Source organism: Mytilus galloprovincialis, chromosome 9 (assembly GCF_965363235.1).
Source record: "Mytilus galloprovincialis chromosome 9, xbMytGall1.hap1.1, whole genome shotgun sequence".
Lineage (NCBI taxonomy): Eukaryota > Metazoa > Mollusca > Bivalvia > Mytilida > Mytilidae > Mytilus > Mytilus galloprovincialis.
Window position 1 is genome coordinate 59,559,424 of NC_134846.1, and position 107,019 is coordinate 59,666,442.

Below are 107,019 nucleotides of genomic sequence, written 5' to 3' on the forward strand. Positions count from 1 at the left end.
CATTCAATGAACCATGCAAATGAGGTCAAGGTAAACTGAACCATAAAAGACAGACATGTACACCTTACAATCAATCTTTGCATTAAATATAGTTGTTCTATAGCTTAAAGTGTCTATGAAACAACCTTAACCATGAGGTCAAGGTCAGATGATACCTGCCAGACAGATATACGCCTTACAATCCTTCCATACAACAAATATAGTTTACCTATTGCTTATAGTTTAAGAAAAACAGACCAAAACACAAAAACGTAACAGTGAGCAATGAACCGTGAAAATGAGGTCAAGGTCTAATAAAACCTGTTATACTGACAAGTACATCATAAAATATTTCCATTCACCAGATATAGTTGCATAAAGTATTAGAAAATAAGATCAAATCACAAAAACTTAACTTTGACCACTAATCCATGAAAATGAGGTCAAGTTCATGACAACTGCCAGTTTGACATGTACACCTTACAATCATTCCATACACCAAATATAGTAGACCATAGTAATATATTTCATTTCGTTTGAAATTGGGGTTTTCCCGTTAGGTATTTGTAGTAATTATATATAGATGGGAACTAGTGTAACTAGTTTTGGAACTAGTTCTGCAAGAGTATGTACTATTTATAAAGTCTGATGTTACGTGTACAAGGCACGAGAAAAGTTTTGGCGGTTTCTACGGGTGGGGTACTATATAAAGTTTGGCATTTAAATGTATTAGTATCGAAGGTGCTCGCAGTTAGGTCGTATAGTACGAAGTTAGTCACATTAATGGCTGCTATGTTTATTACATGTATTTATATTATGTTGTTTGTATCGAAGAAACTTGTATTATAGAGTGAAATAAAATTTGTATCGCAAGAGAAGATAATAATGTTACTGCGAGCAACTAACTCTATTTCTGTGTTTGTTTTGTTTTAAGCCTATTGAATTTAGAGTAGAAATACTTTAAATTCGGACGAGCAGGGCGAGGGAGAATTTAAGACCATGAAAACTTAACCTTGTCCACTGATCTATGGAATGAGGTCAAGGCAATGAAAACTGTCTGAAGGGCGTGAGGACCTTGCAAGGTAGGCACATACCAAATATAGTTAGCATATTACTCATAATCAGAGAGAAATTAACATTACAAAAAATCTCAGCTTTTTAGCTCACCTGTCCCAAAGGTTCAAGTGAGCTTTTCTCATAACTTGGCGTTGTCATCAGTCGTCGTCGTTAACTTTTTACATTTTGAACTTCTTCTAGAGAACCACTGAATTCAATGAAACCAAACATGGCATAAATGTTCCTTATAAGGTGCTGAACAAGTGTTGTTACTTTGTAGCTGATCCATCATCCAAGATGGCCACCAGCGGGGGACTTAGTTTAACATAGGACCCTATAGGAAATATACATGTATACAAATGTCTTCTTTTAGAGAACCACTCAATGGAATGAAACCAAACATGGCATGAATGTTCCTTATGAGGTGCTGACCAAGTGTTGTTACTTTGTAGCCGATTCATTATCCAAGATGGCCGCCAGCAGGGGGACTTAGTTTAACATAGGACCCTATGGAAAATGCATACAAATGACTTCTTTTAGAGAACCACTGAATGGAATAAAACAAACCAAAACATGAATGTTCCTTTTGAGGTGCTGACCAAGTGTTGTTACTTTGTAGCCGATCCATCATCCAAGATGGCCGCCAGCGGGGGACTTAGTTTAACATAGGACCCTATGGGAAATACACACAAATGTCTTCTTTATCCTGAACAATTTCCCTGATAACTGCAATATGTGAAATGAGGTCCAGGTTTTATGACATGTTTGACCATGTGTTTATGATATATCCTTGTACAACCATACCATACATCAGTGTTGACCTACCTAGCATGGATTTTACAAAAGTGCACCTTACAATCATTCCATACACCAAACATAGATGATGTTCTGCCTCAAGTATTTGGGAATCAAACCAAATCGTATGACTTCAACCTTGATCACAGATCAATCAAATGAGGTTGAGGTCACCTAAGCCCTGTTGGGTACACAGTTAGGCCTTGCAAGGATCCCATATACCAAATATAATTACCATATTACTCATTATAAGTGAGAAATTTTCTTCACTTTAGAAACTTGTTCAAGCTGGTATGAAACCATGAAAAGAAGGGTAATGACAATGGACATATTACAGACCAAAAGTTCATAAGGTTTTCTATACAAAGAATGTAAAAAGTAAAATCACAAAAATACTGAACTTAGAGGAAAATCAATTCGGAAAGTCCATAAACACATGACAAAATCAAATAACAAAGCGCATCAAAAACGAATGGACAAGAACTGTCATATTCCTGACTTGGAACAGGCATTTTGAAATGTAGAAAATGGTGGACTAAACCTGGTTTTATAGCGCTAACCCTCTCACTTTAACATACAGGTCTTCTTACTTTTGAAATATACCGTTAAATTTTCAACAAAGTTCAGGCTGTTTCTGCTGGATAAGCGCTAGGTGAATAAAAAGGGTAAAGGTCATCAGTTAAGGGAGTACTATCTATAAGGAGTCAAATGGCAATAGACTTTTTTCATATTACCTACTTTTGACTCCGAAGTTTATATATAAACTTGTTATTCAAGATTGCCTTTGTTTCCCATCGTCATGTTTGATGCAGTTATTGTCATTGAAAAGTATAAAGCAGTTATTTTCATTGAAAAGTGTGAATAATAATGCAACATCCTAAAAAAAATATCAACTTGGGTATTGCAAGTAAGCTCCACAATGTTACCTTTCTCCATCAGATAAAGCAGTAGCAAATTTGGATAAAAACAAGAATGTGTCCCAAGTACACAGATGCTCTATCCGCACTATCATTTTCTATGTTCAGTGGACATGGGATTAAATCTCAAATTGGCATTAAAATTAGAAAGAACATATCAGAGGGAACATTTTTACTAAGTTTCCAGTTGATTGGACTTCAACTTCATCAAAAACTACCTTTACCAAAAACTTTTACCTGAAGTGGGACAGACGAACGAACGCATAGACCAGAAAACATAATGCCCATAAATGGGGCATAAAAAAACAAGGATGCACACAATAGCATTCAATTTTGATGAGGGGATTTCAGGATAAATGGGTACAAATATGTGTAGGTGTGTGCAAATATGACACAAGTGCATCCTTGAAGAAATGAAATAGGATGTGGTGAAATATTACAAAAGTCTGTAAGGTGGTTCAGAAGCAGTTGGGATAAAAAAAAGTGGGGCAGACAGATTGATAAATAATAACAGACTCACTCTTCAATCACTTATATCATTCACTTCAGAAAGAAGAAGTATAAAAATAATTTGATATTATTTCATGTTAGATTGATCTCACATAAATAGTTTGTTATTTCTTGTCTCACTTCTCTCACTTCATCACAGGCAAGAGAAAAAACGAACACTGTAAGATGGATACACCATGATTTATTTGGCATGTTTCATAATGTCCAGCACTTATGATGATTGCATAGAATCAGCACCAGCATAAAAAACAACATTAAAACAGATAGGACTTTAACCATACATATATTTCTTCAGATCTTTACCAAAAAATTGCATCTTATCCTCATTGTTCCATTCTGTTATTGATTGCTTATTCTTGGCATGAATAATCATTCTATTAATTGAGTCAAAATTAGTAAATTGTTCTATGTCAATAAAGCAATGCTTATAAATTATTCAGTAAAGTTATTGAACTAAATTAACATTATTTGATCATAATTTGTTAAATGGGCTAAGATCTATATTACATGTACTATATCTTTACAATTATAAGGTGTTTTAAAGAAAAACCAACATAAATTGTGAATTTTTCTATTGATTCACACTGGCACCAATAAAAAAATCAGTTACGTTGATAATATGGCCTTTTTCTAATCTGTTTTAAGCAGCTCACTCAAAAGTTCTACACCAAAATCTCAACATTGCACATAGATAAATGCTGGAAAATTTAATACAAAATACATAAAAACTTGAAAGAAATAATTGGTTTTCTACAAAAGTTCTGTTTGTGAGAAATTGCACTAAAAAATTTACATAACAAAATACCTTGTACAAATTTACATGTTAGTTCACAAAATTTGAAGTAAAAAGTGCTTGTCATAAAGCAAATCTGGGGCTTATCCTGTCTGCCAATATATAAAACATACTGCAACTTAGGGAACACTCAGTAACAAAATAGTGGAAACCTATACTTATATCAATTATGAAGATAGTTTGCATCACATGAAGATGAAGATAACATAAGTATACATGTACCAGTCTTATAATGTTAAATTGGTTGGCAGTTGTAAAGGGCCCTTCTTGTATTGGGAGTAAAATTTCCAAAGTTGAGATTATATAATAATTTGTCCCTGCCTCAGATAAGTGAATGGGTGAAAAAAACTGTTTTGACTATTTTATAGGAAATGAATAAGGGTGTACAAAGCCAAACAAAAGTGGACAAGCATTTAACAATAAAATCAGATTAATTAGAGATCTCTTTATATTTCATCATTTCATTCTTTTACCAAATAAATGTGTCAAAAAAACCATGTGATATTATTTTACTTGGTTAATTTCTACTTTTACGTAATACTGAAACTCTTTGGTGACATTTATTTGAGCAGAAACCACATGAAAAAATACCCAATTTGGCACATGAAAATAAGTAGAAACTAAATCATATTTAGAAAAAAATATAAATTTTGCTATATCACATGAACATGTATTGTCTTTCACACAACTCCCTTCAGAGAGATTCTGTTTGCTTTTATATTTAGTTAAATCCTATATTCAATACAAAACTTAAAGATAACTATCCATTAATACAGTTTGAGACTTGGAAGTTCAGTTTTTACACAAAATAGATGGAGACTATAGAGTACATATATCTATGCTGACTACTGTATTTAGGCACTTGACAATATAGACTGCCAAACATAAATATACTGAATCAGGCAATAAATTTGAGAGTTTATAAACAAATTATTATACAAAATTGTAAAAAGCTATATATTATGAGTTAAAATGACCAGTTGATTTGTCATGTTACAAAAAGGTGGATTATTTTATGCCCAATCTTTCTTGATTTCAAACTTCCATGTCCATTTTAGATGTTCGTTTTTATCATCATCAGTAAATAAACTTTCGACCTTGTAGTCTCCCCTTGCTAACATTCCTGAGGGTGCATCTTCTATAGGTGTAGACCAGGTATGAGCTTCTGCCTTTGGTGGGTAGCTTCCAACCATGAATTTTGATGTATCCACTGAAATATGGTCAAATTAAAGTTTAGTATAACTTTCAGAAAGTTTTATAATAATAAGTTTATTGACATATTAATTGTCATATAACAATTACAAACACATACATACCTTATAGGCACTTCTAAAATATCCTATAAAAAACTATTACAAGTGTAAATAATAAATTTCTATTATCATAAAAATTATATCATAGAAATTCATTAAGAGAACCAAAAATGTAAAGCTTCAAATTAAGTTCTTATAGGATCTATCACTTTATCAGCAAACCACTTAAATTCATTGTGAGAGTAATATTCATTTTTTTAACAATTTGCAGTTCTTTATTGAGTCATTCTCACGAGTAAAAAAAATTCCATTGATTTGTTTTGCTTTATCTGTATGATAATGAATAAACAATTTTAAACAACATATCTTATGCTAATAATGATGAAAATATGCATCCATGTGCAGACGTCTTTGCAAAGGACACACTCGATAATTTACATCCAATAAATTTTATGAAAGTATGATGATAAACAACACTGATCATGCTGGCAAAAAAATAAAATGAATGAAGGAAAAAGAATTTCTCAAGTAAATAAAAATAATACCAAAAAGCTTTTTTTTCATACACAACCAAGCAGGAGTGTTACAACATTTAACATGACAATGCCATTGCGTGCATACATTGGTCCAATGGATATAATTCATTGCATTCCACCCTTTACTCTGGACATTAGATAAAAAAAGCTGCACAAAATCTATGAACGTATATTTCTGGACAAAAAGTATCAAGTATACTTGTCAAAATTTAAATCGTGCATAAAAGATTTAATAATGTAAAATGCTAGCAGTAATCTTGCAAATATTTTGAAGTTCTCGTATTAAATTTTTAAATTTTGTTTTTAAATCTGTCATATAAAACTATGTCAACAGCTTACTTCAAGACTTGTAGCTATATTTCTTTAAGAATTCCATAATGTGATTTAATTTTATTCTCTTTTTTTCATGAAATACAATATTGTGCTTTAATTGCCAAACTAATATAATATAAAGACCTTGCAGAGTATTTTTTCCAGTGAATTCAGTTTATATGTATAGTCAAAACTATGATATTTATGTATATTTTATTTTACTGCAAAACCAATTCTATTTCTACTTTTAAATAATAAGATAATATATTCAAAGGGATTTCGTGCTAACATCCATAGTAAATTGTAACATAAAGGGGTTTCACAAAATCTGGTTACGCCACTTGCATGCACAAAATACCTTTAACACCCTTTCTGTATGTTTTCTGGATATATTTTAACCCAGAAACAAGTTCTCCTTTCTGGACAAAGAACTTTACCCTCATTTTATATGGGGCAGCTTCCTTTATTGTGAACACCTGTTCTTTTAATTTGGATAAATCACCTGTAAAACAAATATACAATTTAGTCTTTACCTTTGATGCCTTTTCGATATGTTTTCTGGACATATTTTAAACCTGAAACAATTTCTTTTTTCTGCACAAAAAATTTGACTCGCATCTTGTATGCTGATCCTTCTTTAATTACAAATACTTGGTCTTTTAATTTTGCTAAATCACCTGAAAAACAACAATTTGCAATAAACAATTAGAACAATTATAATATGTTTTGTAATGTTTAACAAATCAAACTTGAAAGCAGGAAATATATTATTACATGTACATCCTGGATATGGATCGAACATTGATAAAAAATGACAAAAGCTCTACTTGACTTCTCTTAATATCAATTTCCTCATCATTTCAAATGTAACTGCTGAAAAATAAACTATATACATGAAGAGGTCAACAAATATTTTTATACCATTATGTCAAGTTATTAACATTCTTAAGTCTATTACTTTTCTAACCTAAAAGTCGTGTGTAAAGATCAAGGTCAATATTTAGGTAATCTTTTATCCAAAAATGACAAATAAAACAAAACTAAAACCAATTAAAATCATGGTAGACTGACTTTCAAAAACTTGATACTTGAAATCATTAAATGAAACAAGTCAAACTTTTAAAAGCAGCATTTTTTTTTATTTCCTTTTTATACAAAATTTATAATGAATTTAGATGTGTTTCTACAATTGTATCAAAAGTAGCGTCTCATCATTTTACATGTAGGGATATAAATAATGACGATACAATTTTGTTTATCTACAAATCAAATTATAAAATTGAATTTTATATGTCATTAAGTCAACTTTTTTTTTATTTATTGGAGGTCACAAGAGACAGACAAATGAATGTTTAGAAAGAAAATATTCTCATGTACTACCAGTGATCTAACTGCCAAAAGTCATTAACCTGCAAAAATAAAATTTTGAGAAACACATTCAAAGGATATATGAATGTTGTTAAATGCAGGATTGCCAAAATACATGAATGCATATAGCAGTGTATAAGTCAACAAAATATTGATTTTTGGTTATTTTTGAACTGACCTCCTTTTTCCATTGTGTAAGAATATAGCACTGTTAGTTTTGCAAATGAAGTCTGAGAACCATGTGTTTTGGACCACCTACATGACCTAATTCATGATATTGGTTACTAATAAGTCAGAGGTCAGAAACACCAACTTTTCATATTAATTTTATCTCTTAGTATGAAATACAAACATAAATAAAATCTCCATCTAATGAAATAGTCTTTAGATAAAACAAAAACCTCATGATCATGTTATAAAACATTTTGTCAACTGCTGTCAGCAGGAACCTTCTTGTATGTAATGTTACTCATAAATCATATCATTTTTTCCCTTTAAGACATTATCAGAAACTTTGTCATACATATTGCTTCTCATGGTACAGTGTTATTACCTGTTAGATCTAATGTTACATCGTCTCTATCTTGGACAACTAATGCCAACTCTGTTACTATAACTCGACGTGGGTCATTTGGGACTGAAATTTAAAAAATTGTTGTCAATAAACGATTAATATACATTATAACTATTTAATAATGACATTACTTGCAGTATACATGTATGTTGGACTGTTCAGACAAACTCATAAAAAAAGACATGCCAATAAGTACCCCAACACATTTCATAGAAATACTTTAAACTACATCTACATATATATCCTATATAAAGTTATGAAACATGAGTGGTATTGGTGTATTATGGATTTATTCTGATTATTTTATTTGGTGGAGTGAGGAAATATTGTATTTTTGTGATCATTTAATTTAATTGTTTTTCAATGTTTTCATACAACTACAAGCCTTTTTAAAATTTGTACTTTGTTGAACATTTAAATTTCCAGTTTTCTGAAACCAACAAAAATTGACATCCCACGAACATGACAAATAATTATGATTGCAGTACACAGTCTATCTATTTATTACTAATCTGTCACTGAGAATAATCAATCATTTATTTGACTGTATCAAAAATCTAAAAGAGGCAAATCCCTGAGTATGATTAGTAATAACAAATCCTTGTTGTCCTAAACAACCTATATCATTAAAAATTTAACAACTTCAATAGAGAAGTGTATCCTTTCAAATCATGCTTCATGTTTTACCAAAAAAACATTAATAAAAATTTGATTGATATAACAATTTAGATAGTAATAATTCCTTTAGATCAATGGAGTGCTAGTGATAAGTATTGAATCATCATTTTCTGAGTTTCTTTACATTTTAATATATACATAAACGTACATGGATCTTGAGCATCCCCACCACCTAACAAGGCCTGTTTATATTTATTGAGACTCTCATCCTCCTGATCTTTCTTTAAGATGTTTTCCAATGGTTCAAACTCTGGTGGTTTATATCCAGGAGCATTAGTATCCTCCTCATGTACATCTTCTGGAGCTGGATTTGCCTCAGATTCTGCCATTTTAATTCTTCAACTGGAAGAAAATAAAAAATATGGTGAAAGAGAAATTACAAAATGTAGCAACAACAAAATAAATATTTAAATACATGTACATGTATGATTTACATTCTTAAGTTCATTGATATAAAAGTGAGGCAGATACAAGATACTAAATGTGAACTCTGGTCTAGAAACATATATCTTTTTCAAATAAGTGGAGAATACAGAAAACAGATCAAACGTAATTCAGTGGTTATCCTTTGTTGCTGAGTTACATACTAGTATTTGTTTTTCTGTTTATTTTTTTAATACATTAATTAGGTCACTAGTTTTCTCGTTTGAATTGTTTTACTTTTATCATTTCAAGGCCCTTTATAGCTGACTATGCGGTGTTGGCTTTACTCATTGTAAAAGCCTGTATGGTGACATATTATAAGTTATATGGTGTGTAACTGTCCCCCTACGTATCCATAGCGGAAAAGTAAAATCCATAGGGGGTGATGCCACAAGCCAAACATCCTATGGAGGAGCTTCAGGCTAGTGAACTTCAAGTTTATTGTGAAGGCGGAGAAAGCGAGAAAAGCAATCGAATTGAGATGACCAATGATAATCTGTTTATCGCTACTTTTATGCGAGTAGCATGATATGAAAAATTATCACAAAAAAAGATCAAAGGAAAAATGCATAAAATAGCAATTACTGTATCCCTCTTATTGTATTATCAGAATCCTTCATTTGTATATACCTTAACACTATTTTTCCGGTATTACTGGATATCACAAAATTTCCTGTATAATATTGACGTCATTATGGAAAAGTGATTGTTATACATGTATGACATGAAAAGTTCAAGCGGGCAAATTCTCAGGTCAAGCAAGACAGATTTCCAAATAGCGATAAGGTGTTTATCTAGCTTCTCATTGTGTGGTGCAGTCCGGTGTATCCGCGCTCCTAAGACTTATGACTTCACTTCATTTAACTGATAAAACCAATAATTGGATAATATTGTGTGAACACATTCATAACATACATTTATTTCATAAAATCTTCTGTTTGTATGGTTTCACCCTCATGATTTTGTGTAATGTGTGTCCAAAATTAGGGAAACCCTGTTCTGAGAGTTCCTCCAATGTCCTGTGATTTTGCACATTCCTGTCAAAAATAGCTAATTTTGAATAAAGGAAAGAATTTCTACTTCGAAATATAGCTGAATTTGAACCAAACACACTGCCAAGGATGCAGAGCAAAAATTATCTTAATCTGATTTAAATTTGACATAAATAAAACAAATTTTATCTGATGATGTAATTTTTTTAATGGAAATTGGCAAAATACAGTCTTCACAATGAACTGTTAAATCTACAGGCCCGGAGCTCAATTTTTGAATTTTTTTAGTTAGATTCTGTTGGCCTGTAGATATGATTTTTACAGGCCCGAGAGCAATTTTACAAGCCTGGGCTGCCAGGGCTGCCACTTAGCGTGAAGACTGAAAATATTGTAAATCATGGGATTGCAGTTATTATCTAACGCTTGAACTTATCAGTTTTATTGTTTTTTATCCCTTCGGAAGGCTAAAACAATAACAAGAACGATTTTATTTGTGTTTCTTTGTTTATATGACGAAATCAGCTAATGCGCTGTATCACCGGCCGGGCAGACACCAGGGACTGCACTGAAATAATAATGCTTGTAATTACAAGTGTCCCGCCCGATTTAGTTTCCCTTTCACCAATTACGCTTAAAATCAGTTAATCCTACGTCAAGCTAGGACCCAATGAGACCCACTTTGACAACAAATGTGTCACGTTATTTACTCTTGTTCTTAAAACAAATATCTTGGGTAACATGATTTTTAGTGAAATGCAAATTTTGTTTAAAATTATGTGCTTCCCATATATAGAGCTATACTTCCATTCTACCCTTATTAAACTCAAATTTTAATCTATCCTCTACCATTAACTAGACTCCTTTAAGTAAATGAAAGTCAGTTATCGTAGCTATGAGTATCCAGTTTTCAAAATAACAAAAGCAGGAAGTGGACGAACTCATCAATATTGACAAATGATTGATGATGAGACAAAAAAACGCAATTTCTGGCAGAAGCTGGTAGAATAAAATAGTTTGTCAAATTATTAAATCAAGCCTGAAATGTCTTTAAATGTGAAAAATGGTTCAGCGTTACGTATAAACGGATTTTCTTTACCAAAATGTAGCTTTCTCTTTCTCCCCCTTCGAAGCCGGTGTGGGTTGATTTTTACTTCCGGTGGAATACTTAGTTTGAAAAAATAGTTCTAAGGTATTTACTTTATCATTCCGAAAATACAAAGGATCAGGATCAGAATAAAAAAAGAAGATTTTATGGACAGACATTTATATGAGGAAATGGATCTTTGTGTTTATTTTAATTCACAGTAAAGTAAAATAAATCTATCTAAAACCATACATCAGTTGGAACTATCTTATGTTGACCTAACAGGTGATTGACCCTTAGAAGCATCCTACTGAAAACTGCCACTGACTCAAAACATTTCTGTCTTCAGCCTCTAGTTTAGCAACTGTCAACACTCAGCAAAAGGAAAGAATGTAAGCATCCTTATTTACTAACTAACTGTGCATTTCTCCTGATAAGAAACCAACACTATCATACTGTGATTTTATTAAAATATTTGGATAGTGACTTTTCCAAATTGATATTTTCACCTCTTGACTAAACTTGAGCCATAATTTTTGATGCACTGCCAATGGTGCTAGTATATATTATATAAATCACACGCACTTAGCTCTTGAACTAGGATGACAGTATGCCAATGAGTCAACTATTCATTGTGCAGACACTAAGGGAAAGGAATGTAAACATTTTTTTGTTTTGCTAATGATATATTGTTGAAAGCTGTACTGACTATATTGCAATGTGTACATGAAAGTGCAGACTTCTATGTCATGTGATCTCTAGTTGATAGTTGTCTAATTGGCAATCACACCACAGTTCATTCTTCTATTCATTTTGACTAGTTCTTTGCAATTATCGATATATCACAAAAAAACAACTAACAAAGTGACAAAAGATACAATTAAAGTAGTAGTCTAGGAGTAATATTCACAGTTACTGAACGCAACTTACTTCAAAGTTAAAATTTCAACAAATAAATAGAACATGGTGTAATTCCCAGAAAAATCAATTCATCTTACAGATTGTGAAAATATCATAAGCAGTCTGAGTAAAGATTGCCTTTTGTAATATTTTCAGACTAATAAATTTTAACTTTACATTTAAAAGTGTATCATAAAGCAATGCACATCCCCCATGATTGAAATATTGTCTGTCAGACAAAATTTTATAACAACTATTGTCCTTGTTCATTAAATTTTGTCACCTCATAGTCTCAGACTAGGGGACAACAACTGTCAGTGGCAAATTGGCAACATTTCACTGTGAAATACTGTCTCAACAAAATATTTATAGATTGAATAATGTCTTTCTTGAAAATTCACTTTTAAAAAAACATGAATTTTCTGAGCATTTTATTATCTAAATGAAATATTGTTTGACTTTTGGACAACATGTCTTATGTTCTTTTCTGGACACTATATTTAATAGATTGGGACAAACTTTCATGATTCTGTTTTATTGATATATTCTTTAAAAAAACAAAACAAGAAAAGTATCTACATACAAACATACACCATATGGGTTTTATTGCAGTTTACATCAAAGGATTTTACACTTTGATTTTTCACAATAACAAGTGAGAAAGGTAAATTTGGCAATGAAAATGACAAAAAGTTAGAATTACTCTTGTCCTTGTATTGTTGGGAGGATCATCTAATTCTAGTATACATATCTCATGTATCTAGCAGAGTTCATCTGGCCTTGACCTCATTTTCATGGAGCTGTGTGTTATAATGATAAGTTTATCTGATTCCTGCAGTAAAAGTTTAATGACTCAACATATAATTCCAATGATGATCAGTACAACAGGGTAGAAATTTCAGTGTGTGCACTCTTGATGTGTAGAATGTAGTTGGATTGATGTCACATTGTCAATTTCCAAACATTAATAATTTGATTGTACTAGTTTGAAGTAAGTGTTTAAATTTATCTGGTTATTATACTTTTGAATTTTCATATGAACTAATAAGTCAATAAATTAGCAGGAGATTTGTTACAATGTATTACATCATACTTTATGTTTTAATTCAGACCACACCACAAGACATGCTGTTCATCTTACCTAGACTTTGCAGACAACACCTGAGAAGTTATGTCCAGTCACATATACGCCAGCTGACCACTGGACAACCAAATGTTTGTATAGTAGGGGCAGGTCCAGCAGGGTTTTATACAGCTCAACAAATTCTTAAGGTATATCAACTTAAAATACATGATTACAAATCTCTTTATATTTAAAGTGTAATGTATGGTTGCCTATATTCTCTTACATCCACTTAATATGAACTTTGATGGAAAGTTGTCTCATTGGCAATCATACCACATCTCCTTGTTCTTATATTTTGAGCTCACCTGGCCCAAAGGGCCAAGTGAGCTTTTCCCATCACTTTGCGTCCGTCGTCCGTCGTCGTTGTTAACTTTTACAAAAATCTTCTCCTCTGAAACTACTGGGCCAAATTTAACCAAACTTGGCCACAATCATCATTGGGGTATCTAGTTTAAAAAATGTGTGGCGTGACCCCGCCAACCAACCAAGATGGCTTCCATGGCTGAAAATAGAACATAGGGGTAAAATGCAGTTTTTGGCTTATAACTCAAAAACCAAAGCATTTAGAGCAAATCTGATAGGAGTAAAATTGTTTATCAGGTCAAGATCTCTCTGCCCTGAAATTTTCAGATGAATCGGACAACCGGTTGTTGAGTTGCTGCCCCTGGTAATTTTAAGGAAATTTTGCTGTTTTTGGTTATTATCTTGAATACTATTATAGATAGAGATAAACTATAAACAGCAATAATGTTCAGCAAAGTAAGATTTACAAATAAGTTAACATGACCAAAATGGTCAGTTGACCCCTTAAGGAGTTATTGCCCTTTATAGTAATTTTTTACCAATTTTTCGTAAATTTTTGTAATCTTTTACAAAAATCTTCTCCTCTGAAACTACAGGGCCAAATTTAACCAAACTTGGCCACAATCATCAATGGGGTATTTAGTTTAAAAAATGTATGCTGTGACCCGGCCAATCAACCAAGATGGCCACCATGGCTAGAAATAGAACATATGGGTAGAATGTAGATTTTGGCTTATAACTCTGAAACCAAAGCATTTAGAGCTAATCTGGCAGGGTTAAATTGTTTATCAGGTCAATATCTATCTGCCCTGAAATTTTCAGATGAATTTCGACAAACGGTTGTTGGGTTGCTGCCCCCATATGGTAATTTTTAAAGAAATTTTGCCGTTTTCTGTTATTATCTTGAATACTGTTATAGAGATAAACTGTAAACAGCAATAATGTTCAGCATAGTAAGATCGACAAATAAGTCAACATGACCAAAATGGTCAGTTGACCCCTTAAGGAGTTATTGCCTTTTATAGTCAAATTTTAACAATTTTCATTAAATTTGTAAATTTGTACAACATAATTTCCTCTGTTACTAATGGGCAAAGTTCATTATAGATAGAGATCATTGTAAGTAGCAAGAACATTCAATAAAGTAAGAACTTCAAACACATCACCATCACCAAAACACAATTTGGCATGAATCCATCTGTGTCCTTTGTTTAATATGCTCACAGACCAAGGTGAGCGACACAGGCTCTTAAGAGCCTCTAGTTGACTAAACCTAATTACATAAGAAGGCATGCAGCATAAAATTCCTATATTTCAATTGCTTGGTGTCATCCTTAATTCTTAATGATCTTGAGCTCCTGGCATAGTGTTTGATTAGAGTTTGTCTAATTGTTATACAGGGCACATTATATATAAAGAATCAAATATAATTGCAAAGAGAGAGTGTGAACATTGTTTTGCATATGTTTACCCAATCCATTAAATTGTAAAAAAAAACCTACAAATCAGAGCTTCCTGAAATTTAGTGTCAAGCTTCAATGAATGTGATTTGCATGTAAGCACCAGACATTTCTTGGTGTGTTTTCACAGATATCCTTCATGATCAGTAACTTCTTGTTTACAAACACTTTTAGCAGTATTGCATCTTTGTGTTCACAGGGGAATCCCAATGCTGTTGTAGATATCTATGAGAAGCTACCTGTACCATTTGGACTTGTTAGATATGGTGTAGCTCCAGATCACCCTGAGGTCAAGGTTAGTATTTTAATGACTTAATTGAGTGTACTGTCAGAAATTAATTTTAATTGAAATATGAAATTTTAGATGAACTGGATTACTTGAAAGGAACATGATTCTTTAAATATAAGATTTAATGTATTTTGTACTCGCCATTTAGCAAGATTGTCATCATTCCATTACTGGATATGTCTTTATACAAATTATGAGTAAAATATTGTCAGATTTTTAGGTAAAGATTGCATGAAATGCAATCAAAACCTTATGGAACTGACTTGATATCTAAATCTTCCAAGGCTGATCACTACCTTTTTTGATACACAAAATATAGTGCATTGATAATAACATTGTATACATACATGTACTATCCATGAACATTTCCAGAAATTCATTGAAGTAATATATGCTCAGATATTCAAGGCACAAAATGATGTTTCATTTGTAAAGAAAATAACATAACTTTTGCAAGGTACAGGAATCTAATAATATATATGTGTCATTATGTCATTGTTATCATCTTCTTAAAAATTGGAGTTATCTTCCTTTGTCTAGAATAGCTCCTTGTTTTCAAAATTCCAATAGGGAAGATACTTTATATAAATAAATTTGTATCAATAAACCAATTTTTTGAGATGTTTCGGCCATTGGCCTTCTTCAGTTCTTTATTTTTCCTCTCAACTACATAGCTGACATTACATTTGTATTGTATAATCAATATCAACCAATGCAATATATAATTTTACCTCCCACTGATAAATTGAAGCATTAATCTTTACAGTTCAGTGCTTTCAAGCACTTTGATTGTATATACAGTAGATTCTGGCAAATCAGATACTCCAAATATCAGAACTAGCTACCCTTATTACAGATATACCAGTGATAGCAGGAGACACAGGTTTCACCAAACTCTTTACATTTTTTTTTTTTATTATTTTACAGAATGTCATAAACACATTTACACAGACAGCCTCCAAGGACAGATGCACATTTATTGGTAATGTTACCATAGGGAAGGACATATCTATAGCAGATCTTCAGAAGGCATACAGTGCTGTTGTTCTGGTGTGTATACATAACAAATAGCAGATTTGTTATTGAACATAATCATCATATTTTTAACATTTGCATATAAATTATTATTAAACTTCTGTTTTTCTTTAAAAAAATATCAAATTTTAGAGTGTAGTAGTTGTTCATATAGAAAGTCTACAAAAAGATCAGGGGCATAGCTAGATTGGAATGATGTGCAAGCAACTACCGCCGAGCGGGGCAAGGCAAAACTTTTTGGGACCTTTTTATGCAGAAAAATGTTTTTTTCGGTTTTCGATCATAGGACAGTTAAAAGAGGAGCTATATGTAGATAGGAATCATAATAAAAATTATGAATGTAAAACCATTTATAAATCTTCTGAATTGAGTAATACATAAGCAACACATATTTGTGATACAGAATTTACTCAAAATTGTCCAAAATCTGCTCTTCGGGTCTAGGCAGAAACAAACTCTTTATTACTTTGTCAATATTCACACTGAAATCCTGATGAATATGCAGTAATGCTAGTAACTGTCGTTATTCATTGTTGATCGTACATTTGTTTTCAACAAACGTAGTACACTGATAGATCTCCATGGCAGCACTTGCGAGATGTTATAAACCAGCGTACGTGTTCGGCATCGAGCAACCTCCCAATTGAATTCGTCAAAATTATATACCAGGTCAGTTTCGTATGTCTCAGACAATGTTGAGATCTGTTTGTTTGTTATATTTCCTACAACACAATGAAGCAGATACAGCACAAAGAAGCGATTTTCTGATAATACTAGACGCGACTCCAATCTCCAGTTCCCTTATCATATGGTCTATGAACGCAAAAAATAATGAGACTTTCCAATACTGTTTTGGCGTGTTTACAGGGTGATTGGCTCCGGTAGTCTGTCGACCACATTGCCTCTGTATATTATCAACGATATCGAAGGGTTTGGACAATTCTAATGCCAATGGGTACATCTCATTCCAAACTGATGAACCGTACACTGTAAAATGTGCTCCAAAACTACATGTCTTAGACTGAGTATTACAAATTCAAATCTTGTAAAAGATACAATTTTCTGTCCGATTTTGTCTTAATCTCCAATAAAACTTTTATTTTGAAACCAAATGCCATTATTTAATGATATTTCATCAATTAAAAAAGTGACAACATAGATGTTTCCTTTAACATTTTTATTTTGCCATTTTTTATTTTTTTTCATGCCGAATCGATGTGCACTCAACTGCGTGTTAGCCTATTGGGAGCTACGCGCCTGAAGATAACATGAAAAACTGATGATTTACTTTAGTATATATTATCATTTCTTATCGATTATTTCAGAATGGTTGAAAGTTAATATGGAAGTTTGAAATCTTAATGTTGACCAACTTTACTATCCTCATTATTAAACATATTTTGATCTTTTTAAACTCAGTCATATGGTGCAGACAATGACAGACTTTTGGGTGTACCAGGAGAGGTAAGAGTTTTAAATAGACAAGAATATGTGTATATTGCTATGTGTTTCTTTATTATACATTAGCTAGAGGTATGGGGAGTGTTGAGATCTCACAAAAGATGTTTAACCCTCCGGTTTTTTGCGCCTGACCCAAGTCAGGAGCTTCTGGCCTTTGTTAGTCTTGCATGTTTTTTAATTTTAGTTCATTTATATGTTTTAAAGTTTAGTGTGACGTAAATTTTTACTGAACTAGTACATAATTTTATTTAGGGGTCAGCTTAGGACTACTTCGAAGTGTGGGATTTTCCTGCTGCATGGAAGACCCATTGTTGACTGTTGTGGCTGTTGTGGCAGCAGTCCGTTTGCGCCAATTACTGTTTATCAGGGGCATCTTTTGCGCCAAATTTTGTTTTCCAAATGTATCATTTGTGCCAATAATCGGAACTCATCTGCGCCAATTACCTGTACACATATCTATCATAAATATTAATGATTGATATTTATTCTTATTTGTGGCTTAAAAAGTATTATATATTAGGAGACATTTCACCATGAAGATAAGCATCTGTAGAGAAATGACTTGAAATGCATTAGACAGTCCATGTACAGAGAGAGAAGAAAACTTATTGCTTTGCCGAATATTTAATACAAGATATACGAAAAGAGAAGAAAACATAAGCTTTAAATTACTGATTATGTTTTAGCCACATATGTTTATGTCACAGTGCTTTGTTCCCACGATCCATATGGGCTGAAACTCGATCTATCTCAAGACGTACCAGTAATAGAGCAGAAGCATTCCACATGAACTATTATGAACTGTTTTATGCATTTCATCCTTCAATGTTTGTCTTTTTAAACAATAAAGTGAAGTTACAAGCTACTACATACACTCAATTGGGAAGTACCCATGCAGCAGCAGTAAGAAGGAAGTATGTTTCAGAAAAGGAAACATTTGCCATGTAAACTGCCGGTTCCAAGTTCGAATAAAGGAGGAGGGAAGTAATTTTTCTTCTAATTGGCGCAATAGTATTTTTTATTTTTGGCGCAAATGTAGCATGTAATTTTAAAACAGGTGGCGCAAATGTAGCATTGGAGAAAAAAGTTGAGGCGCAAATGATGCATTTTTGGCGCAAACAGATCTCTCCCGCTTGGTTGTTGTCTTTTTGACACATTCCCCTTGTCTCTTCTCAATTTTAAGAACTTGGTATGATAACCAAATGAAGAAGTTCTTATTTTGCACATATTCAACATTATTTATTTTGAGCCAATTTCAAAGACTTTTCTTATATACAGATTACAGATTATAGCTATAACAGGTAGAAATAATTGAATAAGAATTGCAAATGGTATAAAAAGTTGATGAAAGTACCGATTATCAGGTTGTCTGCATGTTGATATCGTAAAATATCAGCTGCGAGACATAATATGAAGCTTTTTGTCGAGTAAGCGCAGTGAACGACATCAAAAAGCCTTCATATTATGTCGAGCAGCTGATATTTTACAATATATTAATATGCCGATAACCTGATAATCGATTTAACGGGCTATATTTGCGTCTTTTGGAAGTATTGTCTTAGTTTCACCAGCAACCGGAAGTTGACTTGATAAGTTCGGGTCAAACTTATCAACGTCGGTTCAAACATTATGACGTGGCTGATATGTCCGGGTCAAAGTTATTAAGGCAGGTCAACGTATTTGACGTCACAAAGCCGTGATATGGAGTTTTATTAAGTGTTGAGCAGATTGATATAGACAGTTGGACGACCGATAATTATTGTTATTGGTAATAATGATAACTGTAATTGCCCATGCATAGCCATATTATTAAAACTTGCATATTTTTTTTTTTACAGAATTTAAAAAATGTTATTTCAGCCAGATCCTTTGTTGGTTGGTACAACGGTCTTCCTCAAGATATAGATGTAAGATTTATTTAGTGTATAATTATTTATTTACACTTAATGTCACCAACTATTTTTTTTTATTTTCTACTTTACAAAATATGTAATATACAGGTGAACCACAGATTTCAATTTTCAACAAATTACAAATTTTCTAGAAGCTTTATACAGGACTTTTTTCAAAACCACGAAATCAAAGACACACAATAAATAAATCCACAGTATTATTGTTGCCAAGTGCCCTTCAGTCGTTGTCTGCTCTATGGTCGGGTTGTTGTCTCTTTGACACATTCCCCATTTCCATTCTCAATTTTATGCATTACTAAACTACATTTTGTATATTGGTTTATTAGATTTTAGCACAGTGAGATAAGTTGCATTAACAATTTGCTCATCATATTGTGTTTATTTTAGTTACAAGTAAATTTAGACGTAGAGAAGGCAGTTATTATCGGACATGGAAATGTGGCACTAGATGTAGCTAGAATCTTACTTATGCCAATTGATCTTTTAAAGGTAAGTTTATGTTATTATCATGGAAATGTGATAATTGTTCAATTGATATGTAACATTTATTTCATTAGATGCAATTTGATTTAGAGTTGATTCATAATGATATTTGTCTGATGGAAGAAAGACTAGGAAATAACAAATAAACACATGAAGTTGAACTCATGAACTCCCAAATTGATTTAAAAAAATGAAATTCACATTTTCTTTGGGGAAGCACAACTTACAAACAAGTACAAAATGTATAAAAAATGAATACCACATATCATATTCACTTAATAGTACACACTTTAAAAGGAAAATGTTTTAAATCACTTTTTGTAGCATCATAACTCATTTTAGGTACAATCTCTGTTGCAAATACCTGTATAGAAATCAAGTGAAATAATTTTGTATCTTGCAAGATGGCTTTAACAAAGAAAAAAGCCCTCAAGTAGCTTTAATAATGATGATTACGGTATATTTGGGACAGGATCTAAAGAATTCCTAATTTATGTTCAATACTTTTTTATACAGAAAACTGATATATCTCAGCATTCACTAGATGCCTTATCTAAAAGTAGAATTAAGGAAGTTATTGTGATTGGTCGGCGTGGTCCATTACAAGTAGCCTTTACTATAAAGGAATTAAGGGAAATGATAAGACTGCCAGATTGTAAACCAGTGCTATCCCAGGCAGATTTTATAGGAGTAGATAAACTTATACAAGGTACGATCTTTATGTTGGGTCATCTAGATTTTGTATAGTGACACCAATGTAGATATTGATGAAGAAATGCATTGCCTGCTACAGGAATTAAATTTCAGAATTCACAGCTGTGTGCAGCATCACTTATTAATACAGCAGCAATAACATAGTTCTGCACATGCAATTTTGTTTTTTATTTGAAACACTGTACATGTAGTACTCATCACATTTAGAGAAGTTTGTGTGGCCCTAAATTTCCAGTTAACTTGCACTTTATAACCATGTCATTTTTTTGATGATGTTTCAACCATTATGCTGTTTTCAGTTGTATATGATTGTACATTTGAATATTTTGATTAATCCTTATAATTAATTTTAAAAATTTTTGCACCTTTGATTATAAAAAACAAACTTTCCCTCTCCAAATCCAACTTGTCATTGCAATTTTTCTAACATGGTTTATTGTATGCTCATATAACTTGATATTATTATTTTTGTATATTCATTCTAATATATCTGATCTGCTTTGTCATAGGATGTTAAGGTAAATGTAATGTTTATATAAACTTTTAATTTTTGAATTGTGATGCTGTTTGAAAACACAAATACATATCAATTTTCTCGACTAAAACAAATTAAGAATGTGCACCTATTCTTACTTGTGAATTATTCATTTTATTTTAAAATGTGTAACTTTTGTCTTTTATGTTTAAAATGCTTTAATACACCTTGATTAACAACACTTCTGTATAAATATGAGTGATCTTGTAGATTTACCTCGACCCAGGAGACGTCTTACAGAGTTAATGTACAAAACATGTATGGAACCAACAGATAAAGATCTCAAGTTATGGGAAACAGCTCAGAAATCATGGTCATTATCATTCTGCATGAGTCCTTCGGAAATATTTGGTGATAAAGATGTCACAGGACTGAAATTAGGGATCAATAAACTCCAGGTATGTTTAGTTGACAAGCTCACTGGAAATTTTTTGTTTGAATACTTGATTTGCAAAGGATTTTTCAATAAAATGCTTAAAATATGCTTTAAAGTATTAATGCATTGTAAAAAAGAAATATTTCATCAAAAAAATTGAAGTCAGATGATCTTACGAATATCTTTTTCATATTGGATACAATTTTTATTAAGTCTGATGCAGACAGTTGGTAGTCAAAGCATTTCAACTGAGGTATTACACAGGCATCAAAAGGTGTCATTATGGAGTAAAGGAGGTGGTGTCAAAAGGCATTATGGAGGAACAGGTTATAGATAATTTATATGATAAAAGATTGGTTTAAAACTTAAATTCTTGTCTTATTGATCAAATGATGTAGAAACATATATTTTTAATAGTACAATTGTTACAGTTCATATTATAAAACATTGTATCTTACATTTAGGGTGAAGACTTAGTAAAACAGTCAGCTATTTTGACAGACCAGACAGTAGATATGTCTTGTGGACTTGTAAGTTATAGTGTTTATAATAATGTTTGTATTGGTCAATATTATAGTGTTATTAACTGGCTGTTTCTGTATTGACACTGGTATAGATTCAAGGTTTGCTGACCGAAAATCTATACCAGAGCCAATACAGAAACAGCCAGTTCATAACACTTTTATTAATTAATCCAACTTTTTCAATACTGACTTGTTCTAAATGCTTTATTACATACATCAAATGTGAATATAGGGCCAATATTTTCAATACAGACTGGCAATGAATCCTGAATTACATGCACAATATATGTTTACTTGTAATTCAGGATTCATTGCCAGTCTGTATTGGAAATATTTGACCGGGCCAAAAGGCAATATCAATCACGTAATTTATATGACCAGGAAGACGTCACGAGTATGACACATGGTGTTTTCGTAGTATTGGGTCTGTTTTAATCGTATTTTTTAATAATAGTTCCTACTTGTTTTACATTGAGTCTGTATACACCCTTGTTCTTGTGTAGCATGTAAATCATAGAGGTCAATAATAGAAATGGAAATGTTTTATTCAATGTACTTTTGTCCATTTACAAATTACAGGAAATGAAATTATGTTGAAAGGAATCTCCAAAGAATATCTGATATTCGAAATATGATTAAGCAGTTTTCCAATTTTCTCAAAAAATTATTATTTGTATTGTTTTGGACAATTTTCATTCATAAGATAAAATATAACAGAAATTATGAAAAGAGGCAAATGCCTGAAGTCTACATCACACAGCTGTATTTTTATTTACGTAAAATTGAGAATGGAAATGTGGAACGTGTCAAAGAGGCAACAACCGGACCAAAGAGTAAAGAAAAAAAACAGCCGCAGGCCACCAGTCGGTCTTCAACACAGTGAGAAAATCCAGCATAGGAGGCTACATCAGCTGGCCCCTTAATAAAAATGTCTGCTAGTTCAGTGATAATGAACGTTATACTGCTCTTCAAAACAGTTAAATGAACTAAAATTAAAAATAATACCAGACTAATCCTAATTTGGGACAGGCAAAAAATGTGACTGGGTTAAACATCTATGTTAACATACAACAATATAAAGATATTAAGCTGAAATATATGCATTTTGGCATTATAAACCAGAATTGCATGGAGCTTTAAATGTGCTGATGTTTGTCTTATTTACCCTATTGTTTATTAAAAAAAACTTCTTTTATTTTCACAGGTTTTAAGAAGTATAGGTTACAAGAGTATAGTGATTGACCCTGATATACCATTTGACACTAAGTCTGGAACCATACCAAATAAGGATAGTAGAGTAGAAGGGAAACCAGGTTTGTAAAGTAACCAGTTAACTGACATCACAGTTAGGGCATAATTTGCACATTTTGACACCAGGACTTGATTTAAAATATGTACAGTATAGAATTAAACTTTAAAGTTTTGATTAAACCAAAGCACTATGATTTTTTATGCAGAGCCTAACATATGTTTTCTCAATTGCAGTTTTAACTTAGACTTCATATTTATCTTAACATGAACAAAAGTTATGGAAATCCATAATACAATACACCTTATCACTATTTGGAATCCTGTCCCGGTTGACCTGAGAATCTGCCCAACTTGAAGTATTGACGTCATACAACAATCTCTTTTCCATTGTGGTGACATATATTTTGTATTATGACATCAAAATTTTACGGGAACCTTTGTGATGTCCAGTAATTGTGGACAAATAGTGATAAGGTGTATAGAAGTGCTGATGGAGACACAATGTATATTTTACCTCTTTATATTAGCCTGTTTCATTTAACAATTGATATGCTAATACAGTCATAAAAGTGCTGAATCGAGATTTGCTATAAATAATCATTACAAATGGGACAATATCCCTAATGCGCCTCCGATCAAAACACAAAAGTTGTTTGTAAACAAAAAATCTCTGTGTAGTGATATTGGACATTTTTCAATTTTTAACAAGTGACTGAGCTTAACCATTTGTGTTGATCTGGAAAGTATAGGACCTTAGAATAAATGTGTAAAAACTATGGAGTTATTAAATGTATTCAAAGTATTAAATTTTCAAAGAAATTATTGTGTGAAAAATTAAAAGGGACTTTTTACCATGAAGAGCCGCATCACGAAAGGATTTTCAAGGTATGCTAATTTACGGAAAAATGAATCACACTTCGTACCCGAACCACATATGTGAAAATGTCTCAGCTTCAAAACAAGCCATCATACATATAAAAGTTTACGATATGGGCTGCACTAGAGAAGAAAACATTACCATTACGGCCTATGGAGAAACAATTGCTCATATTGCCCCAAATGTTTATATATTGACAGCTGAGTTTTGTTTTAGGTATGTACTGTACAGGTTGGGTTAGCACAGGACCTGTTGGTGTCATCTTAACAACAATGAACCAAGCCTTTGAAACAGGGAAAACTGTGGTGAAAGATATTAATGATGGAATATTAGACTTAACAAAGCCTGGGAAAAGTGACATTTTTAATATTCTCAATAGTAAAGGTTTGTATTAAATTCCTGTAGTTCTTTGAAAATGAAAGAGATAATAATCATTGATTATTCAAGACAACAATAAAGTAAAAGGTTTTATAACCATCCATTTCTAGCTGACCTTGTCCAAAAGGCCCATGTGAGCTAATGCTAACACTCTTTAAACACTACAGTATTATGTATATTGCAAGACTGGCAGAATAAGTTTGGTCACCTTCAGTTTGATGAAGCTGGAATTGCATCACTCCCATATTCTATCTCACAAGTGAACTATAGTATATGTTAATGCTTCAATGCATGTATTGCAAAGTTATGTTGCAACATTTAGATGTCCATAGTGTTAAATCAAAAATATTGTCCGCTATAAAATTAAAATATACATCTGAGCTGAGGTCCACTTTTGAATGATTCCCACATTTCTTTTGTTCTAATATTTTCAGCAGGAAACAAGGAAATTACAATTCTGAAATTTTAGGAGTCGGTTTCACAAAAAAAATTACAACTAAAATTGATTTAGTATATCAAGATAAGATCAATCTTAGTCGTAAGTTTTTTGGTGAAACTGACTCCAGTATTTTTACTTACAAACTTTTTTTTTTTGCAGTTTCAAATATTTCATTAGTTATATATAGCAATATTTTATTTGATAGGTGTTCAGACAGTAAGCTTTAAAGACTGGGAAAATATTGACCAGTTTGAAGTTAAGCAAGGAGAAGATGTTGGAAAGCCAAGAGAGAAAATGGTGGACATTAGTCAAATGGTGTCTGTTGCAAAGAAATCCTAAAACATACTTTTTTATAGTATATATCTGTTGTTTTGTATTGATTTGTATTTATTATACGAGAAGACCTCATTTTGTGTGTCTCTTCTCTTCCTTCCACAATAAATTAATCATCATGGCTCTGTGTCCTATAGGTAATATGCATAGTCGCATTTGTCATCCATTCTTATGGTTATTCAGATTGAGTTATTTTGGGAGAAAAACGACAAAAAAGGTGTCCGAATATTGATTCCGTCATCAGACTGACTTTCAGTCACAGATAGGTCTTCCGGTTTTAAACATGCACAAGTACAACCAATCGTACGATGGATAACAAAAATGAAAAATAAATAAGCCAATCAGAGCGTTCTCCATATCATGGTTTTTAGATCGCAAGAACCACAACTATTATACCTTCTTAGAGGATTGCATTAGAGAGGACAATTATTTTTCGTGTTTATCTACACGTAGACTTTGATTATACTACTATGATATATAGAGACTTTCTGTATTCTGTCTACTTCTTTCTTTGAAATGACTATTTAAGGGGTCATACCAGTTGCATATATATTGAAATAAGTAAAACATGTGGAAAAAAGAATGTGTCCATAGCACACGGGTGCCACATCGGCACTTTCATTTTCTATGTTCAGTGGACCGTGAAATGGGGTAATATCTCTAATTTGGCATTAAAAATTAGAAAGATTATATCATAGGAAACATAATTATTTACTAAGTTTCGAGTTGATTGGACTTCAACTTCATCAAAAACTACCTCGACCAAAAAGTTTAACCTGAAGCTGGACAGACAAACGAACGAACAAACGGACGCACAGACTAGAAAACATAATGCCCTTAAATGGAGCATAAAAATTTATTGTTGAAAGTGAAAGTAGTGATTTGGCCAAAATGAAAGTAGGGTAGAGATTTGAGAGAGGCAGGACTTCAGGATTGGGTGTTTTTAAGCTCGGGATTGATCCTTACGTGATCCGGGAATATTATTTTTTTGAATTTCGGGATGTCGAGATATGAATTTCTTTAAATTCCGCACCTCTGGCTTTCATGTTTTTAAGCCCGGGATTTCGGGATCAGGACCCTCAAATTAGCCAAGTTTCAAATCCTACCATTGGCATGTTAATAGGGCTCTCAAAAGAAAAAGCACTTATGAATTGTCCTAGAATCCTTTCTAATTTTATTAGAATAATAATGGTCTATAAGCAACTACATTTATTTCATGTTTGAAGCGGTGCAAATTTTCAACTCGACAATTGGTTGTTCAGTTCGTCTGAAAATTTCAGGGCTGATAGATCTTGACCAGTTGAACACTTTTGCCCCAGTCAGCTTTGCTCTAAATAGTTTAGTTTTTTGAGATATAAGCCAAAAACTGCATTTGACCCGTATGTTCCATTTTTAGGCATGACAGCCATTTTGTTGATGGTTCAAAATCAGATACAATATATACACTAAGGAACATTCAGTTAAAGTAGTCTGAGAGGACTTAATATATGGTTCACTAATCCTTTCCTCTAGATATCCTTAGATGGCAGCTTTAATCTTCTTTTATCCCAAAATAAGACATCTTTAGTTGTGTCCCCCACCTATCATTGAATGCTGTAAATGTTATTGCATTAATACTGAAGACATATTAGAGCTTAAAGGTTTTGTTGAATCACAATGGTAGGACATCTTTTGAAGAGTAAAAATTTTGACCCATTTGGCAAGGTAAATAATTGGACATGTTTGGGCAATTTTTGTTTTAAAGAACACATTTGAGTCGATGGACACATCTGAGAGTGTTAATTAAAATATGTATGAGAGATATTGTGTGATTATTTTTGTTATTGGTAATCCACTGATAATCAGATGGCCATGGGTGGTTGATAAAAAGAATCATTCAGTTAACGACTCAGCATACCGGTAACCATTAAATAAGTTTTCACATGACCTCACAGTTGGTGACATTTACCAAACTTCATGATAAAAATACTAAAGGTTGATGGAAATAAAGTCCTAATTGTTTGCAAGTAATACTAAAATGGTCATGATGTGCAAGTATTTTATGATGTTTTGTAAGACTTTTTGTGATATTAGCCGCTGACATTCTAATTAATTTATTAGGTACATACAACAGGAAACTGACCTATTTTTTATTTGCCTTAAATGAAACTGCACATAAATATAAGGATCAATAAATTGATAAAAATAGAATTTGTAAATAAAATTACCCCTTTTTATACAACCGCAAAAAATTTTGCAGTCGTATATTGGTATTACATTGTCGTGGTCGTAGTCGTCTGAAGACATTTGTTTTTTGCACAATAACTTTAGTGTAAGTAAATAGAAACCTATGAAATTTTTGGGGTTATGGTCCTAACAATTCAGGAGTTACGGGCCATAAAAGGTCCAAATAAGCTTTTTTTCTAGTTTCTAGACAATAACTGGTGGAATGGTATATGGATCACTCTGAAATTATACCACAACATGGGCCGATCAAGCCATCTTAAAAGGGGGGGTCCTAACCCAGGACAAAGGGGGGGTTCCAACTACATGTCCCCATTCAAATGCATTGATCGTCCAAAAAAGAAGGGGGTTGCAACCCCCAGACCCCCCCCCCTTGGATCCGCGCCTGCACAAGTTTCCATTCCACAAAGGGATGATTAGGATTTGCTTTGAGGGGGGTTAAGACTCAAACTGTTTAGGAATTGGGGCAAAAAGGGTAAAAACAAGGGTTTCCTGGTTAATGGTTAATGGACAATTTAAAAGAAGTGTAAGGGAGGTAATCCAAAAACATAACTGTACAAAGTTGTTCAAAGATGGATTACCTCCCTTACACTGCTTTTAAATTATCTATTTTAATACTTTTATGATGTATTTAAATGGGTAACTATGGTTGCAAACTCCATTGGAAATTTTGAATTAGGTTATGACCATATCTTGAGGAAAACATTTTTTTTTGTAAACAAAAATGGAGGGGGGGGGGGGGGGAGGTAAAAAAGAAATTTGTGTGGGATGGGCAATTTTTTCTCATTTCAGATTTCAAATATTAAACAAAATCTCTTCAAATATTTTCAAATATGTATTTTTTTTTTGGGGGGGGGGGGGGTCAATATACAACAGAATAGTGTATTGCACAAAAGCAAAAAAAAGGGGGGTTAATTTAATTTAATTTTATTTTGGGGGGATCAGTTCACACAGACACAGTGTATTGCACAAAAGCATAATCTTGAATAAATATTCAAATCATATAACCTATTCTAAGTTCTTTGACCAGAGTTTTTCTGTGTCAGAAACCTATAATGTGTCAAATATTTAATTACAATCCAAATTCAGATCTGAATCAAGCACAAATATTGTGTCAATTTTTGTCCTAACTATTCAGGGTTGGACCTCTGAGTTGTATCCAGCTGCGCCTAGCGAAGTTATTTATTACTTTTAAATGGACTTATTTTTTGGCAGTCAACCTTACACATTAACACTTACGAATTTAATTACAGGTGAGGAACCTTTTCCCATGTGCCTGTTTTGTTTTGTCTTGGTGCAACAAAGCCGCCATATAGAGCTAAATTAAGTTACAAAAAGGTATGCTGTTTTGGGCATAGCCAATTAGGCAGCAACCATTTGATTTTCGGGGGGGGGGGGGGGGGGGGGGGGCTATGGTTTTTTTTGAAAAAAAAGTTTGTTTCCAGTTTTTGGAGAAAAAAATAATTTGTTTTTGATTCTGAGAAAAAAAAATTGTTTGTTTCACCCTCAGCTGCCACTATATGTAATGGTTAAATTGAAAGAAAAAAATTGTTTTCGACTGTCGCGAAAAAAAGTTTGTACAGAAAAAAAAAACATAGCCCTCCCCCCCCCCCCCAGAAAATCAAATGGTTGCTGCCTTACATTAACAATTTGTTTGATTATTATTACAATTTTTGACTCCAATAAAATCTTAATTGACTATGATTGTCAGTTGTCTTATCAATGGTTTGTGGTTCTCTCTGACTACTCCAATAGAATCTTAATTGACTATGATTGTCAGTTGTCCTATCAATGGTTTGTGATTCTCTCTGACTACTCCAATAGAATGTTAATTGACTATGATTGTCAGTTGTCTTATCAATGGTTTGTGATTCTCTCTGACTACTCCAATAGAATGTTAATTGACTAGGATTGTCAGTTGTCTTATCAATGGTTTGTGGTTCTCTCTGACTACTCCAATAGAATCTTAAATGACTATGATTGTCAGTCTTCCTATCAATGGTTTGTGGTTCTCTCTGACTACTCCAATAGAATGTTAATTGACTATGATTGTCAGTTGTCCTATCAATGGTTTGTGGTTCTCTCTGACTACTCCAATAGAATGTTAATTGACTATGATTGTCAGTTGTCTTATCAATGGTTTGTGATTCTCTCTGACTACTCCCAATAGAATGTTAATTGACTATGATTGTCAGTTGTCTTATCAATGGTTTGTGGTTCTCTCTGACTACTCCAATAGAATATTAATTGACTATGATTGTCAGTCTTCCTATCAATGGTTTGTGGTTCTCTCTGACTACTCCAATAGAATGTTAATTGACTATGATTGTCAGTTGTCTTATCAATGGTTTGTGGTTCTCTCTGACTACTCCAATAGAATCTTAATTAACTATGATTGTCAGTCTTCCTATCAATGGTTTGTGGTTCTCTCTGACTACTCCAATAAAATCTTAATTGACTATGATTGTCAGTTGTCTTATCAATGGTTTGTGATTCTCTCTGACTACTCCAATAGAATGTTAATTGACTATGATTGTCAGTTGTCCTATCAATGGTTTGTGGTACTCTCTGACTACTCCAATAGAATGTTAATTGACTATGATTGTCAGTTGTCTTATCAATGGTTTGTGGTTCTCTCTGACTACTCCAATAGAATCTCAATTGACTATGAGTGTCAGTCTTCCTATCAATGGTTTGTGGTTCTCTCTGACTACTCCAATAGAATGTTAATTGACTATGATTGTCAGTTGTCCTATCAATGGTTTGTGATTCTCTCTGACTACTCCAGCTTCCTCCACCTATAAAAGTGACCACTACAAAGTGGCATATAGTGCAGCAGATACAGAGGTGAAAGTGACCACTACAAAGTGGCATATAGTGCAGCAGCTACAGAGGTTAAAGTGGCCTTCCTCCACCTATAAAAGTGACCACTACAAAGTGGCCGATAGTGCAGCAGATACAGAGGTGAAAGTGACCACTACAAAGTGGCATATAGTGCAGCAGCTACAGAGGTAAAAGTGGCCTTCCTCCACCTATAAAAGTGACCACTACAAAGTGGCCGATAGTGCAGCAGATACAGAGGTGAAAGTGACCACTACAAAGGGGCAAAGTGGCATATAGTGCAGCAGCTACAGAGGTTAAAGTGGCCAAACACACCAATTAATCAGTCGATAATTACATGTATGTAAGTGTTACAGGAACCACTTTTGTTTATTTTCTTTTGTTACATCTTCTGACATCGGACTCTGACTTCTCTTGAACTGAATTTTAATGTGCGTATTGTTATGCGTTTACTTTTCTACATTGGCTAGAGGTATAGGGGGAGGGTTGAGATCTCATAAACATGTTTAACCCCAAGTCAGGAGCCTCTGGCCTTTGCTAGTCTTGTGATTTTTAATTTTAGTTTCTTGTGTATAATTCAGAGTTTAGTATGACGGCCATTATAACTGAACTAGTATACATATTTTTTAAGGGGCCAGCTGAAGGACGCCTCCGGGTGTGGGAGTTTCTCGTTACATTGAAGACTCATTGGTGGCCTTCGGCTGTTGCCTGCTCTATGGTCTATAACATTTAAATCTTTGAAAGAAACAGTCATACCACATCCCACAAAATTTGATTCTATTCAAACATTTATTCCTGGACAAACAATTGTTTTTAACATTGGTTCACTAGAAATCATTTCTACGAAGGTTGAAATCCAAATTAAAAAACAATTTGTCACTAAAATCTCTAGTGTAGCTTTTATGGCAGGTTGTTCTGAAGATACCTTGTGGATTTTTTACCAGAAGGTATTACAGAAGGTTAAAATGGATGAAAAGAAATTGAAGATAATTTATCAAAAAGAAATCAAAATCTATGATATGGCATGTTCTTTATCTAACAACTTCCTTCTGGTGTCTGAACTGGTGTTATAAAACAGATTTAATACTAGTCAAACCGACGAAGTGACCAATTCTAAGTATGTAGTAAGTGGTTTAATGCCTACATCTGTTCATGTCAGCTCTGATGGTAAAGTCAATGTTGGTGCTTTTAGTGGGAGGTTAGTTTAACATCCATCTGTGGAAAGACGGGTTGTTATTGTAATGAATAGAAGTGGCCACCATGAAAATTGCTATGAACATGACAGACAAGGCAATCCTATATTTACAAATATTCTTAACAAGAATAGATAATTGTTACATATGTGTAGTAGACAAGACATCTGAAGATGGTAGAGGCAGATGGGGGTCAATGATGTTTGTGCATCTTGCCAGACAAGGGCCTATGATTGGTAAAATAATATAATGTCTAATGTGTATCAAAAAAAATCATGTATTTTAATTTCCTGAAATGTTGTACTGGTAAAAATTGAAAAACAAACAAAGAAAGAGCACATCTATAATACTAAAAGTACGAGGTCCAATTTGTCAGCCGTCATCGGGTAAAAACGACAAATCAAAGAATTCAACTCTATATATAACTAATATAGGACAATGGTGTAGATTAAAATTGACACCACTCCAGAGCCTTTTGTTTTCAGCATAATTAATATTGCCAAAAATTAACAAGTTCCGGGTCGAATCCGATACCGATACAAATAGTATATTCAGCTATTACCTTATCTGTACGTTCCGCATTTGACAGGCGCACCACCAAACGGTGTATTTAGGATTTTGCTATATACACGGGTCATAATCAAAGGACTGACACTACTAAATTCAATCATTGTCAAATTGTTCCCTGTTGTAGTTTTATTCATCAATCAGCAAGACTTTCTAAGATAACTAATATAGGAAAATGCAGTTGATTAAAAAATACTCCATTGATTCCTGGATAGCCAGGACCTTTTGTTTTCCAAATAATTAATATTTCCAATAACTGATAAGTTCCAGGTCGACGGGTTCAAACAGAAAGATTTGAAAGCAGAGAAAACTGTGTATCTTATAATCGACATGACTTATAAGATGACAATACCAATTACTTAAATAAGGCTTAGGCATAGTTATATCCTTTAATTCAGTCACGGACCCGCGATATCACGGGTGTGTACTTGTATTATAAAAAATCAAAGTGCTGGATAGCACCTGTGGAAAGTTTGCAATGGTATATGTGTATCATTTCAGATAGGTTGTAGCTGTGTATTATTTCAAATAGGCTGTAGATTTGTATTACTACAAAATTTTATAGGTTGTAGACGTGTATTATTTCAAATATGTATTTAATCACAGCTTTGGTGTTTTCCCCTAAGCCATTGTCTCATCAGCAATTATCAAAAATATAACTTTTTTACATATGTTTGTCATGTAAATTTTTATAATTTCTATTGCAACCTTAAACTGTTAATTTGAAATAATGAAATATACAGAAAACTCTGTTAAAAATATGTCAGTGCCCAACACACATCATATAGTGAGATAGTATGTCCAACTACCGACTGGGTCGATGCCTTAGGCAAGTTTATTGCTATGGCAAACTTTCCAAAAACTATGGCTTTGATGGAAACATTACGAATACCGGTCGTTAATAGCCATTTTGCACATGCAGGTGGGGTTTTCCGATCTAATTCATAATATGTATAAAAAAGAAAGAAAAAAAAATATGTCAGGTAACTTAAAAAATCAGAACACGGTATGATGGCAAAAAAAATCACTTTCCTTATGCATGGTAATCGAGTTGGTAAAACAGCATCGGACAATTTTCAAAAGCCTTTAGCAGTTCCGGAATGGTTTGAAATGACACTATTTTGCATGCAAATCAATTTTGTAGTTAGCTGAGTAAGTATAATTTTGATTATGCAGATATTTAATGGTTTTATAGCATTTTGTTTTATGTCGGTGCTTATTTTTGAAAGTCATTATAATATTAACTAGTTTACCCCAACTGCATGTTTAATGATCTCGTGGATACGGATGTTTTATCATTAACGGAATAAATAGATTACACAAAATGTTATAGGGGCATTAGCTGTCAATTTTATGTTCACCGATTTGACTCAAACTCCCATATTTCATTTAAAACATACTAAAACGTATATCCAAATTATAAAAAGTAAAAAATAAACAATTTAGGATGCATGGACTCGATAAAATGTATCAGATTTTCGTGTACAAAATTAACAACCGAAAATCAAATGACTTCAAAAGACAGCCGACGGTCATATATTACCCGATTAAACATATTTAATATAGACCACGTGCAATTGGATTTTTCTAGGTCTGTTTGATTTCATATTATAATTTAAAAAAAAAAGGTTAATCATCGTTTTCTACCTGCATAAGAATACGTTTTTGTAGATCGTATCAGTCAACCAAATGGTTCACCCTTATTCGCTTCAAATGTCAACATTCCTACAGTTCCCTGAAATAGCTGAACACGCCTATAGTTCATGTGTTACCCATTTAAAGCCAAGCTAATAGTTTTAACTATATACAAATCATTGGTTTATTCGATGATAGCTTACCAGAATGATGTCCAGGTGCCCTCCACTGTTATGGTTGTTCACCATACATCGAATGAGTTATCTGTGGCTTCTTGTTCATTTTGTAATTTGAATAATGCATGGCATGTGTATGAAGGAAGCTTGCTTACTAATATTTGCATTAGACACTATCAGAAATGTATAATACAGGTTATTTTCTTATTTTCTTATTCGTGGCCTCAAACACAAATAAAATATTTATGAACAATTACTAAACACATATCTAGTTGAAACAGTTCGAATCACCTAGACGAGTGCACAGCAAAGTCTTATCTTATTCTTTCAGCTGTCCTCAAATCACCTTTCAAACACAATCTGCAGCCCCTTCAACATACACGTATTACAAAAATAGAATCATTTTCATAACAGCGTGGACAAGACAATTTCTTGGCGCCCTCAACCAATCAACCAATCTATATAAAAAAAACAAGAAACGAGAAACCACATCAATAAACGACAACTAATGAACATCAGATTCCTATAAAACAATTTCTAAACAATGGTCGTTTAAGATCTGTACTTTGAAAAAACGTAGTGCGTTTACAATATTTTTTTTTTTATTGAAACGAGTTTCACACAAGAAATGGTCAAAATATGAAAATACGTCAAGTTGAGATAAGGAAGAACTTCTTCAGCTCAGTCGACCAAAGCGCTCCCTTAAAATAGTGAAAACTAGACTAAAAAACTAGCTGTCAGTGTCAGATAACTGCGAGTACTCTCAGATCTGTTCGTTGTGTCTTTTTGTGTCGGGATGTATAAGTATCCGGCCACGTCCACTTGTATTTTTGTCCATCTGATGAGTTAAGCCTTTTTCAACTGACTTTTATAGTTCGTTCTTATGTTTTACTGTTATACCACTGTCCCAGGTTAGGGGGAGGGTTGGGATCCCGCTAACATGTTTAACCCCGCCACATTATTTATGTATGTGCCTGTCCCAATTCAGGAGCCTGTAATTCAGTGGTTGTCGTTTGTTTATGTGTTACATATTTGTTTTTCGTTCAATTTTAAGCTCACCTTTCCTAAAAGGAAATGTGAGCTTTTGCCATCACTTGGCGTCCGTCGTCGTCCGTCCGTCGTCGTCCGTCCGTCGTCGTCGTCGTCCGTCCGTCCGTCGTCGTCGTCGTCCGTCCGTCGTCGTCGTCCGTCGTCGTCGTCCGTCCGTCGTCGTCGTCGTCGTCGTAAACTATTTCAAAGATCTTTTCCTCTGAAACAACTGAACCAATTCAAACCAAACTTCATCTGATTGATTCCTAGGGTATCTAGAATAAAGTTTGTGTTTTAATTCCCATTTCATCAAAAAACATGGCCGCCATGGCTAAAAATAGAACATAGGGGTAAAATGCAGTTTTTAGCTTATAACTCAAAAACCAAAGCATTTAGAGCAAATCTGACGGGATAAAATGGTTTATCAGGTCAAGATCTATCTGCCCTGAAATTTACAGATGAATCAGACAACCAATTGTTAGGTTGCTGCCTCTGGATTGGTTATTTTATGGAAATTTTGCTGTTTTTGGTTATTATCATGAATATTATTATAGATAGAGATAAACTGTAACAGCAAAAATGTTCAGCAAAGTAAGATTTACAAATAAGTCAACATGACCGAAATGGTCAAATGACCCCTTTAGGAGTTATGGCCCTTAATAGTCAATTTTTAACCATTTTCCGTAAATCTTAGTTATCTTTTACAAAAATCTTCTCCTCTGAAACTACTGGGCCAAATTTAACCAAACATGGCCAAAATCATTATTAGGTATCTAGTTTAAAAATTGTGTCCGGTGACCCGGCTAACCAACCAAGATGGCCGCCATGGCTAGAAATAGAACATAGGGGTAAAATGCAGTTTTTAGCTTATAACTCAAAAACCAAAGCATTTAGAGCAAATCTGACGGAGTAAAATTGTTTATCAGGTCAAGATCTATCTGCCCTGATATTTTCAGATGAATCGGACAACCCGTTGTTGGGTTGCCGCCCCTGAATTGGTAATTTTAAGGAAATTTTGCTATTTTTGGTTATTATCTTGAATATTATTATAGATGTAGATAAACTGTAAACAGCAATAATGTAATGCTTGGGGTATACAATGTTTTTTTTTATACTTTCATCATAAATTATATTATGAACATGAGACAAACGAGACATTTCAGTGTGTCCACTCTTGTTTTTGCTTTTGAAGAAGATATGACAGAATCGAAGAACCATTTATATAAATTGAAAACCCCAAATAATCATTGATGGAAGATTTAAGCAAAAAAATTGAGGTGAGCGATTCAGGCTCTTGAGAGCCTCTTGTTTACATAAATAAGGCCGTTAGTTTTCTCGTTTGAATTGTTTTACATTGTCTTATTGGGACCTATTATAGCTGAATATGCGGTATATGGGCTTTGCTCATTGTTGAAGGCCGTACGGTGACCTATAGTTGTTAATGTCTGTGTCATTTTGGTCTTTTGTGGATAGTTGTCTCATTGGCAATCATACCGCATCTTCTTTTTTATAATGTCAGACGAATGATACTATTTTAAATGCCATTATGGATCCCAGCCCCAAACGAACACTTTGATTTCACTTTATATATAACAACTATGTTTTGTCAATAACTTGGTTTATATCAGGTTAATTAGTGTAAATGTGTATTCATGTGGTTTTTTGTTTAAATGTACTTTAATCATTCTAATCATTTTCTGTGCTTTATTTTGTAATTCATTTGATTGTATAGCTCAAATTTTGGGCACCATGATTGGTTAATAAAATTATCTATCTATCTATCTATCTACTACGGAAGCCGATAAGGGCCATTCAAAAAAAATTTTTATGTCGTAATTTCGACATAACATGTCGTTATTCTGACATCGCTATGTCGTAATTTCGACATAACACGTCGTTATAACGACATCGCTATGTCGTAATTTCGACATATCATGTCGTAATAACGACATCGCTATATATAAAAGAGGGCCCTCATGGGGTTTTTGATTATGTGATTACTTGGCCGTTTTTTTAATGATTATTTGATTATTAAGCCAAATATTTCATGATTATTTGATTACCTAGGACTGTATTTTTAGTTTATGATTATTTGATTACTAAAGATAAGCAAATATTTAATGATTATGTGATTATATTGGCAAAAAAATGGTGATTATGTGATTACTAGGACCCCCCCCCCCCCCCCATGAGGGGCCTCATAAAAGAATATGTATTATGATTGCCAAGAGACTAAATGACACAGAAATTAACAACTATAGGTCATCATAATGCCCCCAATAATTAGAAAAGCCCCCGATTAGTCAGCTATAAAAGAGGGAGGAAAGATACCAAAGGGAGAGTCCCCGAAATGCTGTGTGGCAGACAGTGTTATTAATTAAGTATTAGCTCCCTTGGTAAAACTCAAAATTTCATATTTAATGTATTTCATTGTTAAATAATTTACATGAAGCTTAATATGTATATATTTGTTAATTGCATAGCTTTTGCTATTTGAATTCATTGGTTAAAGATTTTTTATTTATATTGTAAAGTTTAATATTTGCATCGTCGCAAAATCTTTGGTTACCTTCTTTGGATACCTTCAGTGAGAAACTTATATATTTTTTAAATCACATCTAAGTTTTAGAAGTTATCTGCCGTGGAAGGGCTGTACAGCCACACGAGTTTGAAATAAACAAATAAGACGTGGAAATATATGAGGACTGACATTGCATGCGAAGCATTTCATCTCCCTTTATATATGCGCAAACTGCATGGCTTCTTGTAATAAGAGTGAATTGAAGTATTGATAGCTCTATTTCTACTTTCAAACGTTGGGCACGGCATTCCTACAACACGACGTTACACTTAAAACATGCGGCGTCGAAGAGGGTTTTTGACTTCGTTTAATTTTTGCAAGTTTTATTCGGTTTTTTATATTGTTGGTTGATTCTGGTTCTGTTCGTTTTGTGATGTCATTTTATCAAAAATTACCTCGAGTTGTGGAAATCGATTTAATAATGTTTACCCTTTAAGTTATTTCAACTAAAAATGCAGTACTGTCGCAAGTAATGTAGGAAGGAAAGATGGGACGGAAGTACATGTATACGGTTTTCCATATTTTTGTTTTATCATAGGATGTTTAACTTTCAAGGTGCATATCATCTGTCATTGTAAAATTTCTATATCTTAATTCAACCAATACAAATATATCTGACACTGCAAGTAAATCGAACATTTTTACCCTTGGTTAAATTTGAATAGAATTGTATTTTCCCTGCCACATAAGTTGTCGAAATACACTCCTTCAATTACTTGAACCTTGGCTTGAGAATTATTTCCCAAGTCATCAATAGCGTTTAACTTCTGATATACATTCTAAAATATAATAGTAATCTACTCCTGGATCGTCCGCGAAAACGGCAAATATAATCCCGGGTTTTTATTAATTCGATGAAACGGTTTTCGTTGCTGTTTGGGATTCGTCTTTCAATTACCTCCATTTCATGCACAAGTTTATATTGACGAAAAGTTCCGGCTTCGCTAGTACAGGAATTATTTTCATCACGACCGTTATAACATGAATAGCAGGACAAATCGTGAAGTAAAACATTCCGTGAACTGGTATTAAGTCTTTTAATATTGGTGATTGCACCTTACTGAAGTGACGACTTTAAATGATCTATTTCGGAGTACTTCCGTAAAATAAATTTCAATTCGCATTTTACATTTAGAGGACTGTCTTGGTGTCTCCAATTTGTCTTTGCAAAAGTTGGACGAAGTTCATGTAATGGGATGTTTTCCCCATTTCCCAATTCTTTTAAATAAATCGTTAAAAGCTATAAGCGATTAATAAAAATTGCAAAATTTAACCTGTGTCGAACCTATGTCCCCAGGCGGAGTCTATAGCAACATGCACTATTCTTTTTTTTCGGCAGCAATCATCAACCTCTTTTTCCAAATTTCATAACACGATTTGTTTTAATTATCATGAACATTTAATTGAAACTTTAGCATATGTAACGTCGGAAATTAGCGTCATTAGGATTTTAGACGTTTTCAGACGTTTGGACAAATTGGCTACCGTTTTGTAATGTGTGGAAGCATTTTATTCCTTTAAGACCCAAATATGTAGGTAATAAGAAAAGAATCTTGGCATTTTTTACTCTTCGTGTATCTAACTTTTGTTTTTATCAATTATAAAAAATACGCGTTAACTGCTTTGAAAAATGAAATATCAACTTGGACAAAATGGCTACCGTTTGAAAAACGACTGTGTAGAGAAGATTTTATTGAATCAGCAATATTTGAACTCACATGAGGCAAATATTTGTACTTTTGTTAGATATTATTATTGTCTTACTCTTTTTATTCATTTTCTGCTATATCTACTTATAAAATTCACTTTCAGTCGTTGAGTTAATGAAAAACGTCGTTGGACATTTTTCTTATTCCAGCTTAATATGCAGCCACCGAGTCAAATGAAATTTGGCAAAAATAACGGCTTTAACGGCACAGAGAACCAACACAGTCGACTCGTTGTTCCTGCCAAGAATCAAGAAGATCAGAGAATAAGAAATAGGATCACTATACATAAGAGTTAAAACAGTTTTTCATAAATGTAACGTTGGACATCCGTTTTTTCCACATAGCTTTCTTATTTTAATTCTCAAATAAACTAGATATTACGATCAAGAGCTGTAAAAACATAACTTAAAACATATACTGAATTTGTTACAATATTGTTTCGTGTTTTCTAACATTTTTATTTTTATTTTGTTTTGCGGATGAAATTTCGAAGATTGTGTTTTAAATCCTAGGCGTTGTAGGAACATCGTACCCAGCGCTTGAAAGTAGAAATAAAGCAATCAATACTTCAATTCAACCTTAAGACAAAAAGCCTTGAAGTTTGCACTTATTTGTAGGGAGATGAATAGCTTGACTTGCCTTGGTAGTAATGAATGTTAGACCTAACATACACCATCGGTATAAGTACAACAAATGGAAGTTTTTTAATGACCTTGACTGGCTATATATACAGCCCTTGCACGGTCGGCTTGGTATAAGTATTGCACGGTCGGCTGGTGTAAGTACATGGTATCTATAAAATATATAAGTTTCTCACTGAATCTATTCAAAGAAGGTAACCAAAGATTTTGCGACGATGCAAATATTAAACTTTACAATATAAATAAATATCTTTAACCAATGAATTCAAATAGCAAAGTCTATGCAATTAACAAAATATATGTACTTATTAAGCTTCATGTAAATTATTTAACAATGAAATACATTAAATATGAAATTTGGAGTTTTACCAAGGGAGCTAATAATTAATTAATAACACTGTCTGCCACACAGCATTTCGGGGGCTCTCCCTCTGGTATCTTTCCTCCCTCTTTTATAGCTGACTATGTGGGGCTTTTCTAATTATTGGGGGCATTATGATGACCTATAGTTGTTAATTTCTGTGTCATTTAGTCTCTTGGCAATCATAATACATATTCTTTTATATATAACGATGTCGTTATTACGACATAGCTATGTCGTTTTAACGACATAGTGATGTCGTTATTACGACATGATATGTCGAAATTACGACATAGCGATGTCGTTTTAACGACATGTTATGTCGAAATTACGACATGGCGATGTCGTAATAACGACATGTTATGTCGAAATTACGACATGCTATGTCGTAATTACGACATAATTTTTTTCTTTTCGAATGGCCCTTATCGGCTTCCGTAATTTACTACTTTATATATTCATAATTGCCGAGCTGTTTTTTTTTTAATTTTATCTAACCAATTTCATCTTTTTGTATTCTGTGAATTTTAAGTTAAAGATGGTAGAATGTGCTGAATGCCAGTTGTGTAAATGAGACAGTCTGATAGTGTAAGGACTATAGGTGACTTCTAGTTGTTAATTTCAATGTGCTTTGGTCTTTTGTGGAGAGATGTAGCAACCATACTAAATCTTCTTATATTTTATATGTTATCCATATACTAAAAAAAAGTAGATTGTAGAATATTGCTGATCGTAGTATGCGAGATAAATTTTATTGAAGAAGAAAAAGCGCTGCCTGATGCAGTAACATAGAGGTCACGGGTTCGAGTCCCGAAGAATTTAGTAAGCTTAAAGAATTAAAAATAATTTGTAATGCACTGTCCATGTTTGTCTCTATTAGTTGAGCAAACCGACTATCTTTCAACGTTAACTTTTCTGATAAGTTAAGTTGAAAAAACTTATTGGAGGTTCGATTTTGAAGGGTTTTTTTTAATGCTTATTTCGAGTCATAAATGTCTATGTACAGTTCTTGTCATAGTCGAAATTTTGTTTGACGGCATGTCTACTGAGAAGTCATACTTTGTATACAAATATCAAAATTAGATGTACATTTTCCTGTTTAGACATTTTATACTATGGACTTCTGATATTAATCAATATATATTTCTACAGACATTCCCGTTTTCGATGTACAAAAATCATGCAATTTGGACAAATATCTGCATTAAATTTTTTATCAAATTGTGTTTTTATATGAAATGATCTGATGATAAAGTAATGTGCAAAAGGTAAAACACTTTTCATAACTTATTTATAAATAAGTGTAAGGCAAGACAAAACGTAATACGTTCGTGTTTACTCCGTGTTTACATCTGATTTTATTCTTTCCGGAAGCGGGTTTTTATGAAAACAGAACAGAACGTCTGCAAAAAGTGAGTTTTACATTCAATATATATTGGATTTGACGTACGAATAAAGGTTTAAGATTCATTTCAAGCAAATGAAAGAAGCACCTGTTATCATTAACACGTTTTATATCTAAATTTAGACACCTGAGTCTTGACACATGCCTGACATGGGCAGTGCATAAATGTCATTATAATCATGTATAATGATGACTATACCATGAGGGTGGTAAAGGGTTATTTTCGTGCAACGTTTTCACCTTTTTAATTCAGGTGTTCTCGTGTTTTGTCATTTTTTTTTTCTATTTATCGTTTTCTTGTGTTTGATTCGATGTTTCCTCTTATTTATTTTCTGTGTTTCGTTTCGGTACTCTTAATTTTTCGTGCTTGTCCTGAATTCGATTAAAAAGTAAACCCAAGTCATCCCAGATATTAATAGCTCTCTTCATTAATAGCCTATTCCTCATGAATAATGTTTTTTTTCCCCCTTTTCAAATAGGATGCACTGAAATACCAGACTCTAAAAGGTGACCACAGGGTCTTGGTGTCCATTAATAATGACTGCATGATCTCCAAGAATGACTGAGTAATAACTTTTTTTTCTCTTAGTATTTACGATTTTATTTCTCGTGCTTTGTTTATCCCAATTTTTATTTATCGTGCTATTTTTTTGCTATTTTTTTTTCAAGTGTTTCTGTGTTCAGTACCCCCCTTTACCACCCTCTACCATGTATATCACTTCGAAACTGTCTCTGAAGATAAATGTTACCTTACTGCAACACTTGCCAAAACCTTAAAAAATACCTTGACAGTCACCTTAAACACATTAGCCATAAACATGATAAAAAAACATACCTTGACACCTGCCTAGCCTATAGCTACTGTTATAGTTTGTTAAAACATATTTATTTATAGTGGATTGGGAAACAAGTTTTGCAACTTATTAATCCCTTTCCTCTTTGCAGGTGCGAGTGCTTGACGTTAAACTGAAGCCAACACTAAAAATAAGATACAAGGACCCTAAAGGTATCTTCGCCTGAATCTGGGTCCATTTCAGCGTTTGCCCAAAAACACATTCGCACCCATTCACGTTCGCCCCCTTTCACTTTCGCACCGTACACGTTTGCACCCTTTTTATAGTGGTTTTGTGTTTAATAACTTTGTAATCAAGTTATGGCAAGTGTATTGCTATAAATATTTTTTTTGTTATCATGGTTATTGTCTCAAAATAAAGTGAAACAACTTTTTTTTTAGTGTTGAATAAATCTTAATAACGTTTTGGATATTGTATTGCTATAAAAAAAAATCAAAAGAAAATCATTGTTTCTAAATAATGTGAGATTCCGACAACATTTTTTTTGGGTTGAATAAATCTTAATCATGTTTTGGTTAGTTTATCATGGTTTATTGCTATAATTTTTTTTATTGTTTTAAAATAAAGTGATTCCGACAACATTTTTTTGTGTGTTGAATAAATTTTGATCATGTTTTGGTTAGTGTATTGCTATAATTTTTGTTTTCATTGTTTCAGATCAAAGAGACCAAGCTGTTATGACAATTATGTTTTGTGTTTTTCATTTAAAATCTACAATGTTTTACTCATACCACGCTAAATTCATGCAGTAATTACATCAAAGCAATTTAAAACAACAATCATAATTTTCTAATTATTCAACTGGAGTTTGATTTGAAATTGGGTGGGAACATGTAGGGTGTGAACAGACCTTGGTTGCAAATGTGCATGGTGTGAATGTGTAGGGAGCGAAAGTGTATTGGGCTCGAATGGACCTGATAGCAGAGGCAGATTTAGAGCCCCCCCCTTATAGGGGAAAAAACTGGTTGATTATATAAGGAATCACTGAAGCCTCTTAGGCAGTCAGTGGACCCCCACTTATAAATATTTCTAGATACGCCACTGGATACCTCCTAACCTCATGGGTTTTCGTGCTATAAAGAATGCATTGTGACGTCACAATTTCCTTTGTAAAAGCATGCATAATACGATTTCATATGTCATACTAAAACATATGATCTGACCATAAATGTAACATAGTGTATTTTTTTATATGGATAGGTACTTCACAGATTCCCTTCAGCTATTCTGTGACGGGTTTGTATGTGCACAAGTTGGTCATACTTGATTAGGGGTGCTGATTTAAACTCCTTGGTTGTAATGACACACACTACGGATTCCATCACATAGTTCCAATCTACTGCAGTGCACACAAAAATAGAGTTTTTGAACTGGTCTGTCTTACTTTTTGAAACTATGAATGCTTTTTTGTTGTTTCCAGAGGGAAAAAATGTCGGACAAGTAAAAGCCATATCAAGCTTGTCCAATGGGACAAATAAAATCATTCTTCCTAAAATGAACTAATCCAACTTTGATGATCAAAGTAATAAACAAAAAACAAGAATTTTCAGGGACTATATATCGGTACATGTGTGTAATCACTGGTAACTTCAGTGAGTACATTGTATATACATGTATAATGCCTAAAATTTACAGGAATTATGCATCACTAGAAAAAAATGTCAGGGATATATATATCTGGAACGAAGAGACAATTAATAAAATTTAAATAATATCTTATTTTTAAAACATATTGATGTTAAAAAACAGAAATATTAAGCACTATATTCTGATACATGTATTCCTATATTCGTTTATTTTTATAAGACCGCAAAAATTAAAAAAAATTTTGGTTGTATATTGGTATCACGTTGTCGCCAGCGTCGTCCGAAGACCGATGGTTTCCGGATAATAAATTTAGTATAAGTAAATAGAAATCAATAAAATTTGAACACAATGTTTGTTACCACTTAAGAAAGGTTGGGATTGATTTTGGGGGTTATGGTCCCAACGGTTTAGAAAATAGGGGCCCAAAGGGGCCCAAAACAAGCATTTATCTACTTTCAGGACTAAGTTGTGTATTAGTATTTCAATTGCTCTGATATTGTACCACAATGTTCATACCATAAAGCAGAAGGTTGAGATTTATTTTAAGGGCTATGGGGCAAACAGTCTAGGTACTTAGGGCCAAAAAGAAGCATTTTTGTAGTTTCGTGACAATAATTAATGTATAACTGTATGGATCTCTCTGACATTGTACCACAAGGTTCCATATAACAAAAAGAAGGCTTTGATTCAGTTTGGGGTTAATATTCCTGAACATTTAGGAATACATTCAGTCTTTACGATGAACTGTTAAATCTACAGGCCCAGAGCTCAATTTTTGAAATTTTTTAGTTAGATTCTGTTGGCCTCTAGATATGATTTTTACAGGCCCAAGAGCAATTTTACAAGCCTGGGCTGCCACTTAGCGTGAAGGCTGTACATTGTAAGGGGCCAAAAAGAAGCATTTTTCTAGTTTACAGCACAAAAATGTCAGTATTCACCTCAAAAGCTTACAAAACCTTTAAACAGACTTATTAAGAAGGGATATAGTTACGATACTGTTGTCAGGTCATTAAAGATTGCATATTTTGGCTTTAATATTGATTCACTTATAGGGTCTTTGCATCGGAACTAAACACATTTATTTTAAAAAAAACAGTTATTGGCATGACACTGGTTATGTTCTTCTCATATATTTTATGATAGTATGATACTAAACCCCTAACGGGAGGGATTGTGCCTGATATTCATATGATGAAGACATAATCTTTCAATCAGTTTAATTGATGTCTGGAGCTGGCATGCCAGTTAACTGCTAGTAGTTTGTTGTTATTTAATTAAATTTATGTATTATTGTCATTTTATTTATTTTCTTTTGTTACATCTTTTGACATCGGACTCAGACTTCTCTTGGACTGAATTTTAATGTGCGTATTGCTATGCGTTTACTTTTCTACATTGGCTAGAGGTATAGGGGGAGGGTTGAGATCTCATAAACATGTTTAACCCCCGCTGCAATTTTGCGCCTGTCCCAAGTCAGGAGCCTCTGGCCTTTGTAAGTCTTGTATGATTTTTAATTTTAGTTTCTTGTGTATAATTCGGAGTTTAGTATGACGTCCATTATCACTGTACTAGTATACATATTTTTAGGGACCAGCTGAAGGACACCTACGGGTGCGGGAATTCTCGCTACATTGAAGACCCATTGGTGGCCTTCAGCTGTTGTCTGCTCTATGGTCGGGTTGTTGTCGCTTTGACACATTCCCCATTTCCTTTCTCAATTTTAATAACTTGGGTTTAAGTGTATGGATCTTTCTAAAATTATACTTCAAGGTTTCTTACTACAACGGAAAGGCTGATATTGAGTTTTGGGTTACTTTCTCCAAGGGGGGGGGGGGGGGGGGGGGAGGGAGTTTCAATAAGTGAGGGGTCAAAAAAGGGGCCCAAATAAGCATTTTTGTAGTTTTCAGTCAATAACTTTTGATTAAGTGTATAAATCTCCCTGAAATTATACCATACTTCAAAGGGATGGTTATGGGGGGTTATGGCTCAAATCATTAAGCAATTAGGGACAAAAAAGGGGTGAAAACAAGGGGTTTTCTGGTTAAAGGACAATTTAGACAATAAGGGAGGTAAAGCAATTAAAATTTAAAGAATACTGTTATATATATATGTTTGATTACTTGATTACCTCCTTTACACTACTTGTTTTCAAAAGTGTCAAGAAGAAATGTTCTATTGCACAGTATTGTGCAATAGATTTGTTAGATCTTGACCACATTTATTTTGTGACAAAAACCTATATTATGTCAAAAATTTGATCTCAATCCAAATTCAGACAGTATCAAGCTTGGATATTGTGACCAAATTTGCCCCAACTGTTCAGAGTTCGACCACTGCAATCGCTTAAAGCTGCGCCCTGCGGAGCACCTGGTTTATGACAGTATCTGAAATGATCTGAATGGGGGTCCCTCATTTCTTTATTCCTTATTAAGATAATTTTTTATATACTGTATTTTTTTTGTCTATTCTTTATTTTTAGCTCTTTATTTTGCACTCTTAGGCGTATCCAAGAAGGGCCTATTCTCCTGTTTTTTGGAGAAAATTTGGTTGGTTATATGGGGAATCACTGAAGCCAATTAAAATTAAATATCTGCACTACCTCATTTTTTTGGCTATTCTGGCATAGAGACTGATATAATTATATTTAATATATAGCAATTACATTTCATCTTCACACTGCTGTACATGGTACAAAAGACCGGTGTCTGAGTCTAACAGTAAAGGGCTGCCATAACACATGACAAATGAATCTATATTTTAAATGGAAAACATGATTATGGACAGACATGCACATAATTATTTTTCCAGTTTCTTGAGAAACTTAGGGGTTAATAAATGATGAAAAAACACCCCCAAAAAAAAGAAGAAAATTTGAATCTCATCAGGAAAGCTCAAAATATTTGAACTTAAGGATGAGTTAGAAACAGAAACAATTAAAAGGAACCTAAAACAAATAGGCAAATCATTGCCTGCTCAATGAATTTGAAACCTAAGCTTCTAAATAATTTCAAAATATATAAACGAACAATTTTAGAAAGGTATGTTATAAATAATGTAATTATGGAAGTACTGACTACTGAGCTGATGATACCCTGGTATTGACCTAGGGCTGTAAATAATGCAATCAACACGTTATAAACTTCATGCATCCAAAAAGCTTTTCTGGATTTACCTAAGGTCCTTCATCTGGAATGCTCAATGCCAAATATTTGAAAGCCAAGGATGAGTAAGAACCTGAAACATTTGAAGAGATATAACAACAAAATGGACCTAAAAAATAGCCAAATCAATTTTACGTTCAACTTTCGCTGAGGGAGTTAAAACTTAAGTTTTCTCAATAATTTTTAAATATTTTAAAAATTGACAATTTTAGAAAGCTATGTCAGTACCGAATCAAAGAACTGACTACTGAGCTGATGATACACTTTGGGACTGATTGTCCACCAGCAAGTGTATCCACCAAGTGCTGTAAACAATGAAAACAACACAATATAAATTTCATGTATTCATAATTCCTCTATATAATTTGGTCTCTGGTAAAAAGGTTGACTATCATACCACATCTTCTTATTTTCATATGTGAGTGAATTTTTCAGAATCAAATCAGGGATTATGTAGAATCCCTAATTTTTTAGGGATTTTGCATAATCACTAAAATCTGACATTATTTATCAATAATACAAAGATTCTCTGCTTGGTACAAATAAATCAAATACAGACAAAAAGAAATCAAATGTATTACATCTTTATGGTTTAAGCCAGGATTGTATAGTAAGAAGCCTTCTTACTATACAAATCCTTGAACCAATAAGTGGATAGTTTTCATACCCTGTCTATTTATCAAGTCTTATTAAAGAACAGATTTTCTGATGATATTCAGTTAAATTCTATTTAATTAAATTTTTGTTAAACCGCATTAACTCATAAAACAAATAAACTGTTTAAAACATTTTAAATTGAAATTAATTTAATACCAAAATAAATGCACAGATCATGAAATTTGCTTTAAAACAAAGGGGATGAAAGTTAAGCATAGAAATTCTGCTTAACATCCAGAAACACAAACAGAACACATGCTTGACAGATTGAACACAATTTCGAGGGAAGCTGGGATATGATTTTGTTTGTTGATTGTGAAAAAGGGGGCCCCAATAAAAACATAATGGCCATTGTTGAAAAGGAGAATGTCTGACTACAACACATTATGTGTAGAAAATACACAAGGTTCAATTTAAGGTGAATGATTGGCATTTTTTTAGCACCTTTAGATGTTTTTTTTTATATTAAGCACTTTATTTTTCTTCAAAATGCAGTAAAATCAGTGTGACCTAAGGGGGGCCTGCTCCAGACATGCTTCGGTGCAATCTAATTAAAATTAAATATCAGCGACCAAGAGTAAAGAAATGAGCGAGTGCAGAGATTTTGATTTTAATAGATAAGCCAGAATAGCAAAAGGAAATTATATTTAGAAAAAAATATTTTTCATTCAATTAATTTTGTTATAAAATGATAAATTGTGTGCTCAGTTGATACAGAATGTTACAAACATGAGGCCTCTTTGGACTCAACTGTTTTGGAAATGATGATTAAATCAATTTATTTATTAATCAAACTTTCCTGCAAAATCAATTCAGTGTATTCAGTCTATGATTGTGTATTATAAATATGAAATTAATAAAATTTTAACAGTTGATAATATTTTCAACTTTTCTGACAATATGAAATTTATGGTAATTATTTCAATACTAATAAAAAAAATTATCAAAAAGAACAGTGTAAAATATTTTTGCAGAAAATTCTATATAAATTTTTAATAGTGTTCTTTTTAAATATTTCTGAATTTCATAATCAATCTTTTCAATACTAAAATAGTTCCCCTTTCATGAAATGGTTGATTAAAAAGTATTTTATTGTGTATAGATTAGTATCTTGCAGTGCAACATTCAAAACTTCAAACCAATGGCCTTGGCCTTTTTATCAGACTTTAAATCATAATTATTTACAATTATGACTAAACTTGTAGACAATACCTCTCTAAAATATATTCATGTCATTCTAACAATTTAAAATGACAGATTAACATTGTGTATTTGCTTACTATTGTCATGGAAGGATTTAACTTTATCAAGGATTTATGTTTTAGTAATGAATGAACAAGCACATGTATTTGTTTACATTTGTTTCTAAATATAGCAACCAATTAGAAAGCATTATCAGCAGGCGTCGCCTCTTCATTTTAAAGGGACAAAAGATATCTTCATGTAAATTTCATTGATTTACATTCATGTGTCAAAATAAACCCACCGGTGATGAAGCATTGATTAGAGTCAGGGGAATTATATTTTATTTCGATCTATTACATAATGAGAAGCAGTAAAGATGGGTAAGTAAACATACGCTACCCTTGGTTATTGGAATGCATCCAAAATTGCCCTGGCTCTTTACTTGACAGCTAAAACCGCTAAAGCCAAGGGTGAATTTTGTAAACCGCATTTAAAAAAAAATACAAATTGTATGAGATAGTGTTCTATTTGAGTTATATATTCCATGCATGAATGAACACAAAAATACATAAGTGTTTTCACACTGTTCTGTCTTAAATTAAAACAATATAATGGATGCAGAAAAATTTATTAATTTATTCAAGACTGGACATCCAGTGCTATCCCTCCAGTAATTTGATTTTAACATGCAAGATTCCTTTGAACATTTTTGTGATTAATTAGGTTAGACAAATATTTAATGATTAAGCAGATTTTGGTACCAGTATTTAATTACTTTGTAAATGACTGTTTCTCTGTAACTTTTATTAAAAGCAAATTTGGAATTTGTAAAAACAATAATTAGAAAGATTATTTTCCGGATTAACAAATTATAATTTTCCCAAAATGGTGAGAGATATTTATGTAATACAGAGCAAGCACATAAGAATCCATGGATCCAGGGTCAGTTGTTGACTCATCACTTTCAAAACTTGTTGGTCCTAATTAATTGCATCATGATAATAAACTGTTTTATCAAATGAGCATACATGTACATAACATCATTTAATCATATTATGGCAAAACTTTTTTATGGGGCATTACATGTATGTTCTTCTGTCTGTGTGTCCGTCACTTCTGTTTGTTCGTCCAACCAGCTGTCTGTCCTGGTTTAGGTTAAAGTTTTTGGTCAAGATAGTTTCTGATGACTAGTCCAATAAACTTGAAAACTTAGTACACATGTTTCCTATGATATGATCTTACTAATTTTAATGCCAAATTAGAGTTTTGACCACAGTTTCAGGGTCCACTCACGACTCCACTGAAGAAAGAATGTGGTTGTGAGAGGGGGTGGCGTCCGTGTTCTATGGACACATTCTTGTTTTCAATTGAATTCATTGCTCCACTTTTTCATGGAGACTGAAATGATGAATTATATAAAAGGACCTTAAGAGCTACATATTCGCAGCTATATAAATAGCAATAAGATAAATTTCTTCTTCTCACTACAATGTATTAAACTCACCATAGCCAAAAGTTATGAGTCGCTGGACTCACTATCAAAAATCCTTAGTAAGCTTAAGAAACTCAATTCTTTAATTCCTTTTTTTTTCTATAATTTAAAAAAAAATGTTTTGAAGGCATTTATGGTTGGATTTGATTTTAACAAATTTCGTTTTTGAAGACATGTGTACTGAATTGTCAGATGTATTTTTGTTTGAAACCAATTTTATTTTTAATATGTCATGTATGTACATGTACAGTATAGGTAGCATTTACAGGTACATTGTATATGGTCATAATGGACCAAAATAATATTTGTATTGATATCTTCATAATCATAAGAAACAGAAAATTCTTCACAACAAAATGTTTAAAAACCAATATCATGAATAGATCAATCTGACAATTCTTCTATTTATTAAAATCTTATTTGAACCCATAGTGAAATCCACATTTACATTATTTATAATTCAGTGAGTTTAAATTGAACTTTATAATTCAAAGAAGATTTTATTATTAATATGTTTATTGTTACAGATCACTGATCTTTCCATGACTTATTAAGACAAAGAAAAGTAATGTGAAATGTTTAATATGTGTGACCTTTTTTATTTATAAAACTATGATTTATTTGATTCATTCGTGTCATTATATGTGTTTATTTAAAAATGATACAAATTTGCATTTTAAAGTGGGCAGCTAGAAGTCAGATATATACATGATATATATGCTTTTTCCCCATGTCAATTAAAAGCTTGAGATTGAAGTAAAAATGTTAAAGTGCTTAAACTTTTAAAAACTGTTGATTAGACTTTAAAGATTTTGTAGATTTAATGATTCAAGGCTACATTAAAATGTTGAATGATTTGCCCTTTATTGCATTTCTCCACTCCATTTTTTAAAGAGTTTTTCAACATTGTTCAGGGTTTATCCACGTTTTGTTGCTAGAATTTTTTTTATCAAAGGTACATGTACATATATATTGGCCAAAACTTAAAAATCTATATTAAAATCTTCTGTTTTCCTTGAAATTTTGTGAAGTGTGATAGATAAAATAAGATTATGGAGAATTTCAAGTTTAAAAGGACGGAGGCTCCCCATGAATCAAACCTAATGTGCAAATAATGGACCTGTATAACTGGTTTGGTTTTGTGTGCACCACATTTACAATTTTACAGTAATTCATACAAAGAAAGTTTATTGTTTAAGATTTCACTGATGCCAATATTCTGTTTTAATTTCAGTTTATCAAGTAAAGAAGTCAGAACACCACCATACAGTTATAACAGAAATATACATTCCAAAGATACAGATTTTCTACAATATGATTATTTTGATTTGTAAGTAAACTTACAGCATGATCTTATTGCTTTATAAAATTGGAAGTAAAAAATGCTTCATCTTGCAATGATGAATCCTAAAAGACTACTTATTTTGCAGCATATTTTCTCCAAAATCATATTCACCACATTAAAAACTAAAAATGTATTTTGAATTTAAATAATTGTTTATGTCAAATCCAGCATATAATACAACTGTATGTAAAAAAATTATTTTGTTATTTGCAAATTTTATCCATTGTTTTCTTTGAAGTTTGGATAAAAGTAATTTTGGTGTCATGACAATAATGAATCCATTATGTTGTGTTAATTTTACAATGATATATACCTGAATCTGGAGATGTCAATGGGAACTTATTGCAATTATGTCAAATGAAATAAAAAAAAATACTATCCTGCAGTTTTTGTAGTGCATAGTAAAGTTAGTAAACTAAAGTTTAGTGTGATGTCCCCTTAATACCCATAAATGTCATTAATAAGCATGTCTTATGCATGTATCCCTACTCACTGAAGTGGGGGATATTGCAATCAACATGTGTTGGTTTGTTCAACTTAAACTTTTGTTACTGTGCTTCATATGAAAAGATTAAATATTTGGTCAGGAACTAAATTAATAATGTTAGTTGTGCAGTGTTAGCAATATTCGGATCCTCTAGACTGTCACTTTCTGATCGTGGATAATTTGAGCATGTACATGTACAAACTAAGCATGGACTTTTTTGTTACATATTACATGTGTTACTCAGCATCTGAATCCACTTGATTAGTTTAAATATTTATAATGTCATAAATGATAAGTTAACATGGTAAGAATGTGCAATCCCTCCTTATTTAAAAATACATGTACTTTAAATTTTTGGTAAATACCTCATAACATGTGGCAGTATATACGCTTTGCATTTTATGCTAAGCAGGATTCAAAGCTGAACGGTGAATTATTTTAGTGCTCCACTGGACAAGAATTGAACACAATCCATGTTGACTTTTCATTCCGATGATTTCGTTTACCTGTATTCATTTGATTAACATTAAACAATCAAGATTTAAGATATGAAAACTGTCCCATAAGTACTTTTGTATAACCGTGACATTTCATAAGTTTTTCTATACTTTTCTATCATCTCAATTGATGTTACACAATGAAATGCAAAATCCATAACAGTTTACTTTATTATTTCAACCATATAAACCCATTTACACGCTGATGAGAAAGTCTAGGCAATAATGTCAAAAGATAAATTAATTCATCCATAGCGATATGGAAATGCTGTCTGATTTTATGCTTGTACATAATCATTGGCTGTTTACAGTTTATAGGATGCCAAAAGGGCGGGTAAACACATTCTCTGCAGGGTTCAATTGAAATGCAAGCGTAAGTAAAAGCCACTATTTCTATATAGGTTATTTATACCTGGATTTGCATTCACAAACTATCAACATTCATTTCGTTTGATGTAGAAGAAGTTTCACTGATATACAGGTATGCAATGCTATGTGATGATTATATAATTACTTTCTATTTTTAGCATGAAGCCTACAGACTATACATATTCTAGAAGGTAAGCTGATTTTAATGTCTTTTACAAGTACATTGATTAGAACACCTGAGAAAAACATGTTTACTTATTCTGTTCATGCTCTGAAAGCTAAATTTGAATATTTCAGAATTTTTAAATGGTTTTTGGATTTAAATGTGTTCAAATTTTAAAAACAGATTTTATAAAAGATAAAGCTATAAATTTGAACAATCACATCAAGTGTTTTTGAAATGTCAAGATTTTTTCACAGCATGCTGGTGATAATTTGACCAGATTTAATATGGCTTATGATTTAGATATAAACAAAGAATTGAAGATATTGATACATATAATTTAAAAATCAACACATTTCGATATTAAAAATTGTTACTTTTCAATGGAAAGGTGTGGGAGAAAATCAATTTTTATCACCTACTCTGCATGTGACCTTGACCTCAAATGTGTCATTCACATCATCTCTTTGATGTATAAAAAATAGAAAGTTGAAAAGGAAGTTACATCACTGTGTATAATGAACGCATGTTTGAATGTTATGTTTAAAAGTTAGCGTTACTTTAGTACAGATGAGGACAATGAAGTAAAGTCAGGTATTGTATTGATTCTGATTTGTGATCTATGGATTACGTATGTTTAATCGATCTGTCTATTACTATTCGAGAATGAGATTATATTTAAAGTTGAGCATGTGTTTTTTTAACTGTTGATTGATCTTTCTATAACTTTTATGAATTTAACCTTTGTATTAGTAACGATACATGTGTATTATATGATCCTGTCTGGAATGTTTAACGGGCCTTTTGTTACTCTGTAATGATTTGAATTATGATATTATCTCATTCATTCTTTATTGACACAAGTTTTTAAGTCTTTATGAATGAGTTATTTAAATCTCTGTTCACACTGTAGAATGGTATGAGTATTCTTAAATCTTTGTTATGAAAGGCACATCATCTTTGATTGATGAGTACAATATGTTACATGTATATATATAAATTGACATGCTTGCCAACTACAGAAGGAAATCTGCCAGGTTTTTTGTCTTGTTGAATTATTTATATCATATAAAATGTATTTACTCTAGGTTTTCTAGGAACTGAACTTAGTATATATGCTGAATCTGCTGTCCTTTCACCTTCTGGTTAGATACATAGGGTCCACAGAATGACAATGCTTTATCATGTTTATAAATGTGTCTATATAATAGAAATAAAAAGTGGACAATCAAGTATTTACAAAAATAGTTCAAGGAATTGTTGATATGCATGTCCCAAGCAAATCAGATTAATTCTTATACAATTAAGAAATTGGTGTGACAGATTGGTAAATTTTGTTAAATTGTTGACAGATTCCTCTGTTTAAACATTTAGATCATAAAACCCCATTGATACTTGTTGATAACTGAAGTCTTTATACCTCCTATCTCCTTCTTTTTGACAAAGAGGTCATTTTACCTTACAGATTTGCAGTTTTCCTGAAGGGAGTATTAAGTTGATAAAAATAGTCCTCTAGATAGTTCTTAAATATAAATTTTAACACTTTGCATTTTCTGATATAATTAGACATTTATTTGTATCATCTACATGTAGATAAGATTGATGGGAAATAATGTACCATACTCGTCGTCTCGTCCATGTAAATATTACAGTAGTCTCCGTTATATATGTTTGTACTTAAAGTTTTGGCAGCACACAGAATAAACCAAAAAATGTTCTGAACATGAACTAAAACATGTTGTCGTAATGTCCATTAAAACTCTAAAATTTTTAAATAACAGTTGCTTTTGTCAAATTTTATCTAACGTTTATATGCTTAATTGGTCTCAATCTTTTTATTTAATAGAAAAAGGATTTAAAAAACGAAAATAAAAATTTAAACACTAGGTTGTTTCCTAAGAGATTTTACATTATGATGTAAAATGTTGGATTCACTCCCCCTGCAGCTTGCAATAACTTTTCAAACAACAAAGTTTCACAAACACAGGTATATATTTAGGACAAATTTAAATTTGTACTTAGTATTGTAACTATATACCTAGGTAATAATTGAAGCATGTTATATTGTAATTTCACCTTGGGACATTTAGGATTCTCTGTGTTTCAGCTTTCACATATGACAGGTAAAAACTTAGCATATTTAACGGACATTAGTGGACACAAATGACCATAGATTAGAGGGTACAAATATCTGAATTATTTCATTTTTACGGCTTTTAATATGTCATTATATTACCAAATGGGAAAGCTGGAGATGAACCTGGACTCAAATAAGCTTGATCCTCACAGATACTTCAATGAATTTATATATTTAATTTTTTTATGTATATTTGAAGTACAAATTATTTTAAAAGATCAAAGCTATCTATAATGGGTTATTAAATTTCAATGGTCCAAGTAAGAGGCTTAAAAATTAAATACTCCATGAGAATTTATTTGCTTTTCATGCCAGGTATATTGAGGTCATGTAATGCCCTGAAAAATATAAAGTTTAACCTACATGTATAACATTATTTTAAACAAAACTCCAAAGGCATAATAGTCAACAAATTTATTCATGGGAAGTTGGGGAGGGGGAGGGTATCAGCCTGTCAGGATAACAATTCACATTAAAAAATGATCATTTGTTGTTCTCCAGTTTGTCCCTTTGTTTTGTCTCCTCATTCAACCTTTGTATCTGCAACAACTCCCCAATTAAAAATTATTGCATCTTTTTTAAAATCAAAACCATATAATGTCATTTAGCACCTGTTATGTTGTTTTTGATATACATTATTATTAGAGTGTCCCTAAAACAAATCATAGTCAAGTGGGGGAGGAATTCCAAGGTCAGGTATCAGATTTAGAGATTTGCTCACAGTAAATGGATCTCTAGTTCATCTTAATATTTGCTAGAAGTGCTGTAACCATAAATTATTAAAAAGACAAACAAGTCCTGTACATAGGTGGTACTATTGCATAATCCAAGATAACAGCTTCATGTCTTTGAAGGACCATGATACATAAAATATCATGTACTTAAAGAATGAATAAGATGGGCATAATAAATTTTACTGGTACTTAATAAAAAAAAAGGCCAATAAGTGCAAGATTGTAGATAATAACATATATCTGTTTAAAATTTACATAACACTAAACTATTAAACTCGTAAAAGTATACTTTCTCATTTGGTTTTCTGCCAGATGTTAAATAATAAACAATTGTATAACATGTACATTTGTATGTGTATAAGTACACATTTTTAGAATTTCCTGAGGGAGTAAACCAAATTAGAATACTGACATATCAAACACCTTATTGTTTTATCTTCTTAATGACCACTTAATCTAGTATCACTCCCTGATATAATGGGAAGAGACAGACTTTTATCATTTTGAAAGGGAGTTACAGTATATAACTTAACGGAAATTCAGTTCCTTTGCAGAATGTTGAAAATGATTTAATACATATTTGTTTAACGATCAGCTGAAGGACATTTCTGGGTGCGAGAGTTTCTCGCTGCATTGAAGACCTATTGGTGGCCTTTGGCTGTTGTCTGCTCTATGGTCGGGTTCTTGTCTCTTTGACACATTCCCCATTTCCATTCTCATTTTTGTGACCAAGACGACAACTTTGTATTTTAATAAAAAAAAAAATATGATATTACATATATTAATCTGAAATTTTTAAGTTTTATCTGCTTAAGTAATACTGAACAAATTCAGTGCAGTTTTTAGAGATTCATTTATAAATAAAAGATCAAATTACATGAGCAATATACTGGTATGTTTTTACGGTTCAGAGGACCCTTTGTATATTATAGTTATTTGTAATCAACAGGTGGTTACACTTTATTAAATGTTTGTAGAAAAACATAAATATTTTGCCAATTATACAAGAAATACTTCATTATTTAGATAAACTTTTGCTAGTACACATATTAAGTGGTTTGAGAACGTTACCATCTTTATGAAAACAGCAAAGAACCAATTTTATCTTTGCCATAAGTTGACTCTTTATACTTTAATGCTGTATGTATATTGAGGATCAATTTCTTTTGTAGCCCTAGCTATAGACGTAAAGTCAGCAGCGAGCATTACCAGATGCCTAACATGAAAAGGAGGCAGTTAAAAGAGGCGTATGAGAAGATGGATGACTACAGTTCAGACGAAGAAGAGGAAGGAGAAGAGGAGGAACTATCTTATTTTACAGACGAAGAAATTATTAGTACAAGAACAAGTAAGTGTTTTCCTAAACAAATTGCCCTGCCGTAGTGGCGTGGGGTATTTAGATTTACCTTTGTCTGTCTATAATTTTCTAAATGGATGGGTCTCATATGGGAGTAAGCGTGATGCTGGATTGGGTGATTATTTGTAAACGTGACACATGAAGGAAAAAAATGTTTTGTATGAAAACGGAAAATGCAGTTGGAAGGGACATGTAAATTACAATTGTAACGGTATTATAAAAATTAATAACAATGATAAGTGGGATAATGGGTTTTGACAAAAAAGATAAGGGGGAGTCTGGATCAGACCCACCCCCTTAAATGAGACCCCCTTAATGCTCTTGAAAGAATGAGTATTGACAAACTTAGTCTTATGTCATGAAATAAAAAGACAAAATGTAAATATATATATTGATATAAGTTTCTTTCTGATTTCAGTATTGAAAAATGGAATGTTGCTTAGATCTGGACACAAATTAAAAAATAAAGAGACGTTTATGGAGAAAATGAAATTACGGAGATCAATGATGTCCGGGAATGAATATGAGCCTTTGAACAAAACTAATACTGGTACTGATGTTCGATCTAGAAACAGAAGATCACTTAACACTACAAATAAGTATAGTTCATATATGGGAGGATCAGCATCAAACAGTCGAGGGACAACTATGGAGTTAAACAGTCGAGGGACAACTATGGAGTTAAACAATCGAGGGACAGCTATGGAGTCAAATAGTAGAGGTGGTAGAGGTCAGGAGTTAAATAGTAGAGGTGGTGGTAGAGGTCATACAAATCATTCCACAGATATAACAAGAAAAACCTTAATAGAAGAATTGGAAAAAGGAATGAAAGAAACACTATTAACGAAGAAAAAGAAGAAAAAGGCAGCTGTTATCAACCATATGTATGGTAGGTTTGTACAATAGTGTGGGCGATTTACAGTTTGTAACATGAATGGTAAATTTTCCTTTGACCTTTTGGTGAGTTAACTCGGTAATTTTTAGTAGAGTGCGTTAACTGAATGATTTTTTAGTTATATCACTCTCCAATCCCGCCGTAGAGAACTTCACGTTTGAAAAGCAAAGAATGGGAGGAGCTTAAACCAGTGCATTAACTTCCATCTCAAAAGTTGTTAATGCACAGTCTAGCTCTGCCTGCTTGGGGTAGTAATAAGGGTGCAACCATTTGAACTCCAAGGGGGCTATGTCTTTTTTAGCTCACCTGGCCCGAAGGGCCAAGTGAGCTATTCCCATCACTTTGCGTCCGGCGTCCGTCGTCGTCGTCCGTCGTCGTTAACTTTTACAAAAATCTTCTCCTCTGAAACTACTGGGCCAAATCAAACCAAACTTGGCCACAATCATCATTAGGGTATTTAGTTTAAAAAATGTGTGGCGTGACCCGGTCAACCAACCAAGATGGCCGCCACGGCTAAAAATAGAACATAGGGGTAAAATGCAGTTTTTGGCTTATAACTCAAAAACCAAAGCATTTAGAGCAAATCTGACATGGGGTAAAAATGTTTATCAGGTCAAGATCTATCTGCCCTGAAATTTTCAGATGAATCGGTCAATCGGTTGTTGGGTTGCTGCCCCTGAATTGGTAATTTTGAGGAAATTTTGCTGTTTTTGGTTATTATCTTGAATATTATTATAGATAGAGGTAAACTGTAAACAGCAATAATGTTCAGCAAAGTAAGATCTACAAATAAGTCAACATGACCAAAATGGTCAGTTGACCCGTTTAGGAGTTATTGCCCTTTATAGTCAATTTTTAACCATTTTTCGTTAATTAAAGTAATCTTTTACAAAAATCTTCTCCTCTGAAACTACTGGGCCAAATTAATCCAAACTTGGCCACAATCATCTTTGGGGTATCTAGTTTAAAAAATGTGTGGCATGACCTGGTCAACCAACCAAGATGGCCGCCACGGCTAAAAATAGAACAAAGGGGTAAAATGCAGTTTTTGGCTTATAACTCAAAAACCAAAGCATTTTGAGGAAATCTGACATGGGGATAAAAATGTTTATCAGGTCAAGATCTATCTGCCCTGAAATTTTCAGATGAATCGGTCAATCGGTTGTTGGGTTGCTGCCCCTGAATTGGTAATTTTGAGGAAATTTTGCTGTTTTTGGTTATTATCTTGAATATTATTATAGATAGAGATAAACTGTAAACAGCAATAATGTTCAGCAAAGTAAGATCTACAAATAAGTCAACATGACCAAAATGGTCAGTTGACCCGTTTAGGAGTTATTGCCCTTTATAGTCAATTTTTAACCATTTTTCGTAAATTAAAGTAATCTTTTACAAAAATCTTCTCCTCTGAAACTACTGGGTCAAATTAATCCAAACTTGGCCACAATCATCTTTGGGGTATCTAGTTTAAAAAATGTGTGGCATGACCTGGTCAACCAACCAAGATGGCCGCCACCGCTAAAAATAGAACATAGGGGTAAAATGCAGTTTTTGGCTTATAACTCAAAAACCAAAGCATTTTGAGGAAATCTGACAGGAATAAAAATGTTTATCAGGTCAAGATCTATCTGCCCTGAAATTTTCAGATGAATCGGTCAATCGGTTGTTGGGTTGCTGCCCCTGAGTTGGTAATTTTGAGGAAATTTTGCTGTTTTTGGTTATTATCTTGAATATTATTATAGATAGAGATAAATTGTAAACAGCAATAATGTTCAGCAAAGTAAGATCTACAAATAAGTCAACATGACCAAAATGGTCAGTTGACCCCTTAAGGAGTTATTGCCCTTTATAGTCAATTTTTAACAATTTTCATTAATTTGGTAAATTTATGTAAATTTTTACCAAATATAGTTCTCTGTTACTAATGGGCAAAGTTCATTATAGATATAATTGTAAGAAGCAAAATCGTTCAGTAAAGAAAGAACTTCAAACACATCACCATCACCAAAATACAATTTTGTCATGAATCCATTTGTGTCCTATGTTTAATATGCACATAGACCAAGGTGAGCGACACAGGCTCTTTAGAGCCTCTAGTTTTGTCTCATTAGAAATTTGTTTTTGCACAAAGCGCGATCAATCTTATTTAGTTTTTCAAAGCTATCAATCAAATTATTTTTTTCAATATTTAACACTATAAGGTATGGGGAAAATATGGATTCAGAATTTTTTTGTGTCATCTGCTTGACCAGAATAATTCTAACTCTTCATCAAATTGGGGATCATAATATCTTTTCAGAAGAATAGAAAACATATGTTTCCTTTTTATCACAACGTCCTTTGAAACTACAAGTCTTTTTTATGTTTTGATGGCAAACAATCATAGAATAAAATTTTGTGTTTGTTGAACTTAATGATTTTTTTTTTGGAATTTATACATGTTATACGCTGATATGAAAAATCATTTTGATTTTCAATGAATGTTTTAATTGTTGCTTTTGATAAAGTGTGCATGAAATGAAATGAAATTGAATATCACAAACTATAAAGAAACCTCCTATTTAGTTGTTAATTTTAATTTTCAGATTTGTTTATCTGGCTTTCTGTTTAAAAGATGTGATTTAATTTAACAGAGTACATTTGTACATGGCAGCCATATTTTGCAGTATTTATTGATTAATCATAAAAATATTGCTACAACCATTAAACATCCATTCATAAAGTTTGACTTTTTAAAAGTTTGCAGTTAATTGGAAATGGGGAAATATGCTTGTGACTATTATTAGAACAGGGAAGTTAAATATGGGATGCATGTCTTAACCAGGGTCACTTATAAACAATTGATTTTGTGCAATTATGAATTATGTTCTACATTCAATTTCTAAAGGGATACTATGTGCATGAAAAAAATTAAAAGATATTTTTATATATATCAATTAGTTATGGTAGTTGACATAGCATGTTGAATATGATGATAGTCACTTGAAGACACTCTAAAGATTATACTGGTAAGTTCAGCTGAAAATTTAAATCTCCTTTGTATTAAGAATAAGTTACCCATTAAAATTTAGATTAAAGTCAGGGATAATTGATAACTTTTATGTAATTTTATATTTTTCTTTCCAGGTTTGGATTCTGAAGAATCGTCAGGTCAGTTGTGTTTGTATATGTTAAATAATATAAAGAATAAGGAAATGCAAGCACAATTTTTGAAAGAAGAATGAAAAAGACTTATCATCACAAATGATTATGAAGGTCACATGATATTTGATATTGAACTGAGAATACATCGTACTTAAACTCAAGATGGACATACTAACAACTATATTATATTCAGAAGATTTTTTTTACATCTTATTCATTATCAAAATTTTTCTTTAAAAAAAGATTTGTCCAAAGATGTAATTTGATGGCTATATATAGAAATGTAAAACAAGCAAAACGTAAAGTGTTTAACTTTCAATACTATCCATTTTCTTACAGAATCTGAATGGTCATTAATGAATTCAGCCTCGAACTCAGCCTCTACAGAGAACAACAGTAAATACTTTCTGAAAGGTCAAAGTTCATCTGACAGTGAAACCAGCGTTACCTCAACTGTAGTCACAACCATAATAGGTATATTTCATGTCCTTAATATTTTGAAAAGAGACTTTCACTTGGATGTAGAATACATTTATGAATGCATATAATAAGCAACCACTTAATATAAAAAAATGTATCATGAATAATGAAAATTTTAAACATAGATGTTGATGATTGATGGCTGCTTAACATCCCGGGGCAAATTAAATGTGTATTCAGGACGAGACCAACTTTATGTTATATGGAAGTCCATTGTACATGTATTAGACTTACATGCCTAGCTTGATTTTTAACCTTCTACAAGGTTACTGTCTGCATAAAAACATGTCACCCTATCTGGACTCATTATTCTTGATCTCAGCAGGCCAGTCTTTGCTCTTACTCATCAATTGTGGATAGAAGAAGAGAAGCTGCTATTTCAAATTTAAAGTCTATTGTTTGACCTGGCTGGGGTTCGAACCCACAACCTCTCGCACTTGAATTGAACATGAGACCACAAGACCGTCTAGGCGGTTTTAATGATTGATATTTCATAAATGTTAAACAAGTAAACCTGGATTTAGAATTATTGTAAATACTATACAGGGAGTAAGGTCTGTAAGGACTTAGAGGACTAATTAAAATAAACTCAAAATCTACACATCTAAAAAAATAAAATTACTGATTTTTACTAATAGTGGAAACACCGTAATAAATTCACTTTGATTGTATATGTTCATCTCATAACCTTTTGTATCTTTTAGAATCAGTATCATACATAGCCAGTCCCATAGTGACACCAGTGTGGAATACAGTGGGACGACCTGCGTCAATGGTTTTATGGACTGCTGTTTCATCAATTTTAAGTGTATTACATTTAGTGTTGTGGACTTCATCAGGACAATATTTATATTCATTAGGAAAAACTGTATCAAATACATCATGGAACTTAGTGCAATATTTTATCATGCATTTCATTCTATTGGATACATGGATATTAAAAAGGTGTGTATAGTAATTTCCTGAACAGAGTCTTCCAGTTTTTAATGCAGATGTAAATTGACAATAATTCTTCTCTTCATAAAACATTAAAGCACCATCTTTAATTACAAAACAGGAAAAATCACCCAAAAAGCTTTTGTGTTTATAATATTGAATTGCAACCTTATTGGTGCGAAGCAGTGCAAAATAGAAGATACATTCAAACAAAAAAATTGATTACATCTTTAAAGAATTTATTCAATACTTGCCAGATAAATTCTTTGTATGTGTATGAGGTAATCTTTGATGGTATAACATCAAATCTACTATTTGTGTGTCATAACTAAGGATTAAGCCACCATATTGAATTGATTGAATCAACAAATGTTTTACATTACTACAATATAATCGAAAATTAATAACTACCTCAAAAAATGTATTTTGTGTGAAATTATCCGAAATTTTTAATTTTTACATTTGAATGGATATATGATGTCATGTTCTTTAATTTGCCAAAATCCTTTGCTGAAATTTGATTAAATGTTAGATTACTAAAAACAGAATCAAGCTCTGATGTATTGTATGCTACATATTGCCAATAAAACTACAATTGCAATTGTAAATTCCCAATTGACAGGAGCAACTCTTCAACAACAATAGGGGGCTTCTGTTGCCCAGTGGTTTGAGTATTGGAACTACTTTATCAATAGCTAGTTAACACTTAGTTTGTGAGTTCAAATCCTGCATTTTACAGGTGCACTCGACTCCAATCTTAATTGACTGGGATAGTCTGTTTTCTTACTGAAGACCAGTCCTTCTCTACCATGTCTGACCGCCACAAAAAGCCCAATATTGTTGAACGTTGGTTTACACTCAAATCCATCAACTTTAACACTAATATTCCTTTATTGCATTAAATGTTGAATATTTTTCAGGAGGAAGACCTCAGCATGTTGTTTATGTTTACCATTGTTATTGTTGCTACCTCTCTTATTTATTGCCAGTAAGTATGATCACAAATATGTTTCATCTCATCTTACTTATTAACCATTTCGCCGATGAGTCCCGTTTTACTGGGATCAGAAAACCTCTTCTATATTTCCAGCTCAAAACAGTGCAAACACAAGTTATCTTTCTTTGTTGAATATCTGGATTAATGTGTAAAAATGGCGCTTCCATTTGTTGAAAACCGTGTCAAAATCAGAGGAAATTTACAGAATTTACGAGAAATTGAAATGATGGAACAATTTTTTGAAAGAATATGGAAGATTTGAAGCCAAACTAGTATATTTTTTTTATATAAAATGTTGTTTTATGTACAAAACACTTGGAATGGACATTGTTCAGTGTAAGGAATTTGTACAGCCTTATTTAATTTTTTTTAATTTTGCCGTTTTAAGTTAAAAAATTACTATTTTGGATCAAAGAGCAGAATTGTGAGACTATCACCTAGATATGCCGAAAATTTGAATATTTTATGAAGAAAAAATTATCAAAACATAAACAAAACTGTTAACATTGTGATAGTGAATGAACACGATGAAATAAATACACAAATAACTACAGACAAGTTTTTATTGACATTTATTATGAAGATCTCCCACTTGATTAATAGTAGCCATCGTCTAAGAGTAGCTTCTGTCTGGGCAGCTAATGATGAAAGGGTTAAAATAAAGTATCTAAAGTAGTATTGTACATGTAAGTACTACATGTACTATCTCTCACCTAATTTGAATAAGATGTAAAAAAAAAAATGAGGTAAGTGCTTTTTTCATTCTCTATATTCTGCATGTCCTATTGGGCTTTATTATCAAAATAAGACCTTTTGTGTAAGTTGCAATTTGCAAGTACTAATAAGTTTTCACACTTTATTTTGAAGAATAACTTTATAACTACATAAGTTCCATGTAATGCTCTCATTGTTTAAAATATTAGCTTCATTAAATATTTGTTTTAATTGAAAACTGATTTTATAGGTAGAAGTGTGTTGCCGTTATTATCAGAATCATCAGAATCATCATGGTTATCAATATTTGCTACATCATCAAACAGGGTCATCAAAATTGCAGATGTAAGTTTTCATTCTAAATGTACAACAATTTAATTCTTATCATAGAAAAACAGGAAACATTATTTTGACAGTATGCAATTTTATTACCATGATTACAGACTTATTTTGTATTCTAGATGTACGATAAACTTTTTTTCTAATTATTGAAGGCTGTACGGTTTATACCTACTATTGCTTACAGCCACTTCATTTTAACTTTGCTGGATAGTTGTCTCATTATACCCCCGCTTTAAAAAAGGGGGGGTATACTGTTTTACCTCAGTCTGTCAGTCTGTCCGTCAGTCCGTCCATCAGTCCGTCCGTCAGTCAGTCCGTCCCATGAAACTTTCGTCACATTTTTCTCAGGAACTACACATACACCCTTTCTGTAATTTGGTATCAACATTTATATATGTCAGCCATACCGTGTGATGCGTTTTCAGATTCATCACTTGACAACTTCCTGTTTACCGAACACTTGTCTGATTTTACACATGATAGCCAAGTTGAAAATTTTCGTCACATTTTTCTCAGGAACTACAATACAAGGATTTCTGAAATTTGGTTTCAGGATTTATATAAGTCAGCTTTACCGTGTGATGCGTTTTCAGATTCATCACTCGACAACTTCCTGTTTACCGAACACTTGTATGATTTTACACATGATAGCCAAGTTGAAAATTTTCGTCACATTTTTCTCAGGAACTACAATACAAGGATTTCTGAAATTTGGTTTCAGGATTTATATAAGTCAGCTTTACTGTGTGATGCGTTTTCAGATTCATCACTCGACAACTTCCTGTTTACCGAACACTTGCATATTTTTACACTATTAATATTATCCACTTGCGGCGGGGGTATCATCAGTGATCAGTAGCTCGCAGTTTCACTTGTTTGGTAATCGTACAATATTTCTTTATTTTTAAACTGATTATGACATCATATCTCTATTCCCTTTGTGTCATATAAAAATAAAAAGATGTGGTATGATTGGAAATCCGAAAACTCTCCACAAGAGACCAATTGTCACAGAAATTAATAACCATAGGTCAGCATACAGCCTTCAATAATGAATAAAACCCACACCACATAGTCAGTCTATTATGTGTCTATAGTAACTGTCATGCCACAAAAAGTGGAATTTCTAAATCGGCCTTTCAGACCTTCATAAAACATGTTTTCTTTTATACCCCCCTTTAAAAAAGTTATACTCCTGGTTTAAAAAAGTGGAGGTATACTATTTTACCTCTGTCTGTCAGTCCATCCATCCATCCATCAGTCCGTCCTCTGTCCCATGAATATTTTTGTCGCATCTTTCTCAGAAACTACATTACAAGGATTTCTGAAATTTGTTTTCAGGGATTATATGAGGTAGTTATACAGTGTGATGCGTTTTCAGATTCATCTCTCAACAACTTCCTGTTTACCGAAAACTAGTATCATTTTACACATGCATAGCCAAGTTGAAAATTTTCGTCACATTTTTCTCAGGAACTAATGTATACAAATATTTTTGAGATTTGGTTTCAGTGTTGATATAAGTGACTTTACTGTGTGATGCGTTTTCAGATTTATCACTCAACATCTTCCTGTTTACCGAAAACTTGTATCGTTTTACACAGATAGCCAAGTTGAAAATTTTGGTCACATTTTTCTCAGTAACTACTATACAAGGATTTCCGAGATTTGATTTCAGTCTTGATATATTTCAGCTATACCATGTGATGCGTTTTCAGATTTATCACTCAACAACTTCCAGTTTACTGAACATTTGAATCATTTTACACATGATAGCCAAGTTGAAAATTTTCGTCACATTTTTCCAAGGAACTGCATGCAAAGGATTCCTGAAATTTGGCTTCAGGGTTTATATAAGTCAACTATACAGTGTGATGTGTTTTTTGATTCATCACTCAACAACTTCCTGTCAAACGAAATATTGCTGCAGTGCATCATCAGCGGGCAGTAGCTTATAGTTATACCCCCGCTTTAAAAAAGGGGGGGTATACTGTTTTACCTCTGTCTGTCGTACCGTCCCATGAAACTTTCGTCACATTTTTCTCAGGAACTACACATCCACCCTTTCTGTAATTTGGTATCAACATTTATATATGTCAGCCATACCGTGTGATGCGTTTTCAGATTCATCACTTGACAACTTCCTGTTTACCGAACACTTGTCTGATTTTACACATGATAGCCAAGTTGAAAATTTTCGTCACATTTTTCTCAGGAACTACATTACAAGGATTTCTGAAATTTGGTTTCAGGATTTATATAAGTCAGCTATACCGTGTGATGCGTTTTCAGATTCATCACTCGACAACTTCCTGTTAACCGAACACTTGCATATTTTTACACTATTAATATTATCCACTTGCGGCGGGGGTATCATCAGTGAGCAGTAGCTCGCAGTTTCACTTGTTTGACTTGTTTATTCTATGTAAACATGGTTAAAGAGACCTGAAAGTGTTAAAGCTTCCTTGACAATTTTCCTGCATAACATGATTTATATATGTTTATCATAACATTTTGTAAGAATATATTATTTAAAGCATATCTACCTTTAAGATTACAACATATATTTTCAGTCAGAGGGTTCCAGTATCAATATGGGTCATTTAGAAGCTGAAGTAAAAAGAATAATTGTACAGCTTCAGGATAATAGGAATGTTTTATCCGAGGTTGATGTTAAGGCTATTGTACAAAGTATGTTACATCACGAAGTATCACAGCTTCGTATGAGTCTATTTGAGGAACAGAATAAACATAAAGCTGACATTGTAAGTATATATATATATATGTGTTCATGTACAATGTTACAACAGACAATATCATAGCTTAGCTTTGAACTTTATTGGGACATGAATCAACAACAAGGAATGCAACTAAAAGAGGATTACAAGCTGGACATAATAAATAAACATTTGTCTATTGTTTGCATATTTGATTTTCTTGTTTAAATGGGTTTGCTGTTGCAATTATGTACATACATCTCAGTCCTTTTATTCATATGAAGGTGTAATACCACCATTAATTTTCCCCTATTAGTCTTTGTTAAATTTGCACTTTACAAAAAATTGTGCAGAATTTATCTTTGTTTCTAATAAAGAAATACTTGGCATGAGTAAAGTTTTATCCTATCCAGTACTATAGAAAAAAAAATCACTTCATTGCATATACGAAAATAACCATCACTGGAAGTTAACCAATCAAATTTCTCCCCTTATTTAACCTGTGTACAAGATTTAGTAATCATGTAACCTCAAGTTTACCAAATATTCTATAGAAACCCCAAATAAAAAAAAATGTGCTTTGAAATAACTAAGACATATGTTTATGTAACAGAAATGTTTTACTGCAATAAAATGTAGGATTCTGTCAAATTCAAGAGATTTTTTTTTGTCGACCTATTTTCGTATACAAGTGGATGTGACGTACCATGATTTGGTGGTATTACATCTAAAGTCATTGAACAAGATTTTTAGCATAGGCATTAATTCAGATAAGTCTTGATTTATCAGGAAACTTAATCATTTAAACTTTTCTTCTGTACTCATTGTTGCAATTTCAGCTGGACAAAAAAAAATATAGATGCAATATTTTGGAATTTTAGAATTATATTTAAGGATGTACTTAGGTGAGGTAAGGTAAAAATTAAGAAATTAAAAAATTAAAATTGATACTATAAGCTGGTAGAGCATCAATTAAGGATAAAGATAAGCTAAAAATATTAATAGGTCATGGAGCTCCTTTTCGAGATATTTGAGATTTAGAATATGGCGGGAAAAGTCTGACTCATAATTTTACCTTATATTTGCATTGGTAATTTTTGGGTTTCAAAACAAAAGAAAGAAAATCAAGAATCATCTAAAATTTTGGTTAATGACCGTTCATGAGCTATTAAGTCTTATATGAAAAAATAAATGGGTGTTATGGGGCAAAATATTTTACATTGTATTGTATGGAAAAACACCAAGGAGTCCGAACATTTGACACAAATTCCAAAATCTCACCTAAGTACATCCTTAAGTTATAAGGAATTAATAGCCTTTTTTGTATATCAGGTAATATATGCAATAGTTGCAATGCAAATAAAAAGAAGTAATCTGTTGACATGTAAAAAGCATCAATCAGAATCAAAGATGGAAATATCATCTCAATATGTTTTGTGTACTTTTTATCAGGCTTAGTTATGTTCTAAAAATCAAAATCAGTATAATGAAACTTTTTTAAGTTGCAATGGTTATAACTTTGATTTATAAGTTTAGTTTTAGTCTTGTTTTATATGTTAAACTGAGAGCTACTAAAAATTCCTAAATTATATCAACAATTTTAAATCTGTATTACTATCTTTATCTTCTTTTGTAGATGAGCCAGGGTAATGAATTTAATCGGAAATTAAATCTCATGAATTCACAGATATTAGATAACATCACAGTAAGTGCATTCTGTATTTTTTCCATTGACAATTTTTGTTTTAGAATTAAGATAATGTATTGCTTGAAATTTTCTATCCGGGTAATAGATAAAATTGTTTTGCTTGCTCAACATCCAGTTATATTTGGTATTGACACTTGGCTATAATTGAACAGTTTTTATACCCCCGCTTTAAAAAAGGGGGGGTATACTGTTTAACCTCTGTCTGTCAGTCCGTCCGTCAGTCAGTCCGTCCCACAAAACTTTCGTCACATTTTTCTCAGGAACTACACATCCACCCTTTCTGTAATTTGGTACATGTATCAACATTTATATATGTCAGCCATACCGTGTGATGCGTTTTCAGATTCATCACTTGACAACTTCCTGTTTACCGAACACTTGTATGATTTTACACATGATAGCCAAATTGAAAATTTTCGTCACATTTTTCTCAGGAACTACAATACAAGGATTTCTGAAATTTGGTTTCAGGATTTATATAAGTCAGCTTTACCGTGTGATGCGTTTTCAGATTCATCACTCGACAACTTCCTGTTTACCGAACACTTGTATGATTTTACACATGATAGCCAAGTTGAAAATTTTCGTCACATTTTTCTCAGGAACTACAATACAAGGATTTCTGAAATTTGGTTTCAGGATTTATATAAGTCAGCTTTACTGTGTGATGCGTTTTCAGATTCATCACTCGACAACTTCCTGTTTACCGAACACTTGCATATTTTTACACTATTAATATTATCCACTTGCGGCAGGGGTATCATCAGTGAGCAGTAGCTCGCAGTTTCACTTGTTTGTGACTTTCCTAGATGTCTGTTTGGTTTGTCGACTTGTATTACAAATCTCATGTTATCCATAGCTATAACCTTGGGACAAAAAAAATCTTAAAGGGACCTGTTGTATATCATGATTATATAACACTTTGAAAATTGGAACAGGTGTTTTGGTGATTGTGCCATATAAAAAAGAAGATGTGGTATTATTGCCAATGAGACAACTTTTCACAAAAGAAAAAAATGACACAGACATTAACAACTATAGGTCACAGTACGGTCTTCAACAATGAGCAAAGCCCATACCGCATAGTGAGCTATAAAAGGCCCTGATAAGACAATGTAAAACAATTCAAACGAGAAAACTAACGGCCTTATTTATGTAAAAAAATGAACGAAAAACAAATATGTAACATCTAAACAAACGACAACCACTGAATTACAGGCTCCTGACTTGGGACAGGCACATACATAAATAATGTGGCGGGGTTAAACATGTTAGCGGGATCCCAACCCTCCCCCTAACCTGGGACAGTGGTATAACAGTACAACATAAGAACGAACTATAAAAATCAGTTGAAAAAGGCTTAACTTATCAGATGGACAAAAATACAAGTGGACATGTATACTTTGAGGCAAAAAAACATATATCATTAAAACAGTTATTAGCCAATCTGTATGTATAAATTCTTCTTTTATTATTTCAGATTTTACAAAATAGTTTGTCAGCAGAGATGAAGGCTATTCAGAGGTAAGTTAGATACTTCATTCAAAGGTTTTGAAAGTAAGAAAATTCTGTCAATCATTAGTTGCAATTGAATTCGTTTTAATACATAATTACACATCTTGATCCTTTTATGGTCACACATGACTAGTCACATGACAATACCGACCGTGCAAGGGCTGTATAGCCAGTCAAGGTTGTTAAAAACTTCCATCAACAACACTTGGCAAGATGCATGTTTTTAGTCAGTCGGTTGATAAACTGTTTAAATAACAATTAGGGTCTATCATTAGTGAACCAACAGAAATAAATAAATAAAAGCTACAAATAATTGATTCTGTATAGTTAATTATTGACACATTCTGTATTTGTCTGATATTAATATTATTACCATTACAGTCAGGCATGAGCATTTTTCATGGAGAAAATAGTGGTGCAGTAAATATAGATAGCTGCTATCTTTTGTCACTAGTTAATAATCATGTTTTGCACTATTTTAGTGAAAACCAGCATAGTGAAGCAGTACTAGCGACATATAGGGCATTGCTGTCATATTTTTTCCATGTTATATTTTGTTATTTTACATTTCCTTTAAAGAAAAAAGCTTGTCAGAAATAGTACATTCTTTTAGAGGAAATGAATTTGCACACTTTTATTTTAATTATGATCAGACTGATTATTTAGGGTTTCAGATACAAAATCATTGCAATACCTACATATATTATATGGAGAATCTCAGAAAGCAGTTGACACGTCACCCTAGGAAGATCCACACGTTTTATTTATTCTTTTTCTGAATTTTCTTTTAATTTTTATGAAGGCAAATTTTTATCAAGTATTTACATTATTTTCAGTAAAGGTAGCACAGAGTCATCAGCAGCTATTTTAAACATACAAAAATTACAACAAGAAATATCAGATCTAAATTCTGCTTTGAAGAACGTGGAGTTATCACAGGAGGCCCTACAATTACAGATGAAGAACTGTTGTAAGAATGATAGTTTTTATGCCATGACTATACAAACTCATGTCAACAGGATATTACAACAGGTAAGTCATGATACAAACTTTGTAAAATTAAAATAGTATATGTAACTTACATGCTCTTGTCCAAATAGACTTCATTTTTATACGGTCGCAAACATTTTTTTTCCATCATATATTGGTATGATGTTGTCAGCATCATCTGAAGACACATTTGGTTTCCAGACAATAACTTTAGTATAAGTGAATGGATCTCTATGAAATTTTACCTGAAGGTTCAATACTACAAAAGGAAGGTTTGGATTGATTTTGGGGGTTATGGTACCAACAGTTTAGAAAGTAAGGGCCAAAAAGGGGCCTAAAACAACCATTTTTGTAGTTTCCAGACAATAACTTGTGTTTAAGTGTATGGATCTCTCTGAAATTGTACTGCAAGGTACCATACCATAAAGGGAAAGCTGGGATTGAGTTTTGGAGTAATAACTAAAAGGTGGGATTTTTGATGCCCCACCTACGATAGTAGAGGGGCATTATGTTTTCTAGTCTGTGCGTCCGTCCTTCCATCCGTTCGTTCAGGTTAAAGTTTTTGGTCAAGGTAGTTTTTGATGAAGTTGAAGTCCAATCAACTTCAAACTTAGTACACATGTTCCCTATGATATGATCTTTCTAATTTAATTGCCAAATTAGAGTTTTGACCCCAATTTCACTGTCTACTGAACATAGAAAATGATAATGCGAGTGGGGCATCCGTGTACTATGGACACATTCTTGTTTTATCTTAAAACATTTTCCATTTTTACATTGATTCTCTCTGATTTATACATAAAAGCAAAAAATACTGATACGGCAGGAGATACACACCAAAAATGATGTGTAAATTATATAAAGAATAGTGCAATAGCACAGTATTGTGCAATAGCAGGAAATCTTCAAATGCATAGTATTGGGCTAAAGCACAGAATTGAAATCTTCAATTGCACAGTATTGCTCAATAGCAAGAAATCTTCAATTGCACAGTATTACACAAAAGCAAGAAATATTCTATTGCACAATATTGCCCAAAAGCAAGAAGTCTCCAATTGCATAGTATTGCTCAATAGCAATAAATATCCAATTGCTCAGTATTGCATAATAGCAAAATATCTTCAATTGAAATTTATACAAATATTTCAACCCATTTCAAATTTTTACAATCTTTAACCACATTTATTTTGTGACACAAACCTTATTTATGTAAAACAAATTGATTAAAATCCAAATTCAGACAGTATCAGGCCTGAATATTTTGTCCAAACTTGCACCAACTGTTCTGGGTTCAACCTCTGCGGTCGTATCAGGCTGAGCTTGGCAAAGCATTTTATTGTTTGTAGTAATTTGTTTATATTATCTGGTGTCTAAATTTGAATTTAAATCTGCCTGATTTTTATAATTGTAATTTTAAAAGCATTTTAAATACAGAAAATTTAGAATAGGACAAAATGTAGACTAGAGGGTATATTTGTTTTGTACTCCAGGAGATGTTATAAGACTACTTTCTTGTTTTCTTATTGGTGTCTCGTATATATACAACAAGGAAAGAAACAAATCAAAATATAGTTGAACAATAATTTTCAGAATTTGGTGCATACATTAATTATTGTTAAATTTCAACAACAGTCTTATCATTGCAATTATGTGCCTTTTTTAGTATACTATCAAACAAAAAATGAATTTTCATTTTCATTTTTGTAGTGCTAATCCTGTGCAGTTTTTTTGGCTTAAACAAAAAGCAATCAATTATATTTTGAAATAACAGTAAATAGATTTGTCAGGTATGATGCTTGGTTGCCTTTTGTCATAAAAACATATGTTACATGCAAGGAATGTTTTTTTTTTCTATTAGTGCCTCAAAATGTGTGTGTTTATATTTTGATTAATATTCTTTCAGTTGATGGCAGGTAAAATGACAGGTATAGATGACCAAGACTCATTCACTAAATGGTTCCATAATCACTATATCAGTCGAAATGATTTAACTGACCATATGGATAAGTTTGGTAAGGAGATTACCAAGATGGTCATGTTAGAAGTAGGAAAACAACAGAAGACACAAGTTGTCCTTGGAGAGGGAGGTTTGTCGGAACAGGTAAATTATGTCAATACTAGGTAAATATGAATGGATGAAATATTAGTGCATGAAACCGATTCCTTAGACAAAACTACTGTGGATTTATTTATTTTCGTTGGTACCAATTTTCATGGTAAAAGGAAAAGTTGCATGTTCGTAGACATTTAACTTCGTGGTTTTGCAGAGGTTCACATATAAGCCTATAGAAAATTTGTCATTCGTGGAACATTTAATTTTCTGGTTTACCTGCACCCACGAAATTAACAAAAATTGGTATCCAATGAATAATCATGAATCCATAGTAAATTTAATAAAAAAATGATTTTACCAAACAAAAAATATCAAAGAAAAATCAAAATAAATCAAAGACAAAAATATTTTAAGTAAGTAGCAATAAAATCAATCATGTTTTATTTGAGTAAGTGGCGATAATGCAGAGCTTTATCAGATTTTTGTTTTGACCAGTGCTTTGTATTTAAAAATGAATATTATATTTTTGGAAATGAAACTTATATTAATTATTTGATCTTTTTCTACAGATTGTACAAAGAATAGTAGAGGCAGCTTTGTTGAAGTACAGTGCAGATAAATTGGCTTTGCCAGATTTTGCTCTGGAATCTGCAGGTATGTATTGCTGTCTTGTCTTTATTGTATTCACAAACCTGGTATAGTGCCCTCAATTTTGCTTTTAATATTGTTTATGTATCTACATATGAAAAAAATTAAAACAAGGTATAATAAGGGAGTGATTGTTGATAACAGTAATAGGTATACTATTTTCGTAAAGAAATACTCAGAAATCTGCAAATACTTTGTCTAGTTTGTCATATTTCATTTATTCATTTTATAAACAACATTTAATAAATTGGACAAATTACATTGATAAATTACCAGCAAAATTGTTTAAATCTGTGAATGGAATGTAGGAACACAAGGAAGTTGACACTGTTGAACTGATGAACCAATAACCTATCAAACCATTCAATAGTCCTTGAAACATGTCTAAGCAGACTAGTTTTCTTTTGCTCAAAAACAACCTTCCAAAAAAGGAATACTTAAATTTAAAAACTTAACATTCATAAGTCATATCAAGCATTTCTTATCAGACTGGTATATTCTAGTGCAGTCAAAAAACAGTTTTTGAGTGTATAGCTAATTTAATTACGGCAGATTTTACAGTATTGTGTTCTGTCTCCTACTTTCATGTTGCTAACGTGACAGAGACAAAAATGAGTAACGTTAGCGACATTTGGACATGTCACATGAGCAACAACATCTTTAAAAGTTAAAATGTATGCACACAGTGATGTTTAATATATGCCTGGAGTAATAAAATTGTACAGTCTGGTTTAGAATTTCTAAATATACAGAATGTCATTTGCAGGTGTACTTTATATCAAATGAATACACAAGAAACCAAAAAATGAGTAACGTTAGCGACATTTGGACATGTCACATGAGCAACAACATCTTTAAAAGTTAAAATGTATGCACACAGTGATGTTTAATATACGCCTGGAGTAATAAAATTGTACAGTCTGGTTTAGAATTTCTAAATATACAGAATGTCATTTGCAGGTGTACTTTATATCAAATGAATACACAAGAAACCAATTCGTAATAGTAACATTAGCAACATCTACTATCATGACATTACGTTTTGTTGCGAACGTCTTTTTGGTGGACGGAAAACATTTAAGGTCCTCTTGTAACGATATTACATACAACTTCCCATCTTTGCTTCCCCATCATGTGAAGGAACTGACTCCGAATCTATTTCTGCAAAGGGCGATATCGTAACTCCTATACAGGAGAGTTACAGATCTAAATATATGTTGCTCACGTGACACTGATTTGGACGGAAACCTCGAGAGTAACGTTCGCAAAAAATAAAACAGCCAATGATATTGATTCCTCAAGTCCTTTGAACCCCTTACGTCATCCAAATTTAATATGATTGCTATTTTCAATTATTTATAAAACCCGGGATAAAAATAACTACAATGGGCTGTCTGAGAACCATCAAGAAAATTGCGATCGTGACATACCACAATGGACGGAAAAGACGTGACGTTAGCAACAATATTATTAAATTACCTTTTTTAGCCTTTACCAATAAAAAACTGCCTTAAAGTTATGATTAAAACACAAAAGAAGACTTTTTATTAAAATATAAGTCCATGTTATTAGGCTCCACTTATAAATAATACTTCAAAATTCCACTCCAAATAAGCTGGATGTCAGTAAAGTAGGTCATGATGTCTATTCCATGTCCAATATTTTGAAATTGAAAACCCTCTAATTCTAACAAAAAACACAAACACAGAGTAATTTTTATTTTTATTTACTCAGAAAGACACATTTTATTCAATAACATAATGCATTACTCCATTACACAGTCTGTTTCACAGTTTCAGCAATTGCTTTTTTGATGGATACAAAAAACAATATTTCCTTCTTATTGTAAAATCTGCCTTACACATTATTTAAAAACGATCCATTTGAAAATGTTTACATATTAGCAATGTTACAGGAGGAAGTGTTGTCAGTACCAGATGTTCTCACACATACCATCGTAAAACAGCTCAGTATAGTATACTAGGTATACCTCTGTGGTATGTGTCTAACTCACCAAGGACTGTCATTCAGGTAATATGCAGAATATTGAATGAATACTTGAAAGAATCTACTACAGCCAAACATAAAAATTTAATAAATTCTTATTTTTTATATAAAAAGTTATGTAATAACATATAGATCTACAAAAGTATGCCTTCAAATTTTAGATCCTGTCTAATTGGCATGTCAATTATATTAGCATCCAAAACAGCAAAGAATGCACTCTATATTATATCTGAAGAAATATTATTATACAACATGTAATGTATATTCTATAGCCAACCTTCTCAAACGACTTGCAAGAGTTACCTTTAAAAATATTAACTTGAAACTGCAAAATATGCATGCTGTGAGAACTATTTCAGTAATTTCAACCTCATAATTTTATAGTGGATTTATTATTTGTTTTTTTCAGCCAGAAATTTACCCAGGATCTTGTTGGGCTTTCCAAGGAGCCCAAGGATATTTAGTGATAGAGTTGTCTACTGTTATAAACCCAACAGCCTTTACATTAGAACACATACCTAAATCTGTGACACCTGATGGTAAAATCACAAGTGCTCCTAAAGATTTCCATGTTCTGGTAGGTTATGTTTATCATTTGCTTTCTTATTGGACTTAGTTGAAGGCTAAAACTAACTGGTGAAAATACATACACATGATAATGTGAACCATTTTTTGTGGAAAAGTATCCAGTACATGTATATGGTACATTTAAATGTATTATAAATGGATATGATTGATTTTTTCAATTATAAAAAGTGCATCTTGATTAGAAATTAAAACAACATAAACTATAACATATTTGCACCTTTAAATTAATGTGTCAAGTATATAATAGTAGGAAGCTTGCCCTTACACCACTAGTATTGTACAAGGGACATACTATTAACTTGAAATTGGTTTGTACAATGGGTTTGTACTTGATGTAAATATTTTCTGTTTTCTTTTCTTTACTTTTCTGTTTAAAAAATAGATTAAGATATTTATATTTTCTGTTATTCCCATTTCAATTATGAAAATTTCCATCACAGATCAAAGCAACTTTATAATGTCTTAAATTCTTAATCATAATTTCATTTTAGGGTTTAGGCAGAGAATGTGATACAGAAGGTACACTTCTTGGCAATTATACATACAATGAAGATGGAAAACCACTCCAGTTTTTCCCTGTACAGGTAAGATAATATTAACATACAATAAAGATGGAATTTAAGAATATGAAGATATGGCATGATTGCCAATGAGACAACTCTCCACAAGAGACCAAATAATACAGAAATAAAACAACTATAGGTTACAATTCAAATGGGAAAACTAACAGCTGGGTTTATGTACAAAATAATGAACTAAAAATAACCAAAATGATAGATAAAAACAAATGACAACCAACATTGTATAAAATTTTAATAAAAGAGGCACAGATAAAAATAATGACTTAAAATATATTCTAATTGTTACAATAGAAAATCTTTTTTGACCCAACTATATAATGCAACTACTTCAGAAAACCCTATATAATGATGTATTGATAAAATATATATGTAGCAGGTATTTAATTTGCTATCACCTGTCTAATAATCATTAATTTATTCCATCATGCTTTTAACTTGTACACATATTTTTCTTGCAGGCTACTAAGGGCATCTTTAAGTTTATAGAATTAAGAATAACAAGTAACCATGGAAACCAAATGTTTACATGTCTGTACAGATTTAGAGTTCATGGAATTCCAGCAGAGCAGGATAAGCCATAAATTCTTACATTGAAAACAAAACTGACAATCTGTATAACAGTTAAACAATATATCAAACACATAGGTTTGCTACCAGGAAAGGAACCATGACTTCAATATTAACCAGCTTCAAGGGAAATATTAGCTACAGGGTAAAAATACATGTATCAACATATATCTATGCAAGAATGTGCCAGAAAATTTTGAACAATCATATTGTTCAAAGAAGATAAACAATTGGAAATAGAATTATGCATAATAAAATAAGTGTAATGTTGTCTGTACTTGAAATCATTGTAAGTGCTGGATTGGAGAATGATAGAAATTAAAATACATGGTGTATATTTATTATGCAAAGGAAAGTGAAATGGATTTTTTTTCTCGAGAGGAATACACTATTAAGATGCATAAAATAAAGACATAAACAATGATTCACTAGGTATTTGTGAAGTGACATAACAGGGTTTGTTGTTGTATTGTATACAACCATGGTCAGGAATTACCTGACAGACTTGAAAAGTACACCACATATTTGTTTTGCTTGTTAAAAAACCATCTTGAAAACTATGTATCAATTTTTTTATTATTTGTTTAGAAAGATGTTTATTTTATACGAATAAATTATTAGTTGTTTTTATTTTTTGTTGATATCAATATTTATGGTACATGTACTATTTTCCTTTGCTCAAAATCACATGAAATTTGCCTCTATAAAAGGGCTCAATACGATGAATGTTATGCACTTAGAGCTGTTCCATTCAAACATACATGGTACATTGTACCCAAGGAAGGCAAATGTAAATGAGGTTGCCATCTCCAGAGGTTATTATAGAACTTTTCTTACATTTTCACAGTACAATTTTTTTTTAAATATACATGTATCTGATTCATTTTTTCTTCAATAACCATTCAAATCATTTAAAAAGAAAATTTAGGAGGTTGGAGAAATTTTATCATAGTTTATGAAGTATGGAATCTCTAATTTTGAGGAAATGAATAAACTTATCCTTTCTACTGAATTGTTTCCTAAAATTTAGATAATATTTTAAGAAATCATTTTAAGGTAATATGTCCTGTTTCAACCACAACATGCTGTGGACATGAAACTTCCTTTTTTTCTTCTTTTTTTTTTGGTGTTTATGGGTTCTAGTGAATTTTCTTGGATATTTCCATTTATTTATCTTATTTGATTTGCTCATTTTTGTCCGTTTCATCTTACAATAGCTGTGGTTTAAAAAGTGCTACCTCTCTGTATAGTTCAACTGGTTTTGAGCAAACATGAAAAAATTCTTAATTAAACATAAGACGTGAAAACATCATATCCATATGATTTTATGAAATAAGCAATAGATAATTGATTTTTTTGGTGATTCGTTAGTTGTATTATCTTAAATGATAGTTTACATTTCAATATTATTTCAGGAGAATCTCAGATACTCTGTTTATTTGATTTTTTTACATTGCAATTAAAACATTTGTAATTTGTAAAAAGTTGTATACCAATGCAAATGGCTGTAGTTCAATACTACATGTAGTACATTTATATTGAAAGGTTCAAAAGGCAGCTCAATTAGGTTGTGTTTATTTTTTATTCATTTATTATATTATTCTGTTTTTGCATACATCATCCTTGTTTTTAATGCATAGTAGCTTTTTATTTTGTCTATATGTAATGCAAAAAATAATTAATTTCAGGACATTGGTTATTTCTGGATAATTTCAAAGAAAAATAGTTATTTTTCATTTGTTAGTTTTTGATATGGGACCAACATGAATGTGTTCACTTATATAGATTCATATTAATAATTCATACATACAATCTGTTTTAACTTTCAGCGTTTATCAAACTGTTAATGCTAAAAGTTAAATATGGCTGATATTTTCATGACACAATTAGACAGAAGTTATTTGAAAAATCTAGGTTTATTTTAGAGGTGAAAGGTAAAGATTATAATATGTTGTCAAAATTTTTTGCTGAATATGTGTTCATGTTATAAAATCAAGGATGAAGACATGATTTTTTTTTTTTTTTTTTCTTTTACAAAAGTCATTATTAATTTCGTAACTATTATGCAGGCATTGAATTATTCATTAAATTTTATCATCTCTTATCATAATGTAGTTTTCTGGTAAATTAAAAATGAGATTAGTTAAAACTTTACATGTAAAGTATTATTACTGCCACGAATATTTACTTGAAATCAAAAATATGCTTTTTGCTTAATGTGCTTTATTTGTTATAGAATCAAGATGTTGTACTGTTAAAATTGTATACAAACATTAGATTAAATAGGGTTGTCATCATTAAATGATTAAAAGGACTTGCTGTCGTTAATTTTCTGATATGTGAAAAACTAAGCTTTTACAACCAAGGTTAGAGGGAAGGTTGACACCTTCAAAATTGTTTAACCCAGCCACGTTCTGTATGATGCTTTCCTATGTAAGGAGTCTGTAATTCAGTGATTGTTTGTTACTGAATATTTGTTTTTTGTTCAATATTTTGTAGGTATATCAGGCTGTTAGTTTTACCTTTTGAATAGTTTTACATGTGTCATTTGGAGGCCATGTATAGCTTACTATGCAGTACAGGTTTTGCTCATTGTTGTTACAATTACGTATAGTTATTTATTTATTTGTCATTTGGTCTTTTGTGGATACATGTTTTGTAGTTGTCTCATTGGCAATCATACCACATCTTCCCTATTTTATATGCAAACTTGCATAGCATTGTCCTGAATTTATCTACATTGATAAAGATGGGTTACCTTTCTATGTTCAGGATTTTTATGCCCTACTAAAGGGCATAATGTTTTCGGTCTGTGTGTCTTTTTGTTATTCTGTTGGTCCATCGGTTTGTTTTTCTTTCCTGCTTCAGGTTAATGTCATCTTCGCTAGCCAAGGGTTACGATCCACTCCCGCTCTCTCCACCGTTGGTGGATTGAGATGAAATTTCGGAGACACAGGATAAGGATTTTCATTGGTTGCAGTCGAAACTCGCTGCATCCAATCAAAAAGCGTCTATAACATGATCACGTGAAAATGTAGAAGGTGTTTGTAAACAATTGCCATAGTTTATTGTGCAACAAGTCTTTACATCCCTGAACATAAGACTATATTTAGTGACAACTTGAATGTTTTTAATCAAGTAATAGAAGTTCCTGTGTATGTTTCATGCAAAAATGCATGAATGTTGACGTATATTTTCGTTTCTGGCTGCACCAAGTGTGTAGAATTAAGACGCTATCGTGTTTTTACCTCCAAATTAAAGAGTTCAAGTGCTACCATTGGTCAAGAATAATATATTCGGAATGGGCGTGACTTTAATCTTCCGATAGGTGGTGCAACATTGTCTTCACAAATGTTGGCTTAATCTGACAAGGGTGGAGAGAGCAGGAGTGGATCGTATCCCTTGGCTAGCGAAGATGGGTTAATGTTTTTGGTCAAGATAGTTTTTGCTGAAGTTGAGGAACAATCAACTTGAAACACATGTTCACTATGATATGAGCTTTCTAATTTAATTCAAATTTTAGTTTTGACCAGAATATTACAGTCCAATAAACATAGAAAGTGATAGTGTAAGTGGGGCATCCGTGTACTATGGACACATTCTTGTTATTCCTATTTCAGAGGAACAAATGAATGGGAATTTCTCAAAAGTCGCACAAAAAAATATTTATTTTATAAATTACAATATGTTTTTAAAATGACAAGTATTTTATTGTATTTATTGAAGTACACAATGATCTTCATATAAAAGCTGTCTATGGCAATAAATCTAAGTATCTTCTCAAAAGTCTGCCTTGCATTGGAATCAAGTTCTGAAGAAAAAAAGAAACATAATAAATTTATTACGATTGTGATCAATCATAAATGAAAGTGCTGAATTATAGATAAAGTCACACTGTTTTTTTAAATTAAATATAAAATCAGAAATAATATTTCATGACAAAGATTGAAGCAACCAATATACACAAAACAAATGCTTTAACAAATGACATCAGCTAAGATTATCTACTTAAATGCAGTCTCAATCAGACCAATGATGATAGTGTTATCAATTTCACAAATGCAATGTTAGTTGTCCATTATATATATTGAAACAATATTCCATATTAAAGTTGTAAAACTTTTATCATAACTTTTTATTGATCAATTTTCAAATACAAGTCATTCTCTAAAGCTTAATGGCTTTTTACGTTCCCTCATGTGAAGATTGATGCTCCAGTTTCCCTTCCCACAGTCCTCATTCCGAAAAGCTTTCTGCCATACTTTCCCTCACCCATAACTTAATGCCTCACTTTCCCTCTCTATAGGCCTGGGTTACAAATTGAATGTTTAATACTAGCTACTTACAGCTTGCACCAAAGGACTGTTCAAACAGCTGCTGGGTGGAGTAAATGAATCAGCCTTGCTTATTCCTGGAGTAATGTTACTGAAACCTACACTCTGTATGACAAATTCTAAAATGAAACAATATGAATATACAGTATGTTACGGTAAAAATTATTGGCAGAAAGGAAGATTCTTGCTATTTGCATCAAATCTATCTTGAATTTTAGTTTTGTTTTCAATAATTTAAAAAGTTATGTAAAAATGTCTGCTTTAAATATTTGCCTTTCAAAAGTTGCTTTGCATTGAAAAGTTTTAAAGATGATCATATTTTCCAATATGGGTGAATTTAGATGAACCCCTACCTGTTCATATGGTCTTAAGTGAGCAGCTGTTTCACTGACGACATCACATCTTATATTTTTACAATGATTATTGTTTTGATACTATGATAATAGTTTTAAATAAGATAACATATGCATGTAAAAAATTTAAAAAAAAACCATTTGTACCATTTGCAGTTTGACCATTGACCACCTCTCCCACTGGTACACATGTATTAGCTGTTACTGTTACACCAACTTCCAACGGTCCTCTCATGTAAGTGTATGAATTTATCATCATCTTGTTACTGGGAGGTCCCATATAGCTTGATCGCTGCAATTTTGCATCACCTAAAGGTTAAAAGGTAGAAGGGCATTAATATATATGTTTTACATATATTATTTTAATTTAAGTTTCAACTAAATCTGTACATTAACATTATACATCCACATTAAATGATCCATAGCTTTATAATCTTAATTTTATCTATTAATTGCAACTATAGCTGTTGCACATACATAAAAGAGGGACGAAAGATACCAAAGGGACAGTCAAACTCATAAATCTAAAACAAACTGACAACGCCATGGCTAAAAATGAAAAAGACAAACAAACAACAGCACACACGACACAACATAGAAAACTAAAGAATAAACAACACGAACCCCACCAAAAAACTAGGGGTGATCTCAGGTGCTCCGGAAGGGTAAGCAGATCCTGCTCCACATGCGGCAACCAATATATCAAATGTAAATTCCTTGTCCTTAGTGATATGTATAAAATATTTGCCACTGGACACTTGTCCTGAACTTGCATGACATATTTGCTATTGGACGTTAAGCAACCAACAATCAAACTACTTGACATTAAGAAAGCAACCATCAGCTTCATATTTGGTTTGAATAATCACCAATCATTTTAATTGAAGTTTAAGAACATGAGTAGTTCATCCAATTCAACCATCAAGAGAGTTTGTAGTATACAAATCTAGCCTTTGCATGAGGTCGATACAAGGATATATTGACCTGAAAGAAGTATATTGATTGAGGACGAAGTCTGAGGTCGATATATACTTTGGGTCGATATATCCTGTATTGACCTCATACAAAGGCTATATTTGTTATATTATTAATTTCCGACCATGTTTGTATGAAAATCGTCATTTAGGTTAGTTGGAATTTTATAGATATAACATTGTCTCCTTGACAATAACAACATATTAGTTGTTATTTCATTTACTTTTTTTGGACATCTTAAGCATTTGAAGATTTTTTTTCGTCAAATAATCGATCACAGATATCATTTGTTTCAAAACGTTAAACAATATCCTGCAATTCATTACATGACGTCACAAAGTATATCGGTTTTTAGATATTCTAAAAATAACCGTGCAATATGCTTTTTGCCGGTCAATATACTCAATATGCTTTTTGCTACCCGCCGTTTTCTCTCTACCTTCGAAAATATAGTTTAACATGTGACTATCCCTAAACGAATCAAATTTGTTAAAATATACGAATTAATAATATTATATGTCAATTGTACAGTAAGCCAACAAAACGAAAAACTAAGAGACATATTATTTTATTATATATCTTTAATATGAATGCAAGTAAACATGAGATACAATGCCTAAATTCCAATTGTTTACAACCTCCTACAGAGAGGATGAGTTCTGATAATGCTAGAGAAACAAGAATGTGTCCAAAGTACACGGATGCCCCACTCGCACTATCCTTTTCCATGTTCCATGGACCGTGAAATTGGTTTATAATCTAATTTGGCATTAAAATTAGAAAGATTATACTATAGAGAACATATGTACTAAGTTTCAAGTTGATTGGACTTCAATTTCATCAAAAACTACCTTGACCAAAAACTTTAACCTGAAACTCCCACTTTCATTTTCTATGTTCAGTGGACCGTGAAACTGGCGTCAAAAGTCTAATTTGGCTTCAAAATTAGAAAGATCATATCATAAGCAACAAGTGTACTAAGTACTACCTGACCAAAAACTTTAACCTGAAGGACGCACAGACGGACGAACGGACGAACGAACGGAGAACAGACCAGAAAACACAATGCCCCTCTACTGTTGTAGATAGGGCATAAAAATACATTCAATGTATTGCCTGTAACATTTGTAGAGTTTAGTTACTAATACAGACTGTATAGGATACTTACTTGGAATACAGTTAGGAACAAATGCCCCAAGAGGTGTTCTAGTGCAGTTGTTACCACTGACTGTGTATTGAATGCCCTGTAAATAGCGCAGATTTTGTTTAAAGATCTGATAGACCATCACATTTCAACCTCAATTACATGTTAGCTTGTTTGTTGGTCAGCTTGTATAGTAAAACTTATAAAGAACATTTTTCAAAGGTCACAAAAGTTTGCACTTCAGAATTTTGGGGGTATGTGATGTGATATAATATGGAAAAATTCCTTTAAAAAAAGATGTTAGTTTCATACTACAGTATTATTTAATGAGTCCTAGGCAAACAAATCTTTTCATGCATTTTTATCTTTTGCCTATGCAAATATTTTGACTTTGGTTCAGAGAAATATTTCATAACCTCAAAATTCGAGGGATATAAGCTATGATTAAGACAGCAATTTGAAATACGATTCTTTTTGTATCAAGGTGTAATTTTGAAATAATATTTCTTATAATAAGTAGTCAATAAGCCCCAAACATCGCTGATGTATTATTAACTTGCAAGCCATAAAGTTATTCTAATTGAATCCGTATTCATGTGAGTGACCTATAATTTGACTCCTTAGATGGTGACGATTAGGAATGTTTTGGCTATTTAAAGGAAAAAATATCAATATTGAAATTGAAACAAGGATGACCATTTGGTTGGCTTAATTCGATAAAAAAAAATACAATTATTCTTATACATGCATAGGTGAAAGGGATGATTAACGTACTTTTTAAACCTATATAATCAAACAGACCTAGAAATTTCCAATTCAGCATGTAGTCCCTATCTATATTTATTTCTGGTTATATGACCGTTGGCATCCGTCGGAGGTCACCTCCACGGTTCATTAGATAACGTCTAGACTAAAATACACACGAAATGCTGAACAAACTCAAATATGTACTTGCCTGTGCATAATTCAAAATGACACCAACATTTCCGTTATAACCTCTTGTACTCACGTACAACATTGCAGCTACGCGTTTGTTGGTGGCATCATACGCAACACTTACAGAACCCTGCAAACAAAAACAAAACAATTAATTGGGTTCATAATTATATCGAAAATCGTCACTATTATATAACTTCCAAAAATAGACACCAACAAAATATTTTTAGTTTCTTAAAAAACCTTCACAGTTCACTTTTAAGAAGTCGCATTTTATTCATTGACAATGTTAAGTTAAAATTAAGATATCTATCTATCAAATTTTAGGAGTTTGGAAATAAAACATTGATGTTCAAGACCTCTTCAATGGTTCAAGCAAATGTTACATTGTAGGATATATGATAAACAAGCATGGACATAATACACCGATGTTCATGTCTCCTACCAAGATTCAAGATAATGTAGGAAATCCTGAGGTCTTAGAAAAATTAAAGACATCTTTAATATGAAACGTGTATTGTCTGAAATACTTCTGGTGCATGGTAGAGATTCTTAAATCGATATTACAGTCCAGGAACTTGCGAATATAGTTCAAAATTTGAAATCTATATTAGGTTTTGATATTCTTCAAGATGTTCTTAGACAGAAATTTTTGGGGTCAATAAATACGACTTCGTCGTTCTATATTTTCATCCTTAATTGTCTTGACCTACCGTAACTATCATCGGATCTGCTGTATCATTTTGAGAAACAGCTATAATCGTTCCCTCCGTGCCTTCCCACTGAGCAGGTACACAACATATTTGTGCTTGTGATCCTACTGCTAGAGCTAGAGTTACTATGAGTACAATCATCTTGGGGTATCAACAATACTGACAAATTGGGCTACTACAATACTGTTCTGTCTTATCAGTTACACCTTATCTGTATTACGGATCGTGGTATTTTCATCAAATAAGGAATTACGAATAATTTTATGATAAAATTATAAGGTGTAAGACCTCGAAAGGTTTCTGTGACATGATATAAAATGGTGAAACTTTGATATTGTTATCAACGTGCGAATGAACAATAGTACTGTCTGATGTGATGGGTGATATCGACATATTCAGTAACAAAAAAGCTCAATCGACTTTTTATGCAAGTTACGTTTAATTCTTATTTATAAGTCGCCGCCAAAATCGAAGATTTGGAGAAGTTGTTTTTGTCCCGTTTTGTTTTTATACTTTCTAGACTAATTTTTGAAAAATTCATGTCAGAAAATGATTGATATACATGTAAAAATGTTTAACATTGTTTTTAAATCTGGTAAAATTCCTGACCTATGGTCAGTTGGTATTATATGTCCAATTTATAAAGGTAAAGGTGACATGGCAGACCCTGATAATTATAGGGGTATTACTATTCTGAGCTGTTGTGGTAAACTTTTTACAGCTGTATTGAATAACAGATTAAATTGTTACTTAGAAAATATGAATGTTCTCTGCGAAGAACAGGCAGGTTTTAGAAAAATCATGGTACTTATGATCACATTTTTAATCTTCAATGCTTAGTTGAGCTATATTTGTATCGTAAAAAACCATTGTATTGTGCATTTGTTGATTACCGTAAGGCATTTGACTCTTTTAATAGAATAGCATTATGGCGTAAATTGTTTCAAAACTGTGTTAATGGAAATATGCTTGTTATTATACATGCTATGAATGAAAATGCTAAATCCTGTGTTAGGCAAGGTTCAAAGTTATCTGAATATTTTCAAAGTAATATTGGTGTTCGCCAAAGCGAAAATCCGTCTCCTGTACTCTTTTCACTACTTTTAAATGGCCTGGTAGAGTTTATTTCCAAAGCTTATGATGGTCTATCTGATATGTGATGCAACCCACTTAGTACTTGATACTGATGAAATTTCTGTTTATTTAAGATTATACTTGTTGTTATATGCTGATGACACAGTTATTTTAGCTGAATCCAAAGTAGAATTACAAATTGCTCTTAACGCAATGTACTTGTATTGTAAGACATGGAATTTTGAAATTAATGCTTCAAAGACAAAAGTTGTTATATTTAATAAACGTAAAATAATTGACAAACCTGTATTTACTTTAAATGGTGAAATTTTAAATGTTGTAGATGACTTTGTGTATTTAGGTATAATTTTTATGTCAAATGGATCGTTTTCCAAAAATAGAATTAAATTGTTGGATCAGGGTAGAAAAACGATGTATAGTATGTTAAGAAAATGTAGATCCTTAGGTTTGCCTATTAATATCCAACTTAAAATGTTTGATACTATGGTTTCTCCATTTCTTCTCAAGTTATGGTTGTGAAGTGTGGGGTTATGAGAATAATGCTGCTGTTGAATCTTTGTTTTTACAATTTTACAAAATTATACTTGGTGATAAAAAATCTACTCCCAATTGTATTTTATTTGGAGTACTAGGTAGATATCCTACTGACATATTTATAAAGAGCAGAATGATAGGTATTTGGAAAAGGCTTATATGTAATAAACAAGACAAGATATCTGCTATGTTGTACAAATTGTTGTTTAATATGCATAAGAAAGATTTTTTTCCATTCTAAGTGGATAAAATATATTGAAAATATCTTGAATGATTGTGGTTTTTCTGAATATTGGATTGCACAAAATGTACCAAATTGTATAAATTTATCAAAACTTGTTAAACAGAGATTATGTGATCAATTTAAGTAGAATTGGGGTACAACTATTTTTAACTCACCAAAATGTCTTAACTACAGAATTTTTAAATATAATCATGGTTTAGAATATTATTTACTTAATTTACCAGATGATTTGAAAAAAGCCTTATGCATTTTAGATGTCTAAATCATCGTCTCCCTATTGAAAGGGGTCGCTTTTGGGGTATAGAACGTGACGACAGAATTTGTGACATATGTAACAAAAACCAACTAGGGGATGAATATCATTATTTATTTAATTGTACTTTTTTAAATAATGAAAGGAAATCTTTATAACCTTGTAATCTTATTACCAACCATAATACTGACAAATGTTATGAGTTATTTAATTCTGACTCGTAAACTGTTGTTCTTAAAATTGTAGAGCAGAAGAGCATGTTTGAGCTTGTGAGAGGTTTAGCTAGCTATAAAACAAGCCTTAAGCCGGCTGGGGTACGCCTCCGGGTGTGGGATTTTCTTGATGTGTTGAAAATCCTTTGGTGGTCTTCAGCTGTGTTCTGCTCTTTGGTCGGGTTGTCATTTCCTTATTCAGTTTTATTAAACTACCATTTTCTACATATGCCTGTACCAAGTCAGGAATATGACAGTTATTGTCCATTCGTTTGATGTGTTTGAACTTTTGATATTGCCATTCGATTAGGTACTTTCCGTTTTGATTTTTCTTCGGAGTAAAGTATTTTTTTTTTTACATTTTTATAACAAATGAGATTGGCAAACTTATTCGTAAAGAGATAATAGCGGAATCCATAGCTTCAGAGTTTGATTGCACGTTTAATGCATTCAGATCAATGTATATATTTTTTTACCAATGTCGTCTCTTTCTGTTATCACGTTTGTTTGTTTGTTAGTTTTATTCTATTATTTTCACTTTAAATGGGAGTTGATAAATAGTTTGCTCTATATAATATACTAGTAATATTATTCTTTAAAAAATCAGAAATCATTCCATTTTTTTTGTTCATCAAATCCCCGTATCAGCTAACTTTTGCGATCATGGTTTTTGGATGTAAGTAATCAGGAAGTAAAACGTCTATCTTACATGTGTATGAATATAAAAGTAAGAAGATGTGGTATGATTGCCATTGAGACAAATACGCCCTATAATAGAGAAAAATTGGCGTAAAAATAAGCAACCCTGGGTTACCATACGACCTTCAACAATGAGCAAAACCCATACCTCATACTAGTTTCGAGCTTTAAAAAGACCCAAAATGACAAATGAAAAAGAATCCAACGAGGAAACTGACGGTCTGATTAATGTACAAAACAATGAACCATTCTTTGTACAAGACGACAAGGTTTTTTTTATATGAGTTATGATTACCAAAGAGACAACTATCCACGGCCCAAAGTCAAGTCAAATGAAGAAGATCTGTCAGCAATTATAGTCAACCGTAAAACAATGAGAAAAACAAACACAGAAATCTATGTCTCGCATTCTGATACTTCAGTTACATGGAGACAAAATTATTGGGTTAAATAAAGGGCTATAAGAAAATAAATGGCAAATAAGTATATTATTTCATAAACATTAGAAAAATAAATAGCAAAATACGAAGTTTTATATCAAGTTGAAGGTGTATTTTCCTTTTCTTCAAACATAGTTTTCAACAAAGATTTTTGACTGTCACCGGAACGAAACAGTCTCATCATTAAGGACGGTTTTGCTGGAGAAGACAGGACTTCATCATCTGCAACATTTGAATCTGAAAAAGATACAATGCAATTTATTTTGTAAATGTTAATTGTTAGAATATATCTTTTATATCTATAATTGTTATAGTTGAACGTCTATAGAAACACATTATAAAACATAAATTCTGTTGATTAAGTAAACCGTTATCAATTTCACAAAATGCTTACAAGACTAGCTAATTTTCTTGTACAATTCAGTTTGAAATGTTCCTTAGTTTGTTAGGTTTTGAAATCAACATGATAGGTGTAACAGTTTGCCACATGTGACTTTAACATTTTGAGTATTTAACTCAGTTTTGACTTGAAACAATTTTATTTGAACATCTCATAGTTTTCAAATCACTTTAATAGCATTACGACTAACAAAAAAAAGTACTTTAAGTTCAAAATAAGACTCACCTGGCGTATTTTCTTTTTCTTTCATTTTCAGAAAATCAGGTAGGTTATTTGGATTAAATTCACAAGATTTCTTATGGGATTTTAACATTTGCAACTGTCCAATGAAATCACAGCCCGATTTTCTAAATGGACATGCAACCTGCAATAAGAAATTAGCTAGCGTTTTCAGATGTACCAAATATCATGATGAATAAGCGATCAATGGTGTTCCCTTATACCTCCTTATAAACATAGCAACAAACTTATCACTGGTTTTCTATTTTTCTGGTTCGTTCGAGTACAAATAAGTGACTTCATTACATCACACGAAAACACCTATAGGTCTTAGTGGTCTGATAGAAACTGGGCTCATCAATTATATCACGTAGATATAAGTAGATGTGGTATGAGTGCTTATGAGACAACTCTCCATTCAAGTCACAATTTGTAAAAGTAAACCATTATAGGTCATAAGTACGGTCTTCAACGCGGAGCCTTGGCTCACACCAAACAGTAAGCTATAATTAAAGGCCCCCAAAAATGACAAGTGTAAAACCATTCAAACAGGAAAACTAACGGTTAAATATCTAGTTATATTTAAACGATAAAGGGCAAGGAAATTGCCCATGATTGCAGGATGTATGCGATGTCTAAAACGATGACGTAGCTGGGTCCTGTCTCAATGTTGTGTCTTCAACACCTGCCTTTATTCATGTATATATAAACAAAAATGACAGTGCATGATACAATATGGCAAAACAAAATATGATTTTTTACTCACCATTTGATCTCCTATAATATTTTCAACGATAAAGTCATGGTGCATTTGGTGTAATTGTAAGCTCTTTCTAAAACAGAAAAAAAAAAACAGAAAAAACTTTTACGGCAATACTTCTGTTATTTCAGCTGCATTTATTCAAAACGTCCTCATTCGACAAACAGTAAACAACAATTAATCAGAATGTAAACATTACAAAAATTTCGTGTTTTTTAATGATTATATAAAAATACAGTGCAAAAACAAAACAGACAGTTAAAAAAAATGAATTCTTGAAGCCATTTTACAGTACTACGGCTGCATAATTATACGGTCTTACCTGTCCTCTGGACAAGTCTTGCTGTTCCGTAACCATGACGTTATGCACTGAAAACAGCAAATGGTAAATAAAAATTAACAAGTAGCAAAATAAGTAAAAACAAAATAGTAGAAAACAAATATAAAAGAAAAATAGTTCCCCGAGGTTACCCAACCTCGTCCTTTGATTTAAAAAATATTTCAATGAATAGTTGCTTTTTGGTGATTGTGCATGCAACCAGGTGAACGATATAGACTTTTCTAAAACCATGAGTGGTCATAAAAAGTTTTACTTTAACTATTGAATGTGTATTTCCATCACTTACCGCTTTGCAGAAACTATGACCACATGGAGCTCTGTATGGCTGATTGAAAACGTCCTGACATATGGAACAGAATAAGTGAGAGCTGACGGACTCGGGATTAAGGAAGTATCTATAGAAAAAAGAAAAGGGTGCTCTTCTAAAGTTGCACATAAAATAATGCTAATTGCAATGTACGAGTAGAATCGATCCACTGGGTCCAGTCATGTCTAACTTATTGTTTTTTTTACTATCCAATTTTTTTTCTCTTTCTGTGAATATTGAAATAAAAAATGTATCTGATTCAGCATGAAATTTATTTGTAATATCTATGTGCATAATTTTCGAATAATATAAACCTTGAAGAACACTTGAATCGACTGTAGAAATATGTAAATAATACACATTATATTCATCTGAAGTTTTGATTTCAACATTGATTTGAAATGATTTGTATGAACAATGTAAATGACTTTTTTTAACAACACGAGTAGTTATTCAGTGAACACTGCATAAGCTTGCGAAGGAAGTCCGACTGGTTAGAGTTTTGTTGTCGATTTTCAGTACACATTTAAATAGCTTGTTTGAGCCAGGACGCCATGTAGGCTTTATGTACATGTTCCTTGAACGTTTATCATACGAAAATGTATGCTATTTACAATCCTAAAGTGGTCCGTTTTTCTTCTTATTTATTGCACTGTATTGATTTTATAATGGTTCTCAATAAAATGACCACACACACCAATAATACACTGCACACACTATTCAACATGTGCATTTAACTTTCACGAATTGGATAAGGAGGATAGATTATAGATTTTCTTCTCCTAACATTTTATCACCAGGTGTTACTGATGAATGAGTAACACGATGGATGTCACATGTGGAGCAGAAACTGCTTGTCCACCAGGAGTGCATGAGTTCAACCCCGGTTTTTGGTTGGGTTCGTATTGCTCAATCTGCATGTGGTTTTCTGTGTAGTGTTAAAATATTGTCGTCTGTCCTTCTTCGTTTTCGTACTTTGACGTTATGTCTTTTTTTTTTAATTGATTATGCTTTAAATTGCATCCTTGGTATATTCTATCTTTTAGCAACAACCAACCATTGAAAATCGCACTATCCTGCAGTGGCGTTGCTTGCCTTCTGTTTATACCGAGGCAGGGGGTCAGGGAGCGCAGCCCCCTTTAAGCTATAGAGGTTTTTACAATTTGAACAAGAAAAAATCGTTAAAAATTGTTGCTGTTTAATGTTATTTCATCATAATAATGTTAATTATATGCCTTACTATCTATACTCAAAGCTATAAAAATAACAAAATACGTGAAGTTATCACATTAGACAACCAATGAAAAGTCAGTTTCCTGACTTGCTAGCAGTTACAGAAAGCAGGAACATATATATTGACGTACTGTTCCCAGCAGAAAGCCAGCGCAAATGCCAAATGGCTCCCAATATATTTCCAAGCCGTAGTACACTCTAATATAGTTGGCTGTAACTCACTGTGACATGCATGAGTTAACGTCATATCACAAGAAATCATGACCTTGCTCGGTGGATAGAAGAAATCTGTACAAAATGTTCAATACAGAAAAAACAAACGCAAATATTAAGGTTTATTAAGTAATAAGTTTTGTGATGACCATTTATTTGGTCGTAGGTCACGAATCAACGAATTATAGATAATCACCACAAAATGACAGCTCGATTGAACAAACGAATTTCAGGATAAACTAGGAGAAAAACATATGCTTCATGTAAAGTGTAGCACGGCACTTGTTTTAGTGGTGTATTCCTTCGAAGGTCTTGAAATTATATATTGAATGATTTTAAACTTTTTTATCATTCACGATGAACAGGACAACCGGTGAATAACTATAAAGTAACATTTACTTGATTCTGAAGTCTTCATTATAAATGAACAGTATTTGGTTGATTTTTTTTTATATATAAACTGACATTATGTATTAACTAACAGACATGTTTCTCTGGAATTAGTAATTCCTTTAAATATTTTAAATTCCCTGCTTGTGAAAACGTACTATGAACTTAAAATAGCGAGAACAAAACTTGAGAACCACAACATATAAATTATTTTCTGTGTACTATGATATATAGATGCATATTTTGTTTTGTTTGGTACCAGAGTCAATGAACATAGTCGTAGGGGAACATGTCAACGGTTATAAATGAGGGTTTGAATGCTTAGAATGGGATTATCAAATATTTATTTTTTAATCATTGTCGCCCATAATTTGATTTTCCTTTATTTTATAACTTAGCACCATTTTAAATCCATATTCTTTTAAATTTAAATTAATTTCAGGGCCGATTTTTCTGTTTTCTTAAAACCTCACTCAGGCCCCTCATATACTAGAAATTATTCTGACACAAAATTAAATAATTTACCTAATTCAATGGTAAAGTGATTTGATCGGGCGACTCGTGAGTTGGATCCTCATCTATTCTACTCACTGTTTTGAATTTCGCTTGCAATGGGGACAAAATAAATCTGTTGTCGATTTCCTTTATCTCTGACAAACTTGAATAACAGAAAACTACCGTAAAGGGTTTTTCCGAGTAGAGGAGGGAAAATTAATTCAAATGTTCCCATAAGTCTTGAATAATTCGTAAAGGGTATGAATCAATAACCGCGCCAACAAGACATAGCCAGTTTGCTGCAATAATCATTTAAAAGAAAATACAGTGAAGGAAATTTTTTTTTTTTACCGAGGCAGTTGCCTCGGTTAACTGCCTCGGTTAGTTGCCTCGGTTGCCTCAACGTAAGCTTCGCCCCTGATCCTGTTTAGGTATTATCGAGTTTATATGGAAAATACAAGTATAACAAAATTGCAAAATTACAAATAACACTTTTCTTTGTGTATGCATGAAATAGAGGTTACAAATCGCAAATTAATACCTTTCTTCAGGTTCTTCTGGCACTTTCTGTTCTTTCCCTCTCCTTTTAGTCATTGTTGTAAACAGACCCTAAGATAAACGAAAACTGGGTTGACATGATTATATTAAAAGTGATTAGAAAGTTAATGTCATTTCGAACGTCTCTCCATCCAAATAGTTTGGAAATTATCATCCTCTTGCACATTGAAGCACATCTGTAACTCTTTGAGAGTTCTGTTGATTGAATGATTGATTGTTGTTTGCTTAAAGTCCAAAGGTTCGTAGGTCACTACGTATACATACCCTCTTTTTCAGTCAGTATAAATTTCCTTCCTTAATCAGGTTCACCCACTCCTGTTTGAGATATTGTTTTCAATAGTTCTCATGGTTCTGGAGTATTTGTCATGCCCACAAATATAAACCATTGAGATCAGAGCATAACACACTTTGCTAAGAGAACGGGTATGTCTTTAAACATATTGAACCATATGTCAGTGTACGTGTCATGCGTGTAGTGAATAAAAAAAAACCATAAAATAAAACTGAATAATGAATTAGTAGTTATCTCACCTACATTTATTTCAATTTGAAAAAACTCAATCAATCAATCAATCACAGTATCACATCTTTATGAGTCTATTTGAGGATCTAATATCATTTGTATTCTTGTAGACTTTAACATCTAACCAAATTATTAAACGTTTTAATGGCTTGAACAGTTTGCAAATTTTGACAGTTTAAAAAAAAAATGAGAAAAGAAATATTCACTCAAAAACTTGTTTTACCTGTCGGACATGTCGAAGATGAAGCTGAATGGGTATTTCTTTCATACATTATATAAGATAACGAAATGTAGTATGACTGCCAATGAAAAAACTATCCAGCGAAGTTGAAATGAAGTGGATGTAAGCAATTATAGGTAACCGTACGAGAAACCTCCATACTGTATATTTCAGATTTAAAAAGCCTTGAAGGAGAATTTGCCCTAATGATCCCTAATCAAAATTTTGTATGCTGAGAAATGCAAATCAACTTTTTCACAGCAATGTCAAGCGTTGAATAACAGTACTAATTCGTGTTTATGAAATTATGGAATTATCCTTGAAAGTAAGAAGAGTATGCCATCTTTGTGACTCGACTGACATTGGTGACGAATACCACTACATTATGACGTGCGAAGCACTTAAAACAGATAGAACAAAATTGTTATCTAACTATTTTTGGAAAATTCCAAACACATACAAATTCTGTGTTTTATTCAACTCTACAAATACTGTACAATTAGAAAAACTGTGTAAATTCATTAAAATTATTATTGTGAAAGTATGTCCTCCTAGTTAAACTATGTAACTTACATGTAATATTTCACACATGCATGTATTTATTCTATTTATGTATACATATATGTGTACCATTCTCTGTAACTTTGTATTTAGTTTAAGAGAATTTGAAAAATTGAAACACAAAAGTGTCTGTCTTTTATAATCTTACAGAAAACTTTATCAAATGAAGCAAGACATAATTGCAAAAGAAATAGAGAATGTATTGGCAATCGAAGCTATAGAAAATGCATTTTATCGATGAACATTTTGTTTTAAGGAAAGTTTTATTGTTTATCAAGTGCTTCTTTCATTTGGCAAAGGCGAAAACATCAACGGTTAGTTCCATGCGAACTGCTGGTCCAGTCGTTTAAGAATTACAAGGAAGCAGGGTAACGACACACATACTTATAATATAGGGGGGAAAAGGGTAAGCTCACGAGACTTATCTCCAATGGATTAATACTAAGGGCCAGAATACAATTTACTGAAGGATTAAAAACCAAAAAAGTATGCCAAAACCAAAAACATTGAAACCCATCAAAGAGGAGATTCAATAGATGTACAGCATGACATAATTAAAGGATATAATAATATCGTACATTTTTTTGTCGTATATCAATGTATATGAGAATAAGAGCCAAAAAAAAAAAAAAAATACCCTACACGTTACTCGAAAAATTCAGTGTAAGAAGTTAAAATTATAAAGATGATTTACTTGGAAAAATGGAACACCATAAGATAAGATAAGACATAAATTATCTGAACAACTTAGAAAACATTTTATAAGCTCTCTGAATTGGTTTTATATATCAAACAAGAAAGAAAGAAGGGCAAGAAAAAGGGGGTCCCTGCCTCAAGCAACTGTGCACTGGACGACAGGAATGTCTATTTACAAACTACTAAACGGTAAGCAAATCTTTTAACAACTCATTAAAAACAAGACATTAAAAAATTCAAATATTTCTGATATACTCTCCTCAAGATATTCTCATTCTCATCAAGCATTGGCGGAGAACTTGATAGAAAAGTACCGTGAGAAAATGTGTAGGTGTGAAGGGTAGAAAAAAGTTTAGAGGCTGTGGTCCTTGTTCAAACATGATTCGACGAACTAGTCTTATTCTATTCATAAGTAACGTTCAGAATTAATACTAGTAATACACAAAACTTACAGTAGTATTGTACTTGTTTATAAATTCAAATTTCCCACTTTAACATTTTTATTTAGGTAAAAATCCGATGCATACAGAATGATGTCAAGGTAGCTATAAAGGTAAATTTATAAAGTTTGATACCGGGAAAATATGATTGTGTTTGATTCAGGTATTTACCTCGCTGTAAGTTCCAGGTAGATCATAGCTTTGATCGACAGCCATGGTTTGAGTACATTTAAAAACAACCGAAAATCTTCTAGCAGCCTGATTGTTATATTTCTCATACACATATTGATATTGCCTAGTGTTTTACAATTTTTGAAAAAATTCTTTAGGGAGTTTGAAAATCACTGACTAGGTGGCTGACTTGAAACAGGCTCTTTTAGAAATAACAACATAGCAGATGTTCCCAGGATAAGAACAACTACCCATGGGTTACACTCATTCAGATAAGCAGGAGCCAAACTCTGGAACGAACTGCCAAATAAGATGAGGGAAGAAATGTCATTGGCTCAGTTTAAAAGTTTGGTTGGTAATTGGGAGGGCAGTTCGTGTCAGTGTTCCTCCTGCAGACCTCAATGAGCTGTAGATCAGTTATTTATTTTTCTTGTATACTCTGGCTTTTAAATTATAAGGCATATTTTTTTATTTGTGTTCTTAATGCTTGAATTACTTTTAGTGCTTTATAATAGCTATTGCATGAATGTTAGTTTATTTGCATTTTATGTTTGCTTATATGCTTTAATTGTGCTTATTAATTGCTGTGCTTGATAACATTATTTACTTTGCATGATGTGCTTTATGTTTTATGTGTTTTATGTATTGTGCTCGTCTTATATGAATGTCGGATAAAAGCTCTACAAAGCTTATGTTGTATTGTTATATGTATAACCGACTTTAAATAAATCTTTTATGCTTTATGCTTATGCTAGGCACGGTGACCATGTTGCATGCTCAATCTAAACCAGGGGTATAACGAAGTGTACATACAATGGCACCAATGAACATCGTGAATCGCATTCCAACAGAAAAAAAGCTCGCTGAAATTTTTTAGCGCGTGACGTCACTATTTGATAGTCACTGTTAAAATATATATGGAAAGAAAAATATATATACCTTCCTAACGTTCTTTTTGAGATATTCCTGATTGAAAGTTGCTTGATTCATGTAAATTAATCAATCATTTTTCAACTTTCCGAAAAAAATAACACAAATTTCAAAGGAAAAGAGATGTTTTCACGCATTTTTTTGTATAAACTGTTTCAAATGTATAGACCTTTCAGTTAGTCCTTACAACGATCCTATGTATACTTGGGGACAGGACAATTTTTTATTACTCTCCTCTTTTCCCTCTCGAAAATCAGTGTTGTTTGTTTTCTTATTAATTTCAATTATTTTCGCGTTTTACTGTATAATATGAACAAAGAAAAACTATAACTTGTATTTGATTTTTACTGTCAGTTCAAAGTTTACTATCCACAGCGGGCACTGATGGAGAATGTATTAAATTTTAATTTAGTACATGTATGCAGGTAACCATGAAATATTTCAATGTCACTTTCTAAATCATACAGACTATGACTTGCCATTTTAGGAAGAGACACAATTTCGACCTCTTCAACCATTTTAAGTTAGGAAGCACGGTTTAAATCTCACAGAAAATCGGAACAAAATTTTACACAGAATCAAAATGAAACTAAATCCTTTACATCGGATGAATATAATAACTTTATTAATGATGCAACATGGATAAAATGGATATATTTAAATGGCCAAAATTTAAATCAATGCAATGACTTTTTTGACTTCATGGCTGTATTTTCATAGACTAAAGATGCTGTCACTGGCTAGACACCTATGATCATTGATCAGATTTGAGACATATGTATCAGTCTTAGTATTTTCGAATTCATTACACAAAGACTAAATTTCAATAGGTAATCAAGTTTTATACATCAGTTATTAAAGGTCTTGTGAGTAACCATGCAGTGTAACCAATGTAACCATGCAGTGTAACCAATGTAACCATGCAGTGTAACCAATATAACCATTGCTTCAATGAGGACAACACCACAAGATACCAATGTTCACATGTCATATCCAGTATTGATAAGTGGAGTGATAAATATGTATCCGTGACACGAATTTGTGTGCTGGTTAAAATTAAACTGCGTAGTGATTTCCTTTCACGGATTTGGCTATACTTTTTGGACCTTTTGGATTATAGCTCTTCATCTTTTATATAAGCTTTGGATTTTAAATATTTTGGCCACGAGCATCACTGAAGAGACATGTATTGTCGAAATGCGCATCTGGTGCAAGAAAATTGGTACCGTTAATTTTATTGTATACAACAGTTTTTATTCTATTTTTGCTGACTTATATTAAAATTGTCAGACGGAAATAAAAGACGTAGGGATATGGTGTATGGATCGTGTTGTACAATGCAGCCGATAAAAGGGAAGCAATTTTACTCCTTCAGAAAGGACTTATCAGGAAAAAGATCAAAAAGTGCAGAAGAAATTATCATTCGCGCCAGATGGATCTATCGATCCATTACAATGTTTTGGAAAGAAAATTCAGCTAAACAGTAGGATATTCATGTGAAAAGAACATTTAATAGGACTACCCAAGATGCTTGGTCTGACTGTTTGCGGTATTACATTGCTAGACTGAACGACTGGACAGACAAAAGAAAACGAATGGTTACTTACTACATTAAGAGGTCAATCAGTAGCTTATAATTATGTGCATAAATTACCGGATAGTGATATTACGACCTGGAACTCTCTTTTGCAGAAAATGAAACTTCGCTTTGGGAACTCTAATATGAAGGAATTGTATCTAGTAGAAGCAAAGTTGAGAAAACGTTAATCAGTAGAAACTTTTAGGGACCTATAGAGCAATTCATTGAAGACCTGTGCAGACGAGCATATCCTGCTAGTTCAGACACGGTTCAGGAAAATAGTATAAAGACTTTAATTGATGCTTGTTGTGAATCAGAGGAGTTAAGACTATCAAAGAAAAAAAGAGGGACGAAAGATACCAGAGGGACAGTCAAACTCATAAATTGAAAATAAACTGACAACGCCATGGCACAAACAGATAAACAATAGAAAACATGACACAACATATAAAACTATAGAATAAGCAACACGAACCCCACTGAAAACTGGGGGTGATCTCAGGTGCTACAGAAGGGTAAGCAGATCCTGCTTTACATTTGGCACCCGTCGTGTTGCTCATGTTATAACAAATCCGGTAAGTAGTATAATTCGGTAGGTCATATTCATGAAAGGTTAGGGGGTTGTAGTTACGACGTCAGGAACATATCCGATATCCACTGTACTATTTCATAACGTCAACCAACTCGTAAAATTTACGAAGGGATTATTTCAACTTCACCATTTGAAACTCTTGGTTTAATAGCATCCTTGTGAGCAGCAACCCTCTATCAAGAAAATCATGATAGGAAATACAAGCACGGGAATATCGTTTCAATTCGGAGATATATATCCCGTATGCAGGTGCAGCTGGAATGTTGCAACTTAGAAATGGAAAGTTCACAATAGGAAAGCTGAAATCATCTCTTTTGTCTTAAAAGTTTTGTTTTCAACCGACCCTCATTGTCAATTTCTAGATGTAAGTCAAGATATGAGGCCGACTTACCTATATCTGTTGTATCCTTTATCTGTAGTTCGATTTGATAGATGCGTTTAACATAGTCACCAAATTTTGAATTATTTAGTGAGAGACGACCACCTATATAGCGGATAGTAAAGTTAAAGGATATTGCTAACTTCTTATCTTTCTTTCTCAGTTAGACGTTCTGGATCCAAAACTTTAAAAGTTGCTGTGACGAGTGCTATGGAGGAATAATGCATCGGGCTTAGTGAAATAATTCGATGAAAAAGACTGTGTATTCCGTTGAAACTAAAAACAATATTCAAGGAGAAAAATCGAAAACTCAGCAAAAAGAGGACGACGCGTTCCAAATACCTTAAATCACCACAAAAAAGCAAAGGTTGGAGATAGTGTAACATGTTATAATTGTGGTGAAATTGGTGAATTACAGAAGCAAGTGTGGTCGATTTCATACGTAACTAGTGTTCTGCCTGTAAAAGCAGAGGGAGAAAAGGCAGTATCACAGCTAAACGGATCACAGTTTGATCAGTATGCCATGCTCCGACCGCAGCCTATAAGAGGAATAGCACAAGTGTTGATATTGATGATTCCAGTAAGGCAAGTATGTCTAGAGGGGATATAAATTATGTGAATGTGCAGGATATTCACTAGACGATTCTAAAAGGAATAATGCCATTCAAGAATCCCATGACAGCCAACCTATATCGGAAAATCCGAACAGTGAAGATTTAAAAACAAACGAACAACAGGCAAGATAATGTAGCCGTGATATCTAGTATGAAAAGAAGTTCAAGGATGATGATATATGGAATGATACTTGGAAAGTTGATACAGGATCCAGGAGAACATTTATCCCAGAACAGAGCAACTATAGTAGTATTATACCGGAGGGTAGACCTGTGCTGATCCGAGAAGATACACAATTTGAAACTGCAGATGGAAGTACACTAAATATTTTAGGTACGGCTGTAATGAACCTAAGTTTTTGGCGAATTTTGTGCTGCATTTCCTATTTATGTTTGAGGTGTGAAACTAAATCTATTAGGCGGCTAAGGTTTTATTTAAAAATATCGATGTCAATGGACTTTTAACTCTGGATCATTAAATATCAACAGAATTGCAGCTCTGTTTGACCAAGAGTGTGCAAATGTGCGATCTAGTTCTGTTATAGCAATGGTAAGCATAGTAATTCCTACGAGACATGAAATAATTGTAAAAACGAAGCTCACTAGAATAGTTTATGCTGAAGAGAATTCAGAAGTGTTTGGAATTTTATGCCCATAGGAAGTATGGATTATCCATTGGAGGAGTTTTAGTGAATGCATCACGGTCGCATATTTATTTGAGGATCTTGAATCCTTGTAATACCGATATTATTCTTTACAAAAAGAACTCATATTGGATTGGTTGTTCCAGCTCAAAAAATTGTAAGTGATATTGAATTGAGGAATGGACTTTGTCACGTTCGGGAAATAGACACGGATCCACAACAAATTTCAGAGTATAAGGTGGAAATGTATAGTGACGGAAGAGAAAACCCCACGTAGAGGGAAGAAGGCGAAAGGGTTAGATAGATTCTTCTGAAGTACATACCCGCCAACTGTCACTATTTGCGGGGGATTTTCCCCATGGAGGCTCCCAAGTGGAAATTTTGTAAGAGCAATTTTGTCCACTATTTTAAAGAAAACAATTAATTCAACAATGGCTATGAGCTTGTTAAAGCACGAAGAAACCAAAAAAAAAAAACCACATTAGAATATATTTGAAGGCCCCCTTGAAGGTTTTGTAGGACTATAAGAACCATCTTTCACGTAAATCCCCCATGGGCATTTTAAAAAGTTGGCAGGTATGGAAGTATACTAGTAGAGTTACTTTACATGATCCAACAGGAGAGACAGGAAAGACAACAACGTGTATGCATAGAATCGAATTTAAAAAAGAAATTCCAGTAAAAGAACCTTCCAGACGAATAAGTCTATATAAACGTCAGCCGATTGATGATGTAATTGAGAAATTGGAGGATAAGAAACTTATTATTGAAAAGTCCAATAGTCCCTGGTCTTCAAGCTTAGTATTAGTGCAAAAGAAAGATCTTTTTGGGCGTCTGTTGTGATTGAACACAAGACAATCAAAGATGCATATCTGATCCATAGAAAAGAGGATAATATAGACGCACTTAAATGAGCCAAGTGGATATCATTTTTGGATCCGAGTATTGCTTATCATCAGGGCCTATGAATCCAACAGATGAGGAAAAGACCGCATTTTCTACACACGGAGATGGTTTATATCAATATGAAATGATGCCATTGGGATTGTGCACCGCAGGAGCATCGTTTCAAAGCATCACGGTCGGATATTTATTCACCGATCCTAAATTCTTGTGAAATCGAGATTATTCATTACAAAAAAACTCATATTGGATTGGTTGTTCCAGCTCAAAAAAATGTAAATGATATTGAATTGAGGAGTGAACTGTTTGTCATGTTCTGGAAATGGACACGGTTCCACAAAAAAATCCAGAGTATAAGGTGGGAATGTAGTGATGAAAGAAAAAACACACGTAGAGTGAAGGCGAGAGGGTTAGATAGATTCTGCTGAAGTAGAGCTACTTTCCATGATCCGGCTGGAGAGTCAGGAAAGACAACAATTTGTATGTATAGTGTCAAATTAAAAAGAAGAAATTCCAGTAAAGGAACCTTCCAGACGAATAAGTCTATATAAACGTCAGGCGATTGATGATGTAATTAAGAAATTGGATGATAAGAAATTTATTGAAAAGTCCAATAGCCTCTGATCTTCTGGCTTTATATTAGTACAAAAGAAAGATCTTCCTTGGCGTCTGTGTGTTGATTACAATAAATTGGACACTAAGACGATCAAAGATGCATATCCGATCCATAGAATAGAGGATAATATAGACGCACTCAAATGAGCCAAGTAGATGTCAGTTTTGGATCTGAGTATTGCTTATCATCAGTGGCCAAGAATCCAACAGATGAGGAAAAGACTGCATTTTCTACACATGGAGATGGTTTATATCAATATGTAATGATGCTATTTGGATTGTGCAACGCTGGAGCATCGTTTCAAAGAATTATTGAAACAGCAATGCGAAGATTGAAGTAGCATGGTATAGTTTTGTACCTAGACGTTTTAACCGTGTTTAGTGAAACATTTGATGAGTGTAGACCTGTGCTGACCCGAGATGATACACAATTTGAATATGCAGATGGAAGTACACTATTAATTTATGTATGGCTGAAATGAACATTATTTTTGGGCAAATTTTGTGCTAAATTTTCAATTTATGTTTGAGATGTGAAACTAAATCTATAATGCATCAGTTTTATTTAAAAATATCGATGTCATTGGAATTTAAACTCAGGATCATTAGATAATAACGGATTTGCAGCTCTGCTTGACCAAGAGTGTGTCAATGTGCAATCTAGTTGTGTTATAGCAATGGAAATCATAGACATTCCTGCGAAACATGAAATAATTGAATTTGTAAAAGCAAAGCTCACTAGAAAAGTTTATGCTGAAGAGAATTCAAAAGTGTTTGAAATTTTGTGCCCTGATAGTAATTTCATAAGGAAGTATTGGTTATCCATTGGAAGAGTTTTAGTGAATGCATCACGGTCGCATATTTATTCGATTATCCTGAATCCTTGTGATACCGATGTTATTATTTACAAAAGAAAAATAATTAAGGAATGGACTGTTTGTCATGTTCTAGAAATGGATACGGATTTACAACAAATTCCAGAGTATAAGGTTGAAATGTATAGTGATGGAAGAAAAAAACCTCACGTAGAGTGAAGGCGAAAGAGTTAGACATTTGGCTATACTTTTTTGGACCTTTTGGGTTATAGCTCTTCATCTTTTATATAAGCTTTGGATTTCAAATATTTTGTCCACGAGCATCACTGAAGAGAAATGTATTGTCGAAATGCGCATCTGGTGCAAGAAAATTAGTACCGTTAATTTTATTAGATAGATTCTGCTGAAGTATAGAGCTACTTTCCATGATCCGGCATGACAGCTAGGAAACTACAAATTGTATGCATAGTATCAAATTAAAAAGAAGAAATTCCAGTAAAGGAACTTTTAAATTTTTATAAACGCCAGGCGATTGATGAATATTAAGAAATAAGAGGATAAGAAACTTACTGAAAAGTCCAATAGCCCCTGGTCTTCAAGCTTAGTATTAGTGCAAAAGAGAGATCTTCCTTGGCATCTGTGTGTTGATTACAGGGAATTGAACACAAAGACGATCAAAGATGCATATCCGATTTCTAAAATAGAGGATAATATAAACACACCAAATGGAGCCCATGGATGTCAGTTTTGGACCTAAGTATAGGTTATCATCAGGTGCCTATGAATCCAACAGATAAGGAAAAGGCTGCATTTTCTACATCCGAAGGTGGTTTATACTAACGTTACCATGCCAATTGGATTGTGCAACGCAGGAGCATCGTTTCAAAGAATTATTGAGACAGCAATGCGAGGATTGCATTGGCATGTTCTAGTTTTGTACCTAGATGACAGAACAGTTGTTCAGTGAAACATTTGATGAACATTTAGTTAATTTGCAAAAAGTCTTTCAGAGGTTATCATACGCTTGATTAATGCTGCAAATTGATCTTATAAGAGTGCGGACATCCTTCTAAGGTACGGGCAATAGTCAAGATAGTGTCCCCGCAAATATTTCAGAAATAAGTTCTTTCATTGGACTGGTTTCTTATAAAGGAATATAAATTCATCAAGAACTTTGCAATGGGCGGGGTTTTACTTACCTCTAATGCTTAGTTAGGATGTTTTCCAATCTGTTTCCTGATAACATAGAAGACTTTCTCCGTTTGAATGGGTTTACACTAGCCATTTTTGGCCCTTTATAGCTTGCTGTTCGATGTGAGCCAAGGCTCCGTGTCGAAAACCGGAATTTGACCTATAATGGTTTACTTTTCCAAATTGCGACTTGGATGTTGTCTCATTGGCACTTATATCACATTTTCTTACATCTTTCTTCGACAGCTTGTGATTTAAAGAAAGAGGTGTGAAAGATACCAAAGCGATCTTCAAACTCGAAATAAACTTACAACACAATGACCAAAAAGGAAAGACTTAACTAGACAAAAAACAATACAAAAAA

The 107,019-nt window shown here is 32.5% G+C and overlaps 5 protein-coding genes across 11 annotated transcripts; 2 read left to right on the forward strand and 3 right to left on the reverse strand.

Moving 5' to 3' along the window:
- Positions 1-4,698: 4,698 nt before the first annotated feature.
- On the reverse strand, positions 4,699-11,355 carry LOC143045458 (rho GDP-dissociation inhibitor 1-like). 2 transcript variants are annotated; one of them, XM_076217975.1, is made up of 5 exons: positions 11,283-11,355; positions 8,920-9,113; positions 8,073-8,156; positions 6,510-6,653; positions 4,699-5,260 (listed from the first exon to the last, which is right to left on the reverse strand). In XM_076217975.1, the coding sequence occupies exons 2-5, from the start codon at positions 9,098-9,100 to the stop codon at positions 5,064-5,066; spliced, it is 606 nt and encodes a 201-aa protein (XP_076074090.1). In that variant the 5' UTR covers positions 9,101-9,113; positions 11,283-11,355; the 3' UTR covers positions 4,699-5,063. The 2 variants fall into 2 exon arrangements, with proteins under 2 accessions (XP_076074090.1, XP_076074088.1); XM_076217973.1 differs by lacking the exon at positions 6,510-6,653 and adding an exon at positions 6,685-6,828.
- A 171-nt stretch (positions 11,356-11,526) lies between these two features.
- On the forward strand, positions 11,527-25,790 carry LOC143045457 (NADPH:adrenodoxin oxidoreductase, mitochondrial-like). The gene is made up of 13 exons (XM_076217972.1): positions 11,527-11,662; positions 13,281-13,442; positions 15,259-15,354; positions 16,276-16,398; positions 17,803-17,847; positions 19,683-19,751; positions 20,145-20,246; positions 20,757-20,949; positions 21,700-21,887; positions 22,330-22,395; positions 23,594-23,702; positions 24,734-24,901; positions 25,540-25,790. The coding sequence occupies exons 2-13, from the start codon at positions 13,296-13,298 to the stop codon at positions 25,671-25,673; spliced, it is 1,440 nt and encodes a 479-aa protein (XP_076074087.1). The 5' UTR covers positions 11,527-11,662; positions 13,281-13,295; the 3' UTR covers positions 25,674-25,790.
- A 16,199-nt stretch (positions 25,791-41,989) lies between these two features.
- Positions 41,990-81,249, forward strand: LOC143045464 (uncharacterized). Of its 6 annotated transcripts, XM_076217988.1 has the most exons (21): positions 42,988-43,034; positions 52,199-52,294; positions 53,821-53,853; positions 54,391-54,419; positions 57,869-58,044; positions 58,472-58,942; positions 62,075-62,098; positions 62,432-62,566; positions 63,277-63,517; positions 64,429-64,496; positions 65,470-65,564; positions 68,135-68,326; positions 69,915-69,983; positions 71,467-71,510; positions 72,338-72,533; positions 74,395-74,592; positions 75,114-75,198; positions 77,108-77,223; positions 77,609-77,776; positions 78,279-78,371; positions 78,827-81,249. In XM_076217988.1, the coding sequence occupies exons 5-21, from the start codon at positions 57,909-57,911 to the stop codon at positions 78,947-78,949; spliced, it is 2,454 nt and encodes an 817-aa protein (XP_076074103.1). In that variant the 5' UTR covers positions 42,988-43,034; positions 52,199-52,294; positions 53,821-53,853; positions 54,391-54,419; positions 57,869-57,908; the 3' UTR covers positions 78,950-81,249. The 6 variants fall into 6 exon arrangements, with proteins under 6 accessions (XP_076074097.1, XP_076074103.1, XP_076074101.1 ...); XM_076217982.1 differs by lacking the exons at positions 42,988-43,034; positions 54,391-54,419 and adding an exon at positions 41,990-42,035; XM_076217986.1 differs by lacking the exon at positions 54,391-54,419 and having other exon boundaries at positions 42,989-43,034.
- Positions 81,250-82,637: 1,388 nt separating this feature from the next.
- LOC143045466 (uncharacterized) lies at positions 82,638-87,583 on the reverse strand. The gene is made up of 6 exons (XM_076217989.1): positions 87,391-87,583; positions 86,697-86,807; positions 85,766-85,841; positions 83,770-83,931; positions 83,282-83,388; positions 82,638-82,746 (listed from the first exon to the last, which is right to left on the reverse strand). Exons 1-6 carry the CDS (start codon positions 87,529-87,531, stop codon positions 82,690-82,692), a joined length of 654 nt encoding a protein of 217 aa, XP_076074104.1. The 5' UTR covers positions 87,532-87,583; the 3' UTR covers positions 82,638-82,689.
- Positions 87,584-90,896: 3,313 nt separating this feature from the next.
- Positions 90,897-98,318, reverse strand: LOC143045459 (RING finger protein 151-like). The gene is made up of 7 exons (XM_076217976.1): positions 98,235-98,318; positions 95,766-95,833; positions 92,873-92,981; positions 92,569-92,615; positions 92,253-92,319; positions 91,493-91,631; positions 90,897-91,104 (listed from the first exon to the last, which is right to left on the reverse strand). The coding sequence occupies exons 2-7, from the start codon at positions 95,816-95,818 to the stop codon at positions 90,965-90,967; spliced, it is 555 nt and encodes a 184-aa protein (XP_076074091.1). The 5' UTR covers positions 95,819-95,833; positions 98,235-98,318; the 3' UTR covers positions 90,897-90,964.
- Positions 98,319-107,019: the final 8,701 nt, after the last annotated feature.

What these genes read in the sequence shown, in the direction of transcription:
- LOC143045458 (XM_076217975.1), bottom strand. Translation starts at nt 9,100, where the DNA reads ATGGCAGAATCTGAGGCAAATCCAGCTCCAGAAGATGTACATGAGGAG. An exon ending in TGGGGATGCTCAAGATCCAT is followed by an intron (nt 8,157 to 8,919) that starts GTACGTTTATGT and finishes TTTAAATTTCAG; the next exon opens with TCCCAAATGACCCACGTCGA. An exon ending in ATACAGAAAGGGTGTTAAAG is followed by an intron (nt 5,261 to 6,509) that starts GTATTTTGTGCA and finishes ACCATATTTCAG; the next exon opens with TGGATACATCAAAATTCATG.
- LOC143045457 (XM_076217972.1), top strand. Translation starts at nt 13,296, where the DNA reads ATGCTGTTCATCTTACCTAGACTTTGCAGACAACACCTGAGAAGTTAT. An exon ending in GTCTTCCTCAAGATATAGAT is followed by an intron (nt 19,752 to 20,144) that starts GTAAGATTTATT and finishes TGTTTATTTTAG; the next exon opens with TTACAAGTAAATTTAGACGT. An exon ending in TAGAGTAGAAGGGAAACCAG is followed by an intron (nt 23,703 to 24,733) that starts GTTTGTAAAGTA and finishes GTTTTGTTTTAG; the next exon opens with GTATGTACTGTACAGGTTGG.
- LOC143045464 (XM_076217982.1), top strand. Translation starts at nt 42,007, where the DNA reads ATGAAAACAGAACAGAACGTCTGCAAAAA. An exon ending in GAACAGAACGTCTGCAAAAA is followed by an intron (nt 42,036 to 52,198) that starts GTGAGTTTTACA and finishes TTTTAATTTCAG; the next exon opens with TTTATCAAGTAAAGAAGTCA. An exon ending in GGATTCTGAAGAATCGTCAG is followed by an intron (nt 62,099 to 62,431) that starts GTCAGTTGTGTT and finishes ATTTTCTTACAG; the next exon opens with AATCTGAATGGTCATTAATG.
- LOC143045466 (XM_076217989.1), bottom strand. Translation starts at nt 87,531, where the DNA reads ATGATTGTACTCATAGTAACTCTAGCTCTAGCAGTAGGATCACAAGCA. An exon ending in CAGATCCGATGATAGTTACG is followed by an intron (nt 86,808 to 87,390) that starts GTAGGTCAAGAC and finishes TTTTGTTTGCAG; the next exon opens with GGTTCTGTAAGTGTTGCGTA. An exon ending in TCATTTTGAATTATGCACAG is followed by an intron (nt 85,842 to 86,696) that starts GCAAGTACATAT and finishes CGCTATTTACAG; the next exon opens with GGCATTCAATACACAGTCAG.
- LOC143045459 (XM_076217976.1), bottom strand. Translation starts at nt 95,818, where the DNA reads ATGACTAAAAGGAGAGGGAAAGAACAGAAAGTGCCAGAAGAACCTGAA. An exon ending in CCAGAAGAACCTGAAGAAAG is followed by an intron (nt 92,982 to 95,765) that starts GTATTAATTTGC and finishes TTTTTTCTATAG; the next exon opens with ATACTTCCTTAATCCCGAGT. An exon ending in ATATTATAGGAGATCAAATG is followed by an intron (nt 91,632 to 92,252) that starts GTGAGTAAAAAA and finishes TTCTTATTGCAG; the next exon opens with GTTGCATGTCCATTTAGAAA.